At 36.8% G+C, this 144,179-nt stretch overlaps 5 protein-coding genes across 6 annotated transcripts; 2 read left to right on the top strand and 3 right to left on the bottom strand.

Annotated features, from left to right (window-relative positions):
* The first annotated feature begins 21,973 nt into the window (after positions 1–21,973).
* FoxG (forkhead transcription factor G) lies at positions 21,974–23,715 on the top strand. The gene is given in 1 exon segment (NM_001129812.1): positions 21,974–23,715. A coding segment is annotated over 1 exon segment (1,524 nt). The 5' UTR covers positions 21,974–22,183; the 3' UTR covers positions 23,708–23,715.
* A 58,287-nt stretch (positions 23,716–82,002) lies between these two features.
* On the top strand, positions 82,003–96,270 carry LOC583727 (serine--tRNA ligase, mitochondrial). Of its 2 annotated transcripts, none has more exons than XM_030998791.1 (12): positions 82,003–82,114; positions 84,780–85,117; positions 85,996–86,082; positions 86,507–86,620; positions 86,969–87,087; positions 87,470–87,626; positions 89,754–89,865; positions 90,330–90,463; positions 91,820–91,932; positions 92,550–92,643; positions 93,070–93,165; positions 93,763–96,270. In XM_030998791.1, exons 2-12 carry the CDS (start codon positions 84,785–84,787, stop codon positions 93,928–93,930), a joined length of 1,527 nt encoding a protein of 508 aa, XP_030854651.1. In that variant the 5' UTR covers positions 82,003–82,114; positions 84,780–84,784; the 3' UTR covers positions 93,931–96,270. The 2 variants fall into 2 exon arrangements, with proteins under 2 accessions (XP_030854651.1, XP_030854650.1); XM_030998790.1 differs by having other exon boundaries at positions 87,470–87,635.
* Positions 96,271–96,942: 672 nt separating this feature from the next.
* Positions 96,943–112,465, bottom strand: LOC583750 (thioredoxin domain-containing protein 16). The gene is made up of 18 exons (XM_783646.5): positions 112,175–112,465; positions 111,700–111,785; positions 110,824–110,897; positions 109,666–109,740; positions 109,005–109,126; positions 108,309–108,405; positions 106,867–107,023; positions 105,728–105,888; positions 104,882–104,966; positions 103,654–103,807; positions 103,142–103,297; positions 102,472–102,715; positions 101,861–102,000; positions 101,382–101,466; positions 100,630–100,774; positions 99,874–100,037; positions 99,229–99,431; positions 96,943–98,124 (listed from the first exon to the last, which is right to left on the bottom strand). Exons 1-18 carry the CDS (start codon positions 112,332–112,334, stop codon positions 97,883–97,885), a joined length of 2,550 nt encoding a protein of 849 aa, XP_788739.4. The 5' UTR covers positions 112,335–112,465; the 3' UTR covers positions 96,943–97,882.
* Positions 112,466–113,564: 1,099 nt separating this feature from the next.
* LOC100888692 lies at positions 113,565–123,317 on the bottom strand. Its single transcript, XM_003723277.3, has 5 exons — positions 123,165–123,317; positions 117,345–117,509; positions 116,371–116,571; positions 115,476–115,649; positions 113,565–115,066 (listed from the first exon to the last, which is right to left on the bottom strand). The coding sequence occupies exons 1-5, from the start codon at positions 123,226–123,228 to the stop codon at positions 114,969–114,971; spliced, it is 702 nt and encodes a 233-aa protein (XP_003723325.2). The 5' UTR covers positions 123,229–123,317; the 3' UTR covers positions 113,565–114,968.
* A 10,965-nt stretch (positions 123,318–134,282) lies between these two features.
* LOC585725 (copper chaperone for superoxide dismutase) lies at positions 134,283–143,745 on the bottom strand. Its single transcript, XM_011675742.2, has 8 exons — positions 143,657–143,745; positions 141,400–141,472; positions 140,965–141,102; positions 139,144–139,324; positions 138,463–138,523; positions 137,859–137,936; positions 136,237–136,319; positions 134,283–135,646 (listed from the first exon to the last, which is right to left on the bottom strand). Exons 1-8 carry the CDS (start codon positions 143,672–143,674, stop codon positions 135,490–135,492), a joined length of 789 nt encoding a protein of 262 aa, XP_011674044.2. The 5' UTR covers positions 143,675–143,745; the 3' UTR covers positions 134,283–135,489.
* Between the last annotated feature and the right edge of the window lie 434 nt (positions 143,746–144,179).

The following is a 144,179-nucleotide window of genomic DNA, read 5'->3' as shown; positions in this document are numbered from 1 at the left end:
AATGCTGAGCATTGAAAAATGAGTCCATGTGAAAATGGGGAGTGAAATTCAATAGTGTCCTTATTCAATTTTCTTTCCTGTCATTTCATTCATTGCTAATCTTTTACTTTCCTGGTTTTACTAACTCTCATCCTCTAACATATCAGATCATTTCCATATCATCTCTTTTTCATGAATGTTATCTATACGGTCAAATCACTTTGAAGGTAACAAAGTTCGGCTAGAAAGGTCTAAGCGTTATGTTGTTGAGATTTCGCATATTTCCTTTTAAGTGTCATTTTTCCAGCTCAGAACCTATTACTGCAATCATTGATTTCTCCTTTTTTCATTTAACTTCGTGCCGTAATATTAAAAACGTACTAAAACCCAATCCAAATTAAGATCAAGAACATTTGATGGCTAAAATTGATATTAAAAATTGTAACGGCATGTCAAATTTTTCATAAAATATTCAAAAGTCTGCTCAATATAATGATGTTCTATGTGCTTTTTTTATCCAAACATAAAAGTGATTTTATGAAGAAGAAAAAAAACAAAACAAAAAGCAAAAAACGAATAGTAAGTTTTAACAAGATATATTGCTCTTAAGATACCAGTTGCTGATTATATTTAAAACAACGCCTGCAATGTCTTTTCTGAAGAATATTTTCGTCTTCACTTTTCACTTACCCATTCGTTTTGAAACTAGAGCGGACGTTATTTCACTCTGTGCTTCTTGAAAACACTTGACGGGGGTGTAACATTTAGCCCACGTTTCTCTCTGCCGTTTGAGCGTAACAACTTCTATCCACAAATTTCCCGCGTAAATTTGTAACCATGCACCCTAGGGTTGTTTTCTATGTCCGTGATTGCTTTTGAAGAGCAGTGCTCGGCTAGGTATGTGGCCTGCATTTTAAACACATTTTGTTCCGTTAACGATAGACGATGTAACTGTTAAAACGGACACATTGGGTATATAGGTAAGTCCGGCAAAACATTCACAAAAGATCGGATTTGTTTGGTGCCGAATACCAGCGTAGGTGAACATACCCTTTTAAAATTGCAAATGTGACAACCTATATTTAGAGCATTGGAATACGTTAAATATGAAATTGTATCTTTGAAAATGTCACTACGGTTGCAGAAATATGTAAACAACATAGTACTTCTGATTCATATTTTCAAAATCATTTTTCTTTGGATTGTGTTTACTGTTTGAAGAAGAAATCTCAGGAAAGTCACCTCTCCTAATCAAAGGCAAAATGCATTTGATTAATTAATTTCCATTGCGTTCCCCCGCACATTATTATAAAATATTATTAGGAAAGTCACTTGACATCATCTTAGTTTTAGAAAAAATGTAGACTGAATGAATTAATCAAAATTATAATCTGTAAGTACATTATTTTACATTATAATAACTTCATCTGGCAGCTGCAGTGTATTCTAATTAATGAAACCCTCGTTAGCTCGTGGATGAAAACAAGTCCGTTATGATTTGAAAATGAAAAGAAATGTTAATACAAATATATTTTTCAATTTTCATATGACATTTCGAAGAAATGTTAATACAAATATATTTTTCAATTTTCATATGACATTTCGAAGACGAATAGGGTTTCATGCGGTAGGATCTGCTTCATTAATTATTATTTTTTAATTAAGCAGCTCAAGTTAAAGATATAATAGATTCATTATAAACGTAATATTCCTCTTTTGACAGAATTTGATACCAAGATGACTGATTATGCATTTAAAATAGTATATATGGGTACAGAGAGTGAAAAGTAAGACGTAGAGTCCATATCTTTATAAAGAAAACGATTTTGCATGGCAAATGTTAACTTCTAGATTAAAAAAAAAAAATGTTAAAATAGCTGCTTTAACATTTTATTGAGCGCCAGGATATATAGGGAAAGCCTCGCAAATGGGTTCCGATATAAAGCAAGTTTCAGTTTCAGTCTATTCTTAATAGTCCTATTACACGATTTTAACAGAATTTAATTCTCTTTACATAACGAATTTGAATATTCATGTTATTTAATTTTCTTCTCTGCATTTATGAACCTCACCTCTCTAACAGAGATGAGTTGAAAGATTTGCCCTCATATTTAAAATAAATAGATTTAAATTATGTGTTTGCCTGTCTTTCTATTATATCTTTATTTTGCGTACCGATGACGTGCTTGTCAATCACAATTCTGATCTATTTTTAATAGCGATGCCAACGTGTAAAGATGGAAAATATGACTGGTATACAAGGACATTCACGTAGAGTAGAGCTCCCATCGGTACCCACTCGTCATCATCTCCATTGCTAAGGATGCGGAAAAGATGAAGGGCTGGTCGCTCGAGACTACTTCAATACGCTGTTCCAAGAGTTCTCCAAGTTACGTGCCGAGAATGAGGAGTGTATCAAAAGAGTCTTGTTTGAAGAGTAACTCACAAACAGTTTCATGAAGTGACGAGAGGAAATATAAAAATAAGGAGAAGATAGCTTGATACCTGTTTGCCTGCAAATGCTAAAAATTATGATGCGATGGAATCTGGTCGGAATATTGATTCATTCGTATTTTCTAATTTGTACTCGCACACACTCTCTCTCCAACGTTTTCAATTTCGTACCCCCTCCCCCAAACAACAACAAAAATCTATCTTAGGTGAAATTATTAACATTTGAAAGATTTTTGATTTGGGTGAATTAAAATCTATCCTAATTAATAGTATGTGAAAGTGTACTAGAAAGATTTTGTTGGGTAATGACAATTCAAACAACGTTTCACAATACTCAATATGTGAATACCTCATTTAATTTTATATGACAACTTTATTTAATTCCCGATCACAATTCATAGTGTCCTTGATACGCGAAATAAAAAATAAAAACATTTTTTTTTAAAGCGTTTTAGATGAAAGGATATTTCCTATGAACAACACGTTGCTATAGACAATAATGGCAAACCACGTATAGTATGATGAAGATCAGGTAAACGGTTGAACTTTTAGACAAATAACCTTTCTTGTCTGAACTAAAAGCACCCGACATTTAAATCTCAATCTGTCTACAAAGTTGGCTCAGGTAAAGGATAGATTGATTGTGTGTGTGGTCTCTATATACGCTTTACTATAAGTCCCTCGGTGTCCCTTAATTTGAACTTGCCCCATCTCCCGTAATTTGAAACGCAATAAATTTGTAATCTCAAATTAAGACAGAATCCATGGGGCATTTTCAGTTGTACACCCCCACTTTTGTTGATCTCTCTGTGTCTCTGCCTTTCTCAGTCTCTCTTCCTCTCTTCCCGCGTCCCTCTGCTTTCGTTTTGAATTTCGCTGTTTTAATACACTTCTGCCATCTTTATTTTCTTTTCCCTGTAAAACTTATATAATTTTTGTATTATTTTCTTTTACTCCCCCTCCTCTTTCTATGTCTCCTTTTTCCTCTTCCCCTCTCTCTCTCTGTCAGGTGGGTACTATATACCCCCATGTCCCCCGACAACCTCTGACACCGATACAGGGCCGATTCCTATTCTATTACCCGGATGACAAAGTACTTTACGAACTGAGAGTTGGTGGAAACAAGATGCCGATTGTCGAATAAACATGATTTCATTGGATTGGATTAGACAACCTGAGATGGGGTCGTGGTTGATTATGGCTTAATTTGTGTATTGACTTCACACGATGTTTGTTATGAACTCATACGCAATAAAGATATTAATCATTTTTAGTTGAGATGTCATCGATGACATATTTATTCCGTTGTCTCCGCGGCCCTCCTTGGAACACCAGAAGAAATAGAAAACAGGTGGATGATCTCTACCTTGACTCGGTCCAGAGAGAGAAATTGATATAGAAGAAAGACAGAAAGAGCAGAGACTGATCATAATGGGAGCGGGAGAGAGGTAGAGAGAGAGAGAGAGAGAGAGAGAGAGAAGAGGGGGGGGGGGGGCAGAGAAAGAAAGAAGAGAGAGAGAGAGAGAGAGAGAGAGAGCGCTTCCTATAATTCGTCATTAATTAATATTGAGTCATATATCGTTAACATTGCATTTAATTGAATGTGTTAACTTAATTTATTAAGTGCGTGATATCTTAATCCCTGTGTACTGTTTGTTTCCTTCTCCACAAGCAACTTCAATAGGCTGTACAAAGAAAGGTACATTGATCTATTAAACTTTCCAATTTTACTTCATTTTTACTCGTAGTTTCTTTTAACTGTACATTAATCGCATGAATGAGAAGAGTCTAGTATTTTGAGGGACCGTTACTTCTATGTTAAAAGACCATAACAGAATATAAAGTAAATGATATCCAGATCCAGGGTAAATACTTATGGATAGATAGACGGAGATTAAGGTTAAGAGAAAGATAGATGGTATATGAACAAAGACAGACAAATAAACACAACCAGGGGGACAGGCGGTGATGGCAAACAACGAGAGCAATTGAATTCGAAAAACTATATATATGCGACTCCCTATAATTATCCAAATGACACTTGAGGAATTTTGAAGGAGATAATTTTACTGGTTTTTGCGAGCTATGTGTGTAATTAATTGATACATAAATCTCCAAACACATTTTACAATCTCTAAAACAAATTGTTTTATTCAAGTTCATACCACAAGCAAGATATCTCTTCTTACTAAGGCGCCTCCTGGTCTTTCACTTGTTGCTCTCAGATCACATCACTTGTTTCTCAGCTCACTTTTGCGTCTCGTTAATGTCTCTTTTCAGAGCCTTGGAGATCGCTTTCGCTTATTTTCAACCCTCTTCTTTCTCAAATCTCTATCACTTCATGAGAGTTCATGCTAACATCATAAATCCCTCGAAAAACATTTTCTGCGAACCCGAGTCGACAGTACGAGCCTCACATCTTCATCTCTTTTCTCAAGATATCATGCTCCTTAACAGAAAGGTCTGTCCTTGGGCTTCTTCAATATTTCTTTCTATCAGGAGATTTCCGCCAAGGATATTCGATTACAATCCCGCGATATCATCATCGATAATCACCGGTCGTCTGCTGATCGTCTGCGAGTGCGCAATTAGAAAAAAAAGTGAAATAAATCTCCACAAAAGACATCATCTCGTATTGCAATGCCTCCTTCAAACTCACTCTTTTCTATTAGGGATGCATTACTTCTTTCTTGTTTCTAAGCATTTGATCCGTGCCATTAGCGTCTCATTTCTTCTTAATTTTCTTGCACTCGCATCTTTTTAGAAGATTCATTTATGTAGATCCCCGAACCAGCCTCGAACTGGGCAATCCTTTGTAAAGGTCCGGCGATATTTAGCATTTGATTTGGTAATGTTTTCAAGCCCCTTGGCCAGCACTCCTGGATTATAAGATTTTAGGATAGGATTGAGAAAGACAGTGTGAGAACAAAAAAATAACACATTGTTAGAAGTCTTATTGTACACTATTGTTTGTAAGTGCTAGGTTTTAGAAGAAGTGTAAAATAATTTTAATTGTCCTTTTAAATCAATTTTGGTTGTTAAGTTTATAAGAACAGTAATTATTCTGAAGAAGAAAAAAGTTGTTGAGATAACCAAACATAGTTTGAAACATCCTTAGACGCCTTTCGTATGATATCGATATCTTCTTTTGTGTAACTGTCTACTCACTATTTTGTGTAATTGTGTGCATGTATCTTAGAAAAAATGTTTTGTATTGGACAAAATGAGATATAAAATATGATTGATAATTCAGATCATTATTTCAAAAATACTAGATATGATAGCAATGTGTAAATAGGTAGAAATATACCGTATTCAAATAAAGTCATATATAAGTAAGGGTAGTGGAAACACATAGATTGAAACGGTGGGAAAAAAGGAAATAATTGGGCCACCGTGAACCTACTACTATTACCTCGGTCCCGATTGGGATATTACACCATAGTTAGGGCGCAATTTCGAATAAATTATTTGTTTAGAAGTGAAATATAATGTGACTCCTGGTTGGTCATAATCCCGTGAACCATCGCTGTAATTTTGACATAGCTAGTCCAAAACAATAAGCCTCTCTACACGATGTGACAGAAAAAGGAAGCTTTATAGAATTCCAGATCTTCCAGACGTATAACATAAAATGAATTTCTGATAGATTATCAACAATATATGTTTCGTTTGAGATGTAACAAATAAAGAAAATTAATTTGATTTATTAATTAATTACTGATACGAATTATTTTTTTCTTGTCGTTTTGACGAAAGTGTGTTTGCTAGCTGTTTCGCAGCACAAGGATAATTATGATTTTCAGAGAGAAAAAAAAAAGACTATTATTTTGCTTTGTCATTAGTCAGTCAGAATCGTTCTGATTATATTCTCCAAATACATTTCATCATAATTCCATCCATCATTTTCTCATATTATATGGAAATACAATCATCACTTTGATTTACCTTAATTTACATCTCTTGTTTGTCAAAGTTGCATTTTGGGGGAGATTCAGCATTGTTTTTCAGTGTTTTGATACACACTGTTGAAGTGTTTTTGAGACGAACTCAGACGCATCAGTTAAAGAATTCTGGCGTCACAATATGAGGACATAAGTAATGTTCTCATCGGCTACGAGACACCTCTATTTACACAACGATTCCCAAGGTGATAATTACCAAAGACTTATTTCAACCATATTTTAGGAAGATGACAGTCTTTATATCAACCACACAACCATCGACCGGTGTCGTGTAGAATAGTGTAATGTCTTGCGGTAAAAATGTCCGCCGCTAGGATCGTTTCAATGACAGAGTACAACATATCCCGAATATATTGCGTATATTTGAGGTAGATTATTAAAGTATTAAAGTATTAAATCATCACACTCTTACAAAAGACCATCATGAAATAATACTTAGTATTATTTTATTGTCACTTTACTTGACTTCAGCGTATAATTCAAGGAAAGTATGCAAGAAACGATATCTACTGAAGATTTCAAAGTAGCGGCTGGTCGTCTTCCAACATGAGTTGATTACGTAACTCATTTAACACGCGGTAAATCGGTTTTAAAGGCTGTATATTCGAAGAAGAAAAAATGTAGTGATTTTGTGAGGTGATTGGATCTTTATTTTTTAGGTAAAAGCCAATGCAATTTTGTCTATTTTGATGGTCCAGCTCGGCTAGGGCAGGACCACAATTCCCCCGAACTTTCTCAGAGACCTGGCTACATCACCGTTCCCCCAACGGACGTCCAAGACCCGATGACTGATCAGACCGAGGACAAGTTATGGGGACGACGCGGAGCCAGAGTGCCACACATGACCCCTTATTTCCAGCTAATCCACCAAAATATACCCCTCTAATGGGTCCACCACGTCCTCCATTAGGCTCTTTGACGGCCGTGAAATGGAGCATATTTCACGAATGATGTGTCAGTTTGATGGGTCTGCTCGAATCTGTCATGTCTGTGAGTTGGAGGAACTCCTGATACCAGGCTGGTGGCGAATAAAGACCCACTTCATGAAAGCTCTCTATCCATTGCCCCTCAAGTTCCTTCTTTGTTATCCCTTTTGTTCATCTTCCCTTCTGTATTCTATCTTCTCTTCAGTTAAATTCCCTTTTAACTTCATAATCTTTTCCTCACATAATATATCTCACTTTTGTCTAACTATCTTTTCACTTTGATATTTGATGCATCAATTATTTATATGTCCATTAAACTTGGTATATTTCTTTATTTTGTCGTCTTCTCTTTCCGTGCCCCCCCCTTCTTTATCTCTTTCTCTCTTTCTCCATCACACACACACACACGCACGCACGCACGTACACACACGCACACGCTCGCGCGCCTTTCTGCTTTCGCACACCACAACGAGGCCGTGTAAAGACACATTACATCACTCGCCATTGGACACATGTCAATATTCCATCCAGATTGAATTTAGAATAACTCTGTCATTGTGAAAATACGAATTTAATAATTGGCACATTACGAGGTCGTGCAGATAGTCTTCATATCTACGAGGTCATTGATGCAAGCTAGTAAATCACCAAGTCTGGACCCTCTTGACATACCTTCAGGGTCGAACTCACAATTTGATCGTTGTCCTCTAGTCGTGTTGGTCAACATACACTTAACCCAGGGGGTCGTTCTTTAAGTGGACCGAGGTTTCAGGACGAGTTAGGAGGGACTGATTTATGTCGAAATCTTCAATGAAATATTCTTGCAAAATCTCCCTCATCACTATCACACGTAGCATGCACTTTGCTCAAAATGGAGAAAGTTCAACATTTTATTTTTCATGATGGATATTGATATCATAATATTTCAGTTAGCGAAATCTATCGTCACAATATCCACTGAATTGTACACACCTGAAAATTAAGGGGGAAAAAAAAATCAACGTTAGACATTTTAATAACCACCCACAGGAAATTAATTTCCAAATTCATACCAATTTACTATGCAGCGTTTCATTTCAATTTCAAAAGGAGAGAAAAAACAACCATAAAAGGTGTCCTAAAATTATATTGGATTGCAACACATGTCCTTTCATGTCTTCGGCCAATACCATTCAGAGAAAAAACGGACGGCACTTGGACTGATCTTTGTATGAAATATTGTTATTTAACAAATTTAATCCACATTTTGTGAAAATTATATTTAAAATAATAATAATTAAGGCTTTAAAAAGATTATACGTACACGCTTGTCAAAACAAAGGGAACAAAAAACTCTTTTATTACACAACAGTCAATGACAATAGCCGCTGATATAAAGTTAATCAAAATTCACATTTATGAAGGATCATTTACAGCAAAGTATAACAATGCAAACATTATGATAGGTCAAATAAACAATACGCATTACCTCAAAGGATGGATAAAGCTGCTATGATAGCTCAATGGGTTAATTGAATAATATTCATATAAGACCTTAGGAAAAATTAGTCAAAGCTATCATCTTGCTGCTTGGTTGACATTCACTTCATAAGAAATTTAAACAAATTAACAATATGACGTATCTATATTCCTTTTAAGTTTTTCGATAACACTGGCGTGGCAAAACTGATTATTTAAAGTTCCCATTTAAGGTGAAATATACAATCTTGCCAAGATTTCAAAAACAGAACTCATGGGTTTAGCCATGATGTCTGGTTCAATACACTTTCTCCTTAAACCAAAACGCTATCCGATTAAGACTTGGTGTAAATCATAATAACCAGGGGTATCAATAAAGAAATGGAACATGCAAAAATCCGTCTCATAAAAGAATACGGGATATAGCCATCGGCATTTCTAATTTTGCAAGGTCAATTTGCTGATGTTGATGTAACAACGCGTTGAACCTGATGCGATACAAGGGGGAAGATGAGGTTGCCATGACGACGGGAATCCTCCTGATGCCGTTCACCTGTATCTTGGAGTCCCCAATCAGACCGCTTATGGTATCAGAAAAACAAACGCGTCAAATTCAGTCGGGGATTGTCCGTCTCGCGTGGTGTTGACTTAGGGTTTTACCATTTTTAATGTAACATCCTTACAAAATGCGAACGCTCTTCTCCCTTTGGAATAACCCCAGAAATATACACCGGCTTTGTCATGCTAGCTTTTGCCTCAATTTTGGCAAAATACTAAGAAAATATCTAGGGATTATATCGGCGTTTATTTGTTTCCAATACCCCCGCTTTGTAATAATATCAGCGCCGTTTAGAAATTGGAGCGGAATCCCGATCGCATGCGCCTGGCTCGGCGAGGCGACCGAATTTTTCATTTTCGCGCGCCTTAGTTTGTTTTTCTTGTAAATTAGAAAACACATCTCATAATGGCTACATCAAGAGTGTACAGTTAACTTTGCCTAAAGCTGCCCCTAGATGGAAGAAAGTTAGTTCTTGAAGCCAACATTCTCAATTTCAATCCTTTGACTTTGTTCTTTCAAAATGGTAAATCTTCCGCAGCGCTTTAAAATGGTATTGTTGTGTAAGAAGGATATGTGAGATGGAGAGTGGGGTTAGAAGGAGAGGGCAGGGTTTGTCAACAGTTATGTCTTTGGTTAACCGCCGTGGACTTTCGTCACCTTCTTCCATTTGATACTGCCGCGTACGAAGTTGGAAAGAAACGTTCGTTAGGTATGTCGGTCGCAGTCTGATTTTCGACGAACGCTTTGAACAACCCCAGTCACTCTTCAACTTCATTTTTTAGCAGAGGAGAGAGGACCATAGACCAAGGTCAGAGACATGGGGTACAGCGAAAAGATCGCCGACGAAGTTTGGGGGCAAATTAGCCTCTGACACTCGACGTGTGACAAGGAGCCATTAAGGTATCTACTTACATGCCGCGGCGAGTTCTGTTTGGTAGGTGATGTGGTGCTACAGGAATGAGTAAGGAGGGGCGGGCCAGGGCGGGTCAAGAGTCAGATACTTGAGTACTTGGAGGAGTAGCGACAACACGCGTTAGAGCACGAGCCAGCTTTACGATACCCAACACGCCGGGTACGCGCATGACTTACGTTCAACCGCCCGACTCCTGCGCGCATACCTACTTGAAGTCGCTCCCAAGCGCGACTATCTCGCATTCCCCATGACCGTATCGCTACGCCTCACAGACAGCCCTCTCCGATCGCTTACCAGCCGACCGAAAACACTCTCAACATCGCCTCAGTTTCCCGCCTTTTACCTCCCACTACACATCTCCCCTGACGCACGAGGGTAATTCCATGCTGGGGATATGTATTTTGACATTAATGCTCGATGTGTGTCGCACATCTCCAAAGTAAAGAAGCACCTCGGAGCGGATCTTTAGAGTAATTTGAGCACCGGTGTGTAGCACCAAAAGCAGCGGAATGAAACCTGTCTTCCCCTGTATCACTGACATCCAAGACATCTTCACAATAAAGCACAATCTAAGGAGTCAAATGCTCTCTAAAAAGTACAAGACCCGTCTCTTTTTTTATTTGCCGAAAAGAGTAGAATTTAATGACGTTCACATTACGCAATCAGGTCACGATTTCTTTTCATTCTCTCATAAAATGCTTTATTGAAATAAAGGAAGGAGACAGAAACGGAAAATCGGGATAGGAAATCTATAGAAAAATGAGATATTTTGAAGTGTTTCAAAATGGCAAGATGCAAAGATGATTTGAATATTCTGACTGAATATATGGAGTATTCCACGGTACCAGCAATATCGAGCATTTGCAATAGAAACTGTAGCGCTACTATTCATTACGTCGGCACTAACCGAACTCTATAAATCATGATGTTGATGGATGATGATCAGAGTAATAGTTGATAATGACGATGGGGATGATGATAGTGATGAAATTAAGGAAATGATCATGGAAACGAATTAAAGTAGTTGTATTTAATTGAAAGCAATACTTATTTTTATTACTCCGATCGTATTGCCTATCATCACCTAGATCATCATCCTAACCATTATCAACATCATCATCATCATCATCATCAACAACAACAACAGCAACAACAACATCATCAACATCCTCATCATCAATATCTTCATCATCAATATCATCACCGTCATCATCATCATCATCAACATCAACATCAACATCAACATCAACATCATCATCATCATCATCATCGTCATCTTCATCATTCGCTCTTCACGACTTTTCATCTCGTCACCTTCATGATTTCTCAAATCATTCTCTTTATCACCCCATCCATTATCGTCTAACATTACCTCTATCAAAATCACGATGAGGGGGTTTTATTCATAGGGGAGGGGGAATGATCCTGTCCCCGCCCCACGTTATTCATCAAATCCCCATCTGATTACGCCGACACTCAATATCACTCTGCATCATGTGTATTTTTGCCAGTTGCATCGTGAACCTCTTTCTGGTGGAGAAAGTATGTCATTATTGAAAATACAGTATCAAACTGACACAAACAAAACAATGAAAATGAAACACGTTCAATTTTCAATTTTGATCGGTTATCACCTTGGGGTGAAAGTCTAAGAAAGGAGGACGCATCGCTCTGATATTTGTTTCAATGTGACGACTTTCGACAGTTCAAGCACAGTTCTGAATACGCTGTAGCTCCTTGGTTTGCTCGTAAAATCCATTGGCTTTCAAATAAATAACTTCTAATGTTAAATCTGGCACACTTCAGATATTATTACTGTAGAGTTTTAGTTTTTTTTCTCCCTCTCTCTTCTCTCTTTGCACACACACATACATTCACTTACTCTGCTCATTCTTTCCCCCATTCCCCCACACATACAAACGCACGCCCACACACGCATTCTGTACACATTTTTTTCTTCATTCCTCTTTACCATCTACATCATTTCATTAGAAATTTGGTATCTTTTGTTAAGCTATACTAATATAAGAAAGGTTTCCTATCAATAATATTATTCATGGTAACAATAGAAGGAATATAAGATACAATAATTCGATCGCTTGATAAAATAACTTTGATGAAACTACAAGTGTCTGAAAACAAGCAAGCGACGTCAACACTGTACAACATATGAAACATCAACATATTTAAATATCTGTCTGTATGGGATACTATCGAATATGTAAATATAGAGTGTGCTGATTTCATGGTGCCCTCTGCCGCCAAAAAATGGTAAGTTCTAATTTATGCATCTACTCAGGTATTTCACCTGCACTGATCATCCATCGATATGTGATCACCTGAGATTTAAAAAAGTGCTTGATTATTGTAAAGCCCCTTTAAACTGAATGGTTTCCTCAATGTAACATCCTTCTTTGTGTATATAAACGTTGCTGTAAAAACTTTGAAGTTTGAATACATCCAGTAAGTGAAAGTTATATTTAAAAAATGAGAAAACTTGTATTATTGAACTGGATAATTCTAATGCATATACGAAGCATATACAAATTAGTGGCTGTTAAAGGTGCCCATTGTGTTTCTCCCAATGCTTTGCTGGATACGAACACAACTGTAAGCCCGATTGTCTATGTATAAATAACCTTTCAATGTTTCCATTTGGTATCTGCTATTCAATTATACATTATTTGTATAAATATTCAACATTTTAATAGCGACACAATATATTCTTTAATTCTACCTCAGATATATTTTGTTCGTTTAAATCAATTTGCTTTTTGCGATGTATTATTTTGCGGGTTTACCTATTAACTGCATCTGATAGGCCTATCTCAGTTTAGTGATTCTGTCTCAGTAGAACTCAGTCAGCATTGAAAGGGTTAATGTGAGAGATCCACCTGGGATGATGTAGGCATGTTTGATGGTCTTCTAACCCGTAACCCCGGAGCATGAAAACAGCATCACCAGGTCTCGAGTTCTTAGCCCCTGGTAGCCTGTCTGGATTGGTTTCATCACAAAAGACTTTGCTCTCTTTATCGCCCATGTTTGCTGTTTGAAATCAAGTCTTTTGACATCTTACAGGGAAACACACTCATTGCATCTAAAAGAAAAAAAGGATCTGGTGTTTTTGGTCCAGATCATCAAGTGACATAACTGTCTTCCTCTCTGGCTTATTTCGGGTTCAGTTTACTGTCTTGGAGGTATGGTGCTCTGGGGAGATGGATGAAAATATTTATGAAGGTTCATCGACCAGACTATATGATATGATGGGGCTCTTTGAAGGTAGGTATTGTGGTGTAAGTGAGGTATGAAGAAGGTGAGGCGTTGAGGTGTAGGTTGCTACCCTGAGGGACCTAGTAGGACTCCTCCTGTAAATGTTGTTGGTGTGACACACGAGCTAGCGCAGTTGGAGCGCGTATGAAAAGCTTGCCGCGAGCAGGTCGATGGGTGATGGAGAGCGAGATAATAATGGAGCTCGGCGCGGCTGGCGTCCCGGGAGAGACCCAGTGGATCCCCGCTCGCTGTTCATCGTGCAAGACGCGGCACGTTTTGGTGCTACCACCAACCGGCCCACACATCTCCTGTTGATGGGTTTTGTTGGCAAATTGTGGGCAGACTTTGTAGATTGGGTTTCAAGAACACTTCGAGCTAGAAAGCTGGAAATGGCAGGAGAGCATCGGGAGTGGCAGGCAGGCAGGCAGGCAGGCAACCTACTTCATCAAAAGGAGAACAGATAGAGTGGAAGAAGAGGAAGAGAGAAGAGTTGAAGATGGTGATGGGAGATGACACAATTGGGTGGGATACCACGTCGGCTCGTCTTCTTGCCATCTCGTGTTTCATCTTGGTCCTAACAGACCAGATGGGATGCACGTAGGTCTAGCTGTTAGCACCCCATATCTGTGTCTATACCGCTCTAAGCTGCCCCATTTCTTCTCCCTATTCCCCTCTTTCCGCTCAGCTTCCAAAATGTCATCAAAAGTTGTCGATATATCTCTTAATCCATCCAAGACTATTAAACTGATGACAAGTTTTGATAGGAAAGAAAAACAGAATTCAAGCCTTGACGTTGGATTCCTACTCAGGCAAGGGTAAAGTGATACTCTTATTATAAGAAGAATGATCAGTTGCATTATGAGTGATCCGGAGAAACAAATTGCACAAAGTTATGATAGCATTATACCAAGTCATATAGGATAGATAACCTCTACACAAATAAGGATAAGTAAAACCTTGATTCTAAAATGGCGGCATGGTGACTGACTTTATTCAACCTATATGAGACCTTTAATTGTCAGAAATTAATATGGGATATTTGTTTCTTGTGCGCGTAGCTTGAATCAAAGTTCCAATTTGTGAACATGTTAGAAATGATTTGGGAATTTTTAGAAATAGCATTTATGATATCGAGACAAAGAGGTGGTAGCATGAGCCAAACTAAAAGCCGTATGAAAAGTTAACTAGAAAGTTTCAACAGAGTTCAAAGAACGTTTATGATGGGGAAAACTTTCACTGAATTTACATATCAAGTGGGTTAAATTGACCAAGATCATGGTTGGCCATACGAATGATCCGCGATCTTGATCAAACTTTTTCCAGTCTGTACATACATGACTATCCAGAAAAAGTTTTAGTGATGTCTCATTAAAGATATTTCAGAAGGACACAGCAAAGCCCGCTGTACAATATCCTTCCATAATCTTGCCTATTTAAAAAAAAAGAAATTTCTGATGTTTTCTCGAAGAACCCAAGGTGGCGAGCTGTTTAAAGCTCATAGTAATATATGATAGGAATCCACTTTGCATAATTAGTCGTTGCTACGTCCGTTAAACCTCCTGTAATCGTTCTGATAGGAAAAAATTTATTGAAAATATGTGCATACCCCCCAAAAAAGAAAATATTAAAAAAAAGTGAATTAAATAGTTTTCTAAGAGCGATATTAATTTTATTAAAAGAAGCCACCTAAATTTGAATTTCAGTAGAGTAATTATATTTTTTAGAAGAAAATAAATCTGATGAATGATGTACTTTGCATAGCTATGAATAACAATTGTTCGTGCTCGCTGCTTTTCCTTGTAGCAGAAATAAATGAGATGTTAAGGTATTTTATATAATTATACTGAACACTATCAAATATAATAGATGACTGTTCGGTGTTTGCGTATAACAAAATCATTTATATTTTTTACAAAATAATAGGCGTAGCTCATATTATAAAATCAAGCACTTTGTCATTAATTCATAAGAATTCTTGATACAACAGTTAGATTGTTTTGTTAAAGGCAGGATTTTATTCCTATAAGCATTGAACCGAATATTAATTCCGGCTTTAAATAGCGGAAATACTGTCCACTCATAACTGCAGAGATGGCTACGCATTGTACGTCTCCAGAACACATCACTATTATACCTTCGGGTCTATGTAAAAGAAAAACATACTAAAATATTTATATTATTAGTGTGATTATGGGCAGTAATTGCCAAACATCGAATTTAGCCTCAAAGCATAATTAGCACGGCTAGCATATACAACATTTGCAGAAAGTCTTCAGGCGCACTTTGATGCGGCAGGATTAATATAAACGTACCATATTTCTCTCAATAATCGTGTCTACTGGGCCTGACTCTGTTTTGTTCTTTCTTTCTTAAAACAATAAAGTTTAACCCTGTCACTTCAACATGCACAGGAATACAATGCTTTCAGTGAATGGAAGTTTAGGTTCATGGTTATGTTAGGGTTAACCATACTATGATAATGTTACCTCTTTTTTGTGTGAACATATACACACTAAGAAATAAGGGTGCAGTTGAGGTGCAGATTTCCATCCACCTACGCGTATTTGGCAGGGGATGCTGCTATTGAAGCAGACTTGTACCTTTATTTCTTAGTGTGTAGGATGAAGGGGGTTAACCACAAAAGTGTTGCACTGTAAGCAGGAGATTGCGTGACTAAGAATCACATATAGCAACATTGTTCATCAAACTGCAAATATACGGGTACAGAATTGTGTGCAAGGTTTAGAAAGAGATTCTTAAAATCCGACCCTCGAATAGCAAATATTAAGGGTGCTCTATCGATTAAGAACAGAGCTTACATTTTAAAGAAGTTGCACAAAAAACGGACCAATAGAACTGGTCTCCCTTTTCAGTTGACTGGCTTCAGTATAGAGAAAGGAGAACACCAACACAAAACAAATGGTGACCAGCTCAATCCTCCGCACTCCACCCTACACAGTATGATTGTAACAGTCCAGTTTAACCTCCTAGTCAAATGGACTGGTGATGGATAATAATAAGAAGAATGAAGATGAGAAGGGGGCTTTAAGAAGGGCTGGCTGGTATGGGCCCCGGGGCGTGCTTATTAGAATACAGAAGGAGTGTATGTAGAGCCCGAGGCCAATTCGAGCGACTTAGCCCGATTAGTTGGGTCCTACAAAATCCTCTTGCTTCAGATTAGCTTGGGCAAAGCATTAGTAGAGGGATTTGAAGAACACTTGTTGGGCTTCGACCAGAAAAAGAAAAGAAGAAGAAACATTGAGAGAGGAGAGCGACCAGCTAGCTCATTGGTAAAATTAAACGAGAATATGAAATTGGCCGTTCCTTAAAATTGGATGGAAGGAGGGGGCAATCCAAAGGGTAGCTGCCCCTACATCTACACTGGTATATAGAAATATGTATATCTCATTAAGTACCATTCATCGAATAACAATCAATCTTTCTTATATTATAGGAACTCAAACATTCAATATATATCTAAATCTTCTACACTGCCCACCTGCTCTTTCAAACGTTTCCTTTAATTTCATATCGGTTTCTAAATGTCTATTGTTGATGCTGCTGTTAAAGTAAAATTTTTGTTAAACGTCACTTTAAACAATTTAATTTGTAGAACATTTTAGTTTGCTTAATTACCCGCACATTATCAATACAATGTAAAGGAATTAAATATCTGCATTAATGACATTATTGCACAAAGTGCACAATAAATATTTTTGATAGTAGCTATTGAGTATGAGTAGAGGTGACAAAACCTAGTATGAGTGGACTTCAGCTTGTAAAATGAGTGAAGTAGAATGAAACGAATTCAAGAGATAAAGTAAATACAATGAATAATTATACCATGTGCACATCAGATTCTATCTCAATTTCTATAGTGCATAATAAGTGTATATGCATGCTGCTTTCCCGAAATAGTGCATGATAATTAGAGAATATTATTAGTATAATTGAAAATGATTCATAATCACTCTTTATAATATCAAATTCATTATTAAAAGTGAAGTACTGAATATATAGGTCGTTTCATTCATACCCCGCCCCTCTATCCACCGATTCCAAATTGCCTTGTTGCCCCCATCCGTTGCGGAGTTACCGGCTGCAACCCCTAATCAGTGTGTACCCTCTATTGTAAGAATTTGTCCAGTAATTACTCTTACTGGTGAAACATCCCATAAAAGAGAAAATTCTTTCTGATGTAATCATTCTATGGATAACCTTTGGGATTCACGAAGCGCTGAGTGGGTTGTAGAGATTGAGCAAACTTTAGAAAAGGAATGGAGATTAGTGAATCAATTTGTTGTAAAATACAGAGCATCTTTTTGTGCACCACGAATAAGTACTTTCTAATTATGTACAACTGAAATATGCAGAGGCGTGGGTCATAGTTATTAGGCATGTTGGTTGTAATATAAATACCAGTACAAACATTAATCGTGTGATGTACAAACAGTATTACTTTTGTCAATATGGCTTAACATGGATCAATGAATATTGTAACCCTAGAGACAGTAATGTACACATTAAGAACGGATAACATTCGATCAGCCTTTTGTAACTGGAAAAAAGAGATCTGAAATTTATTTTATAAACTGATCTTTAACAAAATAATGAATCACAATATGTAACCAACACCCAATTTCAGTATAGATTAAATCCTTTCATGTATTGCTGTCTAACGTTTGAACACTTTACTTCGACATACATTTTTAAAAAAATCAATCGTGTTGTCCTACATGTTATAAAATATGAAATCGATTCGGAGATTGAAATATTAGTTGAAATTTATCATTTTTAATTCAGTTACATATCGAATTTTAGTATTAAATTACGTGATTCTAATCCACTATATTGAACCTTATATAGTAAAGAATATCTAACTTTCCTTTTGGTATAGAAATATCCTTTATTGCTCTCTAAACAGCAGAACGCTGCCAAAGGTCAGTGAACGGGTGTGTATTAAACCTTCTGCTCTCATTGATATAAATAGATAGTAATTATAATGTCATTAATTTTCATCTCAATCTTCACCATGTCTTAACTAACAGAGATCATTGTCTTCTTAACAAGGTCTTTATTGTTTGTATGCCGCAGCCTATTTCCTTATAATTTGTTTGTCAATATCTTCTAAGGTTAAAAGATGATGTTGATGTTATTTGTATAGGACTCTAACTTAATAACAGGCTTGGTAACAATGATATAATGGCATTGTATGTAGACATGGCGTCACAGTTCAACTAGAGTTATTGGATAATGGCCTCTCTGCAGTATAATGTATAGGGCCTGCCATCAGGGGCGGCGATCCCGGGGGGACTGGGGGGGGGACACGTCCCCCCTTAATTTTTTTAGGGGGGATCGTCACCCCCTGAAAAATTGAAAAAGTGAGAAAAAAAAAGTGTATAGCAAATACTGACTAAAGACTGCAACAAACTTTTAGGCTCTGGAGGGCCCTAGAGTGCAGCGTTTAGACAACAAAAAAAAAGGAAAAATCTTCTCGCTCCGGAGCTACGTTTCCTCCCATAATATTCTTCGAAGTGTACAGTAAATATTCCAGAAAAGTGAAGTGTGAAAACGGTATATTGCTTGTTTTTATATTATTCTTTTGCTAATTAAAGTATGTAATTTGTTAATACAACAAAACTTCAAAAATCTGTGAGGGGATAGTCCCTTCCGTAATCTCTACCCCTCTCGTTCACTTTGCTCCCTCGCCTTGGCGTAATGATGAAGGGGGGGGGGGGTCTTGGGAGCAGTTGCCACCTTAATAAAATTCAAACTTGATTTATTTCTAACTCGATACCAGTGATTTACAAATGTTGCTGAAATGGCATGGTTTTTCCTTGAGCTTCTGGGTGCTCTGCCCCCTGGACCCCACCAAGGGCCCTATGGCTGGCCCCTGTTTGCTCATCTGACCGTGATTGAATGCGTAAAACCCTGAGCTTCCGGGGGGTTCTGCCCCCTGGACCCCACCAGGGGCTCTAAGACGAGCCCCTGGATGCTCATCTGACCGTTATTAAATGCCTAAAACCCCTGAGCTTCATGGGCCTACGCCCCTTGACCACACGCCAATTTACGCTCCACTTGCTATGCTCGCTTTGCTCTACCTAATAAAATACTTTAGCCTCCCCCTCTATGAAAAACGTTCCGCGAGGCCTGCATATACAATGTTAGAGTGGGGATGCGGATTTTTTTCTCCCCCCCCCCCACAACGTTTTTGTTCAATATACGCCACTGCTCCCCCGTCCCTCGCATTTCGTCCCCCCGGTCATGAAAAGAAATCGCCGCCCCTGCCTGCCATCATGGTAATTTTGTCAAGACACGATAAGGCTCAATATCATGATAAAGCCTAATTGTTTTGTATCAACAATATACATGTACAATACTTGGAGCTCTATATATACTTTTGTATAAGGAAATTATAATTAATTTGTCTTAATAGTCTAAGTATGGTATAGAGCACATTATCATTGCATCATCAATCACAATCAGTGACAACAGACAGCTAGAGAACAATCGCGATATTATGGGATTTAAATATAAACCAGCACTGCTGTTGAGGCAATTTTACCAAAGTAATAAGAGAATTGTTTCAGGTAGTGTATTTAAACATTGATTTAAATTCCTTGATGCTGATGAATTTTGCGGACATTGCGGTACAACATAATGCTTCTTAGCAACTTTAAAAAATCAGGGATTATTGTGTCCTGTGTATGTAATTTTTCTGGCTTAAATCACTGGAAAAGTAATGAGGTGTTGTGAATTTCTTTAACTATTTAACATAATGTTCAATACATGTAAATCTGACGAAGAGAAAATGTAACCTACTTCTTCTGCGTTTCAATAGCTAAAGACGAAAATTAGATGTTAAGGAATCCATAGGGGGATAATTACAATTACATTACCTCATCCTGTTATATTCCTTTGATAATACAACTATGCAAAACCATTTTTTATTTAAAAAAAAAACATCATGAGTAACCTTGCTTACTCTACAGCGATTACGTGGCCAAGAATGGCAAGGAAAGAGTTCATTGCTCTTGTAGGGGAAAAGCGGGAAAGAGATACACTTATGATGTTGTTCTAAGCCCAAGTCATTTGCTAAGGGGGAGGTAGGAATTAGGTGATTTGTCAAGCACCACGTTGATCCTATACCTAGGCGTTTCCTTCCTAAGATACTCAACATTTGTTTTCTCAAAGGTTCAAGATAAATACATTGGTTAGGAGCTAAACATAAGAAAGTCACCACCCGCGTGCGTGTGATAGGTGCATTGTAAACTTGTCATTGCCCTTGGTAGATGTGCTTTAAAGATCCCTTTAGACTTGATAACATTAAAAACAACGATTCGCATCTTGATCGTGTACGGAGTTTCCCTTCTTTCATCGAATAGCAAATTTCAGATTAAGAATAAAAACACATTCATGTCTTGTAGTAGATGTTTGTAAGATATAATTTAACGTATATAGAGGAAGGAGACAAGATATCTTGATAACCCTAAGAGCATGACAGTTTATTCTGATGTATGCAAAAAGAATTCTGGAAGTGCAGCGGTGAATGCTAGTATCATAAGAGAAAAAATCTGTAAATTTATCGTAGTATACTTCGATTACAACTTCACGCATAATTTTCTGTTACTATCATCGAGCAAAGAATGTTCTGTCTGAAAAAAACATGGGAATTATATTTCCAATTTAAGGCGGAGAATTATAATTATACATCCCATATACTGGTCGACTTGTGGAGTAAACATGGCTGGGGTTAAAGTGTGGGCTTAAACAAAACAAAAAGACAGAGTTTTCAAAACCGCTTTCTTGTTGACATAATACTATCAAAATCTGTTTTAGTAGTCCAAAATATTTACTAGATTTTCTCACGCTAATGCGTGGTTAAATATGAAGGGAGACAGGAATCATTTCAAAAAGTCTTGTTGACACAACAGTATTAAACCTTTTTTGTGGTACCTGTTATATGACTATTGCAATTTATTAACTTCCCACGCCCTTGCATGATTAAATAAAATAGGAATAGTAAATATTAGAGGCGACAGATATTGTTTAAAAACTTTATGATTTGGTATTTGTGGTTGTTTGAGTATGTGGTATCTGCATTAGACGGTAGCTTTATCAAACACCAAAGCTCCTTGCATGTATAAGCAAATAGAAGCCGCCACTAGCAAGAGCATGCAGGTGTGTAAAGTCTAAAAGCGCTCTTGATTGGTCAAATGTAATAGAGAGATTAACCACTCTTGCTGACGGTTCGTCGCTTCTCTATCGCACTCTCTGATTGGACGCCTGCAGCTAACACACCGGCGACGTAATTGACAAGTGACTTTTCTCTTTCCCTTTTCTTCGCTTGGACGGGCAGTACGAGACGACGCACACACGGTGCAGACAGTCATATACACAAACCCGTGTCCTTGTTAAATCACACAAATCGTAAAGACAGCGTTCGACGTAGGAAGTCGGTCAACTCAAATCTCTCTGTGAAGAATATTTGCTACATCTTCTCTCGAAGATTGTTATTTCTTTTGAACATTATTGCGCTTTACTCGTCTTATTCTACCGGCGATATTGCCGACATTTCATTGGCTACAAATTGCCAGGGAGATCTCCGCCTTGGTATTTAGCAAGAAGTACTTTAAATTTCATGCACATTCATCGGAAAATGGTGAAGCTGGAATATATGGAGAAGGAGATGAATGCCAGCTTGCCCCCTCCTCACTCCACTCCGGCTCCACCGCCGCTTCATAGGAGCAAGGGGTTGTTTTCAGTGGAGAGCATGTTGTCACCCAAGGAAGGGGGCACCATCAGGCGCGACCATCACCACCCTCATCATCATCTTCTTCAACATCGACACACTCCTCCCCATCTCCATCATCCTGTCATGACCAAGATACATGAGCCCATTATTAGAATGGAGTCGCCTCCCTCCAATCAGACTTCCATCACTGAATCCGAGAGTTTTATGAGACATCATCGCGAGGTCGCCTCCAAGGATGACGAGGAAGATGAAATGGTGAATGAACAGGACATTGATGTGGAACATGACCACAAGAATGATGAGGAGCAGAAAATGAGCGACGTTGAGACGGACAGTGATAAGAAAGATGAGAATGATGGTGAGAAGGAGAAGGAGAAGGAAGAGGGAAATGATGAGGAGAAGAAAGATGACAAGGACGGCAACTCGACTACGAACAGTGTGCCAAGAAACAAATACGGTGAGAAACCTCCATTCAGTTACAATGCTCTTATCATGATGGCTATTCGCTCGAGTCCAGAGAAAAGACTAACTCTAAATGGTATCTATGAATACATCATGACAAATTTTCCATATTATCGTGAGAATAAGCAGGGATGGCAGAACTCTATCCGTCATAATCTGAGTTTGAACAAATGTTTTGTGAAAGTCCCTCGACATTATGACGATCCAGGCAAGGGAAATTACTGGATGCTGGATCCATCAAGTGATGATGTCTTCATTGGGGGTACCACGGGGAAGCTGAGGAGGAGAACGACAGCAGCTTCTCGTAATCATCGCCTAGCTCAGCTAAAACGAGGCGTTCCTTACATGCATGGTGGTTTCCCATTTCAACTAAGGACTGATAAACCATATCACATGTATTGGCCATCGGGACCCCTTCTACCTTACCCACACCCGGCTCACCACAACCATCCCGCACTCAGGTACGACATGTCTGGCTCAGCCGCCGCCGCTGCGGCAGCAGCAGCCATCACGGCCGAGCGACTCTCCGCAGAGCGACTCGCAGCGACAGGTGCAACGGGGCCATGCGACTCCGCCTCTCTGTTCCCGGCCAACCACCCGCTACCCAAACCCATTCCCGGTCATGGTTTCTCGGTGGAGCGGCTTCTCAGTCAACATGATTCACCTTACAGCGTATCTCCAACTGCACGGTTAGCTTCGCCTAACTCAGCCATGGCCGTGGCAGCAGCTGCCGCAGCTGCAGGCTTCGTTTGCTCCGGGCTCCCGCAACTTCAGGTGAGCACATCGGGTGAAAGTCCAACCTCTGGTTGCTGCTATCCTCATCTATCTTACTCACAACCTTTTCAACCTGGTTCATCGTATGCTGACCTCTACTCTGCTGGGCTAGCTCATCGACTACCTGTGTTCCCTCCCGGGATGCTACCCGTCTCGGCTATGCCTCAAGCTCCGCCTATTCACGGCAAGTAAATAACCCCTACAAACTTATTCAGGACTTGCAATATTGACATAGTGACTCTAGCAAACCATTCATGCAATTTGGAAAGAAAACTTGCTTTCATATTGTATTCATGCATGAAATATATCAGTGATACAAACTATTATAATGTTTTCAAAAGTATGTAATTGCTGCCATCTTCACAGTTCTCTTAAATAATAATTGTAATTTACCTGTAACATGCATGGGCCATGAAATTGTATTTAAAGCAAATATCATCTAATTCTATTTCAGTCATTCTTTAATTGAACCCCATCACTAATCAATGAGGTTACTATGGTATAGCTGCAACAACCGTATGGCATGTGTCCAATCGCCATGCAGTTCTGAAGGAATTGTTCATGGTGTGAATATAGAAACTAATGATGCAAGAATAATAGAATATGCACACCAAAGTTACAACGTATATCATATTTATACTTTCCTCTTAAACTCCATGAACTCTCATAATACTCTAATACTCTAATATTTGAGAAGAGGAGTATGAAAGACAATTCTCAACAGTTATTATTAATGATGTTTTCTTTATTACATCCACCATGTATACTTTCGCTTAAATTAATGCTCATTGCTTTTTCATTAATTTGTATTGTTTCTTTCAAATAATTAAATCGATGACAAAAATATGGTCACAAATTTACTGAGAAAAAAAGTATTATTTTTAAGGTTGAAATATTACAGTTCGTCTCATATATACTGTTAAGTTTGCAAGTGATAACACACGATGAAGACGGTATTTTTGAGTGATTCTCGGGTTTGGGTTCCATCTTTAAACGAAAATAAGACAAATTCTGAGTCTAATAGAAATCGACTAGGTGGGAGGGAATACTGCCGACATTTATTCGAGAATCACTGTCTGAGCAGTATATTTGCGAAGTTTTCTTTTATATAGCCGTTATGTGATATAATTTGTTTACTTCTCACAGTTTGAATGATCTCCACATCGTTTGCATAATTATGCTTTCATAATTATTTTCGGTGTATAATATTATAGTGAGATATTTGAACACAACATCGATACGACTCGAGACGGGCGAGGCATTGTAAAGTATTCATGTAATTTTAAACCGTTTAGATACGTAAACTTTCTGATAAGATTTTGATAGAAAATGTCAGCCAGATATGCATTTTAAAAAAATTATATTCGGCTAAATATTTCACATTTATTTTTATCTCACCGAAACCTCCAGAGATCTCGACAGTTCAACGGGTATTTTTTTTAAAAGTACCTTTCATTTTTAAAACCATATTTGACAATCATTTTCTTCTTGTGCCAATTTTGCCAACATGACTTGATCATTTGTTCCCTTTTGCATATTAATATTTAAATATTAGATCCGTAGTAAGTTTGAAGGTTGAATGCTGTATTAAATGTAGATATTCGTAACGCACACAGATTTTATTTTCACTACCTTGACAACAAATAAGATATATAACCATTAGTTATGTAATCTTTTGAAACGTGAACATGTTTGTTTGTTAATTTCTTCGGATTTAAAGAAGAGCTATGTAAGTTTCAAATAGATGGAATATTTTTCTGGAATTTTCATTTAATTTATCAGCATCTTGGATGTGCTTGGGGGATAACATTCGATGTGGCTAAATTGAATAATGCACATATCGCTTGATAGGGATATACTATGAGAATTTTTGTTCTTTTTCTGGACTTGATGTGTTGTGAAACTTTTTAGATAAGGCCATTTGAATCTAAATCAGACATGATAAATGTTATTCAGACAATCAACATTATTTTGTACTATTGTGACAATCAGTTTAAATACAACTCTATGATGTTTAAATGTATACTTTGATTATACCAAATATTAATTCAGTACCTTTTCAAGGTTTGACAATCAGAATGAATATGTGTATTTTGAATCTTAATTTGAAACTTTTTGTTGTGGTTGTAAAATATTTGGACTTGATGCATGTGCGGAATCGTCGACAAGATTTTGACCACTTATTTTTAAATTGACTTTAAAGTTTAAATCTTTATCTTGCTGCTATGTTAGCAGTCTCTAAGAATATAAAGGTGCAATATATAAATGTTGTTCTGTTAGTTGTATAAAATTTCTTATTGCATGAGCCATGATGGCATACAGCTTTGTGGGCAGATAAGACAAAATTGATCATTATGTTGAAGAGACTTGTTTGATCTTTATATTCGTTTGATCTATTTTTTCGACCGATTGTGTATTTGGTTAACTGGATGATAAACTTCAGGTGAAACTTTTAAAGTATTTTGTAAATCTAATGTTATGATAGAATTGTGATAATTGAATTTTCAAGCTGGCTTTAAACTTCGGTACATCGAATTTAGAAAAGTTCTAGAAACAATATGTACACTTAGGGTGCGTGGGCTCCCTTGTTTTTTCCTTCTTTCTTTCATTATTTCTTTCTTTCTTTCTTTTTTCGTTTCCAGGATAGTTGGTTTCTATTTTTGTCTTGATTTGCAGTTAAATACTGGTTTTAGGATCACTCTTCTCAATATATAGTTTGTTATTATTTCGGAATGGTTAGTTAACGATTCCCTTCATGAGACTATGTGAGAGTTTATTCAGTGGTTATTTCCAAAACAGTTCATTTTTCTTCATGGTGATAAGTATTTGTAATAGATATTGTAAATTATATGTGTGTTATTGAGCGACAATCAAAAAAGAAAACATTGTATAAAACCGATATGAAACATTAAAAACAAACAGATTCATCGAATGACAATTGTTGTGAAATAACTTGATTAATTTCATATATAGAAACTGGTGATTGCGTCTGATTTGCAAATAGATAAACATTATTATCACGGCTCATTGATGTTTATGATTGTTACTATGAATTTTTGATGGTATGATGATGATGATGATGTTGATGGTGGTGGCGGTAATTATGATGATAAATGATGAGATGAAGTTAATGATGTTAATTTGCAATAGTATAAATGATTGTGATGGTATGGAAGATGGAAATATTCAAGATTATGATAAAAAGCGATGATGAATGTCAGAGGTGAATAATTGAGCCCGTGGAATAACAATGGATGAGATAAAGTTTAATTGATGGATAAAAGCTAGAATTAGCTAATTTGAACCAAACTTTTAGAATGCGATTGTCACACAGTACTTGCTGTCATAATCGCCCCAATTAATTTTTATGTTAACAAAAAATGTATAATAGAGAATGTCATTACTGCGGTAAATATTACAAATGTATATTTCATTAAATATACACTTCAAGTGAATTAAGTGAATGAATAACTACACTCTTTAAACTGTCAAGAGAAAGAATTACGTTTCTTTTTTTCCCAAACCGATCTTGGAGCAGTGAAGTATTATGTGGGTCGAACAACTTACGATTTACAACTGCTCAACTCCTCAATAGGTTTCTTACCAACAGAAAATGTACTTCAAACCGCTATTGAAATGTAAACCTTAAATTGACCAATTTTCGTCTCCACAATCCCGCCCTTCGGATATTTAACACACTTGTGAAATTATTGAAAGACGGACTGAGCAAGACATTTTGTTGAGGTGTATTTAGAAACAAACACGCCCTAAGAGAAGTGGCGATGCGCGTTTAATCCACGTTTACAAGTTTTAACAACACAAGCCCTAGCAAGGAGGCACTTACGGGCTTCGCTCGGCGCTAGCAGGGTGTTTGCAGGTCTAGTAATACAAGAAAAGACACTAACCCCACTCCTTATTCTCCCCTTTCAAGGCATATCCTAATTGAATCGCGACTCGGAGATAAACTGCTTCGTTACTTCGAAGCTCCGTTTCACATTCAATGCCTAATTATGTTTAATTATTGCAGCAAATGCGAATGAGAGCAGTGTCAAATACGAGTTATATAATCATATTCGATAGGGCATGTTGCATTGTATTTGGAGTATTAGATTCATATGAACATACACGGGTCATGACTCTATTGGCTTATATGCATACCGTAATATTTCATCTGATGCCTGTTTTGCAACTCGTGTGAGACACATTGTCTTAACCCGTAAACACTCGCTCTGACATGCCTTCTTAGCTTCCTTCTCAGGTGTATCAATATCTGATTGGGATGAAAGAAACAAAATAATTTAAAGAAGAATATAAAGAGGGAGAGAGGAGGTGGGAATGAGATTAATACCTCCTTCAAGACTCATTACTTAAACATTTAGATTCATTTGAGAATGGCAGAGTAACTCTTGAATGCAATGGAGGGCAGAGTTGAAGCTAATAGAAGCAACATTGAAATGCAACATTAAAAAGGGAACAAAATACGTCTACTCAACAAATCGAGTCTCCTGTATCCTTGCATATTCACAGCAGGTTTACAAATCGCCTACTCCTCCTTATTCTTCTTTTTTTAGAACCTGTTTTCTTCTTCTTCTTCCTCCTCCTTTGTTTATACTTCGACTGGCAACCGAAACATGACAAATGAACATTAAAGGTAATACAAAATTTTGGTATGAGGTCATTAAATTTGGTTCAAATGAACATATTGGAAGCATTATGCGATGCTACAATATTCATTGATCATTGTCGCAGTTGAAATCGAATCTAAAGTTATGAAATTGTTAATACTAAACTCTTTATGCTGACCTCTCAAGGTCAAGATATTAGTTAAGCTACAAAACAATGTTTCTTGATTGAAGTCGACCGAATAGCTATTCCTGTTTGGAAATTATATATCACAACTACATATTCTGAGATTTTCATGGTCACAGCTACCATTGTATGGCCGTAGGCGCTATTTGAAATTGATCAAAATTTACCGGGAGCACCGGTACATTTTTATATTCAATTTTACTCGAAAGCAAAAGTGTTTTAGGGGCTAAATTTTCTAGTGCTTATAATACATCCACATGGGCATCCAAATATGTTAAAATGGAAAAAAAATCATAATCCACCCAATTTTTAAAATTTCCCAAAACTTTGTAATACCTTTAAGATGAACGTTCCAAAAGGATAAGCACATACAAAGAATACAATTGTAATTCAATTTAGCATTTGAATATTTGTTTGTTTAAACATGGATACATATTTTTTTTTAAATAATTCTATGATTGATTAAGAATCAACAAAACTAGAAAGCGAGAGAATTCTTGAAACATGTAACAATGTTTATGAAAGGAGCTCCATGGTCGAGGTTTCTTCTATTTCAAATTGATATAAATGAAATGAGAACTTGCAGGTATCTGAATATTCAAAACTACCTTCAGAAGTTCAGACACTTTCATAAATAAAGTAATGTACAACTGTCTTACTGTGATAATATAGGGAGAAATATAGTTTTTGATTCATCGATTGATTGATTTTATGTACCAACAGCAATACAGTAATACGTTTCGTACAATTTGTTAACATATACAAGAAGATATACTATCTTGATAGAAAATTAGAAATCCCTTCATAAATCCCCACAGATGTCATTTGAATGACAGGAATTAACGTACAAAGTACGAATGCATAATGTATTCAACGTTCTATCTTTATTGCAATTATTGTATTCCTCATTTAAATTCTGCTAAAATAAAATTCAAAGTATAATTTCAAGACTGACTGGATAATTTGGCATTTACATTGATAATGATAACATTGTATGGCGCAGTTTCAATTTCTTTCAAAATCCAGGAATCTTGTCCTTATTTTAGATAGTTCTTTTTTTCTCCAGTATGAATTACTATGAAGTCTAATGCGCTGTAAACGGTAAGATTGTAAATGTTGTATAGAGGTCATTCAGGAAAAAACAGTCAGTGGAAAATGTCAAAACGGGGAGGGGAGAGGGAGAGAGAGAGAGAGAGAGAGATAGAGAGAGAGAGAGACAGGGACAGAGAGAGAGAGAGAGAGACAGAGACAGACACAGAGACAGAGACAGAGAGACAGAGAGGGCGTTGACTACTCGTGTTGTGAGATGGCGCTATACCAAGCCTTCTTTCTATCTTTAAACAAAAAATTGAAACAAAAATCGAATACAATAAAGGACGAAACGAACACGGTTTTCTGGCGTTGTTTTATGTTTCTTTTCAAAGAACGACAACCGGCCCTACATTATCATTACATAATATGTTAGGTTGTGAACCATTGTAATGTATCTTTTCTTCTATTTTTACTTCTAATTTTACTTTGTAGTGCTCTCTCTATCCCTCTCTCTCTCTCTCCCTCTCTCTCTTTCTGTCTCTTCGCGTCCCTCTCTTACTTTGTCATTCTCTATAACAGTACTATGTAATCATGAGTCTGTTTGTTTTTGTTTTGAAGGTTGTTGCAGGATTTACATTCGACTGTTCCTGAAAGCCAAACTAATCTTTTAGCGAATGTTTCCATAACTTCACACAAAAACCCGGAATTGTACTTGTTTGCCGTTTTGTTATTTCTTTCTTTCTCGTTTCCGAGGTTCCATGCCAAATAATTTCTGTGCACCTTTAGATAAAAGCGTCCATCGCTTCAGTAATATCTCCTCATCCGCATCATGATCAGTATTGAAATCTCTCGGTAAAGATTCCGTATTTACCGTCAGAGCTTTTTCTAATATCAGGAAGCTTCTTTCAATTAAACAATGCTCCTCGAAACAAAGAACAGAGAGTGGGGGAAATATCAGATGTTCTTGAATGCCTTGGAAACTGTTTTAGTGAGAAATAAAGCAAAGTTTGCAAGCAAATCCTGTCTGTATGTCTCGCTTGATTGTATGCTATTGATGGGAAGGAAGTATTGTCAAAACCGCCAGGGTTCCAATAAGCTGACTATGATCAAAAGAAGATGTGCAGTGTAACTGATAACCGTAACTAGAACTCAAAACCATGAAGTAACAATTATTCTGTATAGGATTCGCTTATTATGGGAATTATCGGTTTTGCTCTTTTAATTATAATTTGTATTATTGACCTTAAACTTTAGAGAGGTAACATTTAAAGGGAAGTAATTAGACGCTTTACTGGTATAATTATCCTTGTTAATTAGACATGCTTTGGTTATTAATTATTTTATGCCCAATTTTATGGAAAGGGATAGTTATATTAATTTGACATATTCGGATGAAATCTTATGTCTGGGAACTCTGCTTCACAGGGTATAGATGATGAAAGGAAACAGGAAATACAGAACGATAGACTTGTCATGATGAATAGACATGTATAGCACACAATCATGTTTGAGTCTGTTTACTTCCCTTGATCATATATATTTTCCGATACTCCCTCATCCATTTTCTGTAATCATCAAAGTATCATCTAAATCGAGTCATCCATGCTAATAATAACATCTAAATCACCATTTCTTTTCATGAGCTAGTATAGGTGTTGATAGCATTACAACAGAAACAAAGCACTAAAGTTATTAAAATGCATCCTACATGTATGTTATTCTTGATGTGACCATTGCGTTTTACGTTATCTTCCAGTCAATTTTGATGCAGGCTGATTAGAAAATAACACTGAAGATCTTCTTTCAACTTTCCTGAATTTATTTGTATGTTTCTATGAACACTTCTCTACCACTTGTGTGACTACATCTAACTTTCCTTCATCTCTTTCTCTCTCTATCTCTCTGCCCCTGTCTCTGTCTCTGTCTCACTCTCTCTATCCTTCTCTCTGCCCTCCCTTATACACACTCTCTCATCCTCCATACCCCTCTCTTATTATCTTGGTATTCATTATTTTGAATTCATTATTTTGAACTAAGGGGATGTAGTCATTGAAAAAATCGAATGATTTTTCACAATAATAACACCTTATTAACAAGATTCTAGAAAGTGATTACAGTAAAACAGATTGTCACTTTACTCTACCTTTTATTCAAATCCATCCTGTCCATGCATGATGTTCACGTCGTTATTTGAGTACAATTCCAGAGGAGGCCTATACAAATGATTAATCATACTTCATCCATATATGATTTTGATCGCTTTAGTATTTCATACGTTCAAAATTTACAATAACCGAATGTTCTCTCATAATATTAGTTTCTCCTCCTATACATCAGTATCATTCTACTTTTGACCCCTCACGCCGTCTCATTTGTTACAAACTACCGAGTTGGTCTGACTCTAGTTTGACATTCATGTCTGAGCCACGGTTAAATTTATCGTCATTGGTGTAGTTGAGACAAATTGCGACTGAAGACAGTGATTTGTGACATGTCTTTGAACACAGATCACTGGGTTGTAGAGAGGACTAGATTAATATACAGCACTAGTACGGAACATAACAACAACTTTGATTAGATGTATGTTTTGATAAAAAAAACGAATGTAACATCAACAATGACGAATGGGACATTACAATAAGGAAAAGTGAGTGAAAGAATAAGAAAAGGAACGATGACAAAATACTGCAGAATAGTAAACAAATGGGAAATGTTTTTTTTTCTTATTATTATTGAATTATCAGAAGTATTAAAGGTAATATTTGCTTTAGAGGGTTTAACGAAATACTAATCTTTGGGAACTTTTTTGAACATCTGTAAACCAATGAAAACAATTATACAGTGAAAATCTATAAAATTGATATTGTCAGGTGATTATGGCAATTAAACCCCATTGCTTTTATGAAATACATTCATTAATGTGATGATGTGTGCATCAAACCATAAGAGCGAAGGACATCTTATGTTTAACAGTATTTAAAATTATGGAGAGAGTAAATATTAAATGTACGGCTCACTTCATGTTAGTCAATGTTGTTATTAATGCGGTGTGCGCAGTGAGAATGGGCAAACATTGTTCGAATCAAGGCATTTAAATTGAAACAAAATTGTCAACGGCTCTGTTTATTTTTCTCACGGTTTATATCGAAAATTTTACGTACATTTAAAATCGAACAATGTTGGTAAAAGTGTATTGATTAAAATCCGTTAAACTTCTATTTTACTCCAAAATATGTATCAAGAGCTGATTTATTTTCAAAGTCGACGTATTTTATGAGGCAATGACCTGAAGGAAAATTGCTTACATTGGAGAAAAAGAGGTTAACAAAATCTTCTAAGATCGTTACAGTTTTTTTCTGTCTTTGAAAAGTAAGTATTTAAAGAATACGAGGTACGTGTTGTATATTATGACAACTCTAGTGGCGGTAGGATGCTAAGAGGATACAGAAACAAACCCTCTGTCAACGGGAGAGGCTTGATATCACATTAAGAACCAAGTCAGATTCCATATTCTAGATTCTTTATCCTTACCATTCAGTTGGTCCACTTTCGGGTACTCTTTGCTCTTGCTTTTTGGTTCAATCTTGAAAGACTGAAATGTCTTCTTTTTAGTTTATATAATATTACGAGGTGTTTCACATCACCATATTAGCCTTCTGTCTCCTTTGTGACTGCATTCATTGATATTTTTCAACTCTTTAAATCTCATCACGCTCTTGTTCCTGTTCTCGTTTTTTATTACTGATGATTAATCTATCGATTTCTACTTCTACTATTGGAGTTGCTGTTCAAACTAAAACGCCTTTCATGACGTCTTTACGGAACAAACATTGCAGATATAATAGCCTTGTTAATATGTGCCTCAGTGGTTCTACGGCACATGCTTCGGTGACTTATTCCCCTTGGTAAATGTAAAATTAAACAAATCTTAATCTCTGATCCTGGACATATCAACATATCAAATCCTAGACATAACCTCAAACCCAATCGCAACTCTAACTATTCTCCTATACATTTGACAAATAAAGCACGGAGCAAAATGTTGCCGCTGCAATGTATCGGATCACCGCCTCAACTGCATGCCCGTTGTCTGATATTCTAGAAGATAACTCTTTACACCACACATCGAGGCCTTATACTGCAAGTGTCGAAAGGTTTCAGAAATACAAGTTTATCCTCTTCATCTTTTCGGCAGAGACATGCAGCTGCCAGAAATCATTTACTCGAAGTTAACATTATAAAGATAATGACGTTAGATATGGAATCAATGGAAAACAAAAACGCAGTAGCAGCCAGGTGCTTTAAGTATTTTATTATCTTTTATTTGCTCATTACTCCGAATTACAAAAACTGAATAAATACACTTATTTGTCGGTTTCTTGCTATTCATTAGCAAAATGTATCCATTGCTCTTGTATCTAGGCACATGATAAGCAAGGTTATGTTCAGGAAGCCATGGGTCTGTATAGGAAATGAGGAAACTGTTCCTTTTCTTTCGAATTTCCATGAGTTTTCTGTTGTTGCATAAACTTGCTTTATATACGCAGTGTATTTTTACGACTGTCGTAACCATCCATGCTTAGGCAGTCTTTGAACGACAAATGAACCCATCGCTAAATATTTCTTGCCCGAGATTAAAACAAACAAAAATATTTTGCATTTTTTGAGGATCTTCATTGTCTTCCTGCTCTCTAATTTTGAAAAGAAGTCCATGCATTGTTTCTTCAAGTTATATTATGTTGTCTGTATTTTGATTACTCATCAGTGATTGTATCTCAATCCTTAAATTGACACTTGTCAGAACTTAACCGAGTGTATCCACCTCGTTTTACTATCATCGATGAACTTATTCAGTCAATGCCATGGTATTTCATGCACTTCATCTGAACCTTTTTAATTGAGACTATTTAAACAACTTCCTTTTATTTCCAACAATAATGATTCACCTAGATGACCATGCATTTACAAATACAGCCCACGGTCGTGGAATTTTCTTTCTCACGGAGTTGTAATTTGTCTGTATACTAAACAAACAATTTGAACTTGTGATACAATGTGATAAACAACAACATGAATAAACATCAAATGTATTTGAAACAATATTTTGACAATAATCATGTCTTATTTATTGTATCATTGGAATTGATCTATCACCCAAATGAAATGATAAAGCGGCCAGAATTTTCGAAACATTGATTTCGATTGAAAAAAGACCATTCAAAAAAACTATTCAGGAGAACATTAACAAAACTAGTGATAATAATTTTCTTCTTCAAAATTAAGAATGGACTTAGACAATGAATCCCTATTTTAAAACTGTGCGTTTCAAACCTTCAATAGTCTCATGAAATTGGCATCATATTTTCACTCTTATACCTTAGAGATAAACTTTGTGGGACGTTGTAGTAAGGTAAGAACATAAAACACAACAAGAAAGAAAGATCTGATAGGTATATATCCTTCATAATATTGATGAATTGAAATATTTAACTAGGTTTGTGATATAAAATTTGAATACTTTTAGAAAGTAACCAATGTAATCTCTTTGTTGTTGTTCCAAAGACGCGTTCTGAACATGTATTGCATTCTAAATTCAACCCGTGTTATTCAGCAAAAAGTGAGAGCATTTTGGCGAAGAAACGCATGTCATCCTCTCTCCGTTTATCACTGTATTGTGTATGCTCCGATATAGGCCTTCCTGTTCTAGTTTCTGATTTATTTGTTGTCTTCATTGTTGTTTTCTTTTTACCCCCATCAAAGTTACGATAACTTCATTATGCTCATCAGCATGATCATGACCATCATTATCATGATCATCTTCATTATCATCATAATAATCATTACAACCGCAATCATTAACATTCATTAATTTAACAACCGTCGTCTTTATCGTCATCATCGTCATTTTTAAGATCGCCATCGTCATCGGTGTGGTGGTCTTCAACGAAATTCATGTATTTGCCCTCCACATCATATTCAGATATTATTCCGAATGTTTTATTTACTTTTATATGCTTATTATTTATCAATTGATTTTTATTTTGATGAGTGATAATAATTATATCAGACTTTTCAATGTTTTTATTCATAAAGTTTATAAACGAAATTTAAAATGTTGAAGAAATTGACAGTAATAACGTAGTCTTTGGACAAGAAAGAGAAAGTCGTCCGTTCGATTGTTTTATCTAACATAACATTATTTTTTTAAAGGGAAGGTTGAATCATTATCATCATTTTAAAACAGAGAAAATGGTATTGAAATGTATCGTATTTCATCGTATTGTATTGTATCTGTATCTTTTTATGTTTGGGGTGGCTTGTTTACAAGTTTTTAACTTATTTTATCGATCCCGGTATTTGTAATGATTTCATTTTGATTTTTATCTTTTAATAAATGTGAATTGAACAATGCAGTTATGATATTCATACCCAGTCATACCCAGTCACACCGACATCAGACCGACGACAGACCTACTCAATCAATACATTGACCCGAAAGACCAAGAAGCGGTTAGTTTGTGGTCGGTGTGACTGAGGAATCAGTTAATAAATCAAAGCATTCAATATGATTTGATTTAATCAAAATGCTAAAAGGAAAACAAAAACATACAAATTGCTTTCGCTTAATTAATTAATCTCGAGAGCTTTGAGTTAACCAAGCATGAGTAGAAGTTAGAGCACAAACTGAGAATCATATTGATAAATGCATGATTGAGTGATTTTCTGTTTAGTCTTTTGGTGTAAAAAGTACACATTACTTACGTTAATGCCATCGGAAGGAACCAAATATATTTAACTAATGTAGACAGCGGTTTAATGCCACAAGGAACATGTTTGTTCTGTCATTATTGAGATACACGGTACTGCATTTAATCGTGTCATCCCCTTCGTGACAGAAGGAAAAGGCGACATGCAACAAGTGAATGGCTAGCCGGGCATGAAGGTCGTGGCTAGCCAGAAGTACTGGGTGCCTTACTGGCACCAAACAGCCTCAACTACTCGTGCAGCTCGATGCTCAACCACCATCAATACAATTAGACCCATTTTATCTCGTTTTTTTCTTTCTTTTTTGTTCTCCCAACGCGATCACTGTTTGCATTCCCATCTTTGTGTTCAGATTCTTTCTTTGTGGATAACCATTTTGGTTTTGTCTTTGTTCTACATCTATTTGTCATTAAATATGGATCTGGCTACATGAATACGCTTTATGACAGGTGTGTTCAATGCGCGAAAGCGGTCTAGCTTTACCAGTGCGTCAGTCAACTGAGCAGACAGGGGAATGAGTGATTTTCCCCGCTTTTAATCCTTCTGTGAATAAAATAACTGAAATTATCAAGTCTAGGCCGTATTTGCAACTTTAAGGATACATTATGACATTTAATGACATTTTAGAAATAAAGCTTATAGTTTGTTTTTTTAGGGTACCATTTTCACATACTCGTTTGGTCTTATTTCAGTTTATGATGGGACAGTATCAAGTGTCAGTAAATCAGTTGCGTGAGTTTTCCATTTCATGATTTAAAACAAAAAAATCCATGACTATACTTACTGCAAATATGAAGATTATTACGTAGGATGTACAACAACAAGAAATAACATAGCATTAGTTTATCTGTCAGTCTTCTATTACCGCATAATATTATAATACTCGGTGGCGTAGCATGACTACAAACATTTTTTTTTTTAATTGGGGGGGGGGGGGGGGGGGGGGGGGGGAGGTGGCAGTGGTCGTACTCGATGTACTCGGAGGGTGAAATAGGGAATAACAACGCCCATTGTTATTAATTTTTTTTTGGGGGGGGGGGGGGAGGGGGTAGGGGAAGTATAACGTGGGAGGACCAAGGCCCTAATTGACTGCAATTCTGACTACGTGATTTAGTGATACTGATAGAACACGATCGCACAGCCTTTCGAGAAATCAACTCAATGGCAATTTAAATACTCTATTGCATTTCCCATAGAAGTCATGTTGGGATTAAGTAACTTGTTATTGTAATGTTCACACATTTTGAACAAAGGTGACGTACAACGCCATTGGAAATTGCCTTGGATTTATTTTTTCGAAAGCATTTGCCATCGTGTTACAGCTACATCGGTATTAATGTAATTTTTTAGAATGATAATGAAATTCATTTTTAATTAATCAACTTTTTAAACAATATTAATGAAATTATGTTACAATAGAATATATAATAAAGAAAAATGAATTGCGCACTAAATATGAAAACAGATTGATAAGATCAATGAGCGGAAGGAAATAACTAAAACAAATTTCACATTTTCCTGTATGTTTCCTGTTCTCACCATAGCTGACGTAGTTTAGCAAGTATACGGACGTTTCATCTAAAAGAGGGAAAACGAAAACAAGAATTAAACAACAAAAAACCATAAACTAAAGCAGAGATACAAAAACAACTGGTAAGAGTATAAATCGATTTCCTTCCAATGAAGGTCTCTTCATTAACTGAGCTCGGCCTTGTTATCAAGTGATATCAATTCTAAAGTCTATTTTCACTGCTATCCAAGATGGATAACACCCCCAATCTAGTTGTTGTGACGGCGGCGGCTGGAAACACATTTCTTAGTCCGGAAATTCTTGGGACGCATTACGTAATAGAAGATGGAGGACGTGAGATGGATGCTTTATTTGGGATGCAGTCTTTAAAATCTTTAGTACACACACATCACGTACAATAACGTGAATTTATGGATTCATCCAATTTCGGTGTCAATTTTGAAATCATACATGTAGATACGTGTTCTTTGAAGGCATCCACGAGGCAAATTTGCCTATGGATATTAAAACAAAAAGAGTACATCCGGTCCGTTAAATTTATAGACGTAACTTAATCGTCTTTTGATTTATTTTATCATTAAGGCGATCCTTTTTATCCTTTATTACATCAGCATGCATTTTGTACGTGTTATAATCGAAATCACTCAAAATACCCAAAGTAATAAACATTCTTACAAATCTGCAAAGAAAAAGCCAGTAATATTAGTTGTCATAATCATTGTTGACCACACTAGTTTTCCTTCTATTTACTTGTGTTTGTTTTAAATATATACATTACTTATATTGCTATGAAATACCTGTTGTTATATATATATTATGTTTCAGAACAACCATATTAAATACCTCTAGAGATTTGAAAAAAATTATGTACTTATAGTAAATTATTAATATATAATAATAATGTTACATTACAGAACAAACTCCTGATAGCATCTCACATAAAGAGAGGTTTTATGAGTATGATTAAAAGTAACCGAAGAAAACACAGTCATGAGATTTGGACACACACTCGATAGCCTGTTTACGAACAGTTCGTCCTTGTCGCCTCCAAATCATTTCTATATTTGAGTTTGTTTGTTTGTTCATAACAGGCTTTTAGGTGGGTGGCGGGTCGAGACTTATCTTACTGTCCATGCGAGAGCCAGATAATGTTCTCTTTACATCTGCTATTGATCTCCGATTCCACCCCCAGCCCAAACTCCAATCCAATGTTAATTAATAATTACAGCGCTGAGATAATACCAAGCCAAATGGCGGCCAACACGAATGACTGGTATCTAGAAAGCTTAAAGATTCCAATGAGGGGCCATAAAGGATGGGGCACTTAGCTCTTGAGTTGTCACTTATTTTCCTTTCCAACTCTTATAATTCCTGTTTGTATGTCAATCTTGTCGAATGAAGAGACCGGATGAGGAAACATTTTGAGCAAACTGTCTCCTGTTTTCGTAATTGTTTATTCATCACCGGAACCAAAGGGGACTATTGATTGAAAATATAATGTAATATTAGTGTTTCATTTAAAAGCAGACTGAAGGAAATTGAGATTGAGAGAGGCTGTAATGGGTATTTGGATAGACAGATGGTTAGACAAGTAGAGATAGATGAATGTACAGAATCTGGTGAGAAGATTGACGTTTGGAAGGCTGGAGTCGCATTTGAGAAAATTGAAAAAGCTAAAGGAATTCTACCAGCAATAAATAGAAATAATGCATTTAACACACATAATCATTTTAATGGAAACTATAAAACTGAAGCGCCACTTGGCATATTATTTCTATTCTAATTTTATCATTATCGTATTGTGAAAATAGTATCATTGACTAATCGGAGTAATTTTTTACAAATATTACTTTTGACACGTTGTTATCCACCATACATTACTTATATCAAACGTTTGGGCATGACTTATCAAATAACCATTTAAATGCTGATATTTAGGACAAGATTTGCAGATGATGTTATAATATGAAAATATTATGAAAACAAGTTTGTAATTTGCTAGTTGTATATTTTCTAATCTTTTCAATATCTTTTTCCGTTTCTGGATACTAAAAGTGATTTAAAATGAACATTGTGGGAATGTCATGGATTCACTACCCACAAAACAGCAGCAGCAGCAACAACAACAACAACACCAACACTCATAACAATTGTTAAACTGAAAGAGTAAATGACCTTGTTAAAAAATACAGATTTTTGTAATCTTTTGATCGTCACTCACAATTTGTTTCTCAAAAGAGGAAGCATTACACGCTAATATTGATGTATATAGCTATTTAGTTCACGATGGACTACATGAAATATTAGTAGATAATGGCGAACCAAAAACGTCGAAAAGCTAATTAAGTTATAGAAAAGTTACTTTGTGAATCTTATGTTTCCCATAAAAACTCGCGATGGCAATTTGTTATCAAATTTTGTAAAAGTGACTGGAAATCTGGCCAAACTGATGAAAAGGACACTATGAAACGAATGTACATGTTTATGTATGTTATCACAATGTTACTTTCGAAAAGAGAGAGGGCGTGGGTCTACTTGCAGAGGCGTGTGATCCAATCTCCATATTCTTCTTTACTTTTAGAAATAGTAACTTGCTGTCATTATGCCAAGCGTAATTATTCTGGGGGATAGAACCCGATTCGTCATTTGAACTGACTATTTTAGTTTGTTTGAATAAGTTAATTTTGTTTTTCAAAATTTGAACTTGACCTGTAAATCAGGTTTATTTCCTTAAAAAAAAAAGCACTTTTCAGTGAGTTCACAAGCGTCATGCTAGTTTTTATCACTGGTTGTGTGTCAATATTTCCTCGTTTCATTGACGCACTTCACAGTGAAAACAATTGGTACTGGAATTTGTTTCTTTTGTTATTCGTTCTTCCCTAAAACGTTCTTCAGTTTGTCAACAAATTGTTCCAGAAGTTCACCTAACTTCTGATTCACCTTACTATTGTTTCCTTTATCTATTTTTGATATTTTTTTGCACTTCATAAGTTATTTTTGTAAGAAGTTATTTATTTACCATTGCATCAGTAGAGATACCCACGCAATTTCAGCCATGACCGGGGACGAGGTTAGGAAGAAGTCAACCTCGGAACCAGTGATTTGTATCACCAAAAACAAAGACAAAATCAGGATGGTCACTTTTATCTCGTGAGAATCTCTTCGGATATAAAAGCTGATCATCCAGGAAATTAAAACAGAAATAATGAAATGACATATATGAACAAAAACTGTTATAAAAAACTACAGAAGAAACAATTTTTGTAAACTTTTAAACATTTTAAATATTTTTTATAGATAAACCAGTAGTAGCAGTAGCAGTAAAAGTAGCAATAATAGTAGTAGTAGTAGTAGTAGTAGTAGTAGTAGTAGTAGTAGGTAGTAGTAGCAGTAGTAGTTCACATAGGCCTATGTATACAAGAATTGATTTATACATGCAGAATTTCAAAATGATATTTTTGGCCATTCAAAATATGATAAGAACATAGATATCAGTTACAAATTGAAGTTCACTTTTTTAAATATCACAGATTTACCTGGCAAATATATTTTTAGAAGAAATAAACAATCAGAAACACTTTGCAAAAAGTAACCACTTTTTCATAAATTTCTTTTCTTTCAGATTTGTTTTACATATATACTTTTCCTTGCTATAATAATACTTTATCGCTGATATTATGAGTTCAAAAACTGGCAAACACTGTTTGTATTTGGCTGCCAAAATTAATACATGAAAATATAGTAGAAACGTACAGAACCTAAGAGTAATATTCCAACATCAAATTTCAATACAACCTATCTTTTTCCTTCTGAATCATTGAAAAGAAAGTAAAATGAAATTAAAAACCGGAAACCACCTGCCTGGTTTACAAAACTCGCCCAATCTGAGAATATTCTATTAAATATACTACAATTACGTTGTTTACTTACAACTCTAAATAGATCAATAAAGATACCATTATAAATAAAGCATGTATTTATTTGGGTATTGTATGCTTTCAGCCCGCCTGTAATTGAATGTCGTTTGAGCGTGAAATGAACTTTTTAGCCTCCACGCCTCAATCAACTTCATCACCCGAATATGAGTAATTGTTGTGCTATGCCATGTAATATTTCTGTTATGAATTATTCGCCCAATCGTCTCACCCTCATTAAAATAGAGTAAGGCCTATGAAACACTTAGTGCACAATTAAAGGTTGTTGTGCCTATAAGTTTATGCCTTTCTATTCATGTTTTTATTAATAGTATTCATTTATTTAATGATGTATTTCCGCACATGTGGTGTGCATGGTGGGTGGGTCCTTAAACTATAAAAGGAGTAAATACACAAATTTACGTTATATCTCATTGTGAAACATGATTGCTTCTTGCGACTTTATTATTGATTTGACACTTTATCTTTATATCAAATCAATTGTGCTTTGAACGGCTATATACGTACTTCCGTTTTTGGTGGATAAGTTCATGCAGTAGTTTTACTAACAATAACAGACTTATATTTTGCCCATTCTTAAAAAGCGGAATGAAGAAAAATACATGTATTGTATTTGGAAATACTTTGCCTGTATACATGTATCAAATATATTTTAATTAAAAAGAAAGATTATCACTGTATTAATATTTTTTGTTTTGTCATATGATTTCTCAATATTTTGTAGTCAGTTCAATTAATGTATTTGATTTTGTTTGTAGAGAGAAAGAAAAATATGTTACTAAATAAAAGGGTAAAAAGATCATGTACCTCTTGTCTAATTTCAAATTTTGTAGTTTAAAAATGAGGTTTGCAAATTAACTGAATCGTAGATCTGGCCGCCGTGTAATTAGTCTTCAACTGTTTATGTGTTTCTTCATAACTCAAATCAATCTAAATCATTTTCACCTCAAGTTACGTAGATATACATGTATACCATTATTCAATTAATGTACATGTGTTCTTTCAACCGCCCTCATATTTCTAATGATATTCTACACCTAAGCTACACTGTGATACATGAAGTCTAAAGCTCGGAAGAGAACATTCCATTTTATTTTGTAGATAGAATACTCACCTATAATTAAAAAGAATTACACAATGTGTAACATATAATTAGTTATTCGTCGATTCTTGTTATCATTTAAATTATTAAACAGTTTATTCGAGAGTTTACTTCACCGTGTTATTTATTGGTCACATGTCTTTTGAATATCTACATACGAGCCTCGTGGTTCGTAGAACCTTACATTGTTTCAAGTCTCTTCCTGTCTGTATCTTTGTGTGTTCGTCTGTCCTTCATTTTCTCATTCTCAATAATTCTCTTTTTGAGTGACGGCGTTCGTTGTCTTTTTCCCAAGCCATCTGAATTGACCCGTCCCATCCGGAGCTTTGTGATCTGTCCAGCCGTGCTTGAACTCCCCTTGACTCTTCAATCTCATCTATTCATCAAGACAAAAGACAAAGCTTTAGCCCAGCGCCAAAATCACCATCCTGTAACACATTCTGACTGTGCAAAAGGGTAACAAATTAAAATATTTACTAATTTGAACTCATTCAGGCGCATTATGATAAGCGTCTCATCAGTCGGTATGAAAGAATAGTAGTTCTATTATGACTTAACAAATGAATCGGTTAATTCTTCTCAATTTAGATATGAAACACGTGTTGGTATGGTGGTAAGCACTGAAGTGTTTCTAAATGAGCGGTGTTGAGCGCGAAAGCTCAATGAGAAACCAAAGAGCAAGAAGCAGATGTGACTTAAATCATAAGAAATAAAGAGATATTATGTGCCCGTAAATTTCACATTAAACTGCCAAAGATGATTTTCTCATCCTTTTCGTTCACCTGTCCTAAAACCGAAATGATGTCTAGCTTATCTGGCGCTCCTGCAATGAGAGTGTTTGATATCCCCCGTATCCTTAACTTTTAGACTGGGAGATATATTAACCCACTTTTACTTTAGGTCATTATATTACTCCGTGTTGGACACTTTTAATAACACAATCTAGTATGTGACAGACTACATATTGTGTGTACCGACTCTAATGTATGAAAGACCAGATACCATGACTTTTGTCTACCAACTTTGCTTACTTTGGTATATGAAGGATCAAAAAAGATGTAGACTCGTGTATGTGAACGATCGGTTACTGTGTGCACCAACCAGCCAACCCTGGTATATGAACAAGATTGAAAGATCAGAAACGGCGCACGCGCCAACCCTGGTATACAATACATGAAAGATCAGATGCTGTATGTGCCAACTCTGGTATATGGAAGATCTGATGAGGTGTGCGCCAACTCTGTATCTGGTATAATAGATCAGATGTATACGCCAACCCTGGTATATGGAAGATCAGATGCTGTGTGCGCCAACTCTGTATCTGGTATAATAGATCAGATGTGTGCGCCAACTCTGGTATAATTATGGAAGATCAGATGCTGTGTGCGCCAACTCTGTATCTGGTATAATAGATCAGATGTGTGCGCCAACTCTGGTAAATGGAAGATCAGATGCTGTGTGCGCCAACTCTGTATCTGGTATAATAGATCAGATGTGTGCGCCAACTCTTATATGTGGGAGATCAGATGCTGTGTGCGCCAACTCTGTATCTGGTATAATAAATCAGATGTATACGCCAACCCTGGTATATGGAAGATCAGATGCTGTGTGCGCCAACTCTGTATCTGGTATAATAGATCAGATGTGTGCGCCAACTCTGTATCTGGTATAATAGATCAGATGTGTGCGCCAACTCTGGTATATGGGAGATCAGATGCTGTGTGCGCCAACTCTGTATCTGGTATAATAGATCAGATGTGTGCGCCAACTCTGGTATATGGGAGATCAAATGCTGTGTGTACCAACTCTGGTACATGAACAGGATGAAGGATCAGATGATATGTGGTACTCTGGTGTATGAATGCAGTCATATATAAATTCTTTTACATGATTGTATACGACCTCATGATAAATTTCGGATGTGGAATTATAAATTAAGATAATTTAACAATGCACATTGATCATTTCTGTCATGTACAAGTATATTGCTCAGGCTTGCTTAACTCTTCTTTCAACGTTAAGACATATTAGGAGGAGGGCCAAATCATGAGATAAAAATACTTCTTTTCAAATTATTGGATCTACCCTGGACCATACAAAATTGAATCTTTTAATTGCGACTTATCAAGACTAACATTTATTAAGGTACATTTAAAAAGCTCTTCTACTGCTATCCATAATTATGACCCAAGTTATATTCTTAGATGAAACGGTTTAGATGTTGAACAGAAGGGTTCCTCTAGCTACCGGACAGGGTCACGTAAGTTCACTGGGCAATCCGTGTAGATAGTAATAGGGGTCGACGTAACGATGAAAGCTTAGCAATTATTATGATATTACGAGAGAAATAGAGAGAGAAAAGAGAGAGAGAGAGAGAGAGAGAGAGAGAGAGAGAGAGAGAGAAAGAGAGAGAGAGAGAGAGAGAGAAAGAGAGAGAGAGAGAGAGAGAGAGAGAAATCATCTAACATGTTGGTTGTTGAGGCTATAGGGTGTGCTGAAGAGATAGAGGGTATCATTTGAGTATCAGAATGGACGCAGGTAAAAACCAGCAAGAATAAAACAAAGCACTGTTCATTAATTCCTCGATACGTTGATTTAAACAAAAATTATTAGAAATATCTTTTCCACTTATGAAAAGAATGGTGAAATTAACATGTGTCATGTTGGCTAATTTCAAATTATTTATCTTTGTTTTGTAAATAAGCAGTTAGTAACAGGAAAAAAAAGAAGTATCATTTGAGAAGTTTATAATCAGTATCAATTTCGTAAATCAAACTATTATTTACCACATCCCTTATTTTAGTTCTATTTACATTTACGATGTTTCGCCATTTAAGAGAGATTTTTGAAATGGTGGCACCGCCCGCCCCCTCCACATAAAAAACATCAACAAACAAACAAACAATCACAAAACACACACCAAAACAGTGAAATAAAAAGTGTATTTCTATTAATTTTCAGTGTTTAAATTGACCTATTTCCATATACGAAAGGTATATGTACTTTTTGGTGAAACACAAACCATGGCAATCAACATTACCCCATTCCATACTAGAAATGAATCTGCCTCTAAACACTCGATGAAAATGTTCTGAACAAAATACGATTTTTTTTTTTCTACACCTCAATCAGGTCTCAGCATCACTTTGGTTAAAGTTCCTTGTTTAATATCATATGGAGAATGGAATGAAGACTACATGAGGGGCTAGACATGAATTGGGTCAAATGAAATAGTTTGATTTAGTGTGAAAATCGATTGTTTTAATAAAGCTAACAGATGGCTCAATGTTATGCCTTTGTGATCTATATACGTGCTGGAATGTGCGGTATCGAGGGGTAGAACTGCTAGAGACTAGGAGAGGGCTTTCGTTCGCAAAATTGTGGTTTCTCCTTTCATGTTTACCAATTCGATGAACAAATTGTGTACGTTTCAAGTGAGAGAAAATGGGTCGAGCTTTCATCACCTGGGCCAAACCTCGACTTCCTAGCATCCCCATGAGATGGCACCCGGTCAGGAGTCCGGACACCCCTCCCTTTTCCGTCTATCTGTCACCCATGATACACCCTCGCATTTCATCTTCGTAGCTCCAAAGAGAGAAAGAAAGGAAAGGGGGACAAATCCCACCGCTGCCGACACTAAGTGTTGAAAACTGAACCGATAGAGACTCGCCACAGTCTCATTCGGAAAGAGAGAGAGAGAGAGAGAGAGAGGGTAGAGAGATGTTTTTATTTTCATGGCAATGAACACGTAGCAAATGTCTCGCCCAATCAATTTCTGCATCCACTTTGCTTTGTATTATGACAAAATTTCTGTGTCACGATTATCATCTGGGATCCGACATGGCCGCCTTTTCGCGCCCCGAGCAAAGTTAAGTTTGGAAAGTTAGCGCTGGGCCAACTGCATCATCAATCATAATTTGGTGGTGTGCCGATCGGACGGGTGGGGGCGGCTCGGGACACCACTGCCTAGGATTACACACGGCCTTTGCTATGACAGACAACCTGGATAACTTGACGTGACTGAGAGAATGTCACAGTGTGCAAAACAGAATCGATATCACCAATCCGTGAAGTCATAATTTGTCGACATCAAAACTTTTTTTTTATTTCGACGAAAACAGTAGATTCCATTGTACGCGCAGCTGGTAGGATCGACAGGAGGTGGCTCAATGGAGCATGTCAGGTTCTCTGGGAGCTAGCTAGCGGTGGGACGCGGGTCAGTAGAGACTCCATGACAGTCGCTGAGAGACAACACCTTCTCACACACTACCAATCTACCCAATGCACTTGACTTTGTAACAAACAGCATGTCATATCAGATCAAGACCCCAAAACGACCACTTCCAGAGTTTCCCCTGATACTCTCATTCTGCCCTCCTACCAATCTAACATCATACACCTCTCAATCCTCCATGGAACCAAATATTTGTGTCCAACTACCAAAAGTTTTACACCGGAAATTCAGTGTTTTTGCAAGCAAACAAAGTAGCTCTTATTGAAAGATGTATTATTTTGGCTTATTATTTTGTCACTCCACTCTCGGGTTTCTGATTGACTATCAAAATGACGTGTTGTCGTCATCCGCGTGCACCGAGACATCTAGAGCGAGAAACACAACCAAAATACAACCACCAAGCGTTCTTTTAAAATAGAAAAATGTGTTTCTAATAATATATGCATAATTCAACGTCGTGATGGCATAACAATAATTATAAAGAAGTTATCTTTTTAGCGGGAATTACAACAAATAGCCTACATCTGCCGTCACGCCCCTTAAATTATAATTTTTTTAAAACATATTTTAACAAAACTGTCTTTCTTCTCCGTTGTTCCTTTGACGAATCAGCACCCTAGATAGTTTTTTTTATTATTAAGTATTAAACATGTATACCTTACCGGAGGGGTATACAAAACTACTTACTTTGGTATCATAAATGACCCTTTTTAGAGGAATTTTCTTTCGTTAATCACCATTTTGCGAAGAAAACTTAAGTGAATCCAATGATGAAAGATGTTTCTGTTTATTTGTCGATGAACCAAAAGGGTTGATGTTAAGTTGTCTCTTATGAATCCCATGATAGGAGATGACTTCAAGTGATAAGTGAGTCGTCTCAGTCAACAGTTTAACCCTTAGAAAGACCAAAGAAAGATTGATGAGAGGGGGAAAGATTGGTGAGGGTCAAAAACATATTTTGGCTCCGACGGGTGCGTGCGATAAGAAAGACAAACTCGTCAAGCTTTGAGTCGGTTTGAGCCACTCGATATCTATCAAGATCCTCTGCAGGAAGTCACTCATGTTTGTTCAGAGATGGAGCCCCTCTGGCTACGACAAGCTAGGTAAATTTGTTATGCGTTCCTTCCTCTTACCCCTCCCAGCCCCCTTCCTCTTCAATGAAGAAGACGAGATTGGTGCTATTAAAGGTTCGTCGATCTGAAAAGCTTTAAGCGTGGTCGTGACATGGTTCAATGACCACGCTAACGTAACAGCTTCGAGTTCACGTCTATACTTAACGGATATTATTACTCTTACGAAAAGGGCGTGAGCCTTTAGAAGATAAAGGACGTAGTTAAAGTGTATACAAAACATTAACTTTAATATATACGCTCTAAAGAGTGTGTGTATGTGTGTGTGTGTGTGTGTGTGTGTGTGTGTGTATGTGTGGAGGGGGGGGGGTAGAGAGAGAGAAAGAGAGAGAAAGAGGGGGAGGTAGAGAGAGTAGATTTTTGGGGGATGGGAAGGAATAAGTTATTTAAATGAGAGATATAATAAAACTAGATAGGGGATATTTTTCAATATTTTTCAATTCTTCCACATTTCACATTCTCTTTTGTAGGAAAACTAGAGGTAAAATATGAAAATAAAGAGTACCAGCAAGAATATACCGGCAGTCTTTCACATGAATCTCGAAAAATAAACATCGTTTTTATAGAAATAATAGTTTGACACACGGTTATAAGATGATTTGAATTTTGTGTAAATGCATAAATCACTCAGTGTACACTTAATGTGTATGATGACATTTGAATAATGACATTAATCAATACCTAATGAGTGAGAGAGGATGATAACAGTATTTTTACATGTTCATAAATCATGGGCCGAGTAACGTGAACTTCTGAAATTATTAATTGTGACAATTATTATTCAGTCATTTTCGAATGGAGATGTGCCTTTCTATAATTTACTGTGGTCACTTGCATTTGTTGGTTAATAAACAGGCGTATGCTGCCTACATAAAGAACAAAGAAACTTGCATTAATATATCAACAACTTTTGTCCTCATCGTGTCCCTTTGACAGGGAGGATGAATATACTCAAGGCATCTCTTTAATATCTACCCCGAGGCGTTCAGTCTTGACAGAATCACTCTAAAGACTCACTCTGATGAGGTCTCTCTATTAGTTGACGCTCAACTTTGATGAAAATGTCCATTGACAGTAATCTTTCATTGCTGCAGACTCAACTAAAGTGATTAATTAAGGTCCAGCTCTAAACTGAGAAGTCTTTCTATTATGATTCAATTTCCTAAACATATTATAGGTGGCCTAGTTTCTGGGTAAGCTTTGTCAGTTATATTATGATATTTGTGTAATACTCAACAACGATTTATTCAAGAAAGTAGGGCGCCCTTCGGTGTTGGATATCAATTCACCTTTAAAGAATTTTCTTGTCTTATAATGAACGATTGTTGTATATTATTCATAACTTATAAGAGAAAGGACAAGGGTAATGAACAAAAGTTTTGCAAATGCTGCATGTACATTGTTTGTTAGTCTATTAAACTTCGTTTATAGTTACATTGTTGTCTGCTCTTATAAACATACAAATCAAAAACTGATAAAACAAGGTAACACTTAAAAATAAAACGAATCATATAATATAAATATTGGTCACTTTAGCTTCACGTAAAAGAAATACAATGTACCTAATGGGAAAGATTCGGGAAAGTAAAGTGAAATAATAGTTCATAGGTATTACACTTTCAGACCTTGTCAGCGTGCTTATGACAACCGTGGGCTAATATTATGCACCGATTAGAAACCTCTAAATATTAGGTGATAAAGCGATTGCTAATCAGATATGGTGTCAAACGCTTCGTTTGGATTTAATTCACAGGATGAACGTATGAATTTAGCGCGCCAAAACGGCTCGTTGCCCGCGGACAGGGGCTGTCTGTACCGTCTCAGGTTACGTTTCCCGCCTTTTATTTCACCTCTTCTTCGTCTCCTTCTCAACTCTAAAATTGACAATTAGCAAGTATAAGCCCAGAAGGGTCTTGGATCTTATATAATAGTGTCTGGCTCTTCAAAGTTTAGCTATATCTCAACGTGTAAAAGTTAACCAATTTCCTACAATTTGATTACTATTTTTATTACTACTTTATTACTTTGTGTAAAACGATATGAGCTAATGACCTTCTGGTTCCATATTGAGGTTGTAAGTAGGGCTATGATACCCGTTAAGATATTCTACAATCTAAACTAGTGTTCCCTATCTGGAGAAGGAGATTGCAAACGAGGAAAGCTTTTTGCAATTATATTTTGAATACATTGTTCTTCTTCTTTTCTTATTATGTTTCATTTTGTCATCACATATATATCCTGATAACCATTCGTACATAAAACGATATGTCGGCAAGCACGCGAAGACATCTTATACGCCTGCAGGTAAAAACTCAAAAAGTCTCAAAGATACAGGGTTCATTCATCCACACCTTAATGCGTAAAACCAAATGAACGGAAGAGCTATTAATAGGGATAGACTAGTTAATTATAAATTCATCTGATCACGAAAATAGTTGTCTGGAGAGGAAATTAAAAGACATGGTTTCTAGCCAAATATTGACATGTCAGATAATAATCTTAACAACTAGACTAATTTTGCCTTTGAGTTATCGGAACGTTATACGAATAAAACACTTCTCATATAAACATACAGATGGAGAACATTTTAATCAGTATTTTAAATGACAATAAGTCGAAATTAGAAGTAGACAATTCTGACCTGTCAGTTTTCATAAAATTGCTGCTGAAAAATATAAATATTTCTGTAACATTATTTCAAATTCCAAGGGCATCGTCTTAAGATTGAATTATTTGTTAAATTATGAAAGAAAAAGGGGAAAATCGATATAGACAAAATATGTCTGAAAGCAAAAATGAGGAGGGGCTTTTCAAGGAAAAAGCTAATGGGAAAAATGAAAGGGAAAACAGAGAGACAGACAGAGAGAATGAGAGAGATAGAGTACATTTATGTGCAAAAAGAAGGGAAATGCATAGAAAGAGGTGGCACAAAAGACCGTGGGAGAATAAATAAATGGGTTTTCTCGAGTATATTAGAACCTAATGAAGATTATAAATAACATTTAGAAACAAATCAAGCTTGGATAGGTTTCTTTGTTAAGAGAACCGGTGTACTTTATGACCTCCTTTGGAGTTTTGGCGGTTTTTTGTATTGTATCTAAACTCCTGAGAAGCATATTAGGGGTGACTGTTCTTCTCATCTCTCCTCTCAAACACCTTTCTATGTTGACATTGCCAGCTAAAGTTTGATGACGCTTTCTCACTTCCCAAGTCGATGTAGCACACTCACTTGACAATGTTTGGGAGGATTTTCATTCAATATTGAAAGATAAACAGAAATGAAAGAGAGTTGTGAAGAGCTGTGGATAGCTCTTAAAAGCGAAGTCAAGTCACACGGTTCAATATCATACTACACCCCGCCTTCTCAGCGCTCAATAGTTAACGTTGCCCTTTCTTCACGCGCATGCTAAATTACCCTTTCATTCAAAAAGTATCAAACCCGCATTAAACAGACACCATTTTTTATTCACAAGCATTCCAAACATAACTTCATCCATTGCACTATTTCGAGTAAATAAGAAAATAAAGAAATCTGACAACTTTTTTGAGTGTCATTGTTGCGACTGCCGAAAAGTGTATTTTTACTGTGGTGACGCAGTCCGTATAACAATGGTAGAACACGCGACCACCTGAGGGGCTTGTTGGCCGATGCTTTTTGCCAAAACCCTGCTCAGCTTCGTGATACGGAAAATTGAACAACTCTTTTCAATGGACTGACTATTGACATTTATCCAAACAACATTTACTCCTTAAAAAGAAATCAATTAAAGTGGAATGAATCAAACTCACGCCCAATTAGTCCCAATAATGTAAAACGCCTTTTCAATGCACTTGTCGATATTGTACCCCACGGAGATAATAACACTATTAGGGTAGTTTCGTTATAGCAATGACATAGAGTCCTATTTTACGTGTAACCTTGGTCTGGGAGCCTACTTTCGTGAGATTTGACGGGTTTAAAAAGTTCGAAACGATACCAGTGGTTCGGTCTTTGGCAGTTTTCAATGCCACAAAGCTGCCTCGATACTCAATGACAGTAATAATATATATGCACTCTTTGGGTCGTACGTGCTATCCCTGACATGATGCATATATTATAGTTGAAGTCGTATATTGAAAATACGTCATGCTCAAACAGGACAAAGGGGTTTTCAATATCAAGTGGAAGACGCTTTATTCAGTATTTTTAGAAAGACTAGTAGTAACCCTTACATGCCCAAACGAACTTATCTTAATATGTCACAGGCATTCATACTAAAGCCCTAGAAATGGCGTAGAATGAACGAGTTTATCCCTGGTCATGTTGGTTAGATAAAGAAAATGAATAAAGTAATAATCAATGTCATTATTAATTCATTCAAAATTTTTTGTTGTAATGATTTAATTAAACCAAGTACGAATTATCATTTATTGTATATGTATATGTCAAACATATCCACCCTGAGTCACTCTTAGCTTAAATCTAAATTGAAATATTCATAGCCAAAGAACAAGAAATGCTATGAAATTTAACCTGACATGAAAGTCTACATACACATCATGGGGGCTAAAATCTCTTATCAATACAAATTAATTTTTCTTTAAAGTAGACTCATTAAAAAAGTTATTCTTGCAAAAAATTAATATTAATCTAATTTGAGCATTTTATTTCGATTATCTGTAATATTATATGTCAATCACTATGTTGTGTATGTTGTGTGAAAACGTTGTATTTTGTTATGTGATTGTAATTTGGTACTTATATCCAACTTCCATCTATATCATGACCATTAATAAGAGTCATCGCTGCTATACCTACCAAGCAATGTTGATATTTGTGTAATGTATTTTATTATTTGTATTAAGTAATGTATAATGCAATGAATGTATGTTCTTTTTTAATTGCTTTTGTGAAATAAAGTTGAATTGAATTGAATTATAATCTCTTGTACCTATTAAGACTTGACAAATTCTAGGTGCTCTTAAGTCTGTTATTAAAAGAAAGATCTTTAAAAGAATAAATGAAAGCAATGATGTAAAAATTGATACAAAATAAAAAATGGCTTTCAAAAAAGGTTTTTATGATTTATATTGATCGTTCAAATACGAAATAAGCATGATAGAAAGAAAAGATATATGATTATATACACACAGGGAGATCGAGGGAGAGAGAGAGAGAGAAATATTTTTATGATTTCATTATTATTTTTGTTCTGCAGTGGTCAAAACTCTTTGTTTTTGATGAATATACATGGCCAACTTGGAGCTGTAAATGGACATCGAATTCAAATATCATTTTCGAAATGACATTGAAAGGTAGGAATGAATCAGGTCATTCCAGAGGAAGGGTTTTTCTATATATTTTATTAAACATTGTTATATATTCATTTCATGGTATGATCCTTGAAGAGTACTTAAAAGGATTGAATATTTTATTCGATTATCATATATCGCTATTTCCATATAGATATCCTCCTGGTTCCCCACAGGAGAAGTCTTACATTACATAGAAATTATGAAAGTGACCGCCAACTGATATCAAAAGCTTTGCTCAGATTTGCATCAATTCCAATGTTCTGGTGTCATATTTTCGCCCTGGTAAACCAAAATTCTATCCTCCCATCTCAAATTATTCGTTGATTCTCATTTCCGTGTCTAAAACGTAGGTGGCAGGAGCCATTTTATTATTTGTCTATATCTTATTTCACTTTTCGTATTTCATCCTTGAAGAGATTTGATTTGTGTGAATCTTGATTCTTGTTTCCCCTATCTGATATTGAGGTTTTGTATGCATTTTTTAATATTCGATTTGTCGAACTACTTTTTCTTATACGAAAAGATGTTTTAATTTGTCGTTCTTCCTCAAATGTCTTCGAAATTAAATCTCTGTCTCTAACCAATTGTCTTTTTGTCAAAGAATATACATAAGCAATGTCTTTTTCTAACTACTTCATCGATAATGGATTGATGATATATATCATGTCATTTATTTCCTGATTTCAAATAAAGTTCCTGTGGTAGAGTCAATTTTTTCATGATATTTTATTTTATGCTTGTTACCTCTTTTGTCTAAATATTTTCTCTCTTTATTGTCATGTGAATTGTGATTCCTTTGATTTTGAAAGGGACTTTTTCACGAATTCACTTTTTGAGAAAAGACAGATAAAATCCGAATTCTCTGGGGTGTTTTTATCAGAAAACAAATGTACATTTCAGATATTTTTTGGGGGTATAGAAGATAGCGATTTGACGTGTTCGCGTTTGAGAATCCCAGTGGTTTTTACTATCACGTTACTTATAATCCGTACGGTGGACTGGCGGTATTACATGCTGACAGCATCGCAAAGCCGCATGATGGAGCAGAGTCGTTGATACATGGTGTATCATAAATAACATGACAGGGAAGTAGAAAAACCATGTAATGACGATGTGATATCTAAAGGCCCCAAATTCGTAAAGTTTGGAAAATAATGGACAAGTTTTTACCTCATTAAAATTTAAGTCAAAATTAAATTAAATTTACAGAGTAGGCCTATTAATGTGCGGATATAGTTATGGTTAAAATTCTTCAAAGAGACACAGAGATGTAGAGAGACAATCCACGCAGGAGCTAATTACAGGAGTTATAGTACGCAGAAGTGAGAGGAAATTAGAAATGAAAAATATAGAAAATAGAACCTTAGTTCCCGCCTTGTTCGTTATAATTGTATTGTAGGCATAGATGTAATGTAGGTATGGCATGACATGCGAAAGGTGTTTCTTCATTCGAATACTAACCATAAAGATTTGCTTTTTAGTGTCTATCTTCTCAAGGTGCTTGTTCTTTGGATACCCTGTACAGCACAAACCATTGGTGAGGCGAGCTTATTTCAGTGAAGACATTAATTCTTCACTCAAACCTATTGTCTAATCTTGGGTAAATTTGTTGGTTGAACGGACTCATCTCCTCGACAGGGAGGGAAGAGAAGGAAAGTCCGAGGGACTAGGCGAGTTCAGCCCTCGCCATGAAATGGACACCAACCCCAAATCCCGCGTTTTGTTTCGGACAAGGCAAGAAATGTAAGCGCTTCACGCGCCCACAGTCCCACACATTAATCCTCACATCGTAATGTCAATGTTTCATTCAAAAGTGGTCTGCCCTTATTCTTATACAGGATTTGAGGTAGTGATTTTCCCCTCTGTCTCTCTCTCTCTCTCTCTCTCCTGCATAAATCACTTATTATTACATTAATCAGGAAGAACCCATTTTCTCTTATTTCGTTATTCCGTTGCATCACCGTGGATTCTAAGATGTTACCAAAATCTGAAGCCCTAAGTCTCGGGGAGACGATATTTAAGTCAACGTCTGGGACAGCCATCTGAGTCCGAGACGTTATCCGCTAAGGCCTTCACCTCATATGGATGCAGAGGGGGAAAAAAGTGAAGAAGATGTGCACATCGAATATATGTCATGCTGGTGTCCTCTTAAATCTATAATGGAGACAAGGTGTCGAGAAGGTTTGATTGAAATCTTGGGGATTTCTTTCGATGTGTTCCTAAGCCCCTCTCGCTGAAATCAATCTACTATTGACATTACCATGTTTGTACACTCTATCCCTAGATCACCAACTCTTCATTCCCGTCTTCACGCACATCAGGCTCGTGCATCGCTTTCCACTTTCCAGATGACAATCCTACTTTGGAAAGTTTTATATGCAGGGTTTTCTGACTTTAGTTCTTTGTGTAGGCCTATATACTTTTTTTGTGCCCAAGTGCTTTTTTAAAAACGTTTCTTCAGTTTCTTTATGTATGTTTAATATTTTTCTCAAATGTGATAGAAGATCTCCTAAGCAATTAATTTTCTGCTTTTTCTTCTCCTCAGAAAGATATACCGAGAAGCAAAAATGTGTATATCGGGCTTCGTTTTCTATGATTATACAGTTCGTATAATCATTCTTTTACAAATTAAATAGATATTCTGAAAAATATTGTAACGAAGTGTGTGTGTGGGTGTGTGCGCGTGTGTGTGTGCGCGTGAAAAAGAGAGAGTTATCGTGCACACCCACATATACACCCACACATACACGCACACCACATACCCCCCCCCCCCACACACACGTGCACACACCCACACGCACACACAGCAACACACACACACACACTCCACATACACACACGCACACACGCACACACGCATCACTGCAGTGCATAGCGGGGGAAAAGCGTCCGCCAAAGAGTGTCAATTATCATCATACTTGTGAAGGTAATTATCAAACCCCTCCGAAATTATCTTTTTAATACTAAAAGCAGATACATATAAGTGCCATAAAAACCATAACAAATTTGTTAGATACTGAATAATTTATCCAGAGGTATTCATGCTTCAGATAATAACCCTGACCCCGGAATAAGGGGGGACAGAATATCATGGATTTAATAAAACATTCACAAAACTTTAATTACTACAAAATAGCTACTAAACAATTTGATAGGAAATGATGATGTATTGAGCAAAAGAAATATGAAGAAGTTGAGTTTGCATTCCCGATCACGTGCTTTTAGTTTAAATGACTGTGGTTTCAGTCTCGTAGGATTCGTGATACTCGTATTCCTGAGGGAATATATTAAATCATGTGTAGGAGGATAAATGGATCGAAAAGAAAGACATGAAAATGGAGGGGGAAATTATGTTTTTGTACTATGTGCTTGTTTTTATTCACTATCATGAATAATTATGTTATTCTTTAGATGAAAGTTTAGTTCAGAAAAACGAATAACATCATGTAGTATGCTATTGTCCGTTTATATTATTCAACTAAAGAAAAAAAAAGTGGTGACTTCTTTATACGTTGACAATAATTTAGACATTTCCATATTATCCCACTTTTCATCGGGTGAGGGAAGGCGAGAGATGGGCAGGGCAAGAGGCGGGGGATATGTAACCAGATATACTTCGAGAGAAAATATCCTTGGGCTAATTATGCAGCGAGTGGGTTGGGTTTACACCCTTGGTAGTTGGATCTACATCTAACAAATCTTGATGTGTTTGTTGTTACAAAAAATATTCCATTTCTCACTTTCCGAGATATGTCTATATTCACATCCATGATTCATTATCTACAAGATCTTCAGTACTCACGGTAGCATTTTGAGAAAAAGGAACAAATATTCTGTATTCTTACTTCAAAAATCTATGAAATATGATTGCTAGGGTAAATTCAAAGTTTAAAGTTTTTTAAAGAAAGTATTTGCAAATGTAACAGTCATTGTTGTGTTAGATATATTCAAGAATTGTCTAAAAGGAGGGATTGCGAGTTGAAAAAGGAAATGGGGGAAGTGTTAATAGAATATTTAGATAGGTAGTTGCATCTGAAAATGATTGTTGACGAATCATAAACTATCAAAATGCATCTGCGTACAAAACGTTAGAACAAAAACTAGTGATTTTTGTTTAACGTAAAAGAGATAAAAGAGAAGGAAAAAAAAAGTTTAAGGTTTCGTAATCAATATGAAATTTAAGAAACAGTAGCATCCTCATTTTTATCTTTTATTTTTATTTTATTGGTTTACCGCTCGGGTCCCTGGGAATTTAAATTGATTCTTCCAGCATCGTTTACCATTTTCTTTACAATCAAGACGAAAGAATAAACTATGAAGATTTATTTGGGTTTCTTCGAAACTTTGGACAGAAAATGAATAGATTTTTATTCTTCCTGAATCTATAAGACGTTACGGCAGATGCCATTTTCGAATTCACTTGTCCCTTGCCAGAACAATTTGTATACATTAGGAAATCTACAAATACATGCATGTATTCATTATGGTAACCAGGACGTTGACTCTCACTCTCTCTCTCTCTCTCTCTCTCTCTAACTCTCTCTCTCTCTCTCTCTCTCTTTCTCTCCATATCTATCTCTCACGTTTCTCTCTCTCTCTCTCTCTCTCACTCAAAGGTCAATGAATTTTTTTCCATAATGTTAGTTATTGAGAGGTTATCATGAAGCTATCATTGGTGTAGTCACCACACATCGGTGTCTTTGACGTGAGATAACTGGTATCAACAAGAGCGCATCTTTCACCGCGCCGACATGTGTGGGCATGGGTGCAGACATGGAATATAACTGCTCACTTGATGTCTCGGTTTACCAAATATTTTGATTGGATTGATAAACCGATCGGTTGCTGACCATTGAAGTGACCAGAGCTGACCATCCAAGCAACAGGAATCGAGATGAGCGTGTTTGAGATATTGGACCGCCTACAATCGTGTTTTGGTTTCAAACATAAACAATAACATGGAAGCAAAAACATATATTTGATCAGACACATTGAGGGATGATAGCTATGTAATCAGGGATTGGGTTATCACCTTTGATATCACAGAATGTTCGTGTGTTTGGAAGAGATTACAAACCTGGAGGGGGCGCTGTAGCAGTCCACCGGGAAAATAGTGAAGGCCGTGTCACAAATCGTGAAGGGAATGCATAAGTTTGTTTATCGTTTGGTCCATACCTATAATTGGAATGAATCGTGCATGAAAAGGCCTGAAAATGTTCAGGGACGGCAAAAGTAGAAAAATAGAAGAAAGGGGACAAAATTACCAACTGCATTTTTTCACCGTTTCATCAGTTTGCCTTGATAAAAAAATATATTTTACTCCCGACAAAACAAATGCATACAAGCCTTGAGTAATTTCATTACAACAGTTTTATATTAATAATTGTTATTATGAAAAGCTTTTAAAATTATTTGATAAAAACAAAATCAATTCACTCTATGATCTGAGCAAAATAGTTTGTTTTATGATACCAACATAAATCATTGTAATAATCCATAGTGCATATGCCATCCTGCGTATACCAACAACAGCGACATTTATTGTGTTTTCCAACCTTGTCTCAAATAACATCATTGAGTAGCACTTTTCCATCTATTTTCCGCTCGTGAATGTAATTTCTATGAAATGACATAATTTGGTAATGAGGTTATTCTGGATATTAAAAGAGGCAATCTTCATTTTTAAGGGAAAAATATAATGTTTAACGTGTAATTTTTTAAATACAGTTTGACGTCTATCAAATAGTTCATGTCACACATAATAAGTATTTTTAGTCTGAGCAAGTTATTGGACTGGAACCTAATGACTCCTTGCTCTAAAGCTCAATAAGCATGTCCAATGATGAAGCTGTATAAACAAACAGATTAGATCAAAACATTATTTGTGGAAACAAAATAGGCCAATAATTTACGAACGTAATAATCGTGTTCAACAGGTCTCGTTTGCATTTTATTCATTGTAATATAATATGAATAAATGTTTATACTTCTGATTTTTCTTTTCATTCGGTCCACCGAATTCAATCTGTGTTTTTAGATAGCACTTTTGTGCACGTGAAACCACGTAACTTGATGCTGCACCTTGCCATCAAACTCAAGTTTAGAGAGAACTCAATATTTGTTTTGATGATCTCTCTCACCCCTGCATTGTGTGCAAACAATCGTGGGGACTAGACCAGAGAAATTAGCCTGTTGCATCTGATACTGCGGTTTGTTTAGCCCAAGATGCTTCAGTTTCGACTAGAAATAAACCATCAAGTTTTGATGTCGCAAACCGGCCCATATCTCTAGCCCAAACCGAGAGCATATCCATCTAAATATTTAGTCAAAGAATATCGAGTTTTCGTAAACTATGCTCCAAGAAATCGTCAACCGAACCATAGACGTAATAGACCGAACACAGCACTTACTAGTTTATTTTTGGAAGTGTCTTGTGAATGCCATGGAGGTTTCTGGTATAACAAATATGAGCTACCCGGAGGCTACATGATAAGGAAAGAGAAAAAACCTCTTGCAAAGGTCTTTCTCAAAGTCATTTTTATTTATGGAGGAAATGCCCCGTCGTTAATAACTCGTTGAGAAATTTGAAATGTCCGATGAAGCGTGCACACGGGTCTGGAGTTTGTCAGAGCGGATCTAAATCCTCAAACATCATTCTTACCTTCGCCATCAAGATTGCTCTTATTATTAGTTCTCCTGATATTATGAGCTAAAGTCGAAAATAATTGTTACTCGAGCTGACAGCTCCAATGCTGTATGGTGTGCTGGAGGCGAGGTTGTCACAAACGATGCTTCTTTCCCGCGATTGTTCCTTTGATACTCTGGGCGGGAAACTTGAGCGAATGAATGTCGTCTGTCTGCAGAGTGTCTACATGACAGACTGTCAGATAGGTCCAAGTGTGACGTGGCCAGACATTTCTAGCCCCTCGACCGATGTTGACAACGACAGCTCTACTCACGAGGATAGCTCGTCGTCATGTCAAGTTCCTTCCCATGTCATTGATGTCTGGTGGTCATTTTCTAGACAATGCTGTCTGAAAAAGTTGGGTTTTTATTCATTCAAATTGTCATAAGGGGGAAAGGTGCATGGAAGTATCTTTTTATTCTTAATTAAAAAGGACCAGCTTAATAAACCATAAAAATTATTGACAGGTCTCTCATATTTTTTTTATAGTTTCAACTTGTTATTTATTCAACTTTGTTCAAGAAAATACATCTAACATAATAATAAAGATGTTACATAAAACCCAGGACCAAGATTTGAATTACATTGGATGCATCTCATGCAGGGTTAAACAATTACAATACACAATAACAAATCGAAAAAGAGAACATTATAACGTTTGCTTTTTAAAATGAAAACATTCATAATTCCTTACAAAAGAGTAAAGCAGTAAAGCATGTCAGGCAATAGCACTAGACACATACACGGGCAACCCACACACTTACATGGACACAATGCTAATATAAAACGTACTATAAGTTTAAGACAAGTAATCAATACAGAATGAAGAAAAGAAATTTGTATCTTTTGCCTCTCTGATGATCTCTATCGTGTACAGGTACTTAGCGTTACAAGGTTAACAGGATGACGTATCCTCTCCTCCCGCCTCCCTCATTTTGCATTACAAATTGTATCTGAAGGTTTGTAGGTGTTTTGCGCAATGATCGTGTTTGTCAGTTGGCGAAGACCTCCACCCACCCATCTTCCCCTCCACCTCCCTCCCGTGAAAATTAAGGGCAGGTTTGACGGGGTTACAAAAGTCATTCGGACTATAATTATGACGTAGATTTATTGTAAGCTGTTTGGTAAAATTGATATCACTTCTTTTATAATTTTTTCTGTAACCTTTACCAGTTTTGAGAGATAGGAAGTTTATAGTGAACAATGAAGTCCTTTTAGCAGGAGAGTGTACAGACTGAGTCATAAAGAAGGCAGATAAAAACCAAAACCAAAACCATACCAAAGAACAAAACACCCCTAAAGAGTAAAAACAACATTATGTCGCTGTAAATATTAGAAACACCCATTTGATCGCGCTCATGTATTTTATAATTAAACTATTACGATATTCATCTCGAAAATTCTTTCAAATTGTAATAATCACCAGAAATTAACGTTCTCTTAATTGTCAGTTCTGTATGTCACACCGAATTTGTTTGGGGTTATTTTTAATGAATGCACCATCTAGGACTTTTTTCACACACGTTTATACGTTGATATTGTACAATTTCTTTTAATTCTGCTATATCAATCACTCATCGCACGTTGTATAAGCTGGTATTATCCGTTTCATTTATATCCATCTTTCATTACTATCTCAGCGCACGACGCATTTTCGTAAATCCGTCACCCCTGTCATTCGCAATCGAAACAACCGCAAAAAATAAACCGCGGTGGTCATTCACTACCTGACCCAATTCTGAGCCAAAAACACTCACTTTTCAAGCATTCCAACAATGTCGAACTTCACCCCTGAAAGTCAAGTTGCGATGGCTTTATAATCCGATGTCACACTGCCTCCGAGATGTGGTTTTATTTGTCTACTCGGCCGAGTTAAGAAAGCAACCAAGAATTATCAGTGTCTTCAGGATGCACTCAAGGAAAGGTAGAGAGAGAGAGAGAGAGAGAGAGAGAGAGAGAGAGAGAGAGATTGAAGGATGGAATAACGACAAAACACCTTACAGTAACAAAGTTTGTGTTATTGATGTTTTGTCATTTTATTTCAATACTATTGAGGTTTCTAATATCAATGTTTCTTTGAACCATCTTTGGAAATACTCTCATCATTGATGTCTGTATCTAAGCATTTTTCTTTTAAAATCCCGTTCAATGCGTTTTATTATTTTTAATTTCTTTGTCTCCCCGTACGTTATCTCACCCTTTCTACTTTTGTCTGGTCTGTCAGGTTTTTTTCTATAATTATTTGCCTCTTTGCTCATACCTCTATTTATATACTTTGAACATGAACGTGTCATGATGTCAATGCAATCTTCATAAAACTTTAGTAACACGTTTTGATACAATTCAACAAAAGGGTCCGTCTTGTTTATAACAATAACATGATTTATAGAAAAATAACACCTTCACTTTCAACATGACGCAGGAGATAAGATCATTTAAAGACAAGATGGAGACAACCAGAAATGTCATCCTAATGTTTGACAAGATCAAATCTAGAGTGACTATTTTGAGAGGCCAACGCTCGCAGTGATTCAGGTGTGAGCTTTAGACGTCAGACGTCGGGGCGGTCCGCTTTACCTTCTCACCTCATGGGGTACAAAGAAGTCAAGAAAAACTCGGTTATGATTATGGTATATTTGGGAGAAATCCATACCTGGGGCAACGATTTACCAAAATGTAAACAGAAAAACTTTCAGTTGCTCAGTATCTAGATCCTTCGAGCCCTCCCGTAGAGCCTGTGAGAAGTATGTTGAAAAAAAAGATCGTTTGCATGGGGCTATATTATTATCGAGGATCTAACGCCAAATTCAATTAATATAGGCCTATCGGAAAAAAAATGTTCATGTAGATGTTTACATGAGAACAGATTTTCTTCCAAATGGTGACTGAAAAATCTATATGAATAAACATCAATGCACTAAGTTGAAGTTCTTGTTGGAAGGCTCGAGATGTTCTTCAAAGATACGATTTTACCTAGACCATTTTCTCTTTATACCGCTTCGTCAGTGATCGTTATCATTTACAGTCTCATAATTTTCTATTATCAATATCATTCGATTATATAACGAATTAAATCTGTCTTTGAACAGTACAGGAAAAAAATATTACTTCAAATGTTTTTAGTATCAGAAATGTGTTAGAACACCATTAACCCAGAATGCAGCGTTCGCACAATCATATCAATTTTTTTGTTCTTTTCACTTTGTTCATTGCACCGAGTGAGTGTGCGCGCGCGCGTGTGTGTGTGTGTGTGTGCGTGTAATTTCTTGAATGCATTCTATGTTTCAATTATTATTATTTATTTACTGCAACCAAAAACCTGAGGTTAGATTTAAAAAACAAATCAAAATACAAACAACAGATTGAATTAATATACACATAGGTAAAATCTGATACTTAAATATATGAATAAAAATTAAATTATTACACATAATTAAATAAATGACTTTCTAGAGAATAAAAAGCGGCCAGAATAAAAGCTCAAAATATTTCAAGATACAAAGAGAAATCGTAGCGCAGGGGGGGGGGGTCAATGTCGCTATTCATAAGGACCGCTATTCATAAGGTCCGCTATTCATAAGGTCCATTATTCATAAGGACCGCTATTCATAAGGTCCGCTTTTCATAATTGGAGAAAAGGGTCATTATTCATAAGGGTCATTATTCATAAGGACCGCTATTCATAATCAAAGAAGAGGGTCGGTATTCATAATATTAAAAGAGGGTCGCTATTCATAATAGGAAATCGGGGTCGTTATTCATAAGGGTCCCTATTCATAATATTACAAAAGGGTCGGTATTCATAACACAGAAAGAGGGTCGCTATTCATAATACGAAATGAGGGTCGCTATTCATAATACGAAATGAGGGTCGCTATTCATAATGCAAAATGAGGGTCGTTATTCATAAGGGTTATTATTCATAAGGGTCATTATTCATAATAAGAAATGAGGGTCGCTATTCATAAAAGGAGAAGAGGGTCGCTATTCATAATAGAAGAAGAGGGTCGCTATTCATAATAGGAAATGAGGGTCGCTATTCATAATAAGAAATGAGGGTCGCTATTCATAATAGAAGAAGAGGGTCGCTATTCATAATAGAAGAAGAGGGTCGCTATTCATAATAGGAGTAGAGGGTCGCTATTCATAATAAGAAATGAGGGTCGCTATTCATAATAGGAGAAGAGGGTCGCTATTCATAATAGGAGAAGAGGGTCGCTATTCATAATAGGAGTAGAGGGTCGCTATTCATAATACGAAATGAGGGTCGCTATTCATAATAGGAAATGAGGGTCGCTATTCATAATAGGAGCAGGGGGTCGCTATTCATAATAGGAGAAGAGGGTAGCTATTCATAATAGGAGTAGGGGGTCGCTATTCATAATAAGAAATAAGGGTCGCTATTCATAATATGAAATGAGGGTTGCTATTCATAATACGAAATGAGGGTCGCTATTCATAATAAGAAATGAGGGTCGCTATTCATAATAGGAGTAGAGGGTTGCTATTCATAATACGAACTGAGGGTCGCTATTCGTAATAAGAAATGAGGGTCGCTATTCATAATAGGAGTAGAGGGTTGCTATTCATAATACGAAATGAGGGTCGCTATTCATACCACGAAATTAGGGTCGCTATTCACAAAAAAGAAATGAGGGTCGCTATTCATAATAGGAGTAGACGGTCGCTATTCATGATACGAAATGAGGTTCGCTATTCATAATACGCCCCCCCCCCCCTCGGCTACGTTCCTGGTCCTGTAGGGGGGGGGGGGGCGATATATAGCCCTGAATAGTTGTCTCTTTTTAAAGTAATTATATTTTATCTGTTATCTTTGATAATTATATAGAGCCAACCCCCGCTCATGTGGTGACGAAAAAAAGTAAAACATAACACACATGTAATCCTATCGTAAATTTTCCTCCTTGTTGGAAATCTTGCCCCACCACCCTGCCCCCGACTGATCTTATCCAGGCTACGCCACTGAGATATAAAGTACGCCAAGCAGGCCCATTATCCATTTTAGCTTGCTATTTAAGAAACTAGTAATTGTTTATACGACAATAATGTTTTTGTAGAAAGTAATTTTTATTAGGACTTATGGACCTACAAATTACTGAGCGGAATTGGACCTGACAATTGGACCTAAGCCCAGTATCTACCGATCCCCCGAGCCCCCCCCCCCCCCCTCATCAGTATGCCCCGCCGCGGATCCAGAATTTTCCAATTTGGGGGGGGGGGGGGACGGAAATTTGAAAAATGCGCAGAACGTTTTTTCAACTCAACATACCAATACTGACAAGGTCATATTAGAAGCACGATACGGGTACCTAGAAGCAGGAACAATTTTGGAAAGGGGTGCAAGCTCACTTCACGTCTCTTGTCCGATATCAACATTCCCCGTTTTTAAGATATACATTTTTTTGACATTTTCATCGGGGGGGGGGGGGCTAAAGCCTCTTGCCCGAAAAGGTAATTTTCTAGTTCACAATTCTGCTTGTGAGCGAAACGAGCGAGCAAAAATTTGAGCATTATATGTTTTTTGTGAGAGTGTTATTTATCACCAAGATAAACGAGAAAAGATATCAAAAATTCATATTCGGGCAGCTTGCTGTCCCCCCCCCTCCCCTCCCCCACCCATTACGCGCGAAAGCTTTGAACTTTCATTAATTATTAGAAAAAGAAGACGATTTATTGTACCATTCTCGACTCTTAATCCTTGTCTGAATTCAGTTTTCCCCCTCGCTTTTACCTTTCATTAATTATTAGAGAAAAATTACGATTTGTTGTACCGTTCTCGACTCGATTTGTTGTACCGTTCTCGATTTGTTGGACCGTTCTTAATTGTCTGAATTCTATTCCCCCCTCTTGCGCAAAGCGCGTAAGCTTTGACCTTTCTTTGTTTAATGCAATTATTAGAGAAAGAAGATGATTCGTTGTTCCATTCTCGACTCTTAATCCTTGTCTGAATTCAGTTTCCCCCCTCCCGCGCAAAACGTGGAAGCTTTGACCTTTCTTTGTTTAATGCAATTATTAGAGAAAGAAAATGATTCGTGGTTCCATTCTCGACTCTTAATCCTTGTCTGAATTCAGTTCCCACCCCACCCGCGATTCGTTGTACCATTCTCGAGCCTTTTTCTTTGTCTGATTTGAGTTTCCCCACCCCCTCCCGCGCGAAGCGCGGAAGCTTTGACCTTTCATAGTTTAATGAAATTATTAGAGAAAGAAGACGATTCGTTGTTCCATTCTCGACTCTACGCGCCTGCCTTAAAGGGAAAATGAAACAATCATGATTGTGATAGCACACAATAATGTTAGTAGAAATAGTAAAGAACAAAAATTATTGCAACAACCATGGATAAATCACGGCCGGGAGCGTGGGCCGAGTGTCATATCATACATAGTTTTGTGTTATTGGGCGAGGGGGGGGGGGGGGGTAGCGACCAAGCGAGACTTTGCAATGTTGAATGCTGACATTATGCACTCTAGGAATCCCTAAGCCCAATATGTACGTTCTTTCCGCTATATATCTTTCTACCCCTTACTCCTATTATGAATAGCGACCCTCTTCTCCTATTATGAATAGCGACCCTCTTCTCCTATTATGAATAGCGACCCTCTTCTTCTATTATGAATAGCGACCCTCTTCTCCTATTATGAATAGCGACCCTCATTTCCTATTATGAATAGCGACCCTCTTCTCCTATTATGAATAGCGACCCTCTTCTCCTATTATGAATAGCGACCCTCATTTCCTATTATGAATAGCGACCCTCTTCTCCTATTATGAATAGCGACCCTCTTCTCCTATTATGAATAGTGACCCTCTTCTCCTATTATGAATAGCGACCCTCTTCTCCTATTATGAATAGCGACCCTCTTCTCCTATTATGAATAGCGACCCTCTTCTCCTATTATGAATAGCGACCCTCATTTCCTATTATGAATAGCGACCCTCTTTTCCTATTATGAATAGCGACCCTCTTCTCCTATTATGAATAGCGACCCTCTTCTCCTATTATGAATAGCGACCCTCTTCTCCTATTATGAATAGCGACCCTCTTCTCCTATTATGAATAGCGACCCTCATTTCCTATTATGAATAGCGACCCTCTTCTCCTATTATGAATAGCGACCCTCTTCTCCTATTATGAATAGCGACCCTCATTTCGTATTATGAATAGCGACCCTCTTCCCGTGTTATGAATAGCGACCCTTATAAGTAATGAACCTTATTTCGTATTATGAATAGCGACCCTCTCGTCGTATTATGAATAGCGACCCTGATTTCATATTATGAATAGCGGTCCTTATGATTAATGACCCTTAATATGAATTATGAATAGCGACCCTCATCTCACGTTATGAATAGCGGTCCTTATGATTAACGAACCTTATTTCATTATGAATAGTGACCCTCTTTTGCCATTATGAATAGCGGACCCGGAAGTACGGGAATTTACACGTTATGAATAGCGGTCCTTATGAATAGCGGACCTTATGAATAGCGGTCCTTATGAATAGCGAATAGACCCCGGGGGGGGGGGGGTGGTATGCAATAATAACAACAAAAAGATGGACTGGACAATAAATCAATAGATAGATAAACAAATAACAAAATAAATAATTAAATAGATAATTGATTTATGAATTTCATACAAAATCGATAATCTACTAAAAAAATATGAATTGGCAATAACATAACATTTTTTGATAAATCACGTTTATCGATAAAATGATATACTTGAAAGCAGACAACCATGTTTGCGGTCAAAACTTCCATCGATGTGCAAATATAATTTTTAAGACCGTCTGCGTGACTGTCTGTAAAAAAATAAAAAATAAAAACATCCCTGAATGATCTTGTGGTAAACCAATCCACACAAGAATGATATCCGGTATCAAATTGATGATAGAGCAGTGAAGAGTACTGAAATGTATTCCTTTGAAGAAAGATATATGATTGTTGTTAAATCTTCTAAAAACACTGCCTTTGAACCATTTTTTGTAGTTCTCCTCACAGCATCTAAATCCAACAACAGCAACAAATCATACTTGTGTTCATACAGATTGCCAACATGGTAATCAAGTCGGTGCGGTAAGATTAGCCCGGTGGTTTTTGTATTTCTAGATTGAGTTTCTACCCATCGAAGCCGGATTGAAAACTTGATATTCGCACTGAAATATTTACGGGACTGGATGGATATATTTATGGTGTCTTATTGCTTAGATTTGCCCATAGTGGTCACGGTTTATTGGTATGGTTGTGAATCATCATCATAGGCATTCATATATTCTCCACTATGATGACATATTTAGAAGAAATAGAACGATAATATCGTCTTGGGTGAAAGTGATGACTGCGGAACAGGAAACTATAAGGCAGGGGCAAAGTTATGAGTATTATAGATCAGCATTTCCTATCAACTTTATCTTTAGTGAGTTGCTTTATAGTACTGGTTTGCTTTTCCTTTATAACTTTAATGTTTAAAAAAGGCATTTTGTAAAAATAAAAAAAAGAAGAGAAGAAGATGCATAAGAAAGCCCTATACGACTCCATAAGACCGTCTGGTAGCTATATAGGCCTAACTTTTGAAATTGTAGTTTCATTGTTATGTTTTCTTTTTCTTCTTCTTCCACTTCTTTTTTCTTCTTTTCCTCTTTCAGTCACCTCCTCCTTCTTCTTCTCTTGTTTTGTTCTTTCTTCTTGTTTTCACGCATCTTCAGAGATTCATGATACGAGCATGTATCATGTATCTATTCATTTTTTCTATATCATATAGAACATTGTTAACAATATACATCAATAATTTGATTAACAAACAAAACAAACTATGGATAACCAATATTCATATTAGATACATAAATCTAAATGGCCAGAAGTGCATTTTATTCTCATTGTAATCAAAATTAAAATTATATACAAAATGTAAAATGGACATAGCAACAATATCAACAGTGCTTGAGCTTGCTTACAGAATTAAAGTAACAGGAAACTCTCAAGAACAGAAATCGTCCTGGGTATCTTGATATTTTCTACTCCGACGTCTTTAGGTAACATCAATATCTCATCAGCTTGGCCCGAATTTCCAATCGTCTTGATACGCAATGAGCTTTCCCAAGTGGCTGTTTGCTTTCTCTACCTCCAATGTTTATGCGTGGGACTGAAGAGAGTGGCTAACATTCAGATTATCACACTCTTACTACAACATCCAGCCAATCATCATCATTAATTACGACTTGACAAAGATATTCTTCCCTCTTCCCCCGAGCTTTGCTTTCGTAAGCTTCGTATTTATGTCAAGACGAAACGCTGTGAGTTTAAAGCCCATGTACAGCATTTGTAAACTCCAAAATCAAATCTGCCATTTTTGTGGTGTGGAATCAGATGTCTGTTAAGAAACACATTATGCTAGATTGCTCAGTATTTTTCTCTTCTAAATTTCAATATTTAAAAATGTCAAAGATAAATCTCATCACGATTTGACAATTACACAGTCCCATCAATCCGTTGTTAGATAATTACATCAGAATGATATCCGCGACATAAAGGGTCTTGCTAATGAATCGGTTATTGAGTAGTAAACGTGAAATATATGCAATATCATTTAAAAGATTCCTGTTGTTGTTGTTTTCAATTTTGTGTTTTTGGATTTATTGCATACAAAAGGCACCAGTATACTCACAGCGCGTATTTAAAGAAACTCACACAAATGGTTCAATCCTGTATTGTCGAACAAGACTTTCACGTCATGTTATTTTACCTACATCGCTACCACTGCTGTAATGTATGTCCATGAGCACCATCTTACAGGGGAAGGCGTACATACAGCGATTTCCGGTTCCTGTACCCAATCGTCATCTCGCGCACGTCTTTAGTTGGTGATGCATTTTGGGACATGCCTGTCGACGCATTAGGCCATTGTGAGCAGCAGATGGCAGGATACGTAAATCCGAAGTAGTGTTGGTAGAAGTGACCATGCCTTTAAGCGAGAATGAAACTTGTTTTCTAGAGAAGCGAATTGCATGTTTCTATAAGTATACGTCCAAGCGACTAATTTTCAAATCACTTTAGCGGCGTATCAGACTGGTTCTTCTAGTCTGTTGTGACACATGTACAGTGAAGACATGGAACCGAGAGACGATGTGGAAGGAACTCTGTTTATAAATGACAGTCGCGTTCACACATAATTATATGTAGTTAAACGATCGATATATTTTCTGTTTCTTTTTACCTTTGTAAGAAATTTTATATTGCTGACTGGGGTAGTCCATGAAAAACAGAGTGATTAAAATCACTATTGTATTAAGCCACCGTTCTTTTGTTTTTGTACTTATTACATATTTAGAAAATTATCTTTTATGAATTAAGTTGGAATGAAATATTTTCTTTAAAGTATTACTTATTTTATAGAATTATTATTAAAATTGTGTAATATCTGAATAGTTTCTGGTCATTAGAACTAATTTTTGTAATGATTTTGATGGCATTATAGATGATGCGTAATTGCAAGATTTAAAAATCATTGATATATGGCTAAATTCGAACTATAACTACGAAATGTACATTCATTTGAAATTCAGGATAAACTTAAAAAGTATAGAGACAACCAAAATAGTATTGTGTTCATGACTGACGATAATTCAGAGAGATTAAATACATGACATTGTATCGCATCGATAACAGCTAACATAATAGGGACCCTTCTTAATTTCTATCAGCAAATCTAGAGGCGTGGGTAAGTTATAGTGAGGGAATATTCAAACTTGCCAACAAACAATCTTGTTTCGTCTGCGTACCGGAAATTTTGTTTCAAATGCCCTTTCCCCGCTTTCGTTACAATGACGCCTGACACATTTAATTGTCGATGTGCACGATGAGGCTATGTTCTTTTAGTGATGATGTTTGACAAAGTTTCCAGAAACGCTGTTATAAAAGTATGTTTCCGGTTTTGGGACGACCGGTTCACATTTTATGGTTAGGATTATGATGTAGCACATCATTCTGATGAGAACAGAATGTTGGTGATTGACAACGAGATTGATTACAATGTGATGATCCAGTGATATCTACCATTCACGATTTATTAAAAAAAAAGTGGTCTGAGTGACGAGAAGAACATGGGGGGGGGGGGGTTCCAGTCTAAGATTCCAACATGCCTGTATATCATTATCCATGGTATTGATCATGTTGATAAAGTTGAAAAATGACTCTGATGAGGATACTGTACCTTGCACACAGGGCGTCATTTGGCGCAGTCTTTAACGTTACACGTTAGCGTGAAACCGTGCCAAAAAATGAAGGAAAAGATTGCAAACCGTTGCGTTGAATTAGTGACGGATGCACTAATTCCTTTTATAGGTTCGATTAGTGGAGGACTGGAAGTAATAACGCAAACAAAAAGAAGCACAATGATGATGGTGACGGTGATAATGATGATAATGGCAATTATCACGAAAGAGCCTGGAGAAGAAGGGGTGTTTTTTAGATGCCTAATTTGTTTTGTGAACGCCCTTTTCGAAAATGACGCCCCGTTTACATGCGCAGTTTATTTCTTTTGAAAACAAAGGACATCTTTTACAAAAATGGAATAATCATCAAAAGGCGCTCCTTTGTACCTTCTGTCACGACGTGGAGACCAAAAGAAAATTAAAAGGAATAGTTCGTGGGTTTCGTCACCGGGACTGACCCGCCAGTCAACCAGAAACATAAATACATTTCCCTCTACTTTTAGTCCCGAAGCAAATATTGCATATGCCACGCTCTGTTGCATCTTAAAACTCACAAACCCGCATCCCCTATGATATGAGAATATCTTCTGGTCATCCATGCCGCATATTTGACAGCATTTTTAGCCGTCACATCATAACCATTCACCTTACTTCAACCTGGTAAGAGGAATTCGGTGTTAAGTGTGCCATGTTTATTTGGGTTGCTATCAAGGGGGCACCGACGCTAATACACCTCGTATTACTTTCTTCGAGACGTAGTTTGGTTGGCGGTACGATGCGATAAGCTCTCACACATCATCTCTAGATTACAAGTTGGTGAGATGTGAGCAAAGCGTTGTGAAAATTAAAGAAATCCCACACCGCTGGGGAGATTGTGATATTATTACAATGTTTCTTCTTTCTATCTCCCCCATTTTGTTCGTTTGGTGTGTTGATGTTGGCAAAATTCGAAGGGTCATGAGGAGATGGGTGGAGAGCTAATAATAAAACATGAGAGCGCTCGAGGAAAGAGAGAGAGAGAGAGAGAGAGAGAGAGAGAGAGAGAGAGAGAGGCTCTACTTAATGTGTTATGATTCATCATTGTGCAATTACAGTTGCCAATAGAATAATACATTTAAACAAGTAAATACTGCTTTTAATAATTGTTAAATTAGATCGTCACACTTCTTGAAAAATAATAGTTCACAATAGCAAAAATATTTTGAAAATAACATTAAAGAGACAGAGGTGAAAGGGAAGGGAAGGGAAGAGTGAGATAGAGAGAGGTGCAGATTGGGGGGGGGGGGGAGAGAGAGAGAGAGAGAGAGAGAGAGAGAGAGAGAGAGAGAGAGAGAGAGATCCCGTGAGAGATCATAATTATCAACTTTTATTCTAAATAAACCATGACTTGATATTCATCAATCTTATACCTCTTCATCTCTTGAATGAAATTTGATCATTCTGACTCGGTGAAGTGAGTAGTAATAGGACATGGTCAAAGAGCATCTTATTGACAAGGAGATAAACATGCGCCATGTTTGAAGTTCATGTGTAAATAACAGCCCTTCCTCTTCAATTTTATGGTCATCCAGAGAGTCCCAATTTGGTGGCTAATATTGCATTTTATTTATATAAACAAGGCGGAACGTTGAAGTTTTATTTGAGTTCGAGTAGGGCCGACTTTTTCTTCCTTTCGGGGAGTCCTTGTTGGGCGAGGGGCATGATACGAACCACCTGGAGCTCGATCGAATCTCTAGGGTCCCATTGACGGGAGCGCTCCCCGCTAATCACCTCGCCCTCCGCTGAAGCCATGGTCCCATCAGGGGCTCATGGGTGCACGCGAGACAAGGGATAATGGATGTCGAGCTGCTGATGGGGGCGACGTGGCGGGTTTATGAGGCGTCAAAAGTAGCTAGCAGGTTGCTCACGACAGCGCTTCAGACAAAGATATCAAGTAAATCACAGTTCGGTGTAAAAAAATAACGATAATTAATGATTTATGAAAGGAATATCAAAGAACCTGACTTATGTCATTACTTGCAGTAAACAATTCTCATTATTAGATGTAAACTTTCAGGCAAAGAATGTATCAGAAGGCTCCTTTACCCCCCCCCCCCCCAGATAATTACAACTAAATATGTTCAAACGATAAGTGATATTGTAAAAAATCAGACATGGCAATTCATTTTGCCTTACGTTGGAGAAAAAAATTGGAGTCCATAAAATAGGCATACAGGCAAAAAATGAATATCCCAAAATTGTTGAAAATTTCTAGCTACTGTTATTTTATTCTATTTTTTCGTGAACAGGGACCCCCCCCCCCCACACACACAATTTGTTATCTCTCTTTTTTCCTCTCTCTTTCTACCCCCCTCTCTCTCTCTCTCTCTCTCTCTCTCTCCCTATCTACCCCCTCTCACTCGATCTGATTCTCCCCGTCTCTCGCCGATGTCGACCAGCTTGAATCTGACCCACTTCAAACATGGACGACTTGGAGATCGCGGTCATGGGTCACATTGAAGCGATGCCAGGTGGCGCACTTTCACACAACCAGAGGTGACTCGAACCACAAGTCAGTCAACTCTTCTCCATGAGTACAGTCTGATGTAGCCATGGCAGTCAGATACAGTGCATAGAAAGGGAGCACGGGGTGCCGTGCCGACCCCCCCCCCCAATCGAATGGCGCAAAAATATACAAAGATGATGGGAAAGGAAAGAAAGAAGGGGACAGGGAGGAAGCAACGTAAGTTGTCTCGATCCTCCCTTTTGTTTACTGTTTTCCGAATTTCATCCACCTGGTAAGTCTGATGCTCACAATACCTGGATAAATGCAACATCACTGGTCGAATATCTAGAAAAGAAAAATAGTAACCTTTGTTATGATTGTAAGCAATAAGTAAAGTTTCAATGGAAGAATACTTCCATCATTTAACAACGTAATTTGGATTTATAATTTATAGTGCAATGTGAATGTGATAAGCGTTCGCAGAGCGCAAAACTGTTATCGAGCTCGAATTAAGAGATTGTTGACTATAAAATAATGATTTATGAAAAGTATATATTGTCGAAGCAAAACTGCACTTATTTTAGGATTTTCCACTATAGTAAGCATTCCTCCCGTATTTCTTTTGAGATGTTTCGAGCCAATTCCAGTATTGGAGCTGACCACAAATTGTTTTTGAGTACCTAGAAATTTTTAGAGCACTATACGACGCGATTGAACAGTGAAAAGAAAATTATTTACGAGTAATACTTTTGCTCGAGGCTATATCTTTAATCCTCCTTTCGATAATATGAGAGGCGATTATAAATCATATTGAAGAAATAAAAACCGATTTGGGGCATGACCCTCTATTACGGAAGAGTTAAACAAATTACGTACCATAAATCTCAAACAGCACATAACACTGGACGATCAGATACCTCTGACAAACTGGATTTATGAACAATCGGTTTCGATTTTGACTTTTGGTTTGTGTGCATTAGTCATTAGGATAGAATATGGAAGAGGGAGTAAGAATGGGAGAGACGGAGAGAGAGAGAGAGAGAGAGAGACAGAGAGAGACAGAGAGAGAGACAGAGAGAGAGACAGAGTGGGAGGCAGATAAAGGGGATAGATGGAGAAAAGTCGGAAGGAGAGGGAGAGTAGAGCAAGCGAGAGGGAGGGGGGGGGGGGTGATTTATGATTCCAATGCTCATCTCCCAAGTTTTTTTTAGAAGGTCGTCTGTGTAATTTTCGATGCTTTGGAGAGGTCATAACAATCTGAATGATGTTACTTAAAGGGTCTTCATTCAGAGCACTTTGGGAAAGGGGTAGGGTAACTGAAAACATCTAGTAGCAATGTTTCTCAAATCCATATTTCTGTCACCGTAAAATATGCTAACAAAAGCCAGCTAGTTAGTTATATTCTAGTCCAAGTATGATTATATTATTGATAATCCCAGTATACCGTGAATCAAACGTCATGCCTAACAGGCTTCCTTGGGATGCTACAAAGCCAAAGCAAAACCGAATGTGACCTTATATAGATACGGCGTGCGTAAAAAGAAAAAAGTGGCAGGCAGACCAATCCTAAGATGTCGTCTGCTCATATCTTCAGAGGAACATAACTCTTTCTCATGACGGAGTAAACGAAAAGCCTTAATTACGGTGTCAAGAAACCGGCCTGATTTATACCCGGGTCGGATTTTGGCGGACCAGAACCAAATATGTGTACATTAGAGCGATACTCATGTCGCCTGCTCGTGGCCTGGGTCACCCTGCTCTCCCGTAGTGTTGGTAAATAGATAAGAAGTAGTCATGACAAGTCAACAAATCACGGGTGAAATATGGAAGATTGACTGAAGGTAGGAAACGAGGAGGGAGTGGGTGATGTGATGGAGAAAAGAAAGAGGCATTGTGATAGTAAGAACCATAGGGATGACGATTGAGGGAGATGAGCGATGAAGCTGCGACCTGGAAGGAGTCAAAGAATACGAAAAGAAAAAGGTGAAGAACTAAAACAAGGGCAGTGGCGTAGCTAATCAATGGGAATATATCCCGCGTTCCATTCCCCCAAGGAATTGTGGAGAAAAGGGGGGTGGAGAGACAGGAAGGTAGAGGGTAGATGCGAACTTAAACAGTCGATGATAGGACGCCCCTCTCACACGCTTACCTAATTTGTGTTTCATCCAACACAGGTGCCCCCTCCAATGTTGCCAGTTACAGACCTCTCAAAGTCTGGAGTCGCGCTACGCCCATGTCCAGGGAATTTCTAAATGACGCATGAGAAAGTGGGTTGTATTTAGGGAAATGGAAGTTAGTCTGATGCAGATTGTCATGATCTGATAATGGACTTAAAAAATAACTTTTTATGAGTCCATGATCTGATCGTCTCGAGTCCATCCAGAGAGGGTCTTCTTGACTTAAACAACGTTTCGTTTCTTGATGCAATGAAATGGCGCCGAGATATTGATAAATACACGACTTTCTGCAATTATAGTTAATGAATCCACATTCACGAACTGGGAGTGTTGAGTGCTGGCGTGCTTGCAGTAAATTTTGGATTTAAATTGCTCCCCAAAACATGCAAGGATTTCCCCTTCTTCTTACTTATCATATAATTTTGGAGTGAAAAATGTACCCCTCAGAACCCTCAATGACAAAAAGTCGCTTCTAGGTGACTGGTATCCCCCCCCCTGATTGTTGGGCAACTTTGAGTACTTTGAGTGTTCCAATATAAACGCAAAGAGATATTGTTTTGTTGGAAGAGGGTGGGGGCAGTAGCGAACGCAGGATTTTGTTCAAGGGGGGGGGGGGGGTTAATATTTTTAAATCGGGCCGAAAATTTCGCCAGCCAGCCGCTGAATAAGCGGTGGGGGGGGGGGGTGGGTAAGAGGACACTTTTTTTATCCCCCAAAAATTGCAACAACTCCGCCAGCCGCTGAATAAGGGGGGAGGGGGGAGGGGGGGGGGGGGTAAGAGGACACTTATTATTTTTTTTTGGTCTCGGAATATTAAAATTTGACATTTTGGTCCGTCGAGGGGGGGGGGGGGGGTAAGGTCACCTTTTTAGGTCAGTCAATGGCATATATATATATATATTTTTTAAAATTAAAATAAAATATTAAAAAGATCACAGAGGGGGAGGGGGTTGCTCCAATATACACACATAAAAAATTGAAGGGGGTTCAACCTCCACCGCCCCCCCCCCCTGCGTTCGCGCCTGGGTGGGGGCATCCCCTGTCTTTGTTGTGTCTCTATCTCCCTAGTAGGGAAGACTTGGAGGAGTGACATGATTGAAGACTCTACTATCATCTTCGCATGGGTAATTCAAAGCTACATAATTATCACTCATTTGGTAGTGTTCAAAACGTAAGTCCAGAAAAGGAAAACAAAAATTATGCAATATTGTTCTGCAGATACTTCCTTTTTGCTAATTACTAAAATAGTTTGCAATTCAAGATGGACTAAACTTGACTTAACTTTGACAAAAGTTTAGTCGCAATATTGTAGGCCTTTGTTTCATCTCTATTTGTCTTTGAGTGATAAAATATAACTGATTCGTGTCCTGACAACAGACTGAGTAATGCATAGTTTTTGTCACTTCTTATACCTGCTGTATCTATGGTGTTGATTTACTTTGAGAAATGGAGCAAGAAGTGCATTTGTCACATAACATGGTAACGCATCGCCATTATCTCGTGTATATAAACAGATAAGAGCATTCATTACATGAGACTGGTATCATGTTTTGGGGCTTGCCAGTCGCCGTCTCATTATTCTGGTTGTAATAAAGTGTCAGCATAGATGTGAATGCGTCTTGTCAAAGCATCTTTCGTCAAGATTTTTTCATTATTCTAAAGAGACTTATCTCGACATGAATTCACTACGTTTTGCGGCACTAACTTTTATGACTTTTTGTGATAACGACTCGAACATAACGTTGTGACGACATCTCTCTGTATAAGCAATAACTCAACCTTTCATTTTCTTTCGGAGCTTCTTGTTTCCTCGCTCATTATATTTTTATCCCTATGGAACTGACGTAAGCTTTGTCAGTGTGGCAGCAGGAGAAGAAATTCAATACTTGTTTTGTGTAAATCATGCAGCGCACCAGTTTCCTCAATTTTTAAACATTCGTCAATTTTAATAAAGCCGCATCAACGGAACAGAAACCAGGAGATATTGCGCTGCATGTAAGCCATGCATGTTCTTGTAAAGTAACACAGAGAACCATTTTTTCTTTATTCTATAACGGATCGTGTGCACTAAAGGCACACTTGGCTTTGACAGAGTATTGAAGCAAAATATTAGGTGTTGCCCGAAGATATCAAATCAATAAGAAAATAAATGTTGTATTTTTATGAAGTAATATAACAATAATGTTGTGTTACATTCGAGAAAGATTTAGTCCGTTTACAATGCAGGCGCGGATCTACGGGGGGGGGGGGGGTTAGGGGGTTCAAACCCCCCCCCCCCCCCCCTTGGGCCGCCAAAAAAAAAAAAAAAAAAAAAAAAAAAACGCCCACTGGAGAGAAACCTTTCAAGTGCAAATATTGTGAGAAGATATTCAACTCATCTGGTAACTTAACCAAACACATTATGATAACTTTGGATAAAACTGTGTATTAAACTGTTACTTGATTTAAAAAGACGTTATCGTGCAATGCTTTTTATGTTCTCCATTGTGTTAGTAGATGCCAGGAAAACATCACTTCCGGGGGTTCAAAATAGCCCCCCCCCCCAAAAAAAAAAAAAAAAAAAAAAATCGGTACGGGCGCAACACCCCTCCCCTCCCCTCTCCTCCCCCTTCCCTCCCCTCCCCATCTAATGGCAACAACAACAAAAATGTAGGGAAAGGAAAAGGAGAGAAAAAGAAAGGGATCTGTAGTATAAGGAAGGGAAGACAAACGAATATGTTTCCCTAATCGGTTCCCTAGTAGAAGTAATTTGCATATCATTAACAGAGAAGATCCGTGTTCCTCCCCCTGATACCAGTGCCCCTCAGAGACTAGATCCATGCTACGCCAATGTAAAAGCATTACAAAAAAATAAATACCCTGACTGCGGATTCATACACCGTTTCAGATTGGAATGACAATTGTTAGGGTTCAAATTACACCTAATCATGGCCATGACTGAATAAGATGCATTGTGAAATATATTAAAGTTAGTACTGGGTTTTATCGGGAGGTGGGGGGGGGGGGAGAGAGGGGGGGGGGATAGTTTCGTTCACAGTGAATGGAATGTTCCGATGTTTGCAGAATATAAGTTGATTAAAAGGTGGATGTAAACAAACTGTCTTTCACTCACTATATCACCATTATTGTTATGATTTGTTTTCTTTTAATTACCTACAAGTTAATATGAACTATTTAAGTGTTTTTTTTACTTGTTTTCTTCATATTGGAGATTCATGTAACTAACACCTATTATTAGCTTTGCCCTCTCGTTCCTCCATGAATTGGCATTGTAGTTTTTATGCAATTATGTCACTGATATTCAGAGTTTTTCGTATATCTTCAGTCATACCTTTATGATTGTGGACAAAACAAATCAGTATGAGCGAATAATGACTACGTCCAATTTAAGGTGTTGCGCACGTTTGGCGGTTGATTTATGTCCCGTCGTACGCCTGCCATGACTATTTGAAAATATTGTCGTCAATTTGGCAAACTAATGGGCCCATATATCAGGGGTCTAGTCGTCACCGTGTCTCTAAAGCCTGACCTCGGCTAGCTGGCCCGTGGGATGATAGACGAGAACCCGTTATGACCATGTTCCATGATGAGCTTCTGGCTCCAACATCGAAACTACGCTCTCTACACGGATTGATTTCTAAAACTTTTGCTCCCCTATTCGTCATGCTGATATCTTTTCTTCGACGTTTCTTATCGCCACCTTCACTCTAATAACATTGACTCTTCTAATTTCTCTTCTTTGGTATTGATCTCTTACTTTAAAATTTGAAGTGCTTGTAGTAATACTTCTTTTATTCCGTTGTTTTATCTCATTATTTTCAAGCTTTTTCTTAAAAATTATTATACTCAATTTAAAATATCATTGTCGATGTCTACCTTATATCAGTCGTGGCTTCCCTCTCATGGTCAAAGTGACAAGACATACATGGATTTGCAACGCAAGATGGCGACATGTAAAAGAGTATACTTTCAGTGATTGCGTTTCGAATTGAAAAGCTAGATTTGCTAAATCGAATGTTTGACATTTTAAAGGTGCATGTCATCTGAGAAAATCCTCAGCAATACCTATTTTGATAATGATTCTCCATATCGTTTATTATTATTATGTTTTGTTGTTTGGACATTTGATGTGCAAGTGTCTTCAAATGGATTTCAGATTTTTAAATAATAGGCTTTACATTCAACGAGTACTTTAAACGTTGGGGTTAACATAAACACCCCCCCCCCCCATTAACTAATCCACCTCTCGTCACGAGACTATTTTGAATATTGTTCTTCTGATTATTGCTATGAGAAGCATCACCAGTTTTGGTTACTGGGAACAGCCTTCGAAATGTGCAAAGGCTATAGTTGACTACCACAGATCTTTTAAGTTGATTACCTGATACAGCAACAACATGTAAGAGCTGCGTACATGCACATCAGGGGCGGATCTAGGGGGTTTGGGCGGCCAAGGGGGAAAAAGCCGGGGGAAAAGGGGGGGGGGGTAGAAGGGGGAAAAGAAAAAAAAAGAAGAAGAAAAAGTATAACAGTAAAACGCCGCGATTTTTAGAAAATCCTGGATCCGTCACTGCATGGGTCAACCCCCCCCCCCCCCCCCCTTGGCAAAAAGCTAGATCCGCCCCTGCACATTTTAAACCCGAGTTACCTTTACTTTTGCATAAAGGAGGACACGTGTTTGAACTTTGGAGTGACATTTTACATCATGTCGAAGTTTCATCTGTTTTCATGGTCGTGGATTTTGTTATTCATTGTGGTAAGTACCGTAAGTACACTACATGCATCATCAATTCATTCAGAAACATTCATTGTTATACTTAGTAAGGAACTTGGGCCGAGTAACGTTCTAAGTCTAAAACTGAATGTTATTGAATGAATCGATGCCTGATGCATGATGTAGTGTACTCCCGGCCCCCATATGCTTGTTTCCTCTTTTTGAAAGCACCCCCTATCTGAGGACTGCCAACATTTCCGAACCCCCCTTTCGCGGGCTTTTCCTGCCTTGGAGACCCCCCTAAATTCGGAAAAATGCTCAATTTACCCCCCTAAATTCGGAATAATTTCTCAGGAGTCCAAAGAGATGAGAGAGAAAAAAAAGAAAAAACACCCCCTTTTTAAAGAAATCTCCGGGTGAAAGTCAGATACACCCTCTTTTCTTACAATTCTCGGGCCGGACTTTGTCGCACGAAAAGTACCCCTTTACCAGACATTTTGGTAAAGTGACCTCTTACCAGACGCGTACGCAGGGGGGGGGGGGGGTGTTTGGGGGGTTAACCCCCCCCCCCCCTTTTTGGTTTTTTTATTTTTTTTTTATTTATTTTATTTTATTTTTTTTATTCGAATACTGTGAAATATAGTATAAAACTGTCTCAAAGGTTAAGACCAGTTATGGTCATGCGATTGCATTATATGAAAGAAACGTTGAGGAATCGATCAGAAAAGGTTGATCATCTAGCATCTAGCATCTGCAAGGTTCTGGAATCATCAAAATGATAGGAAATTTGGCCCATTCTTCGTAAAGTTACAAGCACTATACACAGAAAGATGTATATGTGACTACCCTATATCTCTCACAGACCATGAGAGAAACAAATTTACCAAATATATGAATTAGTAGGCGGTTTCCCGGCAAATTTTTTATCGTCATGTATTAGTCAAAACATATTCTTTCACATGATTGGTAATGAGAGCTTCCATTTCATTTTTTGAAATTGGGGCGTTTCCAATAAAAAAAATAATTAAAAAAAAAAAAAAATTAATCCTATGGCTGACCTAAAAAAGGCAACCTTACCCCCCCCCCCCCAACGGAGCAAAATGTCAAATTTTCAAATTTCGAGACCCCCCCCCCCCCCCCCCCCCCCCCCCCCCCCCCGCTTATTCAGCGGCTGGATGAGTCGTTGCGAAATTTTCGGCCCGATTTATAAATGTTACCCCCCCCCCCCCCTCCCCCCCTTGAAAAAAACCTGCGTACGCGCCTGCAAACATGTGCTTATTCCAGCCAAAACCCTCTGGTTAAAATTCATACGTCCATCCGATGGCTGGATTATAGCTATACGAATATTGGCATGCTTGGCCCGCCATACCGCTCGGTTGGCTGCTTGTGAAGCGCTGCTTGTGATGTGATCTATTCTTCTGGGTCTCGGAGTAACTTTTGACCTGTATGTACACTAGCGCCAAATATTAAATGGTAGGTACTTTGTAATTGGATATGATAAAATGAGCCTCGCAGATACAGCATTCGGTAGGAACTACTAAAGTCTTGCAGTCTAAACGGGAATCTAGATAGGCCTAGTGTATAAATGCATACTGTCCTACTAGCTGTAGTCCCACTCGTAGGACTAGGAGTAGGCTAGGCCTAGACCCCTCTGTCTCTTTCGTTCGATCTTATTTGGGAAGGGTCGCCTCCTCTCTCTAGACCATGTAGACTAGGAGTAGATGTAAGAGTTTGTGATATCACCGTCTGATGAATGTGTTTTCTTGTTTCGTAATGATATTTCTGATTTCAAATGTTTGAAATTTTTAGAACCACTTCAATTTCAAAGTTCAATCAATGTCCATGAATCATGATGTCTGCTGATGCATGATGATGATAATGAGGCGCTAGAGTAGTAGAGAGTAGAGAAATGTACTTCGCACCACCACCACATGTGCTTCATTCTGTCATGCATTGTGCATTGGTTTCCTCATTCCCACTCTATTCTAGACTAGGCTATCTGACCATAGTCTAGACTCTAGTCGACTCTACACACAGGTTGCGTGTGACTGAATGATAAATAAAATCTAGGCACTTTATTTTAGACAGGTATTCACCAAGTTTGTTTGTTTAAATGTATAGGTATACCCCCCCCCCTTTATGTTGTTGTAAGTGATTTGTTATTTTTTGTAGCGTCCTTAATGTATTATGTTACAGGGTCAGCTAATCACAAGGCTTGTTCCTTTCTTGCTGTCCCTCTCATACTTAATCTAAATGTATACTTTGTTATTAATTTTTCTTGTGAATTTTATCCTTTGTATCATGTTGATTTATGAATGTTTGCACGTGTTTTCTGGATTTTTATGAGCAAATAAATTGAAATTGAAATAAATTGAAATTGAAAATTGAAATTGAAATTGAACACACCTGGGGAGTGTTTCACAAAGATCCTAAGTAGAACTTAACACTAAGTTGGACTTAAAAAGTATGGACAGCCATTGGAGCCTTAAAATGAAATATATTCAAAAGCAAAAATTGGAGTATTTCAGACTTTTCATCAATGCCACATCAAGAACATGAAATCTCCCATGATAATAGAAAATATGAATGATTTGAATCAACATTTTATGCCTTCTAAAAAAAAATTACAAAATGTTTTCAAGGATGCTAATGGCTTCCCATAAATTTTAAGTCCAACTTAGAGATAAGTTCAACTTAGGATCTTTGTGAAACACCCCCCAGGTGCGAAAGTACATTAGCGGATTTAGCGCCGCTGATGGTACATGTGTTTAATTTTTCAAATGATATTACTGATTTGTATTCATGTTTTAATTGAAGATTTATCACAGATTTATTTGTGGTTGAGTTGCCAAAAACTTCATCATCATCATCATCATGATACGAGGAGAGGTAGATCCTGTAATCCTCTGTCACTTCTTCAGGGTTGGTTATGTTCTAGAGGTTAACTCATTGCACATGCGCAGGTTTAGGACGGTTTTGATCATATCAAATTAACTTAATTCAAATCGCTCAGACCACCAGTGCTTATCCAGTCTCATCTTGAAGATATTAATGGAGTTTGAGTCAATTATTTCTTGAGGGAGACTATTCCAGTCGGACACCACTCTGTTGCTGAAAAAGCATTTCCTTATGTTTAGACGAGACCTTTCCTTGAAAATCTTTAGAGAGTGTCCTCGGGTTCGAGTATTCAGTGATAAGGTGAAGAAGTGACTTGGGTCCAGCTTTACTAAGCCCTTTAGTATTTTGAAGACTGTAATAGCATCGCCTCTCCGTCTCCTATAGTACAAGGAGTGTAGGTCGAAAATCTTTAGCCTGTCTGTGTAGGGAAGTTCTCTCGTCTCTGGCATCATCTTTGTCGCTCTCCTCTGGACCCTTTCAACGTGGAGTTGGTATGCTTTGTTTACTGCCATAGATACATGTTCATGGAACTTAAGTTCGACATCTACTTGTACACCCAGGTCTTTTTCAAGAGTGGATATCTTGACTTATTCTCCTTTCATGTGGTAATTGTCCTTTCTGTTGTTTCTACCCAGGTGAATAACTGCACACTTGCTTTGGTTGAAGGGTAGTTGCCACTTCTCAGCCCACAAGATGAGATTTGTCAGGTCCGTCTGTAGTGATGAGGAGTCTACCTGATTTACTTGCAATGCCAATGTCAATGATCATCACACCAGCAACACATAATGGTCAATGCTAATGCATATAGATAAAGTGTAGGTTTAATACATTATTATTCCTAAGTAAGAGTAAGAAGAAGAAGGAGGAGGAGGAGGAGGAGGAGGAGGAGGAGGAGGAGGAGGAGGAGGAGGAGGAGAGGAGGGAGGGAGGGAGAGGGAGGGAGGAGAGAAGATGAAGAAAGATAAGAGGGAAAAGGAGGAGGAGAGGAGGAGGGAGGAGAGGAAAGAAGAAAAGAGAAGAGAAAAGAAAAGAAGAGAAGAGAAGAGAAGAGAAGAGAAGAGAAGAGGAAGAAAGATAAGAGGGAAAAGGAGGAGGAGAGGAAGAAGGGAGAAGAAAAAGAAGAGGTAAGAAGCAGGGGGAAAAGAAGGAGGTCTATGAGACTATGACCAAGGCTATATATTAACAACAGCACAAGCTACTTTCCAATATCATTTAATATCCATCTAATTTACTTTCACAGATAAAATGGCCAGTATCTCCAGCTACTCAAAGCAACTCAGAAGATTATGGCATATCCACAGACAGTTCAAGAACACCTCGGTGCCCCCAACTGTCCCCTTGAGATGGATGAATACACACCGTGTTAGGTCACCTATCCAGAGGATATGTAGTCAGTGCTGCAGGGCTAGTTACCCATCCAGGACCCTAGCAACCATTCCCAAGGGGGATCAGAAGAAGGACTTGATGTTCTCGTCTGATTTCAAGCCGGATATTGATCTAGATTTTCTTGCTCAAAATGCGGAGGTTATTGCAGACCGTATCAGCCACAGGAAGGGCAAAATTGATGTTCATGAAGTTGTAAGGTTTTTTTTTAGCAGCTTTGGAATTAAATTAAAGATGTATGTTCAACTTAGATTATTACCTCTCGGGTGAATTTAAAGAATAGGACTTGTATGACCAGCAGGGTTCTCTCTGGTGCAATAGTCACATACCAAGGGTAAGGACTAAGGATCTCACAAAAGAAACACTATTTGTAAAGTCTTTCCAACAAGGGTTCCATCAAAGGTTATTGATGTTTCATTACTTACTTTCAACATGCTAAAATACTATTTCACTTTGGTCAATATTTCAATGCTTATAATAATAGCCTAATACTCCACTCCAAATTTTATTAAACCGAAACGGAAATTCTTTTTGCCCAATTGATCGTGAGCCCGGCAGCCACTGAGCAGCGCCAGATCGACGTTGCTCTATCCCTTATTGTTGAACGCCAAACAAGGTAGCAACAACTCCCATCTTTTAACGTCTTTTGGTATGATGCGGCCGGGGTTCGAACCCACGACCTCCCGGTTGTGAGGCGGACGCTCTACTGACTGAGCCAACACTCCGGTATACTTATATTATACCCCAAAAACACAAAACAACAACAAATAAACAAACAAACAATTAAAGAAGAAAGATACCAGAGTAGTATTTTTAAATAATTGAACACAATCTTATTCTTGGAATAACACATAGATTTAGCCCCCAAGACCCAAGTTATATCTGGCCTAGTATTCAACAAGTTATGATGAAAGATGGAAGGAGGTAATCTTCAATTTTAGAGGAATTTCTCAGAATGAGAAAATCATTTAGTTTCAGTTTGATATATAAAGTTGATATCCAGTCATACCTGTAATGTCAATACTAAGTAAATCAAAGTGATTTGTATGCATATGTGTCTTTTTTCCTGTTAGCTTAAAAAGATGAAAGAATTCCAGCTCATACAAGAGGATGTCCATGATGTTCAACTTAGACTACAAACTGATATAGACAAAGGATTGGTATGTACTTGATATTATAATAAATAGCTGATTCATTTTTTTATTTAATGAAAAAAAATAACCTCCAAGGTAACAAGATACTTTTTGATATGAAGTTTCAGTTTTGCTACAAAAAATATTTGAAATATCTGAATGAATCCACATAAAAGAAGTACCCAACCATGAATTGAGCTGTGCAAAGCCCTCTCTAACAATTGATTCATAGGTAAACAGAGTATACATTTATATTATCTGTAGAACACATATCCCCTCAAAAAGAAAAAGAAAAACTACAGATCACTGAGCGACATGCTTTTAATTTTTTTTTTAATATATGAATGACATGACTGTATGTAGCAGGATCTCGTAATTACTTTAGGAGTGAAACTGCTTCTTTTCTTATTTGCTTTAAGAATTGTGCAGTGCCTTTCTTCTTTTTCCTCAGAACACAAAGGAATTGGAAAGTATGTTGAAGGAGAAAAAGAACCAGCTTGATAGAGCACAAAATGACTTCTATCGGATTGCAGTGGCCATTCCAAATTCAATCCATCCTGATGTGGTAAGACTTCATCTAACAAGTATATGCAGATGCCCCTCTAAGCTGAGAAACTGATCTTGTACAAGCACCTTGTTTGTGTTTGTAGGAAAAACTGCATTTTAAAATTGTGTTTTGTCAATAATGAAGAAAAAAAAAATCATGATCATTATTTCTTAGTTCTTATGAGTACAGAGGTGTATATATTTTGACTAAAGAAATGAGACATTAGTCTTTTCAACGTGAGACAATGATTTTCGAACTCCTCAATTTGATGATGAAATAATTGCAACGATAGTTACCTGTTCCGGTGATAGATGTCTTTCATCTATGTCTATTCTGTTTCTTATATTTATATATTCTATTAAACAGCCTTTGACTGAAGATGCTGATCCTGTGTTAATAGAAGAAATAAATGAGAAGAGATCATTTGACTTTCCCATCAAGGGACATGTGGAGCTTGGTGAAGATTTAGACATCATCAGATTAAAGTAAGTCAATATTCCTTCAAGAAAGAGAAAATGTAAACTTTTGTAGACAATAAAATGCTGAAATAATATTCCTTTTGGAGAAAAAAAAAGTTTGAGTATTTACAGTTTCAAAGATAGTCTTCATGAAAAACAAACCAACAAAGTCTATTTGATTGATCAGTGCAGCACCAGTATTCTATTGTGTTTTGATTTCAATTTCCCCCCCTTCAATCCTGATAAAATTTTACAAAATCAGCTCAGTTTGCAAGAAGGACAATTAGTTATAAATATAGGCAATATAGGCAATCAGACTTTAATTTTTTTTTTAATTGTTAACAGATATGTAGAAGATGTCCATTCAATCCAGCTTATCTCAAGGCTTGATCTCTCTCTATCTCTGTAGGAATCTTGGACATACTACCGGTCATAGGTCTTACTTCTTGAAAGGTGCTGGATCAATGCTAGAGGATGCCCTCGTAAGGTTTACATTAGACAGGTTAATCAAGAACCATGGCTTTAAGATCATCAAAGTCCCTGATCTCATCAAACCAGTCGTTTTCGTAAGTATTGTAAGTAAACTTAACCCTTTCTCATCCTCTCCAGGTCTCCCCAATCCTCCCCCCTCTCTCACATAATGGTGGTGGTGGTGGTGGTTATTTTACGTGACAGCAATAGATGCTTGTTAGTAAGCAACCTGAAGACCGACGGCATTAGGTCCTCTCCAAGGGACCTGGTAATGAGGATTAATGCCTTACCAAAGGGCACTAGCGCATCGACTTGGTTTCGAACCCGGGTCACCAGATTACAAGACCACTGCTCTACCGACTGAGCCATCACGCCTCCTTTGCAACCGCAAGCCTACTGTATAAGAATGTATCAGTCCATGAGTGTAAGGCTCTTCAAATTGGCTGAATCTGTAATCTCCTGTGATGTAGTGGCGTACAACTTTCCCAAATGTTCTAAAAACACAAAATGACTAAAAATCAATTTTTGTTGTTGTTGTTGTTGAAAATGTATTGCTTGGGAAGATCATTTTTTTTCAGAGAACCTGTTATAATAACTCTCAAAAATGTTTTTATGCCTCCGTTACGAAGTAGCCGGAGGCATTATGTTTTCTGGTTGTCCGTCCGTCCGTACGTCCCGTTCTCGTGATCGCGTTATCTGAAGAACTGATTGATGGATTCCTGCCAAACTTTGGTCATGTATGTATCTTGCAGAGCCGATGAACTGATTAGATTTTGGGGTCACGAGGTCAAAGGTCAAAGGTCACAGGGCTCATTATGTATGCAAAAACAGCTCATGATCGCGTTATCCGAAGAACCGATTGATGGATTCCTGCCAAACTTTGGTCATGTATGTATCTTGCAGAGCCGATGAACTGAATAGATTTTGGGGTCACGAGGTCAAAGGTCAAAGATCACAGGGCTCATTATGTATGCAAAAACTGCTCGTGATCGCGTTATCTCAAGAACCGATTGAAGGATTCCTGCCAAACTTAGGTCATGTATGTTACTTGCGAAGCCGATGAACTGATTAGATTTTGGGGTCATGAGGTCAAGGTCAAAGGTCATGCGGCTCATTATGTATGCAAAAATAGCTTGTGATTGCATTATCATTAGAACAGATTGATGGATTCCTGCCAAACTTAGATCATGTATGCATCTTGCAGAGCCAATGAACTGAGTAGATTCTTTGGTCATGAGGTCAAAGGTCAAAGGTCATGGGCTCATTATGTATGCAAAAATAGCTTGTGAACGCATTCTCATTAGAACTGACAGATGGATTACTATTTAACTCGGGACATCTTGCAGAGCCAATGAACTGAGTAGATGTTAGGGTCATGAGGTCAAAGATCAAAGGGTCATATATGTATATGAGAAATTGCTTGTAATCACAATATTCTGAGAACCTGTTAATGGATTACAATTGAACTTGAATTTAAAAAATTTCTTCTGTTTTGGTTTGTAAATTGCTCTATGACAGAGGCATCATTTTGACTGGGCGCAGTCGAAGTTCCATCTAGTTTTGAGTAGTGCCCCAAGGGTGAAGACACTTGGAGAAACACAGAAATTAGTGATTTTTTTGTACAATACAAATCGGAGAGTTATCCGTCACTTCATCACAATCCACTGACAGAATTGCCAATTTGAGATTTGCATAGCTGTAGTGATCTCATATTTCAAACATTCATCTTTTTTATCAATTTTCTTTCGGCATTCTAATTCTCGAATTTTTCTGCTTTATTATAATTAATTATATTTGCTTATATAGCGCCTAACACTTACTTTATCAGAAGTCTCAAAGCGCTCTACAATAATGCAGCATAATAAATTACCCTGGCTTTAGCAGTGCAGCTGTTACGCGTGTTGCATTTCAAGGAATAAATTAATACCAGGTACCAATTTACTTCACCTGGGTGGAGTGTGGCAAATGTAGATCAATGTTTTGCCAAAGGACATTAGTGCTGCGGCGGGACTCGAACCTCGGACCTTGTGATCGACAGTCCGGCGACGTATCCACTCGACCACAATACCTCTACACTCTTTCATTCAAATGAACTTTAATATTGCAAAGGGTTGGATTGCCCTTTATTGATCAATGATTTTATTACAAATTGTTAAAGTTTGTGAAAAAGAGATCTATGTTGAGTACTTTCCATATTCTATTGTCTCTGATTTGTTGTTCAGGAAGCTTGTGGAATGAGAACCGAAGGTCTTCACACACAGGTGTATCCTCTATCACCGGAGTATCATAACAGTGATTTGTGGTTAGCTGGGACTGCTGAAGTAGGCATTGCAGGTCATTAACCACATATTTTTTTGTTTTTGTTTTTTTTTTGGGGGGGGGGATTATTTTGATTGAAATTTCAAGGATCAAATCTGTAAAGAGGAATGTTTGTCATTGAAAATATATATTGTATATCTTGAGTGCAGGATTTACGAGATAGATTTTGTAATAGTTAATAAACTAAAGTTATTTCATGGCAGGATTTGTCAACCATTGCACAAAAATAATTCAATATTATATTTCAAAAAATACAATTCCTGGTTCACACAATGTACGAGGCCAAGTGCGCAATACCTAAATCAAGTCTTTGCTTATGTTCATTTCACTGTCACATTTAGCTATACATGTACTTTTAAAACACTTGCAAAATCAGTGACCTGCAGTTGGTAATTGTGAATGTGCTTGACTCCATCTAATGATATTATGAAATATGAATAATGTAGGTAAACCCTATCGTTGTATTTAATTGTTTGCAGGATATTTGATGAATAAGACAATACCCATGGCAGAACTTCCCTTGAGAATAGCTGCTGTGAGTCGTTGCTACCGAGCTGAGACAGCTCACAGCGCTGATGCTAGAGGGCTCTATAGAGTACATCAGTTTACAAAGGTATTATTTGGGACCATGTGGCATTTTATACATTCTTTTTATGCCTCCGTCCGTCCATACGTCCCGTCCGTACGTCCTGTTCTCGTGATCGCGTTATCTCAAGAACCGACAGATGGATTCCCGTCAAACTTGGATCATGTATGTATCTTGCAAAGCCAATGAACTGATTATATTTTGGGCTCACGAGATCCAAGGTCAAAGGTCACAGGGCTCATCATGTATGCAAAATAGCTCGTGATCGTGTTATCTCAAGAACCCATTAATGGATTCCCGCCAAACTTGGGTCATGTATGTATCTTGCAGAGCCAATGAATTGATTAGATTTTGAGGTCGCGAGATCCAAGGTCAAAGGTCATAGGGCTCATTATGTATGCAAAATAGCTTGTGATCGCGTTATCTCAAGAACCCAGTGATGGATTCCCGCCAAACTTGGGTCATGTTTGTATCTTGCAGAGCCAATGAACTGATTAGATTTTGGGCTCACGAGATCCAAGGTCAAAGATCACATTATGTATGCAAAATAGCTTGTGATCGCGTTATCTCAAGAACCCAGTGATGGATTTCGCCAAACTTGGGCCATGTATGTATCTTGCAGAGCCAATGAACTGATTAGATTTTGGGGTAACAAGATCCAAGGTCAAAGGTCACAGGGCTCATTATGTATTCAAAAATAGCTCGTGATCGCTTTATCTCAATAACCCATTGATGGATTCCCGCCAAACTTGGGTCATGTATTTATCTTGCAGAGCCAATGAACGGATTAAATTTATGTATACAAAAATAGCTCATTTTTGTTTTTGTTTGTAAAATTGCTCCATGGCGGAGGCATCATTTTCGACTGCGCGCGGTCGAAGGTCCATCTAGTTTAAGGATATTACTCAAATATGACTTATGACATCGTCTACTATTTATATTACACATTAAAGTTTGTAAAGTTGTAAAGTTTGATTGTTTTTGTTGTTTAGTAATACAGGGTTCCCAGCTATCCTGGAAATAAGGGGAATCTCGGGGAATTTGAGAAAATATCTCAAATTAGGGAAAACTGGGGATTTCTGTGACCCCAAAAGAAATAAGTGAGTCTCTATATTTTGGCAAATGTCCAAAACATATTCACTGGGTGATTGGCTTGATATGGATTTTTAGAACTCCATCAGGGAAATATGGAATAGTCAGAAAATTCTGTTTTCATGAAATGCTGGAAAATCTGATCAATTCTTCAAGATATATACAGCGTTGAATGCAATGATGAAAATTAGACTTAAGGTTGACTACCTCGAATAAAGGTAGTTTAGAAATCATGGCACTTTCAATTTAAAAAGTGATTCAAGTTCATGAAATGTTTTCTCATTTTTTAAGGTGGAGATGTTCTGTGTAGCAGCTAATGAGAGTGGGAAGGAGAGTGAGCAGATCCATCAGGAGTTAGTAGGGATCGAACGAGAGCTCTTCAGTGACTTGGGGTTGCATTTCCAGTAAGAATTGCAAAATAATGTGTACTACTGTAAGCCTCTCTAAATGCAAAGCCATCAGAATAAACTCTAAAAAATTGGGCAAAATGTCTCTTTCTAGACATAAACTCTAATCATGCCCAAGTTTTTTAAACCAATCTTACAAACCTGTGCTTCAAAAATGTGCTGTATACCGGTATATGTTTTTTGTTTTTGTTTTATGTGCTATATATATACAAATCGATAATACACCTATATGAAAATGAAAATTATACAGTGAACTATCAACAATCTCCTGAGTGGGCCAGATTTGCAAGGGTTTCATGTACTGAATAAGTTGAATACTCTAATGATCCTGAATTTCAGTTCGAGAGAGAGAGAGAGAAAAAACCCACTTTGTTTCAATGAAAATGGGCTTCAGTAACAATTTGAGAAAGCATCTGGTCCAGCGGTACAATAAGTAGAGAATGATGTGTTCATTTTATTGGTCATTTATTTCACCATCTGAAGTAGAGCATGTGCCTCATGCATGATGTTGATTTGTATTGTACCTGTAGGATCTTAGATATGCCTGCCCATGACTTAGGAGCTCCTGCATATAGGAAGTTTGACTGTGATGTTGATTTGTATTGTACCTGTAGGATCTTAGATATGCCTGCCCATGACTTAGGAGCTCCTGCATATAGGAAGTTTGACTGTGAAGCCTGGATGCCTCACAGGAAAGCTTATGGAGAGGTAAGAAGCTCAACCTTTAGATCTTGAAAAAATACCAAAATGTATTGATTTTTAGAAACACTTGAGCAGCAGACATCAATGTTGAGGAATTGAAGCGAATCTTGCGTCCTCTCGGCAGTGAAGCTTCATTTTAAGAAAATGTATTTGAAAATCATTGTGAATCGTTTATCATGTAATACTTAAATACATGCTGTAGTAAGTGTAGGCCTGCCTAAGGTTAACAAAGTAATGAGAGCTTGGTGAAAATTGCATATCCAGAAAAGTCACCAATTATCAGTAGACAAATGTTCATTATGTGGACAGGTATGCCTGACAGGTATGCCAGACATCTCAGGCACTATGTTGTTGATTTGTTTAGTTTTAATGTAAATGATAATTGTGGCATAATTTGATTTCAGTGATGTCCTTTTTCTGCCTTTCATAAAGGTTTCCAGTACTTCAAACTGCACAGACTTCCAGAGCAGGCGACTACACATCCAATATAAACCAAGCCCAGAGAGCCAAGCTAAATATGCTCACACAGTAAGTCATCTACATGTCTAGAACAATTTTGTCAATCAATCCATCAAGTTTAATAGTTGATCAAGAAGATGTAGTGGATAAATGCAATTTCTGAATGCTAGCTGAAATAAATAGGAAATTCTTGACCTTATCTTAACTTTTTAATGACCGAACAACTCAACTGAGATTGAGATCTATCGATATATGTGTTATTAAAACAAGTCAGTAGGGTGATACATAATAATAATAATAATAATAATAATAATAATAATAATAATAGAGAATATTTATGAAGCGCATACTAATACATATGAATACAAATCCCTCAAGCATCAAATAATATTTTATTTCTATTTCAATTCAGTCTGGAAATGAAAACTGAATATGTTCCAAAAATTAAGACTTTGTCAGTTTACCATGATATATGCTAATTCATTAAATATCCAACTTGAAAAAGTACCGAGAATATGTCGATAACCCTTCAGTTAACTAACAAAATTAACTGAATAGACGGTTGTTAAAAAGAAAGTTGGAAATTGATAGGGTCACTAAATAAACCTATCTTTGTATGATTACTCTCAATGAACATTCAATGTTTGAATGTGTTCCACCCACCAGCTGAACGGTACAGCCTGTGCAGTGCCTCGCCTCATCATTGCCATTCTGGAGAACAACCAACAGAGAGATGGGAGCATCACGATCCCTGAACCACTTCAACCATACATGGATGGGATGAGAGAGATTACAAGACCTGCATCAGGGAAGCTCCACTTTACAAGATTATGATGGAAGCTCCAGTCTATGAACAGCAGTTGCTGTTAGAAGACCTAAATTAAACTTAATCCTAAACTTTCAAGTTAAACTGATTATGTTTATTGGGGATAGCATGTTATTTGTATATGTATGCAATCAGGTGTTAGGTGTAAGGTGTTAAGTGTTATAGGTTTAAATTCTTTATAAGTCGCAAGGGACCAGCACCGCATAAGACTTTGTTTTTTCTTGCCGGTTTCCTCATTCGTATATATATTTGTATTTTGCGTTTATCTTCCGTTATGTTATTTGTATGTTCCTTACTTATCTGTAAATATCGATGTTATAATTATGTATTATATTATAATTTATGTATTATATATAATTATAATTATGTTTTTATATTATGTCTTTAAAATGTCCCTGTGGAAGTGAATGACGAGGAGTGAAGTGCCTATAGCTGTCATGTAGCCCTTGAAATGAAAGTGGTCAAGATATCAATCTGCAAGCTATTACCTATTGTGATGAAGGTTGTGATGAACCGTTCAAGAGAAGTCCAACCATATATTATAGCAAGGTGATCAGAAAAATAAGAGTAAATATGGTCAAAGTTTGGAAGGAGGCAGACAAACAAGGCAGTTATGAATCTTTGAAAGTTGTCATCACTATAAATACAAGAGTTTCAAATCGGCTATGTTGCTTAGATCACTACGATGTGGTGGCGGAAACCTCCAAGGTTGTTCTGACTTACAAAATGAGTGAAAGGTCTTCTTTTAAAAATTCTTTTCTCAGTGGGATCTTTTCCTTTATGGAGGATTGATAACCACATGCTATCCATGAGGTGTTTATTTTTAGTTCTGCCCCAAGTGGAAAGGCACTTAGGGGAAAAATGGAAAGTAATTTTTCAGTGAATGTCCCTGAAGAGGACAGAATTGACAGACAAAAATTCCAATTTAAGATTCGCATTGGTTTAACGATCTCATATTTCAAACATTTGTAAATTTTTTATCGTTTGTCTGATATCTTTAACATACTTCACTGTCCTATATTTCGTTTCTGTTGTTGGTACACCACAAAGACAAACGTTTGGATTGCCCATAAATAGATTCAGGCAAAAAGAATTATGTGTTTAATGTGGAAAGAATGTCAAATCATGAAAGATGGTGAATATTTAAAAAGAAAAAAGCAGTAATTGTTTGTCATAGTTTTAATAATTCTATAATTATTGCGATAGTGTACCTTGAGCAGTCTTTTAGAATGGTTATGGGCGATTATTATTATTATTTACGCTGTATCTGAATTTGTAAAGCAAGAAATTACATGATTTAAGTTTGTATTTAATTATCTCACTCAGGATCAATGGGCAGCATAAAATAATAAAATCTTTTGTGTAGGTGCGTGATAACTTTCCGATATGGATTATTTATAAAATGTCTAAGACATTACACTAAAAAAAAAAAAAAAAAATGCAACAGTGACACTTATATTTTTGTATGCTTTATTAATCTAAATACCATGATTATCACCATATGAACAATAAATGTTACAATTCATCTAACAAATACTGCACTGAAGATACTACATTTGTCTAGTACTGTGTTTAAAAGTTGTTGTAAGGTCACAAGTTTCAGGGAAAAGTTTACACAGTATTTTTTCAATATTTAGTGGGAATATATTTTTCCATCAGCACATCTTGGCACATTTTGTTTCAGTCCAGCATAAATTGTTTAATACTTGCCAACAAGTCAATATGGAACTTGTAAGTAAGTGAATAAGAGTTTAAGGTGGCATTTCATGATATCCATTCCTTTTCTTTTTATACTTGACAACCAAAGAGAAATGATGGCTCAAACTTGTATCTATTTTCCAATGAAAACAAAAAACAATTCCCAACTTCACTTAAAAATCGTCATAATATTATGCCTAAGGGATATCTTATTTGACTCTATATCATTTACTACTTGAATCCTGTATACTGCCTTGTAAGATGTAATATTTATCTTTAATTTTGAGAGCATTTGATGCCAGTTTTGTCAATTAAATTACTATTCATTGTTTTTTGTTTAAATAATGGCTTAACTTAAAAGAAAAGGTAAACAAAATAATCATCACAACCTGCTTGAAAAAAAAATGCCACCAAAAGGTTCCTTTGTAATCTAAATATTGCACATTTCATACATATGATTGATTATACCACTTATATGCATTATGATTGTCTACTTTTAATTATCTGTTACATATGTTGATATAAAACATCAGGTTTGAATTACAAATACATAATGAAATACAAAAAAAACAACTCCCAAATCATAAATATACAAACAAGTGCAAAAGTATTCTACAAACAGTACGAGGAAAAAAAATCTTGTAAAGTATTGACAACAACTCCCAAATCATAATATACAAACAAGTGCAACAGTAGTCTATAAACATTATGAACAAATCTTGGAAAAGTATTGACAAAACACAATCCATGGCAAGACGTATTATAGTGGTAAGTTTATATAGTAAATGGATATTGGAATCGCTCTCGCACTCGGACTGCCACACGTATGTTAACGTGCACGGGCATCATCTCAAAAGCCTCCAGGATTCATTTAAGATTCCGACTTGAAAAAAGGTATATTAGTTTGTTTAATATGTCCATATGTGTCAGAAACCATCAATAAATAGCCAATTTGTAATTTCTGTCGGTGAGTAATGACTTGTAATATGTAGGTGTTATGTTTAGGCAATTTAAAACCTACAATATCAATATGTTACTTCATAGTAATATTTTTTGCCAATTCAGTTTGCTAAGTAAACAGTATATCAAGTAGCACCTTAAAATTATTTGGCAAAGTTCTTATGGCATAATATGCATATTTGTGCGAATCAAATATAAATATATTCAATTTCATAATTATTATTTTAGTATAAACTATGTTACCTTATGCATAATAGGGCAAGTACTAGTACCTTTAGGTAGGGTAGGGTAGGGTTAGGTAGGGTGGATACAATACAAAAATACACAGACAAACCCAGTACACTTATACCATAGACGTGTAGTTGCATAACTGTGCCTGTTTGCATAAGACGTAGGGCTACATGAGCCACTAATGTAGTCTGTGATACACCATGTGAGAGTTAGCAAAGTAAATGTAAAGTGAGCGGAACAGGCAATACATTTTATTGAATGCCCTGAGCATGCACTCATTACCATCATAGGCATGGCTGGTGTAGTCATAACGGTGGAACAAGCAGTAGGACTCGATAGAAAACACAATGGTAGAGAAAATGTGAACCTCATAACAACAAGTTTTCTTGATAACCTCAGAAATATGTTGATAGTTTTAAATAACAAAAATTAAAGAAACAAAAATTTTAAAAGGTGCAATAAGACCTACTGTACAAACTTTATAGTCACCAGTTTATCTGGTTTATCATTCAATGATATTGTGACCACAATGGGCAAATATATATTTCTTTCAACTGAAATACAATATGATGATTAAATAAACAACTGCTATAACAACCACATACATACCAAACACCAAATGGCAATTCTTCCATAAAACACAGTCAATCTACAAAGCAATGATTTAAACTAAATGATATTACGGAGTTAACACATACATAAATATCGTAACACAAATGTATAAGTTTCCTTTTAGTTTTACAAGGGAAAGCTTACCATCACAAAGACCGATGTCTAATAGCACAAAGAATCAAAATATTAAAATAGGAATGCTTTTATGAAGGAAAATTGTTTGGAAATACTAGAAGACATAATAAGTAGAGAAGGGAAACTTCATTTAATAAAGGGGGAAAGTGCCCTCTTAGAAGACAAATTTACCAGCAACATTGTAAAACACAAAAAATTTACCTAGCCTTTCTTTTCAAAAAATCAAATAATTAAAGATAGCGATATCATTATTTTATGTAATCCAACTACAATATGTCAAAATCATCATGTGAGTATCATTTCCTGATTTAGACAAAAGACACATTATAGCTCAATGTGCTTTGGGGAATGCTTTTGATTCTCCTTCACTGCTGCATCAACTTTCTCGCTATCTTCTGAATCTTGCTCTGGCTTCTCTTCTTCTTTTTCATCTGTTCCCTCGGCTGCCTCCTCAGGGTGAAGCACAAATCCCCTACGTCCGGCTCCTACACTATGCTCTTCATCTTCCATGAACTTGAGGAAGTCATATGGAGGAACTAAAGGTTTCCATTCTCGATCTATCAAGGCTACAAGAAAAACAGAGATAAAAGTGAGATGTTTTCATCCGATTATTTAGATAATACTCTTCAGGAAGTCTTCAGGAGGAACTAAAGGTTTCCACTCTCGATCTATCAAGGCTACAAGAAAAACAGAGATAGAAGTGAGACGTTTTCATCCGATTATTTAGATAATACTCTTCAGGAAGTCTTCAGGTGGAACTTAAGGTTTCCACTCTCGATCTATCAAGGCTACAAGAAAAACAGAGATAGAAGTGAGATGTTTTCATTTGATTATTTAGATAATACTCTTCAGGAAGTCTTCAGGTGGAACTAAAGGCTTCCACTCTTGGTCTATCAAGGCTACAAGAACAACAGAGATAGAAGTGAGATGTTTTCATCAGAATAATACTCCTCAGGAAATCTAAGGCTTCCACTCTTTATCTATCAAGGCTGAAAGAACAAGAGATATTATTATGTTCTTATAAAAGACCAGTTGGAGAGCTTTGATTGAACTAATAAGTTGTATAGCTTTATTGAGGCTCTGTGTCAGTCAGACATCTTTGTAGCATCTCATGTACAAGTACTCATTGTTTCATAACATGACCTGGCATGAGTCATGGGTTACAGGTCATTCTATATTTAGTTATACATGCTAGTCTGTATTTGCAGACTCTGTTAAACTACATGTAGCTATCACTACAGATATGACCCTCCCCCAGATGGGAGATGTTTTCATCAGATTATTTCAATAACACCTTTCAGTAAGTCTTTAGGTTGAACTAAAGGCTTCCAATCATGATCTATGAAGGCTAGAAGAATGAGATACCCCCTCCCCTAGATGTGAGATGTTTTCATTAGATCAGGAAGTCTTTAGGTGGAACTAAAGGCTTCCACTCACAATATATCATGGCTACAGGGAAACAGAGCAAAAGGAGGCAGCTGTTAAATACATCAGGTACCAAAATCATAAAATGGTCTGGAGAAAAAAAATATCTTAAGTACAACGCTATACAGTTATTATTATTAAATAGCACAGAAAAAAATACTACCATATTTAACTGACCAATACTGGTAGATTCTAAATGTAATGGATATATCATGTATTAAGGATATAACATGCAATGTTCTTACCTCTAGCCTCAGAACAGTGCTTGGGACTTTCCAGGGATACCTCAAGCCAGGCAGTCAGAGCAGTTTCAGAAGGATCGTTGCCATAGGGACAGCGACACACTTCACCTAATGCATGGTCTAAGATGGCTATGGTAGCTTGGTCAGAGTTTGGTAAAAAGCCGTACGTCGTCAAGGTTTGAGAACCAACAGATTCCTCATCAGAGCTGCCATGGAATAACAGATTGATATCATATTCAAGCTAAGCACCAATATGTGGTCAAATACCACTACTTCATTCCACTTAGGAAAATATTATGATATATACATGAACATGGACATTCACAAAGATAATGGAAAAGAAAATCACATTTGAAAGTTGGGTGTACAGGAGAATTATGAGAAATACTGCATATGGGAATTATGAGAAATATTGCATATGGCAGGACTTAAACAAAATTATAATATCCTTAAAGGAATTGTTAAAGAAAGGATGATGCTTACTTTGGTCACATTAAAGGACATCACAGTCTCTTGAAAGATTTGTTGGAAGGGAAAGTATAAGGTACTAGACTAAGAACCAGCTGGGAGGGGGAAATTAATACATGGAGTGGAACACACTGAAAGTGTTTTCTAGAATGGCAGAGAACAGAAACCATAAATGCTTACATATCCATCTGGCTCAAGGTGTACTGGTCACCATATTTAGTGGTTGTTAGTTGTCTCATTGACTGTGCTGCTATCTCTGAGATTTGATTACCAGCGTGGAAGAGGATGACAAAAGGCCTATGTTTGGCTAAGTAGATTGGCATGCTGGATGCAGTCAGTTCAGGCTAAAAATAATAGTAAATAAAAATAATTAATTATTTTCTGACTTTTCACAAAGCCCACCATGTTTCAAGAAATCTATGATACTAGATATTTCAAATAGTACTTATACAACTATGCAGGTTACAGCTCTGGATTTCCAAAATGTATAAGTCCAACAAAATGAGAATATAAATGATTCATCCTGCTGAATGGCATATATATGACAAAGACATAAGTTTGTCCATATATTGTCTGCTTTTGCAGAAAACAATGACAAACCATTCTTTGGACTATTTTTCATCTGCATTCCTGCAAGTGAATAATAAAAGGACCCATATCTTGGACCTTGAAAAAGTAATTCCTTTCAGTAGCTCCTAGAAGCTATCCCAATATACCAAATTCAAGGAACTTAACAGACTCAATATGTTTGTTCTAAACTTGTATCATTTCTAGTACTTTTAGACCTGTCACAATAATTCTTTTCCTTCAAAGAAGCTGAAAGTGCATACTGTGTTCTTTGGTTCAAACGTATTGTCAAGGGAAAGTGACTACCGGGTATATAAGCTTGTTCTGACAGTCATACATGTAGAAGGGGACCCCTCTTTGAATACTAACCAGTATAGGAAGACTAGCTTTTTTGATGAAAGCTACAAGGTCTTGAGTAGTGGACTCTTCTATGAACCTCTGCTGGGGTTCATCGGGGTCATTCCATTTCATGATGGTGATTGAAGGCTTGGCCCGGTCGGGAAAAGAGCTTTGCCTGCAAGATATATACATATATATATATATATATAAAGGTAAATGCACTCTTAAGGAAATGAAAATGTTTCATCAGGTCAAAGGTTACATCTATTCCCTCATTATGAACATTTCAAATCTGATTTAAGAATTAAGTCAAAACAAGGAGGTGATAACATCAAACCCATAAAACAGCAGCAACAGTTCATGCCTGCAGCCCCATGAAACGAAATAAATAAACTAATTAATTAAATAATTTATGCCCGCAATAAAGATGTGTTAGCCTACAGGTAAAAGTATCAACATAAAGAGTGACTATTTACAAAACCTAAATCCCATGAAGTATATGGAGGGTATCATCTGTTTACTCAAAAGCTGATTTTTAAAAATGCAAAGAAGCAAAAAGAGGATTTTTGTCTTGCTTACTTCAACAAAAACACAAACAGGGATATCATATGAATGGACGTAAGTACTAGTAGGTATACATAAAGCAAGCAAAAATAGTTGATCTAAATAATAACAACAAATTCACTTTTAAAGAAACAACTTTAGTATGAAAATTCAAAGGAATCTTAAATCATTTTTCTCACAAGTCTATATTGATTTAAAGGCATAGAAACATAACTTACACTTCTTGAGCACACTGAGATGTGCATAATCCAAACAAATATTCTCCCCTCAGCTCTTCGGCTACCTGTTGGAAGACTGCCCTCTCTGGTAAGATAATAAAAATAGCGTTTGTGTCAGAAAGGTAGAACAGAGAGAGGCAGAGAGTCAGACAGATGGAGACAGAAATCTTACAGGTAGATGGAAAGAGGTTGGTCGCATTGAGGTGAAATGTATTCTACAGTTAAGTTGTGTAAATTGAACATTTTACATTTAAAGGAAATTTAGGTTAAAGTAGGTTGACTAAATGTATGGCCAATAGCAAACTACATGGATGTAAAGAATTATAAAAACATAAAAACTACATTAATGTGGTTAGTTAAAATAAAACAGAAAAATCGAGATAGAAGATGATAACACTGTAGGTCCCCACCCCCCTAAAAAAAAGAAGACTTTGAATGAAGAAGAAATTACAGAAACCAGAAAAAACACAAATAATCACCTTCTTGAAAGCCATCTGGTATGACAGCCAGGATAAGGCTGGACAGGTGATCTTTGACCCACGGAGCTGGAAAGATGCCTTTTGTAGCTCTCTTGACCTCATCCATATCTTTTAATTCAATCGGATTGGAAAGCTTATACCTGGTGGATGAAAAATTAGTTCAGTCCAATTAAAACAATATAATGGAACGTCACTGAAATACAATGAAGTACACAAAATTTCTTAATTTTGAATAATTTTAACTTAAATGGAGTAAGGGGTAATTAAAAGAAGACACACCTAGAATGCTTAGAGCGCCATTCTGGTAGTTCTGCTAAAGTGGGGTAGAATACATATTAAGCGCTTTCAATCGCCAGAAAAAGTACTTTATAAATGCAACTATAAATATTATTACTTGACAAGTGGGCTTGGGTTCAAGTACTGTATTCTTTACTTAGACCTTATGAAGGTGTGGCTGCTAATCTGCTATGCAATATTATCAGTGAAATATTAAAGTTGCAAAATACTTTCAGCACTTAAACGATTCTTATGATAGATAAAACTCTAGAAGAATGTTTTGAATGTCCCAAGATTGATGATCAAATAACGACGACAATAACAATGGTACTCACAAGAGATAACTCTTCAGAACATTATTCTTGTCCAGTCTCCCACCATAGGTAGCTATATCAGACTGCCCCCTATACATCTTGACAGTGGGATAGACCATCACATTGTTCTTATCACATACATCTGGCCAGCTGGAGCATTCCACTCTAGCTAGAGGGGGTTCTTGACTTTCAGATGAGAAGAATGCCAGGATGCTCTCTGCTGCTGAGTCAAATGAGTCCAGGAATGCCAGGGATCTTGGGTTCCCTGAAACAGAACAAAAAAAAGAGACTTATATGATTGCATGGATATATCATACCTTATATTGGACAAGGGGTATGCTACTGACAATGCAGAAAAGGTAAGAAACATGTTATAGTTTGGACACATTGATTACCAGATGTTTTCCATGAACATTAAGTCTCTGCATCCTCCTCTTAATACTGGTGTTCGTAATGGTTGGAAGACATTTTTAACAAAACTGTTCCACCTATTAAGCTTTCACACATGACAATTCTAAATAGTCAACAAAAGATTAAAACTAAATAATAATAGCACCATCTTATTTCTCAGTGAAATGCCTCCCCATATTTCAAAATTTCCCATTTCAATCTTCAATGAAACTAAAGTATGACAAAATATTTAGTGTGTAGTGGTCTTTACAGTCAGTGATTCAAGAACATGGGTACTTACACTCCATAGTGAAGAGGACGCTGGTCAGATGGGACTGACTGGTAAACTCAGGGAACGTCTTATCGGTCAGAGAAGAGATAATGTACTTCTTGGGTTCTATGACAAGACGTGAGTGGACAGTGGCTTGTTGGACAAGGTCATCCTGACGCTCTTGAACTGCAAACATCCATTAAACATGAGAAACATCTATCAGGTACTCTTGGTACAATGTTCAGGTGTCCAATAAAATGAAAGATTTAACTTGTTTCACTTATTACTTTACATGCACCAAAGATCCAGAGTTATGGTTTTGAAAAGGTGACCTGTTTTTGGAGTGAAAGATTTTGATACAATACATAGCGACATAAACAGGTGAAATGTCTTAATGAGGAGTGCATAAATACACGAATGTACTGTTTCTCAACTAATTAAAATTAAAAACACTTCTGCACGTTATTTACCAATTAAGGTACTATAAAGTCCAGTTACCATTATTGTTGTTATACCTATTCATTTTCTTTTATTGTTCTTACCAGGAACATCTCCATCATCATCGCCATCTTCTCCCATGACATCATTTTCATCTCCTTGGTTTGGATCTTCAAGGTAACTGAAGACACGTTGGATGTTGATCTTGATGAATGCTTTCAGGTCAGATACATCATTGATACCTTCACCACTTATGACCTAGTTTTGCATGAAGCGAATGTGTTCATCAGAAATTAAGAAATAATATTATGCATATATAAAATAGATATGTCCATTATTATTTACACATTACGAAAAGCTCTCGTTAAAACTATACCCCACCACTATAACACAGCAGTGAATGTAATCTGGTGGGGTATCACTACCCCAATTTCGTTTCTCTCGTTAAAACTTTGAGAGAGCTACTACTATTACACAGGCATCAATGGGAATCTGGTGGGGTATGACTACCCCAATTTCGTTTCTCTCGTTAAAAACTTGGACAGAGCCTTGAGGCTCTGAGTGAGAGATTATGATATTGGATTGCAGCTGGACTCTTCATCATCTTACGTAATACTAGTGTAAACAAACTCTTACTGGGGCTCTGCCTGAAAGGAAATGAGAAGTAGGAAATAAGTATTTTACTTGTTTTAAGATATTTTCATGTCCTAAAGTCACTAATAATTTAGATGAAGACCAAAATGAAAGTTCGAACGAAGCAAAATGACCCATCATTGGCGATATAACAACAATTTTAACTCTGGCAGCAAACCCCTGCATGTGTCTCTTTCTCCCTTCTTCCTTCCTTTCCCCCTCTATCATGCTTATCTCTCTCTCTCTATCACCTCATCAAGGTCTCGGTGGGGTGGATTACAGCAATAGTGTTTACTTAGGGCTTAACAATCTCAGCTCTAGTAGTGGTGAAAGTCAAATGGGGGTTTCAATTTTAAACGACGACTTTTCGTCATGTTTATGCATAAATTTCATAGCTTTCTTATGATGACATCACCATCAATGCCATCACTATCACTGCCTTCTCCTTCTCTTTCTTCTTCTTCTTCTCCTCTTTCTTCTTCTTCTCATCACAACAACCATCGCAATCAGAGTCCATATATTAAGCTATTCAGCAAAAAAGTTTTTACAATTATCTTGAGAAATACCTCACTAGGCTCATAAGTCTAATAAAAAACTGCTACAATGAGGCATATCAGCATTATAAAAAATATCATATCAGTATTCATTGAACAGCAAACATCATCATCTGACATCATCAACATGATATACAGTACCAACCTGATCATGACTCTGAATCACAAAGCATGCTGGGATACATTCCCCCTTCAAATCAGCAAGCAAATTAGCATCTGATACAGCATCCCTTTTTGAAGAAAATGTAGAAAATCAGAAAAGGAACTGTTATCTTCTGGATCAAATAAGAGGTGTCATTTCCTATGATGTTATAATAATGCTCCAATCATACACACACGTACATAGATGTGTGTATATCAAGATAATATTCCAATGGGCCTATTGCCCTCCTGTTAGAAGAATTATTTTCTGCTTGAAGAAAAGGATAATACTCTATGAACATTTTCAGCTTACAGCATTTATGAACAAAACATTGAATATCTTGCATGCAACTGTTTCAAGCATTATTTCACAGCCTATGGAAATATCTTTCTGTTGCAAGAAATATTTATCTGTATCACCTGTCTGTTTGGACCTATGATGATGATGACACTACCACTATCACATATCTCCATACCACAAATGTTACAAAATTCACTGAATTATTGCTGAATTCAACATGATTCTGGGACAACTACCCAGAGGAATTCCACCCCCAACTGCTACTATCCCATACCCCTCTAGACATTTACACCAGGAGCAACAACTCCAGGGCAAAGAATTACCCCCCCCCCCTCCTCCCACACACACACACTAATGGATTAATTGTCTTATGGACTAGTTGTCCAAGAGGTAGTTTTCCATGGGGGAAATGGTAATTGTCCTCCAAAAGAGAGGTGGGGGCACATAATTATCCTACAGAAGAGAAGTAAAATGGAGATTGTCAACCTTCTGCAATAACCATCAGGTTCTTTGCTTTGTGACTTTCAGCAGATCGAGGCAGAGACTCACCGATCAATGACAATGAATCCAAGGTTTCCCTGGTACTCATCTTTCACATCCACGATGAGAGATAAAGCTTGTTCATGATTGGTTGGATCAGTGATAGTGTAGAGTGTTGATATACCATGCTCCTTGTACACATCTGACTGCCCTGCCTCAGACATATCAACCTGAAAAAAGAACAGAAAAGATGATGGAAAGAGAACTTGAGGAACATAATATTACTGCTGAAAGCGAACAAACATGAATAAATAATTCATAATAATAAAAATAATAATAATAATAATTTTTTTAAGTCCACTCTAAATTTTGTATTGAGTTAAAACGAAAATGGAAATTCTTTTAGCCCAATTGATTGTGAGCCCGGCTGAGCAGCGCCAGATCGACGTTGCTCTAACAATTATTGTTGAACGCCAAACAAGGTAGCAGCAACTCCCGTCTTTTAACGTCTTTTGGTATGACGCTGCCGGGGTTCGAACCCACGACCTCCCGGTTGTGAGGCGAACGCTCTACTGACTGAGCCAACACACCGGTATAAAACCGGTATCATGCATTCCATTTCACTTAGGAAGTTGATGTACAACATTGTGTTTTACATTACAATGAACAAATGTGCTCATTATATTCATAATGGCAGACCGGGTTATCCCTGGTTTGACCTGCTCCACTGGTATATGGATCGAGTGCCAAGTAGAAAGTTCTTCATTCTGCACAAAACAAACATGAACATATGACATGAATCCAGTCATAAAATGAAAATGGGAAATTGATTTAAGGATATCTTAATTTCTGTTTGTTCATTTAGTTACAGGGTACGGGTAAGTTTTACCGGATGAAGATGTTGACGCAAATCAATGGATCAACGATCCCGCTTAGTCATTTTCAAACCTGGACAAAAATTACCTGTACATGCGTATTAAAAATAACAGCCAAATAAATCACATGCAGTATACAACAAAAGTGAGTACACTCTTAACGAATAGCGGAATATTTCAATATACATATTTATAAAGCTGAATTGGGAACAATGTCTTCTCTATTGTTGCTGTGCGGCTTGTGATTTTAGTACACTTTTGTATTAAAGGGGTTACATAAGGGGTGCACTCACTTTTGTTGGATGAATAATGTGCTGTATATTGAATACATACCATGGCAGGTAGTTCTAGGACTTTCATCATGATGGATAGACTCTCTAGTGTAACTGGTCCATTATACTTGGCCCAGACACAATCCTGGTGTGGCTGTGCCTTACTGCATTGGCTGATAGCGACCAGTGGATCTGGTAACCGATTCAAGCTAGGCTTTCTGGCAACAGGACAAAAAACGAAGATGATTAGATAATGAATCGCTTACGATCTCAGGAAAAAAAGGGAGTTTCCACTAAGATAATCGTTATCGAAGCTTCAGTTCAACTCAAATGGAAGGAAAAAAACACCTCCAAATGGAATAACCACCAGGAGTAAGATAAACCACCTCAGCATTGAACAAATATTACAGTATTTTTTGTTTTTTGTACTTTCTCTGGAATGTGCTCTATATGTTATACATCTATTCCTTTTCCCTGTTTCAACTTAAACACATCGAAAACTGATTTGTAGTATTAAAGTAATGGGGCTTTCACATATACACTCCAGGGCCCGTACGGCAAGTAAAAACAGACATGTTGGGAATTTTCGGCAGGCTCCCGTACAGTTCCTACTGGTGCCAGGACATTGTTCACCAGCCTTACGTGAAAATGTGAAACCAAAAAACTCAAACTCAAACTCAAGTTGTTTTGAGAAGTATGAGGACTGAATAGTCATAAACTGGTGAAATGAAATTTAGATGTGTTGACTAGCTTCAGAATTATGAATTCTACTTTAAAAATATGGACATTAAGATATTTCTCTAAATTCTTTCATCATTCCACAGATATCGACATGTATGTCAACATATGAGTTACATTTTCCTCCAATATTTTAAACAATGCATATTTGTCATAAATGAAGATATAAATAATTCATAAGTGGTGATTTAACTTACAGATACTGATTTAAAGCTTCATTACAAAATATTCTATCCATATGCCTAGTTTAAAGGGATCCGGTAACTTTGTCTTAGATTCTGAAACAAAATTCTGGATTTAGCTCATGATACAATGATAATTATAAACCTTTAGGTCAGTCAGGAACCCCATGACTTTTAGAAGCCGATCGCCTGCCTGATTATCAAGATATTTATGATTGGAATTACAAATTTTGAAAACCGTTCGCCTGATGGTTTTCATAACACTACAGTCTATTGGGGAAAACGAGTATGGTAAAACCGGTCACTCAAAGATTTTTACTTTTTTGAGGCACTTCTTGATCATTTCGAAGCGCGATTTTTTTAGGGCTTCAATATTATATCACAGACACTGATAACACGTAGGGCCGTGCATCTCAGATTTAACATTGTTACACGATCCCTTTAAAAAAATGATTGGCCTGCCCCCAAAGATCACCAAAATAAACGAGCCTTTTCAAGGTTGCAGGGCATTCATCTCTTATAACAGTGGATCGGTTATATTATAACATGACACCATTTTTAAAAATATAAAATTCTCTCTTACTTTTCTTGTTCTTCCTCCATCAAATTTCTATTGGTTGTCACAAGAAACACATACTTGTGTCTGTAAGCAAAGGCCACCTCCATTAAAGCTCTGTCAGCTAAAATATTAAAACACAATGGTACAGTTTGAAATAGTATTTAAAAAGAAAACACAATTATTTACTCTATCAGATCACCACGCATTTTAAACTTAAGATGCATTCTTTGTATGGATTATTTAAATGCATTTCACAACATAGGTAATCACAGAATGATCTGGTGTCAGTGGTAAGAGACAACTGTTGGCAGATATACTTAGAACATATCAATAGCATTAAACTAAAATCAATCGTATATCCATTATTTCCCTCCTTCTCTATGCAATCAAATGCACAGATAGTACTGAAGTGCAAAACAAAGGGGGAAAATGAATTAATGAAATAATTGTAATAAATAAATACTAGTATGAAATAAATTTTGTATTGGGTAAAACATAATATTATTGTCATATTAAGGATAGAGAGGTGATAAGATTTCATAAAAGAAACAAAATTTGTTAAAGTTAAAAAAGAAATAAAGTATCAACAACATTGAAAGATATTTTTGTTTTCAACTAAAAAATTGGAGACATTCTAAAAGAGAAAACGATAGTGTTATACATAGAGCGGACACAACAACTTGCATGAAAATACTGTCTATCAAAGAATTCAGGTGATACCTGTGATGCCAACAGCAGGGACATAACCCACAATGATGTCTTTCTTCCCTTTGTATCTGTCTTGTTTCTCAAGAAGATCTGAGGGTCCAGCAATGATGGGTACATCGATCAGGAGAACAAGGCTGTTATTACAAGATATATCAAATGGTTTTATTAGTCAACTTGAATTAAAAAAGGTTGTCATGGAAGTGAATTTCTTAAACAACAGTTATAAAATAGAAAGAAAAAAAAAGAGAACATTTAAACTTTGGCTTGGTCCTACATCGTGGATGTACCTCTAGTGAATGGACAATTTATGAATAAATATTAGTTTGGGAGCTTGGCTGAGAATAATTCCTGCACAGCATATTACAACAGAAGTCAAGGGTTTGTTAGGAATGCTTTCCAGAAGGCATCATATCCTGGACCGTTCTCTTCATTTAGATCATTGCAAAACTGAATTTACATCAAGAATTTTTTCCAAACCAATCAGGGTACATGGTCAATCAATAGACTTCATACTTTGTTAGAATTAATGTAAACATTCCATTGGTATGTTCTGATAATATCAAATAGCCTTAATTCTCCTCGATCAACTGCTTCTTCCTCAGTCCCTTGCACTCATATGACTTATAACTTAGAAGTGATACATTAATTGCAGGGTTTAGTAGAGACAACTTACTGAAGGATATTTGAAACAATTGAATCAACGCTGAATAGAGTGTCATACGCCAGAGTGATGAAGAAATGGCCATGTCTGAAAACAAAGAAACATGAATATATACCGGAAGGTAAGCAAGAAATCAACCATTACTCTTTATATGATTCACATGACTATGACTGAAAGTTTTGTATTCATTTAATGAATATGATAGTCAATTAAATACATTTAGCTCACACACAATTCACTTTATCTTCTATGACAAGAAAAGACACATAATAAGTGCTAATCTATATAGCAGTGGAAATATTGAGAAATATATCATCCTAAACTAAAAGATGGTGAAAAGAGACTTTATTCAACTTTATGATTTATGTTTAAAAAATTGCTTATAGTATGAGGATCATATGCATGTACGGTATAAGCAATTGACTCATGCTTTGTCAACAAAAATCTCAATTTCCATTATGTAGATGTGAATGTTTAAATACAGTTTAGAAAATAATGATGTGCAACAGAAAAAAGGGAGAACAAAATTAAATGATCGAATCCAATCAATTGACTGTAGCAGCTATCCACAATCATTCATGCTCTCCATATTGTGGTTTTACCATGATTTTTTTTCAAAACGATTTATTTAGAAACCATCTGATAAGCTATTGTAATTTCTGCTGGTGTATATTTCAATACACAATGATTTATAGAGACTGCAGTCCTAGAAAATCACGGTGAAATTAATCCGTAGATGAGGGTAAATGATACCAGCATAATAATAAGACTGATGCATGGAAATGTTTGTGTCCGTACTTTGTACTTGAATATCAAATTATCATTGTGATCCTGCTTTAATCTTCATTTTCTTATTTTCCATCTGGTCTGAAAAGATTGGGGCCTGCATATTAATTTCATTTCAGAAAAAGAAAAGGAAAGGACTCAGCAGGAGAATTGGTCCCTGTTTTCTGATATTTTACTTGTCTCTCTTTGGAGTGCATGAAGAAACTGATCAAGTTCAGAACTGCTTGCCTTGGTAACTAAACTCACAATTTATGTAAATATATGTCAGAAGAAAAATAATGTTCCAGTCGAGTTTACCTGAGTAACGTCAATTTGCAATTTAAACTTCTAAAAATATCATTGCATTCAATACTACACCCTTCTCAAATGAACTAGATAATGTACCTGAAAATATACAGGTTCAGTGATGCATCCGCCTTGAGACAATATTCAGAAACGGGATCTGATATACAGTTCACCTAATGAGAAAAAAATTATTAACAAAGTTTTAATTTTAGTAATTTGAAGGAGATGGCCTAGCTAGAACCTAAAACATAATGCAACGATTCAGGCAAAATAAACATCTGTCTTCTTTTTAACTTTTGAAATTACACATCTGTGCTTGGTTTGTAGCAAAACATACCATATAGGCTATACATACATGTGTGTAAAAAAAAATTACATAAAAATTACAACACATGCCAATACGTAGGGTACTACCCAAAAATAAAATTGTTACGACATGCCCAATCGGTCTTGCTTGTTACATTATGGTCAACTTGCCATGTTTGAGCAAAAAACCTTTACTTACATACATGTATAAAGTTGCTAATCCATAATTTTGGTAGGGCAAGTGTGTTTGTAACATGTATGTTGACCATGTTAAACAAATACCGGTAGGCCATTTTCGTATTTAAGGTTATCAAATTTGCCGCACAAATCTTTGTTAAGTGCCTCGTTAGAAATTGTTTCGTTCACCTGTATTAAATAATTGTAATTCAATAGCTTGTCCTACCAAACAACAAGTACTTAAGTACATGCAACTCATTATATTAAAATACAATTTTTTATTACAGGTGAATGAAATAGATGGGAATGAGGCACTTAACAAAGATTTGTGCAATAAAGTTGATTTCACTACGAAAATGGCATATTCTATCACTTGTTCGTTTTCTTGGTTCTCTCGTAGCCCATAAATGCTTTTGAATGATATCATGATACAAGTAAAATATCTTGCACATGAATGAATTTTTCAAATGTTCACATAAATTTTGCACTAACCGTTCCGAGGAAAACTCCAAAGTCCTTCAGGTAATCACCAGCCTCGCTAAAATGACCTTGAAATGTTTTGGAGTGTGCTGGAATAGCTACAAAGAAATAACAAATTCCAAAAATACACATTTCTAAATTGTAACCACACACAGAATTTTCATATGCACACAATTCACAAAGTCACAACTCATTTAGTCAATACTCAGCTCAGTAGCATTTAGTAGTTTCAGGAATTACTGAAATAAATGAGTCCACAGGCACAGGTATCACTGCAAGATTATAGACAAAATACATATTGGTATGTGCCGTTTCATTGTCAATTTAATTTGTACTATGTGATCTAAAATTACACTAGTAGAAGTAGAACTGTACTAGGTCATTTGTTCACCATCTAAAATCAGCTAGCTAGCTTACGAAGTCAAATGAATGTCGAATTTGTACACAACTCAGTGCACACAGGTCACAAGCATTAGTCAATACTTACTTCGTATGAATGAAATAGCTACAATTTCCTTCGTTTTCTTGACATCGTTGAAAGCCTGAGAAGATACAACATTGTAGAACTCACTAGAAGTAGCCGCAAAAATGGCAAAAAATGAGAGAGTCAGAAGAAAAGCAGAGCTTCCAGCCATTGTTCTCATCATAACCGGGGAAGTACGGTTAGCTAGGTGCTGTATCGTACAGGAGCAGGATGGCAATGGCGTGGCGTCCTTATGCCCAAGCTTACGGTATGAACCGTGAACAATTTCCGCACTGCACTGCACTGGGAGTTGCTGTTATGAGACAAAACGGGGAGGTACCATATGGTGGGAAATGTGGGCGTGGTTACAGTTGTTGTATACTGCGTGCATGGAGATCCCGATGTGGATAAGAAAATTACGTAGAGATATATACTTAATAAGTTCTATAGAAAATTATGATGGTACAAATCATATATATGACCTCCCCCTCGACCCCCCCCCCCCCCATTCTCTCTCCCTTTCTCTCTCTCTTTCTCTCTATATCTCTCTCTTTCTCTCTCTCTCTCATTAAAATTTACAGGAAAGAGTCCGTCTCCTGTGACCCGAAGAAGAATGGCGATTTAAGATCAAATCCGACCTCCCCCCTTCTCCTAACTCTCTCTCTCTCTCTCTCTCTCTTTCTCTCTCTCTCTCTCTCTCTCTCTCTCTCTCTCCTTCCCTCCACTCCCCTCACCTTTTTCTAGTAGAACTTAAAAGATAAACCCACGAGTAATAATCAATTAACCGAACAACGCCAACATATAACTACCAATCAATCATTAATCATTCAGTCAAGTCAATCAATCAATGAATCAATATATCAGTTAGTAAATCAATCAATCAATCAATCAATCTATCAATTAGTCAATCAATCAATCAATCAATCTATCAATTAGTCAATCGATCAATCAGCCACAGTAAATCAGAGCCATAACTATAGGATGCTGATCAAGTATAAGCTTGGCATTAAAGAATATCAAAAGGTCGGTTTGCAGTTTGTAATAATATTCTTTATGATAAGATATATAATTCTCTTTTGTTAACAAAACACAAGTGTTAGATTACTAATACATTAAAAATATACTCTCGGGCCTTTTATCAGCATGAAAATTAATAAATTCCTCTCATTAAGTTCAACATGTTAATCCAGTGTGAAAGAACATGATAACATTTCACTTTAAAATAGCATTGATTATCAATCCTGCATGGGAGGATCCTCGTTGAGATCTGTTCAGGTTTATAGGCTATATCTAAGGCTAACGACGTTAAGCGTGCATGTAACAAGATGAGTGATAACAGAGTAACGTAAAAAATGGAAATAATGTAACGGTAAAAAAAGTTTGATAACGCAGATTTATCTTTTATTTTTTAATTTTTTTTACAGTTCTATAATTATCAGAATTTTGTCTGCTTGTGATGCTCTATGTTTCACTCTTTGTGCTATAAGTGAAACTGGAGATGTTTTGGTCACCGTGGTAAACAGATATAAAGAAAAGTCATACGTATCAAACTTCATTATATTGATTAATCAAACATACATTGACTTCTTTCATTATTGATGACATCGATTTGAGAAATGTAAAAAGGTGTGAGGACCAAAATAAACTACGCACAAAATTTCAGCTTAAGATGGAACGACAATACCTTAAGTGAGCTTTAAAACAACTAACAGTTTGCATACAAAGAAAAAATGTTCGATAGATTGAGTGCATATACATTTCAGCTATTTTCTTTTTTAAAGACTGATACAAAAAAACACTTTCTATTAAATTCACAGAAAGTTCTTTGTAAAACAACCCATAGATATTTATATTAATTGAATACAATTACACAACCGATTAATCAAGGCCTATAGTTAAATGTATTTTACAGAAAAAAATCATTCTCTTTGATATGCCATTAAAATAGATATTTTTAATTATGAACATAAACTCTTAAATTGCTGCAAATACAAAATAATAAAAGCTGAATTAACGAAATTAAATTATGAATTAGTTCGTAGGTAGAATTATTGATTTATATATAATTCATTCATATCTGCACCTTCAAATACGAAGATCTATAGCTTTTTTCTTCTTCATGTTTTCAATGTTATAAAGTGCTGAATTCGATATCCCATAACTCAATACAATATTATACATTATGTACAATTTTATTTATAAGAGAAATGAATAAAAACCTATGAAAACAAAAATTAGGGATTATGCAATATGTTGGGATGGTGCAGTTCAAGGGGCTATAAATATACCCCTTTCTCTGGTAGTGTAGTCGCGTTTCAACAAAGACTGCGGTAGAGAACAGCTACAATTTCTATTGATACGAGATGAGAAATGCAAAATGCCAAACAGGATTTGTTTTTCATTGATTCCGTTCGATGCATCAATTTTTCTTTCCTCTTGTTTCTCTTTTATTTCTTTAATACTCTTTCCCCCACTACAAGAAATAACATAATTTTTAATTAATAAGACAACATGATTGTTTTATCTCGTCCAATGTGAACTTCCTTCCATCGATCTCTTTAAGAATGGGAAGATCCGACATGTTACCACACTGTTCCCATAAATCCTTTACCATGATTATATCACATTCAAGAAATAATTATGTGCCTATAATATATATTGACTGTTTCTTCATCATTTCCACAAAAGAGGCACTTATCGCATGATATGAATTGAGACATGTACAAGTGATGATTAACATAAACAATATTATATCCGCAACACTGTGCCCGGCCCCGTCTATTTGCGAGTCCTACCCCTGTCCCCTTTGATATCAAAATTAATAGAAAGAGCCACCGACAGAGCCACCGATCACGCGATAGTGAGGATCGCGAATCATTCCAAGGATCGCTTCCAGAACGCCTGCGACATTCTCGGCTGTAAAGAGTATAGAGAAATAAGTGTAAAAATTAGTTAAAAGGACGCTATTACTATCAAAATGTATTTCCGTTAAAATCTCACTTTAAACAAAAGTATCACACCTTCCGCTTTGATGAGAAAACCTGTTAAAAAAATCGAATCAATTTTATATTTGATAATGACCCCAAAATATGCCAACTTTTAAACCCAAATCCAATTAACGTTTGCTTTCTTCCCCTACTGTTTAATCCTACTACAGCGGTATATTATTTTGACAATCAGTCTTGCTCCATTTTTTTAAACGTCATTGTATATAGTAAACCAATAAAATAAAAATGTGCCCCTTAATATTATTGTGCTCTCGTTAAAATTTCGTAGTAGGGCCCCACCCCCTTTCACAGAATACTGTATATTATTAGACAACTACCTTCGTATTGGCAGGCGGTGCCTATGAAGCCGGTGTTACACTGACAGAAGGCTCCTATGGTGTCTACAGAGCAGTGACCATGTCTGGTAGTGCACGTATTGGTTCTAGCGTAGAGATCATTACATAGCATCGCCAAACGCTCGTCTTCACTCATTCCTTCTTCACGAGTAGCATCTGTGTAAAAACCAATGAAAGCGAAGAATGAGAACATGTTTGAAACCATAAGGAATAACATAGGACAAGGAATCAATGGGAGCTATATCCCTTACAATGATTGTGAAACGGCCACAAAATGCTTGTAAAACTCTGTGAACAATATTTTCAAAATGAACGCAAATATTATTATCACTAATACAATGAGGGCATGCCAGGCGCGTACACAGGGAGGGAGGGGGGGGGGGGGGGGGGGGGGGTGTTTTTGGGGATTAAACCTCCCCCTCATTTTTTTTTTTTTTTTTTTTTTTTGGGGGGGGGGCAAACAAATAATGAATACTCTTCCCCCCCCCCCCCCCCACTGAACGAAATATCGCTATTTTCACATTTGAGGGGCCAAACAAAAAATTGTCCTCTCACTACCCCCCCCCCCCCCCCCCCCCCCCCATCGAGCGAATAATCTGTCGGTGCAATTTTCAAATTTCGGGGGGGGGGGGGAAACAAAAAATATATACCCCCCCCCCCACCCCCAGTTTCTAACATCATCAATATATTAGTGTTCGAAGTCCACTCTGTGATCACACAAATGTGCACACCATATCTGAAACTCTTTTATGTCACATCACGTTACGATGTGAAACAGAATCACCTTATGAAATAATGTGAACACAGTGTTCTTAAACATTGCATTTGCAGTTATCAGTCATGAACGTGATTACTCTAATCAACGTCACCAACCTACCTCGTGTAGAATGGGGGCGCTCCGTTCTCATCACCTCGTCTTGGGCATCTGGAGTTTGTTCACTTGTTCCTTGAGTTACGGTGACTTCTGGTTCCCTAGTTTCTTCTGTCACCTGAGTAGCAGGCTGATCGGGGGTTGAAACATCTCCATCATCATCACCGTCATTGTCGCCGCCATCATCGATTAGGGGACTACTCTCTCCTTGAAATAAAACGAGTACAATATGGCAAGATTGAAAGCCTCGAAATTGTTGAAGGGAAAAAAGCTTTCCAATTCAAATCCAATAAGGTTGTTGACTTGCTCTGTGACACCAGGTTTCTTACATTCTAATAATAATAATTATTTGTGTCCAAACTTTTACAACTGATTGAATAGCGGAGTAGCGTGCGTCCAGCCGTGGGTATAGGGGTAGGGGCGGCATCGGTATTATGGTGGATGAAATATTTTAAAAAGAACAATGGACATCGAGGGAATGGAATGGGTGTAATTACATTTTTCACGTTGTAATCCTCTCACTTTCTTTCTCCTCTTTCTCCGTTTCTTTAAGTTTACTTTTTTTTAAAACCATTCTATAAAAATGGGGGCGTGCCCCCATGCCCCTTTTGCTAGACCACCGGATTTAAGTTCACTTTCGTAAGATAATGGTCATCACCATAAGGTAGTTTCATGCATTTTTGTAAAAAACAAAATTTTAATCGAAAGAATTAAGATAGCAATAGACCTTGGGGAGATGACAGTCATGACGTCTCGATAATTGGTCTCTATTTCTTTCATTATTTTTACGTCAATAAAGATTAATCAGAGCAAGAAAAGAAGGTGAGAAAAGAGGACAAGGTTAGTCTAGATAGACAATGAAAGGGAGAAAGAGGGATGCAATTAGGAAGGGAATGGATATTTAAGAAAAGGTGAGGAGAGAGGGAAGGAGAGGGGAGAGTGGGATAGAGAGAGAGGGGGGGGGGTGGAGGATCGCTCACCTTGTTGTGGTCTCCCGTTTACGACATACTGGCAGAGATGTCCACCCCATCCCTCGTAGCACACGCAGTGAGGGCCGATATTATCCGAGCCGCAATAACCATGGTTACTACAGTTGCTCGTCCGAATCATCATGACTGAACAAGATTCTCGCTTCATCCGGCGTCCTAATAAAACAATGATGAGCAATAATAGGGATGACGTTATGACGGGGAAATGATATGTCAGTAAATCCGATACACTGATTTTAATGCTATATATAGTCAGTAAATTAATTTACCCGTATAGAAATGCAGTGTTGAGAAATCAATAAATACATTCATCAACTAGACCTATCAATTTTAACATGTTTAATGACATAGAATCTTTATCATTCCAACAAAACAATGTTGATTTTTTCTTCTTTTTTTTACTAAACGTGAATGTTAAACAGAATGACTAGCAGCATAATAAAAAAACAGGCGCGTACGCAGGATTTTTTCAAGGGGGGGGGGGGGGTTAACATTTTTAAATCGGGCCGAAAGATTCGCAACGACTCAGCCAGCCGCTGAATAAGCGGGGGGGGGGGGGGGGGGGGGGGTAAGAGGACACTTTTTTTCTTTCTTTTTTTGGTCTTGAAATTTGAAAATTTGACATTTTGCTCCGTTGAGGGGGGGGGGGGGTTAAGGTCAACTTTTTTAGATCAGCCATTGGTATAATTTTTTTTTTTTTTTAATTTAAATTTTAAAAAAAAACCAATACCCCAAAGGGGGGGGGGTTGCTCCAAAATACACACATAAAAATTACCAAAGGGGGGGAGGGTTCAACCCCTAACTCCCCCCCCCCCCCCCCCCCCCCTGCGTAGGCGCCTGATCGGAAACATAGTTCAAATGACAAGTCAAAGACAAGATAATGCCGGGAGATAATGGAATGATTTGAAATTCATGAAGGCCATTGTTTTTTACAAAGAATGATTAGAATAACGGTTTCATAATTATTTCAGTACCGGCTGACTTTTTGATCGGTCATGTTATTTATTTCATGTCAAACCAATGAACTGAAAATCATGATCGCGCCTGACCTTAGGAAACGATTAGCTGTTTTAAAAAAGGCTTACTTGTATGATTAGGCTTAAATGTTGTTAATCTAAGGAGACTTTAAAATAACCATCTATCAGTTAAAAAAGAAAAGAAAAAAGAGGGTCTATCCAAGGATACCGCTTGGTTTGACAACTCGGTCTGTATATCAGAAAAACACTAATTGTAGAGGTCACCCCCCCCCCGCCCCATCTTCTCCATGACCAATTATATAAAAAGATTGGATTAAAATGAACAAATTTCAACAATATTTTGTTTAAAGGTCTAGACTCGCACCGTACTGTTAATCTCTGTAAAAATAGTTTGTCTACTTCTCCATGTCCCTTTTATTCTCTGTCTGTTGGGAGCCAAACGGCCGTTAACTCTGTTTAAAGGATTTAAGTTACCGCTCATTTGGCTCCAAACAGACGATTATTTTGTAAATTCATGCGTATTATTGAGGCACCAAAATAAAGGTGCTTGATGTTTGCCAGTGGTGTCGTGGTCGAGTGGTTACGTCGCCGGAATATCGACCACAAGGTCCGCGGTTCGAGTCCCGACGCGGCACTAATGTCATTTGGCAATACATTGATCTGCATTCGATGCAGTGAATCACTCAACTCTATTAATGAAGTTAAAAAACGTTGGTTGCACGGATAGAGCCATAAAATGGTTTCGGTCCTATCTAGGAGGCAGGAGCCAGTTTGTGTCTATTAAAGGTAAAAAGTCATCAACGAGAACAATTAATTACGGTGTACCCCAAGGTTCTGTCTTAGCGCCATTGTTATTCTCGATATTTATTAATGACTTGCCCACTAGTATTCATAGTGCGGACATGTTTTTATTTGCAGATGACGCGACCATGTCGGTACAAGGCAAAACATTATCTGAGATCCAAACGAAACTAAATCTTGCTTTAGATGAAGTGTATTCGTGGACGCAAAAAAATAAACTTCTATTGAATACTACTAAAACAAAGGTAATGGTTATTGGGTCGAAGCAAAAGTTACAGACGCTAAACGAAAATAATTTAAATGTGCGTATAAAGACAACACCGATTGAATGTGTGACACAGTACAAATGCCTCGGTGTTATAGTAGACAGCAATCTCTTATTTTCGAAGCATGTCGAAAAAGTAGCTTTACAAATGAAACAGAAATTAGGTATTCTAAGAAGACTCAAAGGCACGTTCAATAAACATTATCTGAGTATGATATACTGGGGCTATATTCTACCTCATGCTATGTACTGCTGCACTGTGTGGACAAATAGATCCCTGCATAATTATGAAACTATAAATAAATTACATAAACGAGCAGCATATATTATATCTGGATGTTCGTGGTCAACTCCTTCACACGAGGTTTTATTACAACTTAATTGGTTAACACTTGAGGCATTGTATTCAAGAGCAATGGGGATTATGGCATTTAAATGTGTTCACCATCTTGCACCTGCCTTATTGGCAAACAAATTTATTTTACATGATGATGTAGCACAACGCATGACACGTAATTCCCATCAACTTAAGCTGGAATCCAATAGGTGCAATACAGAATTCTTTAAGCGCTCCTTTGTAAACTCTGCAATAACACTCTGGAATAATCTACCCATAGAAACCAGGTTCTCCCCCAATCTGAACGTATTCAAAAGCAATTTATCACACTGAGTCTGGAACGCTCTTGTTCATTGCCGTGCAATATGAATGCTGCAATCTCCTTTAACATTTTATTTTAATTAGCACACGCCAATAATGAATCTTGCTTACTTATTTTATCAATATGCTAAACAACATTATCATTGATGTTTTTTTTTTTTTTTTTTTTTTTTTTTTTTAAACCTCAATCAAGGAATCTTTGAAATTGTATTTCATGTACTTAAGCAATACCATGTTATGAATTGATTATGATACTAACATATGCATGTTATTATATTTATGTGCATAATATGTCAACTATTTGTTTTTATAATTAATAGTTTAAAGTATTAAATGGGAAAGTATTAATAGTATATATGGTATAACGTAATGGTGACGGCAAACTTTTTTAACATTGAAATATATTGCAATAATTTGTTTTGATATTTATACCATACTTTGTTTTAACTTTAACCTAATACTATGTGTTATTGCGTACAAATGTCAACTACATGTATATATATATATATTTTAATTGTGGGTTTTTGTTGTTGTTTGTTTACAATAGTTTTAATTATAAACTGGGAAAGTATTTAATTGTATACATTTTATAATTACTCAATGGTGACGGTAAACTTTTTTTAACATTGAAATATTCGCAACAATTTTATAAATATCTATAGCATACCTTATCTTAATTTGAACTTCGTATACTATGAAATGTACTGTATCGCCTTTTTATTGCATGTCCGAATTATCTCTCATATTATAATGTGCATTTATTGTTGTTTTGATTGACATTATTATTGAACCATGTATGTTGTAAAGGGCCCTGATGAAAACCAGCTCATGCTGATCGGGCTACCCTTTTTAAAGATGTGAAATAAATAAATAAATAAATAAAAACTTGCCACACTCAACCCAGGTGATATAAATGGGTATCTGCATGGCAAAAATAATGATTTCTTGAAATGGTAATAACCTTCAAGTTTGGAAGCGTTTAAAGGAAGTATCTCACTGAGCGGCGAATGCTTGCGAACGTAGCAAATTCGGGGTTTCGCCAGGGTTCGAAAAGGTTGCAAGAAAGTTCGCAAACAGTTTTCTTTGTCGCAAAGAAGTTTTTAACATGTTCAAAAATTCTTTGCGAATTTACTTTTCCGCAAACAGTTGCAAGCGTTTGCAAAACAGTCGCAAGCGTTTGTAAAACAGTCGCAAGCGTTTGCAAAACAGTCGTAAGCCTTTGCAAACGGTTGTCAGACGGTGTCGCTCTTTGTTTTGCCAATGCTAGCGACAATGTTACCATAATTATGGTTCCTTTATAAAAATCGACCCATTAAGTACCAGGAGTTAGCAAAAGGTGAACGATCACAAATAGTGGCAAAGGATTGGCAAATAGTTGCTAATCTTCGAGAGAAAAAAAAATCCCTAACATTTTGCTTACAGTCGCTAATAGTCGCCAACTGCCTTTCGCTAACACTTTTGGAAACATTCGCTCAAATGTTGCTAATTGTCGCTAAACATCACTAAAAGTCGCTGATTTTCGCCAACATTCGTCAGAAAAGTTGGCGAATCCGCCGCTCAGTGAGATACCCCCTTTGTAATTCGCGCTATATAAAAGCTGAGTATCATTATTATTATCATCCTGCTATCGAATAGACCCATGCTGATACACAAGGACAAACAGAGGGGTGAAACATAGCAGAGACGATATTATTGGCAGAAATCAGAGAGAGAGAGAGAGAGAGAGAGAGAGGGAGAGAGAGAGAGAGAGAGAGAGAGAGAGAGAGAGAGAGCTAGAGAGAGAGAGAGAGAGAGAGAGAGAGAGAGAGAGAGAGAGAGAGATTTTGGAACTTGCAAGCCTGGACAATGCCTATCTCTTTGCAACCTCATTTTATCATTTTCTCCATCCTGATATACAGGTATTGTTAAGCCCCTATCACGACTAGTACACATTTCTCTCGTCATTGTTAGGAATGTGATGCATTCTTTTGAAAGTTTAGCAATTCCAAAACCTGGTTCAAAAGTTTAATTTGTTCGACCAAACGCAATAATTTTTTTTTTTAGCAGATGTTTCTGCATTTATTGATAAATCAAATATAAAACATTCAAATAACAATAATAGTATATAATATAATTGATTTACATCAAGAGTGACAACTTAATACACACAAAATAAAAAAAATTAAAAAAAATACATAATTGAAAGCTTGAAAGTATGGAGGTAAGTAAAAATAATCAAGATAAATGCAGAGGCCAACTATCATAAGCAAAGAAGCTTGAGGCGATAGCAGCCGGGAAGGGGGGGGGGGGGGGGGGGGGTACATGGCGCTGTTTTTAGGAGAATGTAGGGGAATAGAGTCACATATAAAGATTTTGTTCAGAAAGTATCTGAATACTAATTGTGATCATTTCAAAACGTTCCGAAAGTATAATCATATCGTTAACAGCAATGTATTTCTATTTGATCGATTTTGTAAAAGACAATTTGATAATGCTTGAATCAACATATCAATCACCTTCCTTGATTGTTTCCCAAGAAAGAAAAAAAAAAGTCAACTTACAAAACAGAATAATTTCGATTATCTTTTTATTTCTAGAAGTTTATATCATTACTATTTCAGCTTTATTCAACTGTTTATACACTTATCTATAAGTCCATGTGTATACACATACACTTTTAGAAAAGCCATGCTTCATAATTATAAAAAGTACAAACATATTTCAATTAAAAGAAAAGAATTCGATATTTCGTAAACGTCAGTAATCTAAAGAAACTCTTGAAATTGTCCCCAAATTATTCAAAATATTAAAAACACTATAAAGTTTTGAGTCAAGGTAAGATATGAAAACCACATATAAAGATGATGAAAGATCATTGAATTTGGCTATAGGCCTACCAAGCTTATTGGCTTATTTTGTCCTACTATTGTAAAGTCTTTTCCATTCTCCATGGAATAATATTTTGCTTTAAATAATATTGGAGGACTGCACAACCGTCAGAAAATCGAATGTAAAGTAATTGTGTATTGGCGCCGCTACATGACACAATATTTGCAAAAGTAGCTAAAACTTACACATCTCATATCAAATATACTTTGCATTTTAAAAATAAAACTAATATAAAAGCTTACCGACTGATGCTCCATGTGCGGAAAACAAAGAAAGCGCCAAAACAAGGCACATAAATCGCTTCATTTTTAATTCTCGTCTTCTCTCTATTAAGCAGAAGTGCAGAGTTACTTCCAGTGTTCTTCGGATGAGAGTTGTGAGCGAGAGTGACAGACTAAAAACTGATCCTACTCTATATATGGCTTCTCAAGCTTGCTTGGATTCGATAGTAAACAAGAGCGGTACGGAGTGGGGTGGGGGGGGGGGGGGGGGGTAACAGAGGTCCTTTCAGGGATTGGCAACTGTCCAAGGTACAATAGCCTCCTTGTGAGAGTAAAATTAACTCACAAAAGAGGCGACTACAATCATTACTTGATTGGTAATTAAAAATCCGTTAAATTATGTTCGATCGGAAACAGATATTAGAAAAGCCAAGTGAACAAGACGAGGAGGATCAGAGCAAAGAGAAAAATAATCAAATTTTAAAGAATCGAATTTCTAAAGATTAAATTTCATCGAAACGCTACAAATGTATTTACAATCCATCAATCATGAAATCAATGGATTTCATTTTCATAAAGATTTGTATTACGCAAAGCTCGCTTAAAATTACAAAGAGGAAGATTACATTGGGGCAAGAATCATCAGCCCCTTGTCGAAAATTTGCCCGTGCGCCAGTAGGACCCCACCTTCTCCCATCTCATTTTTATCTCTCTTCATCGTTCTATAATTATCTTCAACACGAAAGTATTTTCGGTAACTGGGTGCGGGTTACCGTTATGTAACGGTTGTGGACGCCAAACTCGAAACAAATCCTATGAGAGACGCCAAACATTGATTCAGCAAATAATGCCAGCTTTTCCACTTGAAATTTTAAACGTCTTGGAAGAAATAACAAAGAAGTAGAGTAAATATCACTACCTTAACATACACAAAATTATCTATGCACCATTAGGCCGTAATTCGAGTGACCTGAATTATCAATTATGCTTTTTGTTCCGTGGAACTCTCTGAGGCTACGAAAATAGATTATTATTTTGTTCATTGTTCAGCCGCAAGATATACACTAGAAATGCTTGTCTTATTGTTTCTTGCTGTGGTTTAATTGGAAATAGTCTTGTCGTTGTTTTTAAATGATTCCACGGGCCCCGATTTGTGTGTGTGAACAGACCCCTAAAGAATTCTTACACTTGAAACTGATAAGTCTTGAAATAAACTGTAATCTGCAACAGATAGGGAATTTGTTTTAATCTCAAACTAGAGAGGTTACTGGAAGCTGTTTATAAAAGTTGTACATTCATTATGATGATCTATATCAGTGATGGGGATCTTCTTTTCTCTTATTCTCTGTCACTCCTATTTTGCCTCTTTTCATCGACATGCATGTTTGCATCATTTTTGTCTTTGTCACGTACGATCCTATTTCAATAAATCTGTCTGGTTGTCTCTCCCTGTCTCACTGTTAGTCTGTCTCTGTCTCTGTCTCTCCCTTTCAGTCAGACCGCAGCGCGCGCGTTAATGAGGCTGAAAGCTGATTTTTATTCAGCGATATCTGGCGATCACATAACATTTACGTCTGCTGAATTTCCATGCGCTTTTCAGTGAGATTTGTAGGGGTGTACATGTAGCTGCGTTTTTGGTCGTTAACTTCATTCAACATGGCAGCATGCAACGGAAAGTCACTCTCGAGATTTTCAGCATCAGTTTGATATGTAATTTGCCATATTTCGCAATTTGTAAACAATAATTTTCACAACTTTTATTGACGCTATTTTTGTAACATTTCAACTGCTGTTTTGACCCGGGAATTTCACTTTTGGTTCCTGACTTTGTGACAAAATAAATTTGTCCACTTTGAGATTCGTTCGAAAGATGAAAAGTCACTGATCAAAAATATGTCAAAACCTAATTGACGCAAAATCATGTTCTTTTTATAATCATAGTAATTAAGACCCTAAAAACCCGGAAATTACCAATTTGTTCTTTTTATGATAGCGCGAAATTGTGTGATTTCATACTCGTGCACGCTCGCCGTCTGAGCAATGGCAATGCATAACTGATTATTAAACTCCAGGGAGCTCCGCCGCGCCATCGACTAGCCGAAATTTTTTTAGAAAAATGATTAAAAAAGAAATATAGTAGAAAAGAAACATTTACATGGCATGTGAGGCATTTGATCTCGGGTCCTTAGATTGTTGTCAGGACTGCTTGCGCGCACGTGCATTACAGGCGCACGCCACAACGCATGGTTACCAAGATGTGGTATTCAGAATGTTAATAAACCAAAGCGAAACATATGTGACGTAGTTGACGTAGTTGACCAATCAGAACTCTCTATTATCACATCGGCAAAATTTACTACTTTTTTTAATTATTCATGAACATGAGCGTGATCATTTTTGGTTCCTGACTTTGGGACAGCGTAAAATATAATAATTTTGATATCATTGTAAAGAAAAATATTTATGCTTTATGCTGATTATAATATCTTCTTGACGCAAGAATGATTTCTATGTGAAAATTAGCCCTACTCTTTAGATAGATTTATCGTCGAAAAACCCCATTTTCAAGGCGAAATATCTGTTTCCAAAATATATCTAACATGATTGTCATATAAGTATATAGAGAGTGCAACTTCTTATCTTTAAAATAAGACCCATTTCATGAGAAATGAACAATTATAAAGGCAAAAACTGCCGATCGGGAAGACCGTCTGCACTACTCATTACGTATGCGAGACACGTAAATTCTTGCATACGTGCTGAATAAAATAGAGGGTTTTCGCACCGGCTGCGGTCTGACTGCTTTCTCCCCTCATTTCTCTTTCTTTCTCTCTCTCTCTCTCTCTTACACACACACACACACTCTCTCTGTCTCTCTTTTATAATTATGTTTTAACTGGGTAAGCAGATGTCTAATTTTAGACAAGATGTTTTTTAGAGTTTACATTAAAATACAATCGATATATTAATCGCTACAATCTTAACTTGGGGAAAGTGATTTTCCGTTTTATTTTATCTCTTTAACATTTGAATGAGTTTAATTTATAGAAAACTAATTTTAGATAAAATAATGATGGAAATTCCAATCAAAGCAATTCGTTAAACACGTTTTAATTTTCATATTTTGGGGTCTCGTAAAAATAAAAGTGAAGTATATATGGCTACATAGTATTTGGGTGATAAAACTGTAGGTTTTAATTGCAAATCCTAGAGAGGGTGGCATAAGGGTGCGTGTCCTTTAATACTTTTGACTTAACTATTCCTTTACTTCTACGGATTTTTAATCATGATTTTCTGTGTGATAGTTTTCTCGTCAGATATTTTGTTGGACATCATATTCCGCCGGAAATCGACTACCATGCGCCATTTATAGTATCTGTTTTAAAGAAAATAAAGTTTCCATCATCTTAGAAAATACAATAGGAAGAAAAACTGGATCATTTGGGAGTTCACTTGGATAGATTCGCTTCCTGAGTAGCAGGACTGTAACAAAGAGACTTATGGAGGATTGGAATTCACTGATACTAAACGCAAATCAACCGAGGGGGTTTCTTTGCACATAGCATTGAATAACATTATCAACTGTGACGCCAGTTTATAATACACACGTCACAGAATATACTTTTGTTATCGATGAATCCCCACCTTTCTTCACATATCAAAGTGCTGTTGAGTTGTGGAAAATACCATAGTTACCTGTAGTTACCTGTAGTTACCTGTCTTCACGGGCTCTAATTTAAGACGTAGTCCTATAATGCCCACCTTCTTTCATTCAAAATCCACTGCATGTGATATCGCTTCATTATTTGCAGATATCAATCCTAACATGGAATGCAGACAGCTTTGCTGTCTGCTTAATACTTAAGTCTTACATGTAATCAATAATGTCATACATGTTCTTAATAGTCATATTTGTTGTACTTCGCTGAGAAAAATGCATCAAATTGACCTTTGAAGGCGTTGATCGATGCTGCTTCTACTGCCGACTTGGGGAGCATGTTCCAGTGGTCAACTACTCTGTGCGTAAAGCTGTTCTTTCTGATGTTCAAGCGGGCATGTTGCTTCTGAATTTTCATACTATGGCCTCTTAGGTTTATGCTTGCTTCCTTCATAGAAAATAGGCTATCTCTGTCCACGTCGTTGTGACCATTCATTATCTTGAATACCTGGATCATGTCACCTCGAAGACGTCTGTAGGCTAATGTTGGCAGGTCAAGTCTCTCCAGCCGGGTCACGTATGGGAGATCTTTAATGCTTGGGACCATTTTTGTTGCCCTTCTCTGCACTTTCTCCAGCTTTGTGATGTCTTGTCTGAGGAACGGATTCCACACACAATTTGCATATTCCAGGTGGGGTCTGACTAATGTTTTGTGCAGTAGACAAAACATATCTTCATCCATATGTGCAAAAGTCCTCCTTATTAGACCCACTATCCTGTTTGCTTTGTTGGCAACCTTCCCGACATGCTTGCTGAACTTCAGTGTTGGGTCGAATGTGACACCAAGGTCCTTCTCCTCCTTCCTTACTTCCATGTTAGCCCTTGTTGTCCCATCTCTCATACTGTATGGTCTGGTTTCATCTTGATTCCCATAATGCATTACACCGCATTTACCAACATTGAACTTTAACTGCCATTTCTCTGCCCAGTCACATAAGCTGTCTAAGTCTTGTTGCATGGTTTTCCTGTCTTCTTGTGACTTAATATGGGTGTACACCTTGGTGTCGTCCGCAAACATTTCTGCATGTCCTTTCAAGTTGTCCGGCAGGTCATTGATATAGGTGATAAAAAGAATCGGGCCGAGAACACTGCCTTGCGGGATACCGCTCAACACATCCGCCCAGGACGACTTCTTCCCATTCACCGCCACACACTGTCTTCTCTCTTTCAGGAAGCTTTCTATCCAGTTCAATAGTTTTCCATGGATTCCATGTGCCTTCATTTTCTTGATCAGTCGTTGATGTGGTACTGAATCGAACGCTTTGCTGAAGTCTAGATAGGCCACATCAACACCGCCTCCTTCATCTAGCATACTTGTCCATGAATCCAGGACACTGATGAGCTGTGTCGCACATGATCTACCTGAACGAAATCCATGCTGGTGGTCGGTCAAAATCTTCTTCTCATCCATGAAGCTCATGATATGGTCTCGAAGTATTGATTCCATGATCTTGCAAATCACGGATGTCAGACTAACCGGTCGGTAATTTCCGGGTGATGTAGCCTTTCCTTTCTTATAAATGGCTGTCACATTCGCTTCCTTCCATCCATCAGGTACACGTCCTTCTTGAATTGACTTGTTGAAGATTACCGCTAGTGGTTCAGCTAAGACTTCTGCTGCTTCTTTTAAGACCCTAGGATGGAGCCCGTCTGGTCCTGGTGATTTGGATGGGTTCAGTTTTTTTAACTTCTTCAAAACTTCCTCAGTTGTAATGACTACTTCTTCAAGTGGGTCCCCATCAAATTTCACCTCTGGTTCTGGGATAGTTGTGACATCTTCTCTCGTAAACACACTCGCAAAGAACTCATTCAGAACTTCAGCCTTCTCTTCGTCACTTGTAGTTTTACTTCCATCTTCTTTAATGAGATCACTAATGCCGCTCTTCACCTTTGTTTTAGACCTGACGTAGTTCCAGAATCCCTTGGGATTCTCTTTGATTTCTTGTGCTAGTCTTCTTTCAAACTTTATCTTAGCTGATCTTACATCTTTTGTAGCCTCGTTTCTGAGCTTAATGTAAGCTTCATAATCTCTGAAGTGCTTTGTTGCAGTGTATCTCTTCCAAGCATGGTATTTTTTCTTGACTTTGGCCAATGCTTCTTTGCACATCCATAGTGGCTTCTTCTTCTTTGTCCCTACTTTAGTACGGCAGGGCTTAGATTTTGGAATATTCTTCTCCATCGTTTCCTGTACTCTGTTTGCAAAAGACTCCCATGCTTCACTTACTTCCAAGTCTTGAAGTTCAGTCCATTTTATTTCCTTTAGGTCGTTATTCAAACTTACATAATCTCCTTTGGCGTATAAAAACCTGGTTGGTTGATCATCGGTGGTAGAACTGTGGCAATATAGCTCAAACTGCATGACAATGTGGTCACTTTTCCCAAGTGGGCTTTGCTCTGCAATATCGTCTACTAGCTGCTCTTCATTCACTATCACCAGATCCAAAAGACTGGGCTGCTGACCATCTCTATACCTCGTATTGAATCTCACTTCTTGAAACAAGTAGTTATCTTGTAGACAGTCCAGCAATTTGTTACTTGAGTGGGTAGCGCCCGCTGATGACGTCCATGAGTCCCAGTCCACCTCTGGAAAGTTGAAATCGCCCATTATCAATAGGTGTGTGAACTTCTTAGCACAGGCTGCATTAATGAGGCTCGTCAGATGAGCATTATTCTCTTCTGATGAGCTTGGGCTTCTGTACACGCAACCAATCAACAGGTTATCTTCGTCTGATAATCTGGTCTCACACCAGATGCTTTCCTTGAAATTCATATCAGTGAGGTCATCGACCTGAATGGCTTTCAGCCATTTCTTTGTGTAGATACATACACCTCTGCCTTGTCCCCCAAAACAGCAATCAAATCCTTCCAGTGACAGCTCTGCCTTCTGAATGTCTCTGCCTTTATACTTTGGTAGTACCTCTGTAACTGCGATAATGTCAGGCTCGTTGAGTTCGATTGCGGCTACAAATTCATCCCTTTTGTTCATGAGGCTGTCAGCGTTTGTGTACATACATTTTAACTTTGACTTCTGTTCGGGACTTGGTTGATCCTTTTCTGTCTTACCACTCTCTGTATCTCGTCTTCCAGAGTTACTTGTATTTCTTTGGGTAGAGTCACTTGTATTTCTTTGGGTAGAGTCACTTTGAACTTCGTTGCAAGCTGGAATACTTCTTCCATGGCTTCTTGAGGAAAACTTCCTCGCAGGATTAACTTTTTCAGAGTGACTTGGTACTTCCTTGATTACTGGATTACTTTTTCCAGGTAGTTCACTTCTTAATGATTCTCTATTAATTGAGTTACTTCTTCCACGTTCACTTGAAAAACACTTAGCTGGATTATCTTTTCCAGAATTTCTTGGTACGTGCTCTTCACTGCTCGCTTGATTACTTTTTAGGATGCTTTTCCTTACTAGCTTGCTTTTTCCACAGTTAATTTGTTCATTTCTGCTTACTGGATTATTTCTTCCAAAGCATCTTTCACTTCCACTGTTTACTGGAATACTTTTTCCAGAATTTGTTCCTCTTGGAGCGTTGACTGGATTACTTCTTCCAGAGTTACTTGATGTACACTTTGCTGGATTATCTTTTCCAGAATATCTTGGTACGTGCTCTTCTCTGCCAGCTTGATTACTTTTTAGGATACTTTTCCTTACTAGCTTACTTTTTCCATAGTTTATTAGATCTTTGCTGCTAACTGGATTATTTCTTCCAAAGCATCTCTCACTTCCATTGTTTACTGGAATACTTTTTCCAGAATTTCTTTCTCTGTGAGCGTTAACTGGATTACTTCTTCCAGGGCTATCATTTCTTAAACTCAAATGAACTTTGGGATGTGGAATACTTCTTCCACCTAAGTCTAAGAACTTGTTGCTATTTCTACGGTCAAACTTAGAGCTACTATTGACGAAAAGTCTGGTCCGCTGAGGGGCCTCTCTTCGCTCCATCTGAAATCTTCCTGTCTTTGTGCTGTTGCGTAATCGGTACTATTTTGCCACGCCTGATTGCTATTCCTTCCTCACCATTCTCTCTGCGCCTCTTGAGCTCTTCTCTAAGCTCTTTGTTCTTTTCCCGTTCTTTGGGTGTCATGTCTGGTGTGATGAAAATATTACTCCATTCCTCTATGCCTTTGAGGTTTTTTGCTGCATTAAGTATTTCTCGCTTACTTTTGACAGAGTCGAGAGTGACTTTGGTCAAACGATTTCTGCCCTCTGACTTTTTCCCCAGTCTTATTACTGATTCTAACTTCACCTCGGCTAGATTGAGACTATCATTCAGCATAGTGACTATTATTGACTCGTCTTCTTCCTTCCTTTCTTTAGGTTGTTCACAATCTGACTCTGGTACATTATGTAAAATAATGTTGCATTTCCTTGTCTCACGGTCTCTATAGTCATCAATAGCAGTCTGGATCTTGTCATCGAGAGATTTCTCAATACTGTCAACTCTAGTATGTAGCTCATTCATCTGTTTCCTGCTTTCCCCTTGCTCACTCTTTACATCTTGTAGCATTCTACTAAGGTTTTTAATAGTAGGTACTGCTGTGACACAGGTATCGCATGACCAGATAAAGTTTGGAATCACATTATCAACAACAGCATCATACACTTGCTGTGGCAATGCAGTACAGAGCAAGCAAACCCATTCACCACAGAAATCACACTGGAGGGCTTTAACACCATCATGGATTACACCACCACATTTAATACAGGGACAATCATCTGAAACTGTGTTATCTTCTTGTTTTCCCTTGCCTTCTAGTTCCCCTTTGCCTTTTCCTGGTAGGCCTAGTTGCACCTGTCTTGAAATTCTTGGACTATCTTGGTCAGGTAGAAGCTTACTACGCTGATTTGTTGGACTAGATCTACCTTTAGATGCCAGTTTCTTGTCACCTTTCTCCATTTTATTATTTTCAGCAGAATTTGTATCTCTTACATTATCTATGGATGCTGTACTCTTACTTGCACTTCTTGTTGACTTCGGTCTGACTGCTCTGTCACTTGCATTGGGTACACTCCTTTCGGCCATCTTGGATTCAGAAACTGATGTCATGGTGAAGGCAGCAAAAATAATCCGCCTAAATCTCACTTGTCTTAAATCATCTACGCTTCAAAAACAGATATAAGCACCTATATGACTTGAGATATACCATGCAGTGGATTTCAATGAAAAAATAGTGAAATAAACAAGTAAAAATTAGCCATCATCTGCACACAATCTGCACTGACTTGTTGCTTCAACTATTGGTTTGAGGCCTTTCCAGAATAAAACAGCTCTTGAAGATATACAACTTAGATTAGACCTAGATCTAGAAGGCAATCCAACAGTCAACACTCGATTCACCCATGGTGTTGGATTTCAAAAGATTAAGTTCTGAACTACAATAGCAACATCCAGTACCGGGTATAGGGTGACTTTATTGTAGAATATGAGGATAACCCCCCTCTCTCTCTCTTTCTGTCTCCCCTCTCTCTTTCTCCATAATATATATATATATATATATATATATTTAAATTTTACCAGGTCAGATCATTGCTAGCGATTTCATTTCATCCGATTCTCCTCTTTTACTCCTTTATGCGATGTTATTTTTCAATTTGCTGGGCAAAAATAATTTGGATATCATATAAAAGAGGCTTTACAAGAAAGCGAGGGGGAGGGTGAGGGAGAGAGAGATAGAGAGATAGAGAGAGAGAGAGAGAGAGAGAGAAGGAGAGAGAGAGAGAGAAGGAGAGAGAGAGAGAGGGGGAGAGAGAGAGAGAGAGAGAGAGAGAGAGAGAGTCTGAAAGGGGGAAGGGGTGGAGAGCAAGAGACGGTACCTCAATTCAGCATTCTCAGTTTTCAAGGTAACACTTTTCCCATGTTACGCCTTTTTATTCGTGTGATTTTGGTTTTAAAAACATCCGTCGTGATATTTCAATGCCGACTGATAGAATTTGAGAACACTGGATGAAGCAATGCTTTGAGGGAACCTGGATAACTAGGACCCCTGATACGAAGTGCCCTTGTGAATGTTAGGCTTTAATCTTCAACAGTTTCCTTTTATGTATTCCTTCCACTCAAGCTAAACAAACAATCAATAAACTCACTCGGTCCCTCTAGTACATTATGCAATCACTGACAAGGTTTCTCTATATGCGTCACTAATGTTATATCCATCTCTCCTTTTCTATAAAGATATATTCTCTAACCCACTTTAATCACATCTTATTCTACGTGGCATTCGCATACACACTATTTTCTGCCCTATTCCTCCTTTGGCAATATCTGTCCATCTATCTCCCTCTCTCTCTGTCTCTTTCTCCCCTCTTCTATTTATTCCTCTCCTTCTCACACCCCCTCTCTTTTTTCCTCTAACTTTTTCTCATTTCCCCTCTCTCACCCTTCATAAATGTATTCAGGATTTTGTGTATTCATTTTCTTAATTCAGGTAGCAGAACTATTTAAATGCATAGCATGATAAGTTACTTTCTAGCTGTTTTTCCCCACTCCTGAACACTCAAGACGATATTACAAATAACATTGAATAACAAACAAAAGTGACACAGATATTAAAAGTACTGATCCTCATTTATGTTGATAATTTTTCATAAAAAAGAGTAATCTTTTGCATTATTTAACACGATGTATGCCATGATAATTCATAACTATTCAATTCAATGCACTGATGTATATCAATAATGGAATCTCTTTGTACAGTACACATATTATAGGAATGCATAGTCTATGCCACAATGGAACATTTACGTGCAATGTAAATACAAATAAAAAGCAATAACATGATTTTTAGCAGAATAAGTGTTTAAAACAAATTATACAATCATAAACTCCATTGAACTGTCTTTCATCACTGTTGTAAACAATTCTCATAACCTCTGTTTTCTTTCATGTATTTACAGTGTACAGTGACATTGCTTATGAATGAGAATGTTTTTATTTGATAGTCCTATTCCTAGTATAATAAAAATATATATATATAGAAACATTGTTTGCCTATTTAGTTAATATTAACTGGCTTTGGAGAGGACGTGAACCTGTATCACTCCCTTATTAAATTGGCCTTGTTTGTCACTAGAGAAATACAAATAATTTGGTGTCACATCCTCATTTAAGCTATTATAAGCATTCATCCACTTTATACACTATATAGTATCATATGCACCATGTATATTACGTATAAATAACTGATGTTAAACAAAAGGAATATGCATTTTATGGACAAGTTCATATAGCATGCTTCTGTACTATGCGCAAAGGGTGCACAATTAGTAATTAGGAGTTTTATTACTGTTGAAATAATGTTCACTTGTTTCCAATATTAATGAACAAACATCATCCTTTTTGTATAAAGTTATAAAATGCTTTATAATACAAGACAAAGTGTCCTTTAAATGAGTATGTCACTCCTAAAACTCATTTAAAGTGTCCTTTAAATGAGTTTTAGGAGTGACATACTCAATAATTATTTTAGCAAAACAACTAATGTTGTTTCATTAAAAAATGACTGATATTAAATACAATTTTTTTTTAAAGAGTTCAAACATACAAAATAGGACAGAAATGTAGCACGTACACGTCGAAGATACTAAGACCCTTTCATAACCTTGCACATCAAAAGGGAATGAAAAAAAAAGTAATCAATCACAAACAAATACAAGCATCCACTGAATTATATTCCATAGCTTTATACCTATTTCTGAGTTCAAAACTGACTTTCTAGAATATTGAATACATCACATGTATATAAAGGTATTCAAAATAGAAAATTGCACATGAGCATAAATATGATTTAAATAAAGAACATTATTGTAACTGACTTTTCCACTACACCTGACAAACACAATTTAATGGGAGTTGTGCAAATCTGATATTAAATGGAGGATACATACATGTACATGTGTCCTATGCGACTAATATTTGCACAATTGCAACTTGAAAATTACAAAATTTTGGCGGCAAAGCGACGGTAAAGCGACGGTAAAAGGGGAAAACAAGATTCGCTGAGGGGTGGGAACGACCTTCAGCGACAACACAATGGCAAGGGACGAATGGAAAATGAAAACCCAGCCTGACAAAATGGGTTTCATCCGTAGGTTGGAGATTAAGACAAGGAATAGCGTGCTTGTGAGGCCAATTTCTAAATTGTGTTTAATATCGGAAGCGGACATTTGAACTTCTTTCGAGAAAGTAGTAGAGAGAGAGAAGCTGCTTAAAATTTGAGTGAAAGTTATCAAATTGATTAGATTTGTGGATAAAAGGGATACCAATTTGACCCCTTTGTGCCGTGTCACCTTATTACTCTAGGAAGTGAATGTGAATGGATCAGTACTGAGTACTGAGACGAGATGAATCTTCTGAGTGAGTTCACCGGCAGAGTTACTTAACGGAAGTGAATTGCAGAAGTTTATTTGAATAACCCAAACTGAGAGATATTCCAGTCATATTTGAAAAGAAACTGACAAACTGATACCTTCAAAGGCTGACAAAGGACTCGCAGGCTCATAGACAGAAAGCGTATTCAGTGCATATCACATATTATCCCCTATTTGATACATCATTTATCTTATACTTCGACAGTCTCTACCTGAGCAATAACTTTGTTAACAAATACAAACAATTAATGACCGATGAGCTAGAGTTTCCCAGCTTTTTTCCTTGCGTACTCGCTCCTCTCCTTACCAGCAATGGGTACATTTCTCTCATCCCACAGTGTGATGCCGTCACATGCACAGATCTTCTTGGTATTCTCAAACAATCCTGCTGATCGAGCAATGATTCCACATGCAATCCTACATAGTAGAGAGACACAACAGATATATTGGTAAAACAGAGAGTACAATGCTTAGAGAATTACCAAAAGAAGGGGGAGGGATGAAGGAGACATACAGGGAGGCAAAAAGGGATATGGACAATTTCTGAGTGAAAGAGAAAGCAAAGAGGGTTGAGAAAGAGAGAATGAGAACGATAGGGAGCAGCAGAAATAAGAGAGATGAGTGAGATAAAAATAGTCACTCCAATTCACATATATTTGTTAATACATAAACTCAAAACTCTCTCTGCAGGAGATACTACGGAGATGAAAAGTGCCTATTACCAATCAAGATCTTTATTTCAATGTGTTAATCTCACAGTTTTACAGCTGTTAGGGATTCATCGCATTTATATAAAATCCACAACTTTGGTAAATAACAGAGTCTTTTCCATTGTTTGTTAACCTATAACTTCCACAAACTTACTCGTAACTGGAAAACATCTCAGTTTATTAAAATAAACCAGGTACCACATACAAATATTTTAGCACTGAAACAGTATAGGATGCAAATGAGGGTAATACCTAAACCACAATAACCCTGTAGGCTTTTATGTATCAAGAACTTACCCAAGACCAAATTTAGCTCCAATTTCTGCTGTGACATCAGAACCTGCTCCAACAACCATGGATCGACCAATGACATCCCAAACCTAATACAAGATATCAAAATACCAGAGATGGATGATAAAATAAAGGGAAAAGAATTGTGTGTGCTTAGGGGGAGGGGGCAACCAGAGTGAAAATAAGCAGATAGAAAACTTCACTAGACAGAAAAAATAATCAAATTGTCAAAATTCAACTTTCCACCTGACATGATCCGATATTTCATATTTTACTAGGTAGGGACTCCATCATGCACTGACTTTGCATACTCCAGAGAATCTATGAAATATATTTACCCCCCCCCCCCCCCAAATAAAGAAATAAAAATAAAAATAAAAATAAAAAAAATAAATGCTGATGACATTACTGGTTTATATATTGTTGATATATGAAAGCATCAGCATCAGAGCATGCTATTTGTGATATCATTCTCGTGATAGTATATGTACCATCAAAGAGAGATTTCAAAGAGAGAATGATGCTGCTAGCATTTGATATTCTTCTATTAAAACCCTATATAGCCCGGGCTATTTTGAAACTGCATAGCCCGGGGGGGGGGGCTTCTAAGGCCCCCCCCCCCCCATGATCTCGGCCGTGAAATGACCTATCGCCGCAAAAATTTGCATGCATGTCAAGTGAAGTGTATAGAATACTATGGTAATTTCAATTTTTTTGAAATATTCACTCATTTGCATATTTATGGTAATTAATGCAAATATGGTATTAACATTCACATTTTTATCCATAAATCATATATTCTTCATATTTAAACATTAATTTTCACTACATATATTATTTAGACCATTTGGAATAATAATACAGCCAAAAAATTGGAAGAGCCAGGTTATTACTTATGTCATCTATTGTTTTGATAATTTCTTATGTATTTCTTTGTTTTTTTTAACTTATGTAATTTATTATTCATGTTGTTTAATTTCATTTCCAACTATAATTCAACTATTTTGACCCCAAAATAAACACCTAAACTATGAACAAAGAGCAAATAACTAATGTTTATCTCTTTATTTGAAAAATGAGATTTCCATATGTTTTGTACACAAATCACAAAAATGAGCGATTTTCGGGCTGACATGCAAAGACAAAAGGACACTTGACTTAATAATGGTAGGTCCGATTTTTCTTCAAAAGATGCGAAGGAGTTGAAAGAAAAAAGTCACAAATTTTCAGTGCAAGATTTTCTTGCGTTAAAAAATTATTGCGAAAAATGTCGAAGGGGGGGGGGCTTCTAAAGCCCCCCCCCCCCCCCCGGGCTAGATCGCACACACTGTGAAATAACACTTCAAACAAGATTTTGGATAAACTAATATAGGGGTTAAACACAGCAAATTTAAAAGTGTGAATCATCCTCATGCACACCCTAATAGCAGCATTAAAAAATAAATTTATTATAAAACTTGCATGAAAATTTGGAATCTTGATATGGACAATGTTACAATTCATACTTTTTGAAGCAAAATCAAATTTTCCCATTTTTGTTACATTTTGTAGTAGTTAGATAGCATAGTTTGCAATACCAGTAGGCTGATGGTTCAATTTTTTTTCCACCACATACATATATACAGTACCTTGACTTGACCATTTTCCATTCTGAACGTTGATCTGCCATTGTCTCCAGCGACAATCACGCCAAGATCTCCTGCTGCCTGTAACATGCAAATAAATACAAAATAATACATGTATGATAACAATATTTGCAACATTGCACTCCACACAATGTAGCACACAGGTACTCTTGTCTGAGGACTGTACCTTCAAGATAAGGAGGAGGAGGAAAGGGTTCAACAGATAACTTGATGAATTCTTGATCATGGTCAGACCAGCCTCTGAGCTGTGCAAGTATTCTGGAAATTTTGCAAGATTCTTACCACAAAAAGCAGCAGACAGAAAGACAATTTTTTAGCTTGATTAAAAATAAGTCTACAAGAAATTTGAACTAGATCATTAATGAAGTCTTGATGAGTCTTTTTAGCTTGTATATATTCATCAGCATGACTTTCCCTACAATCAAAGGTAAAGAGCTGTTCATAAAGAATGAATTTTGCAAAGTAATATCAAAAGTACCTCTATGCCCTTTCTTACTTCTGAAATACATCAAATATGGTAAACATATGGTAAAATTATTATGGTGTAGATATATGGTATCTTGAGTTACATTTGGTTATGCTTCACCTTTTCCTTTCCAGCTTTTTCCCCATGAAGGAAACCTCTTGCATCAAATACGTTGCCACAACTGGAACAAAAAAATGAAAACTGCAATGGATTAAACACACATATTATTAATATGCAATCCATCGGAAAGTTGAATGAGTTTCAAGAAACATCAAATAGGCACAGGAATTTCTATCCATTTTATGATGTCAGTCTTATGTGTAAGAGATATACAAATACAACAAGATTTATGAATCCATAAATTCCTCAGCAGGCATGAGTGTGTAAATAAATAAACAAAGATTAATATAACGATAAGACAAGGTTTATCGACTTTACACCTTCCCTCAATAGGTGCAAGAGTTCAAAGAAAATGGCTACCAGAATAAGAACGTAAATTATTGTGGAAATGTTATTAAAGAAAACGTGTAGCAATTTTCTGTAGACAGGTTACATACTTGTGACAAGAAGGAAATAAAATATGATCATAACATGGTTAAAGTGCTTTAATATCTTATCTTTTCAGGGTAGTGCAATGAATTTTGTTGTTGTCAGTTTTCTGCTCATTATGACAAGGCTATAAAAAAAGCTGGGTCTAAAATTGATTTTCTTTCCAGGGCTGCAGTTCTCTATTATTATTATATCTTTAAATACTACTTCAGTAAGATTACTAGATGTATACTACTTTCATTTCATCCTCACCTTGCACATCCATCCGAGATATCCCCATATTGATGGACGCGGAGAGAATGTTCACCAGGTGAGAGCCCATCAATGGTACCATCAATGATACAGGTCTCCTGAGCTACCTGCAGCAATCTAACCACTCCTTTCACAGGATCTCCTGTCTCAAGCATAGCTACAGCTGCTCCCAAGTGTGCACCTGGTGGGATATCAATACCATAGTACTTAAAGGTAAGGTTAAAGCCTTTACAAAGTTTTGGGAAATTTTGAAAATTGGGTGGATAGTGATTCTTTACCATTTTAATATATTCTGATGCCCCTGTGGATGTATTATAAGCACCAGAAAATTTAGCCCCTAAAACACTTCTGCTTTTGAGAAAAATTGAATATAAAAATTTACCGGTGCTCCCGGTAAATTTTGATTAATTTCAAATATTGCCTACGGCCGTACATTGGAAGCTGCGACCATGAAAATTTCAGAATATGTAGTTGTGTCGTGATATAATATTTCCAAACGGGAATAGCTAATCAGTCGATTTTAGACCAGAAACATTGTTTTATAGCTTAATTAATATCTTGACCTTGAGAGGGAGCTAAACAACATAAAGAGTTTATTATTTACAATTTCATAACCGCGACAACGATCACTGAATATTGTAGGATCGCATATGCTTCCAATATGTTCATTTGAACCAAATTCATGACCCCATACCAAAACTTTGTATTACCTTTAAGTCCACTCCAAAAATAATTTGCTTTTGATAGATGCAGAAAAACAAGAGAAACATAGCAACAAAAATTTGAGTATAATCGGATAACTAATAAGGAAGTTATGAATTCTTTTAAAGTATAAAAAGCAGCTATATGCATTCGAACAGGTGTATACGGTTCAGAAAATGAGAATAGCTTGAGGCTTGATCCATGTATGTAAACCTTGCGAATTGCACGCATATCCTCCCATAGTCAACTTCAACAAACTGGTCACTGTAAAGACTGTGGTACCGGCGGAGTACAGCCCAAATACATGTACGTCATGGTGGCAGCTCCCTAATATAGCAGAGGATACCTGTCTTTTTATTTTGGAAACCTTAGTGAATACCGGTATACATATTCTACAAACCTGATTCATCAATAGTGATCTGTCAGTTTATGACAGGTTCAGTGACCCATTCATAATTCTATATCAAGTGTCTCTCCAAGTTTCTCTCCAATTTCCTCGGTCTTGAGCCAACCGTTTCATCGTTTCATACCCTGTTGCTCCACATTGTGTGATTATATTGTCTAGAAAGCCTTTACAAGGTCTTCCCCTCTTCTTCTTTTCATGAATACGACCTTCTATGAATCTGAGCATCAAGCCCTCATCATGCCGCATTATGTGTCCAAGCCATTTCTTCTGTCTCTCTCTAATCGTTTGAATCAGCACCTGCCTTTCTTGAGGTCAATGCAACACCTCTTCATTCGAAACTCTGTTCCTCCAAGACACACCTAGCAATTTGCGCCAGCACCACATTTCGACCGCCTCCAATCGCTGCATGTCCACAAACCTGATTGTGGTATTAAAATGTGAGTTTAAATGTCCTCTACATAATGCTGTAGGTTACAAAGTCATTGTGAACAATGTGTGTCATTAAAATATGTACTACAGTAGCATGTACATGTATGACTTCCTACCTGGGAAAAGCAAATTTCTTGTCTCTTTTAAGCTGTCCTTATATATATATATATATATATATATATATATATATATATATATATATATTCCTGTATTGATTGTATTCTATTGTTTTATCTACTATTTCTAGTGATAAGAGTTGGATGCAATTCCTCTCTGTTACTCACCTGTCTCATTTGACCCCTGACCCTTTAAGACAGCTCTACGACCCGTTGACTCTAACAGCTCTATAACTCTGCTTGTAGGCAGAACTGTAGTAACAACCACTTGCTCCTTAGAGAGATTGATATCAACTCCCTGGATACCTGGAGAAAAAAATATTGAAAGAATCTTTGAAAGTAAGTCATAGTGATTAACAAGGGTAAGGCCATTATTTTGCTGAAAATGTGTTTTCTTTCTGTCCGTTGCCACAATAATGGTTTGTAAACTTTGTTTTAAAAAAAATTTGATTTTCTCACTCTTTTTTAATAAAGAGACACAGGAAAAAACAAGTTTGAATTGCTCATCAAACGATACATTTTTTCTTCTGACTGAAAATTGGAAGCAAAAGATGACATCACAATGACCAAAAAAAGAACATATATAATCAGCACCGAACTTACCTTCTATCCCATCAAGAGATTTTTGGATGGCTTCTACACAACTATTGCACGTCATCTGTACAGCAAACTCCATCTAAATTTAGAACATTGGAAATAAAAACAAGATTTACTACACATTACAAAACATTTCCAAAATCAATGCATCGGGGCATAAGGCCATTAAAAAAAATATACATGTTTAGCATCCCCGCCCGTTTAATTTTTGGGGGCCGCCTCCCATTTTTATTTTAAAGAAAAAAACATGAAATACACTGCTAAAATACATGTAGATCTATTTCTGATTTAAAAAAAAAAAAAAAAAAAAAAAAAATGTTGGCGGCCATCTTGAAAAATAACCCGAATTTTATTTCGCCTAAGAATATGCAGTGATGCATGAAGAACTTTGCGCATTGAGTGCTGTACAGTGAGTTTACGCGCTCTCATTGGCTTATCCGCTCGAGTGGCTTCAAATGTAAGTGAGAGAGGGCCTACTTAACCTAAGCACAACTTAAGTTCGAGTTCATTGGCAAAGTCAATACATAATATTACGTCACACCACAGAGATTTTGACACGTCCTGCGTTGGTGATGGGTAAAACAAATTCTGTGATAAAACTTCATGATGCATTTCCCATTGACGCAAGACAGAGACTTTCATGTTAAAGGGATCCAGTAACTTTGTCTCAGATTCTGAAACAAAATTCAGGATTTAGCTCATGATGCAATGATAATTATAAACCTTTAGGTCAGTCAGGAACCCCATGACTTTTACAAGCCGATCGCCTGTCTGATTATCAAGATATTTATGATTGGAATTACAAATTTTGAAAATCGTTCGCCTGACGGTTTTCATAACACTACACTCTATTGGGGAAAACGAGTATGGTAAAACAGGTCACTCAAAGATTTTTACTTTTTTGAGGCACTTCTTGATCATTTTGAAGCGCAATTTTTGTAGGGCTTCAATATTACACCATATCACAGACACTGATAACACGTAGGGCCGTGTATCTCAGATTTAACATTGTTAAACGATCCCTTTAATAAGAACGATAAATTCTTGGGAAGACGGACAACCCAAAAAGTAGATGGTGAACTGGGGGTATTTTACTACGCGGATTTTTTTTTGTTTTTTGCATTGCTAGGAAAAACTGTGCGCCATCTACACGTTCGTAATGGCGTTAGCACAGTTTTTCCTTCATAATCATTTTGCCTTCGGCGTAGACTAGAAAGGATGAGATTGACGGCAGCGAGAGTTAAACACGGCTTGCAAGATTTTCAACATGGATGTCGATTTTGACCGATAATTTCCTTAAAAGGGACCATTAAACGGATTATATCAATGAAGTTAGTAAGTGGAACCGATGTATTATAGCCTAGGCCTAATTTAAAATTGGAAATGAACAAGGTAAAATGACATTTTGGGGGATTTTGGGGGCATAACAATACGGCCGTGGCAAGTTTGTGGGAGGGGCCTAGCGGCTAAAATCTAGCGGAATAAGTTCAACATAGGCTGGCATAGGCGATCGTTCTGTCTCTATAACCGGAGGTCTAGTGGAGCCAGACGTAGTCTCAGTGGAACAACCGACGATTATAGAGACTGAAGCTTTCGGTCTAGTTATATTGTAAATTAGGCCTAGTCTAGGCTATAATAAATCAGTTCCACTTACCAACTTGACTGAAATAATCAGTTTAATAGTCCCTTTTTAGGAAATTATGGGTCAAAATCGGAATCCATGTTGAAAAAGATTTTCAAAATGGATTTCGATTTTGACCCATAATTTCCTAAAAAGGGACTATTAAACTGATTATTTCAGTCAAGTTGGTAAGTGGAACTGATTTATTATAGCCTAGATCTAGGCCTAATTTACAATATAACATGCTCGAGGTAAAATGACATTTTGGGGGATTTTGGGGGCAAAACGCTACGACCAGGACTGGCCGTGGCGTTAGCAAGGACATGTGTATAAACGGCTTCCGTCTCTAAAGAGAGAGCCGACCCTACCCCAATAAGAGGCTAACGAACGAAAGAGACGGAAAATTCGGTCTAGCCATGCCACAGTCTCGTGTATGTAGCGCTCAAGGCCAGGTGGCATAGCAGTTACTCCGGGAAGCTCCCGCTGCCCGGCCCCGCCACCAAAGGCCAGAGACAGCATCATGGCAGCAGTGAAGCGCTGGTGTGTTCCACACTTATTAAATTGCGACATGTTCACGGGTGCGTGTAAAGTTCATAAAGTAGTATACCTATGGATGAAATACTGAACAAAGAGTATACTTACTTGAGAAGGTGTAGCCATTCTTGTTACGTTTTCTTATTTTCATCAGCCGATGTAAATAAAAGAAACTCCATGAATCATACAACGGTCTACTCGAGGAGACAAATTAAAAATGAAAAATGATAAAGCTAAACTTGGAAAAAGTTATTGGGTGGTATTCTCATAAGTTAAGCCGGGACTAAGTCCAGACTAAACAAGAATTTTAGTTCACACTTCTATGGAATGCTAGGTTTCATCTTCCTCCTTTAATCTTCATGACAAAGATAATCTACCAAAGACTTTGTTGAAATTCAGTTCATACTCATATTATCTTTTTCTTCCCATTTCATTGCAAAATTAATTTTTTGGACACTTTTCATTGAAGGATTAAAATAATCTGTACAGGGTAAATTAGTTTGCAACAGGCACTCCATAGAAGTATGAACTAACTAAGTACGCGCTAACTTAGTACGCGCTACCGGAATGTCGCAATATTTTGTTTTGATCATTTTTTTCTCACCTTTCTTCCATGCTTTTTTTATGTCTA

The sequence above is a fragment of the Strongylocentrotus purpuratus genome, unplaced genomic scaffold (assembly GCF_000002235.5).
Source record: "Strongylocentrotus purpuratus isolate Spur 01 unplaced genomic scaffold, Spur_5.0 spur5_scaffold_5, whole genome shotgun sequence".
NCBI lineage: Eukaryota > Metazoa > Echinodermata > Echinoidea > Camarodonta > Strongylocentrotidae > Strongylocentrotus > Strongylocentrotus purpuratus.
This window is presented reverse-complemented; position numbering and strand designations above follow the sequence as displayed.

Bases quoted from the DNA above. Each gene is read 5' to 3' on its own strand.
- LOC583727 (XM_030998790.1), top strand. From the start codon at position 84,785: ATGGCCAGTATCTCCAGCTACTCAAAGCAACTCAGAAGATTATGGCAT. The intron at 85,118-85,995 runs GTAAGGTTTTTT...TTTTCCTGTTAG, and splicing joins AAATTGATGTTCATGAAGTT to CTTAAAAAGATGAAAGAATT. The intron at 93,166-93,762 runs GTAAGTCATCTA...TCCACCCACCAG, and splicing joins AAGCTAAATATGCTCACACA to CTGAACGGTACAGCCTGTGC.
- LOC583750 (XM_783646.5), bottom strand. From the start codon at position 112,334: ATGATGAGAACAATGGCTGGAAGCTCTGCTTTTCTTCTGACTCTCTCA. The intron at 110,898-111,699 runs GTTAGTGCAAAA...TTTTCTCATTAG, and splicing joins TTGGAGTTTTCCTCGGAACG to GTGAACTGTATATCAGATCC. The intron at 100,775-101,381 runs GTAAGTTATGTT...TATATCTTGCAG, and splicing joins TCTCAGTGTGCTCAAGAAGT to GCAAAGCTCTTTTCCCGACC.
- LOC100888692 (XM_003723277.3), bottom strand. From the start codon at position 123,228: ATGAAGCGATTTATGTGCCTTGTTTTGGCGCTTTCTTTGTTTTCCGCA. The intron at 117,510-123,164 runs GTAAGCTTTTAT...TTGTTTTATTAG, and splicing joins CGCACATGGAGCATCAGTCG to GACGCCGGATGAAGCGAGAA. The intron at 116,572-117,344 runs GTGAGCGATCCT...TTTTATTTCAAG, and splicing joins AAACGGGAGACCACAACAAG to GAGAGAGTAGTCCCCTAATC.
- LOC585725 (XM_011675742.2), bottom strand. The intron at 138,524-139,143 runs GTGAGGATGAAA...TTTTTGTTCCAG, and splicing joins ATCTCGGATGGATGTGCAAG to TTGTGGCAACGTATTTGATG. The intron at 137,937-138,462 runs GTGAAGCATAAC...TGCATGTTACAG, and splicing joins AAAAAGCTGGAAAGGAAAAG to GCAGCAGGAGATCTTGGCGT.